The sequence below is a fragment of the Phoca vitulina genome, unplaced genomic scaffold, assembly GCF_004348235.1.
Source record: "Phoca vitulina isolate PV1807 unplaced genomic scaffold, GSC_HSeal_1.0 scaffold69, whole genome shotgun sequence".
Classification (NCBI taxonomy): Eukaryota; Metazoa; Chordata; class Mammalia; order Carnivora; family Phocidae; genus Phoca; species Phoca vitulina.
The window spans coordinates 6,551,237-6,695,415 of record NW_022589772.1 but is presented as its reverse complement, the minus strand read 5'-3'; the positions used below and the strand labels follow the sequence as shown (position 1 = coordinate 6,695,415).

At 43.2% G+C, this 144,179-nt stretch overlaps 2 protein-coding genes across 5 annotated transcripts; both read left to right on the top strand.

The window, feature by feature from the left end:
* Positions 1–8,693: 8,693 nt before the first annotated feature.
* Positions 8,694–9,218, top strand: NCBP2L (nuclear cap binding protein subunit 2 like). The gene has a single exon (XM_032392769.1). It carries the CDS (start codon positions 8,694–8,696, stop codon positions 9,216–9,218), a length of 525 nt encoding a protein of 174 aa, XP_032248660.1.
* Positions 9,219–39,833: 30,615 nt separating this feature from the next.
* On the top strand, positions 39,834–137,098 carry MID2 (midline 2). 4 transcript variants are annotated; one of them, XM_032392734.1, is made up of 10 exons: positions 39,834–40,131; positions 53,691–54,406; positions 66,994–67,089; positions 109,508–109,615; positions 111,014–111,162; positions 121,385–121,512; positions 122,461–122,604; positions 130,042–130,203; positions 131,632–131,839; positions 132,227–137,098. In XM_032392734.1, the coding sequence occupies exons 2-10, from the start codon at positions 53,747–53,749 to the stop codon at positions 132,627–132,629; spliced, it is 2,058 nt and encodes a 685-aa protein (XP_032248625.1). In that variant the 5' UTR covers positions 39,834–40,131; positions 53,691–53,746; the 3' UTR covers positions 132,630–137,098. The 4 variants fall into 4 exon arrangements, with proteins under 4 accessions (XP_032248625.1, XP_032248626.1, XP_032248624.1 ...); XM_032392735.1 differs by having other exon boundaries at positions 39,880–40,131; positions 122,461–122,694; XM_032392733.1 differs by lacking the exon at positions 39,834–40,131 and adding an exon at positions 40,692–40,766.
* The last annotated feature ends 7,081 nt before the right edge of the window (positions 137,099–144,179 follow it).

Genomic DNA, 144,179 nt, shown 5'->3' with positions numbered 1-144,179 from the left:
TCCTTTGTCCCCACTCCATATATTGACCTAAAGGCAGACTCTAACTCCTACAGAGGCTGAGATCTCAAAGTTCATTCTGAAGTCAATTGTTTGCAAGGTGACATGCATTTTGCCATAGAAGAAAATATTATCGGGGCGCCTGGGTGGCTCAGTTGGTTGGGCACCTGCCTTCAGCTCGGGTCCTGATCTCAGGGTCCTGGGATCGAGCCCCATGTTGGGCTCTCTGCTAGGCAGGGAGTCTACTTCTCCCGCTCCCTCTGTACTCTCCCTCCCTCTCTCTCTCTCTCAGAGAAATAAAATTTAAAAAAGAGAGAAGAAAATATTGTTATAAATGGTAGTTAGATTTCCAGGCTAGCCCACCACTATAAACACACACACACACACACACACACACTTTAATGTACTAGAGGTGTGGGCCATTTGCAAGGAAAAGGTTGAAAATCTTGGTCATTCAGCCAAAACAGGAAGACAATCCAAGGGAATAAGACATGCTTCAGCCTGGACTGACGGCTGGAGCTGGAGTCAAGGAAGTCGAGTTGGATGAGGTAGATGAGGCTTTCATGGAAGTTCTCTAGGGCCATTTCTGACAACTTTGTGAGGCTGCTGGGGGTCACAACACTAGTTTTTTCTAATTTCGCTTCAAAACTGACGGTTTTCAGTAATCATGACTACCATATCCTGGGCTCCTCCTGTGTGAGGATCCTCACACAAGCACTCCGAAGTAAACACTGTGATGACCAGCGTTATTTTACAGACCAGGAGACTGAGGCTCGGGAAGGTCAGTGAGCTTGATGAAGGTTACTAGGTACAGTTGGAGAGCAGGTCAGTCATTTCCCACTCCCCAAACCCAGGCTTTTACCATATGTACCTGGCCAGACTTTTCTTTCCCTTATCAGGAGGTACATGGAGCACAGAACATCGAGGGCTAGCAGCCATAGTTAGAGTTGTTGGTTAGCTCACAAAGGAAACAAAGAATGGAGCAATCAAGAGAGGTGAAGGGAGGAAGGGAAAGTGTTTTGCAAGGCAAAAGTTCAACTAAGAACTCAGGTACGGAGAAGTGCTTCTCAAACTGTTGACTGTGCATACAAACCAACGGATGGGAGCGACGCAGATTTCTCTTCAGCAGGCCTGGGGAGGAGCCCTGAGCTTCCTGCTTTCCTAACAGGCTCCCAGGTGATGCCGCTCCTGTTGGGGCCCAGGGCAACACTGAATTACAAGGCCACAGAGTGCAAACGATAAACAAAACGATCAAACGTCATTAATACCCCTTTCTTAACTTAATCAGGATCAGCTGCTACACTGAACAGCCACTTTATGACTCTCTTTTCTCCTGTAGGTGGCCCCAGGCCATTGTCTTGCGTTGGGTCTGCCTGTCTGATTCAGCATATGCTCAACTGCTCTTTATGTTTTTTAAAGATTGATGTATTTGAGAGACAGTGAGCCTAGAAGGGAGGGGCAGAGGGAGAGGGAGAGAGATTTAGACTCCACGCTGAGCACAGAGCCCGACGTGGGGCTCGATCTCTCGACCCTGAGATCAGGACCTGAGCCGAAACCAAGAGTCGGTCCCTTAACTGACCGAGCCACCCAGGTGCCCTTCAGCTGCTCTTTGAAATACAGATATTAAAGACATATGAGCATCTTCTGCCACTCTGAGCTCTAAGCAGCCTTAATCAGGCATTAGTTTCTCTTGGCACAAGCTAGATCTCTGGCCACGGGGTTCCAGGCCTCAGCAGCTGCTCCCAGCTCTCTTCCACTAGGAACAGTTGTATAAAGGTAAAGCATGTAACCCTGACATCCCAGCTCTTTCTAATTTCCTTTCTCAGAGCTGCTGCCCTCTGTAGTAGGAAACAGCCTGGCTTATTTCTTCTGCAGAGTTGAAATAATACCAAGCATTGCTTTAAGGCAGCTATTGGAAAGGCCCTTCACAGGGCCCTCCTGCCAATTCCAGAAGGCCAGTAAAATTTGTTTCCTGGAAGGTTATTTGCTTTACCTTGCCACCTACTCTTCCCCCCACCCCCAGGATTTTGATCGTGATCATTCTGAGCCATTCTTCAAGTTTTTCTTCTATTTTTAGAGTCTCTGACTCATTCTTCCCCAATAGCAAAAGTCAGGGAGGGCCTTCTATTCTAGCCAAGCTCTACTTTCTAAAGTAGGAAATAGTCTCTCAGTGTCTACAAATCAACTTGACGGTCTGTGGCGCACAATGACTGGATTGCTTTTCCATCTTCTCTCTCTTTCTCTAACCGTGGCCTTTCTAACTCCTGTTGCAGGTAGGTGTTTGCCCAGCCTCCACTCAAATACACTGGATAAGTTCACATTTCATGATTGGATAAATGAAAAACTGTACTGAAAAGGACTTGCAATCTTCCCTTTGTGACTTCTATCCATTAATCTTACTTTTACCATATGGAGCAGAAAGAATCCTTCGAATGTTTCGTGACGGCTGTCCTGTCTTCTTTTAACCATCTCTTTGTGAGACTAAACATGTCCAGTTCCCAGTCAGTCTGCAGTGGTTTCTTTTCTTCCTTTTTAAAAAAGATTTTATGTATTTATTTATTTGAGAGAGCGAGAGTGAGAGAGCATAAGCAGGGGGAGCAGCAGAGGGAGAGGGAGAAGCAGGCTCCTTGCCAAGCAGGGAGCCCGATGTGGGGCTCCATCCCAGGACCCTGGGATCATGACCTGAGCTGAAGGCAGAAGCTTCACCGACTGAGCCACCCAGGCGCCCCAATATTTTTTAAGGATTTAATTATTTATTTTTGAGAGAGTGAGAGTGTGGGGGGTGGGGGTTGAGGGGGAGTGGGAGGGGGAGAGGGAGAGAGAATCTCAAGCAGACTCCTCTCTGAGCGTGGAGCCTGACATGGGCCTTGATCTCATGACCCTGAGATAATGACCTGAACTGAAACCAAGAGTCAGTCACTTAAACCGACTGAGCCACCCAGGTGCCCTCAGTCTGCAGTGGTTTCTTGACCCTCATCTTAAAATCAGGCACCTGGAAATGGACATACTGCTCCCTGTGTGGTTTGACCTGTGTAGAGTACATTAGGACCCTTCCTTCCTATGATCTTCTAATATGATTTTATGATTCTGTTGGCTTAAGCAAAAAGGAAGTCATCTCTTCACATGTACTGAGCACCTACTTTGGGTCAGTTACAGTACCTAAGACCTACTAAGCGACCTCTCCAAAGGTTCAGTGGTAGAGGGTCTCTGTTCTCTCTGACCCCGTGGGGCCAGGAGATAGTATAGCTACCCTCTTCCCGTACTTCCTGTTGCCTACTGCCCTCCGGGTCTCTCACTTAGTGAGGATGTCAGCACTTCACTTATGGTCTCCCCAACTCTGGCTACCATCCCGAGTGATTTTAATGACTCATCTACAAACTTTATTCTTTCAATCATCTTCACCTCCAATCCACTTCACCAATCCATTCCCATGATCTACTTTGTTTTCAACAGATAACCTCATCATGTATTCCATTATGCGAATCAAGGCCATCAGATGCTCACTTTCATTTTCCTGCCCTTACCCTGCCCTGCCACGTAGCTCCTAATCTCCTTTTTTGGGTTGTTGTTGTTGTTGTTGTTTTGTCTTACATGAATAGACATAGCTTGTCCAGTTCAAGGCTGATCCATCTATTTATGCTTCGGAGCCCATTCTCTCCTACCTCTTGGGGACTTTTCTCCATTGGTTATCCCCTTTCCCATCTATATCCTCAACCACTCTCTCTCTCTTTTTTATTGGCTGCTTCCCATCAGCATTTAGATCTGCTCGACTTTCTCCCATTAAACAAACAAACAAAACTCTTCTTTGACTCTGTTCCCAACTGGCACTCACCCTATTTCTTGCCTTCCATCGTCAAGGAAGCTTTATCAAAAGTGAGCAGTCTACACTTGCTGTCTTCATTTCCTCACCTCCCATTCAAAACTCAGCCCTGCCCTTTCCCCCACCCAGTCTGGCTTTTCTGACCCCAGAACACCACTGTTAACTGCTCTTGTTAAGGAAACCAATGACATCCTGATTGCTAAACCTAACGAACAATCTGAAGTCTTGATTTTCCTGGAACTCTCTCTGCTGCAGATAACATAAAGGATTGCCCTCACTCCACTTCTGTCCTCATGCCTCTCTTGAAAGTGCCTACTCCTTGGCTTTGGTCATGCTGTTCCTCTCCTGATTCTCCTCATTCCTCTTGGTTACTCCTTCCTGTGCCTCTTTGTGGACTTTTCCTCTGCCACCCCTTAAATGTTGGCCTTTGCCAGGATTTTTGTCATTCTATACCTTTCCCCCAGATCATCTTATCCATCCCTATGGTTTTATCTACTGTGCTGATGACTCCCTACTCCGTAGTTATAGCATCAGACCTCTCTTGTGAGCTCCAAACCTGAACACTCAATTGTGACTAAACATGTGGGGACATGTATGTCCCACAGGTACCTCAGACCCAAGCTCCGTGTGTCACAAATTCATCTTCCTTACTCAAATCTGCCCCCTATCCTCTCTCTACGCCACTACCACCATCTTGGTGATGCAGACCTCTATCCACACAGTTGTCCAGGCCTGAAACTTGGGAGTCACCCTAGACTCTTCATTCAAGCAGTTGCCAAGACTTTTAAGTCTGTCTTCTAAGTCTCTGGTATGTCTTTTCTTTTTCTTTTTTTTTAAAGATTATTTATTTATTTGAGAGAGAGAGAGACAGATAGAGAGAGCATGAGCAGGGAAGAGAGGGAGAGGCAGGCTCCCTGCTGAACAGGTTGCCTGAAGCGGGGCTTGATCCCAGGTCCCTGGGATCATGACCTGAGCCCGAAGGCAGATGTTTCACCGACTGAGCCACCCAGGCGCCCTGGTATGTCTTTTCTTTATATTATTACAGCATGCTAATCCAGACTCTCCATCCTCTTTCTTTAAACTATTTAAATAGCTTCTCAACTAGTCTTCTGCCTCTTGGCCTACTCCCCCTTTTAATCTGTTCTCCACACTGGGGACTAGAATAAGTTTTCTGTAATGCGAATCAGATCACAGCACTCCTCTCTGCTTCAAGCCTGATATGACTCCCCACTGTTTACTGGTAGAGTCCAAGCTGCTCTTTATGCCTTACAAGGGCTTTCACAACCTGGCCCTGCCTACCCGTCCAGTCTTATCCCCTCCTGATGACCTATAATGCTTTCCTTATCCTCGTGCCCAGAGAATAGCAAACCAAACACCCCACAATGCCTCCATGCCTTTGGACACACTGTTCTCTCTGCCTAGAATGACCCCTTGTCCTCCCGCCAAACTCTTATTCAACTTTCAAAATTGAGCTTGGAGTAGGTCCGGAGAGTTACACAAGAAACTAGTTAACAGTAATTTGCCTCTGCAGAGAACTGGGTGGCTGGGGCAGAGGTGGAAGGCCAACTTGCCACTTCCATTTCGCATCCTTTTGCAGGTATTGTACTTTGTACCAGACATCTGAATTGCTTACTTGAAACATAAATACAATGTGATCGTTAAAAAAAAAAAAAAAAAAAAAAGACTTAGGGGTCATGTCCTCTAGAAAGTTGTCCCCCCGCCATTCTTTCCTTCAGTACCTTCTGTAATTTCCCCCCCCCCCCGGCCCTTCTTTGTGCTACCTCTGGGCCTCCTATGTGCTCCTGGAAGTAAAATAATCACGTTGGTTGTTATTTCTCTTTTAAGCTGTCTGGACCCCCAGCCTGTGAGCTCCTTGAGGGCAGAAGCGTATCTTATCTCTTGTTATTTCCCCAGGATCTAGCACAGTGATCCATGACTGTTTATCCAATGAAGAAATGAGTGGAAAAAATGAAGTATGGGATGCCCCAATGATAAAATAGGGCTCCCAAGCCTGTGCTCTTTCCAGATCTCTCTCCCTCTGTCCCTTTGCCATGTGTCAAATCTAAAAGTAATAACTGACATTTATTAAGTATTATCCATCACCTTGTCAGTTTGGATTTAGCATCACCCAAGGCTGCCCAGATCCATTCAGAGTCCCTCCTACCTCAAGTCACTGGAAGAGTTGATAGGTATTTATATGTCTTATTCTGAGTCACTGAATCACAGAATGGAATAATTTGTCTAATACCTGCCGTTTATTGAACACCCACACCGTGTTAATCACTGTGCTAGGTGCTTTTCTTTTTTTTTTTTTTCATACACCACACTGTCACAGCATATGCTGCAAGGTAGATATTTTGATCCCCGGTTTACAGATGTGGAAATTGAAACTAGTATGGTTAAGCACTTTGCCCAGGGTCACGTTTCTAGTAAGTGGTGAGGCTGAGATTTGAACTGAGGTCTTTTGACTTCAAAATTCGTGCTTGATTCATACACAACACTGAAGGAAAGGGGGCCTCTCCACTGCTTTGACTGTTCTGCAAGGGGCTCCCCAAAGTTGGCTTGAGATCCTCAGTGCCTAGTGCTCACTAGGCAGCCCGTCCCATCTTAGGCAGTTTTGACCATTTTAAAAGCTCTTGTTTGTGGTAAGCCAAAATTATAAACGAGCTGAACAAGACACAGCCAAGAATAGAGTCTTTGGCTCACTGCTAGAACTTCCCTTCTGGTCTGACACCAAACCCTTCCGTTTATTCAACTAGTTACAGGCTCATCTCAACAAACAGCTGGAGCATCCAGCCTATACCCTGCCATCTCGTCTACAAGAAAATAATGGGAAACTTTGTCCAATGCCTGGGTGAAATGAAATCCACTCTAGCTATCACATTCTCTGATCTGCCAATCTAGTAACCAGATTAAAAAAAAAAAAAAAAAGGAAATGAAGTCTGGGAGGGATATTTGTTTTTTAACGGGGCAATTTGTCAATGACTCAAAGTAATGAGTTTCTAGCGGCAGACTTTCAGCCATCATTGACAGGCCATCAGGAAGATGGTTTTTGGGCAGTGGGCTTCCTACTGCTCTTCAAATGACGTCTAAATAGGCAGAGCTCCCCCATTTTCATTGCTTTGAATTGCACAGCACCGTTGTTTGCACCTGGTTTTATTTAGGCTTCTATTTCAGTTTTCTATTTAATTTTTCTTTGACTGTGTTCTGCTCTTGCACATATTTTCTGTGTCTGGTTCATTCCCGAAATTTCTACATCCTCCTTCCAAACACACACGTGTTGCATGTGCATGTGCGTGCTCGTGCACACACAGACGCACACAGACAAACAGACACACACACACACACACACACCCTCCTTGTCCATTGAGAGTCAGTGCATTACAGCCCCTCCTCTGAAGCCTTCTCTGATGCCCCCACACTGGGTAACTGCTTCTCCTCCTCCTGTGTAATGTAGTGGAAAGTGCCCACAGTGCCCATCACAGAGTAGATCCCCAGTAAATGTTCCTTCCCTTCTTCCCTTTCCCCCATGGATATCTCTACACCGGTGTCGATCACACCATATTGTATTTTCTTGTTTACTTGTCTGGCTTCATCCCTCAATTCTGAACTCATGCATGCATTCATTTGACAGATATTTATTGCAATGTCTACTGTGTGTGTGCAGATCATTGTTCATGCTTAGAGCTGGGGATACAAATAATTTCTGAACATTGTACTTCTGCCATGTCTTTTTTGTTGTTGGATTCATAGCACCTTGCGTAGCGCCCAGCAAATAAAGAGTGTTCATTAAGTGTTTAAGAGAAAGCATGTCCTCATCTGGGTTCCTCCAAGTGTGGTCCTTGCACCACTTGCATCTGGATCACGGAGGGCTGAGGGGTGCAGGTTAGATGTTGAACGTGAGTTCCTGGATCTCACTCTAGAGCTACTGAGTCAGAATCTCTGAAGGGCAGGCTGCAAGAGTCTGCATTTCCATCTAGTTCTCCAGGTATTTCTTGCACACTAAAATTTAGGAACTGTTACAAAACAGGAGAGGGGGGTAGAACTAATGCCTATTTTTGAAAAGTGCAGCTAAAACCGATTGAATCATTTTTAATGCCTCTGACCGCGGCAGGAAAATTTAGTAAAGGGGGGAAAAGGGCATTAGTTAAAATTCTCTGGGGAGGTTTTTTAAATAGATGGAATATTCAAGTCATTACATCTAAGGCCTTCTAAAGTCTAAGATGAAAAGTAGATTTATTGCTAGTAAAATCTAATCTCAATTTAGGTCAAATTTATGACGCCGGCAAGTTTTCTCTTTTCCAGAGCTCCATGTACACTTGATAGTGTAGATACAGGGACTTCCTGTCTAACCTGACAGTGCAATATATCGATTTCCATATTATAGACTTGAATCGTAAATTTGTTATTTTAAGTTATGAGAGGGTATACTACAACTGTATTTGTGCTTTGACCCTGATTATATATATCTGATTTATCAGCTGGCCTACATTAGGAATGATGGTAGTGCTCATTCTCCATGAAAATTTGATCCATTTTACTGTTTTATGCCATACTTTCCAAGAGCATTCTGTTATTAAATGTGTTCTTTGGTAAGAGATTAGGTATGTAAGAGCTGAGTCAACCGAAGACAGCATAGGTTCCCTTGCAAGAAGACTTGCAAAGTTGCATTTTATGACCATGTTCCTGGGGCCTGGAACTTTCCATTTTGGGTTTGCCTTGACATGATCCTCATAGTCAAGAGCTAAGATGTCTATGCATCAGGGCACAAACCTCTTAAATATACACAGGTATGTGTTTCTGCTTCCTTCCCTGTAACTTTAATTTTTTTTTAAATTTAATTTAGGGTTTTATTGGTGGTGTCATTGCTGCTAAGATGGATCGCAAACAGCTGCCCTCACGGTGTCCACTGGGCACCGTGTCCAACGATCTGAGAATTCTGCAAGGCGATTCCTCCCTGGAGCTGAGCGAGTACTGGGACCGGCAGTTTGATGGGGATAACGATGATCAGGAGAAATTACTGAAGGAAAGCTCCACACTCTACGTGGGGAATCTTTCCTTTCATACTACTGAAGAGCAAATATATGAGCTCTTTAGTAGATGTGGTGCTATCAAGCATGTATTTATGGGCCTGGATAAAATTAAGAAAAAGGCATGTGGTTTCTGTTTTGTAGAGTACTATAACAGAGTTGGTGCCGAAAATGCCATGTGGTTCCTAAACGGGACCCGCCTAGATGATCGTATTATCCACACAGATTGGGATCTAGGCTTTCGAGAGCGCAGACAGTGTGGCCGCCGACCTGAGGGCCAAGTAAGGAACGCGTTTGGTGAAGATTTTGATGTTGGTAGAGGTGGCTCTGGAAAACAGGCTCAGGCCCGTGATAGAAGAGGAATCCGTTAGTGAAAAAGCTGCAGCTCTGGCCCCTGGAAAAGTCTATTAAGGAACAACACCAGGTCAGCAAATAATCTATTTTGTAACAAGCTGAAATTACTTTATGTGCTGAGCAGAGACCCTTTCGTTGTATTTTTTCCTCTCTGAAATGTTATTAAATGGCACAAACAAAAACATTCTTTTGCTCTTGTCTTCATTTCGAAGCTGGTTGTCAGATTACCAGTTTGGCGGTCCAGTAGTCAAAAGTGAAGGGTTCGTTAGGACTAAATTAGGTGTAACTTAGGTATCTGAGCCAACCAAAGCATGACTACCATTTCAGGAAGATTTTATGGTCATGGTACCAGGGCCTGAAATGATTTTTTTAAGAGCTTGCATAAAATAAAGTCAAATCAATGGAAATTAAAACAATTATCAAAGGAATAAAGGCACATTATTTTAACATAAAAAAACATTAAAAAATTTAAAAATCTGGAAGAGTTTATAATGAAACAAAAATTCTCTTGCCACACCAATTTCTACCCCAGGTCTACTCCCTAGGCAATAACTTTTAATTTTTTTTAAGATTTTATTTTTATTTTTTTAAAGATTTCGTTTATTTATTTGACAGAGAGAGAGAGAGCACAAGCAGGGGAAGTGGCAGGCAGAGGGAGAGGGAGAAGCAGGCTCCCCACCCGGCAGGGAGCCCGACGTGGGGCTCAATCCTAGGACCCTGGGATCATGACCTGAGCCGAAGGCAGAGGCTTCCCGGACTGGGCCGCCCAGATGCCCCTTAAGATTTTATTTTTAAGTCATCTCTACATGCAACATGGGACTCAAACTCACAACCATGAGATCAAGAGTCAAATGGTCTTCTGACTGAACCAGCCAGGCTCCCCTTAATTTTTTTGGCAAGTTGTTTTTGGGGGGGTTCCTTTACTGGTAGTTTCCTCCATATTTCTAAATAACACGACTGCATATACTATTTATTTTCATTTTAAAAATCATCTGACTTCCTGCTTTCATAGATGAAGATTTAGTTCACTTACACCCACATTTTCACTTCTCTCCATCCTCTCAATATAGTTTACAACACTTTATTTATGTTTTCTATTGTCACATAAGGTAGGCTATACTGCAGTAACAAATAATCCCCAAAACCCTTAGTGGCTTACAGTCACTAAAGTCTGATCCTCACACTACATTGCCATTGCCGATTGCCTGGGGGGTTCTTCTCCACACCTCAGTGATCATCCTCCTTCTAGGGCGCAGACTGCATAGCCACCGTTATTAGTGTAAATCAGTTACGGCAATTAACCTCCCTCTTGCTGGCGATTGGCTTAGGAATCCAGGCTTAAGCCGATCACAGTTGACAGACCTTGTGATGATAGTTATTCATAAGTTCAGGGGCAAATGATGACCAATGCGGACACCAGCAAGACTGAAATGAAGGATTTTTAGTTTATGTCTTTCCCATTGGATTTGAATAAGTCTGTACATAGTGATTGCTACAAGCAGCCTTCTTACAATCACAGGAGAAACCAGCCCTAGGATGAATTGGACACTTTAAAGGGTGAAAGGAGGGGCCAACGAAACTGTGCCCTTCATGAAATTGTGCAGCTGCTGAAATCAACTAACCTTGCCGCACACACTCTCAGGGTCCTATTGTGTGAGGTAAGACATTATTTTATTGTGTAAGCCAGCTTGTTAACATGTACCTGAAAGCACTCTGATACCAAATACTTTTTCTTTTTTTTTAAAGAGAGGGAGAGTGAGAGTACTCGTGCGAGTGCACCTGCGCAGTGGGGGCTGAGTGGGGGGGGGGGGGGCCGAGGGAGTCGGAGAGAGAGTATCTTAAACAAGCTCCACTCCCAGTACCGAGAGCGGATGCAGGGGCTCAATCTCACGACCCTGAGATCATGACCTGAGCCGAAATCAAGAGTCTGACGCTTCACCAACTGAGCCACCCAGGCGCCCCACCAAATACTTTTTCTTAATTATATTCTTGTGTAAATGATTTAAGTTGCTCCCTTGTGAGCCCAAACATATATCTCCAGGGTTCATGACCTTACATCTGGGAAGTTAGATAAAAATCAGCTTCTTGCTCCTGACTCCTTCACTCTGACCCGAGGTCATCCTCTCTGGTCAGTAACATTCTTTCCTGAATAAGAGAGGAAAAGGGGATGTCAGTTTTTATAGAATGGCTATTATGGGCTGGGCACTTTGCTAGAGGCTTTAAAACACAATCTCATTTACTCTGAATAGCTCTGTACCTGTGACGTGGGTGAGGATACTGATGATCAGGGAAGTACGGTCACCAAGTAGTAGATGGTAGAGCTGGGGTCCAGAGCAAGGGAGTCTATATCAAAACTGGAGCCCCTAATCAGGGGACTCTTTTGTCTCGTTCCCTTACCTTCAGTCAGGTCACTAGGTCCAAACCTCTCTTTGAGGTTCCTTTATCTCTGGAAATTATCCCACTGAGTACATCGTATCTGAGCTCTCTCTCCACCCCCCAACTCCCCCCCCCCCGCCAGCCCCAAGCAAGCTTCTGGAGTGCGTTGTTCTTTCTGCCTTGACATCCAATATCACTCAGGTTCAACACTAATACCACCCAGCCATATGTATCTTTACTCCCTGGGAGAAAAAGGAGCATTTGACATGCATTTCTGGCCAATTTAGATTACTCTGCATACAGTAATGGAGTTCACTAACTTTTTAGGATCTCCCCCTTTGCAACTTCCCTAAAATAGAAGAAGATATGTTTAAAGTCATGGGATTAAAAATTGGATTTTAATTACAAAATGTTTCTGGAGGAGCATCTTGGCATATCTCTCAACCACTCCTCCTAGTGGCTCCCCACTTGGATTGCTCCCAAGGATGTCTTTTCCTAGGCTCAGAAAAAGCATTTAACAATGTCTTGTGAAACATGCTTTTGGTTAAGTAAAGAAACTTTCATACTGTATGGCTAGAAGAGTCCTCCAGTAGTTCTTACAATATACCATGTTCTTCAAAATCACACTGAATATATCAATAGAACAAAGGATGAAAATCACATGATCATCTCAATAGGCACAGAAAAAGCATTTGAAAAAATTCAATACCCTTTTCATGGTAAAAATGCTCAACAAACTAGGAATAGAACAGAGCTGCCTCACTCTGATAAAGGACATCTATGAAAACCCCACAGCTAACATCATACTCAGTGTTGAAAGACTGAAAGCTTTACCCCTAAGATCAGGAACAAGACACTTTTATTCCATATTGTACTAGAGGTTTTAAGCTAGGACAATTAGGCAAGAAAATAAAACAAAGGACATCTAGATTGGAAAAGAATACATAAAAATATTTTTATTTACAGGTCATATGATCTTGTATAAAGACAATCAGAAGGAGTCCACGAAAAAGAATTATTAGGGCTAATAGTTCAGCAAAGTTGCAGGATACCAAATTGAAATACAAAAATCAATTGCACTTCTATGAACCATCAATTAAAAAATCCAAAATGAGGGGTGCCTGGGTGGCTCAGTCAGTTAAGCGTCTGCCTTCGGCTCTGGTCTTGATCCCAGGGTCCTGGGATCGAGTCCCATATCGGGCTCCCTGCTCAGCGGGGAGCCTGCTTCTCCCTCTGGCTGCCGCTCTCCCTGCTTATGCTCTCTCTCTCTGACAAATAAATAAAATCTTAAAAAAAAATCCAAAATGAAAGTAACAAAGTAATTTCATTTCCAAGAGCATCAGAAAGAAGACAATATTTAGGTGAAAATATAACAAAGTGCTAAACTTATACTCTGAAAACTGCAAAACGTTGAAAGAAATTAAATAAATGGAAATAAATGGAAAGATATAAATGGAAATAAATGGAAAGATATCCTGTGGTTCATGGATTGGAAGACTCATTAATATTGGTAAGAGGGCAATAACTCCCAAATTGATCTATAGATTCAATGCAATTCCTTTCAAAATCCCAGCCGTTTTTTTTTTTTTTTGAAACCGAAGAACTGACCGCCAAATTCATATGGAAATGTAATAAAATAGCCAGAACAATCTTAAGAGAGAAGAACAAAGTTGGAAACCTCACACTTCCTGATTTCAGAAGTTACTACAAAGTGTATATATATAGTAAATAAGACAGTGTTGGGCACCTGGGCGGCTCAGTTGGTTGGGCGTCTGCCTTCGGCTCAGATCGTGATCTCAGGGTCCTGGGATCAAGTCCTGCACCAAGCTCCCTGCTCTTCGGGGAGCCTGCTTCTCCCTCTGCCTCTGCCTTTCTCTCTGTCTCTCATGAATAATTAAATAAAAATCTTTCTAAAAAAAGACAGTGTTGTCCTGGCATAAGGGTAGACATACATCAATGGAATAGAATTGAGAGTATAGACGTAAATACTCACATTTACAGTCAAATTATTTTTGACAAGGGTACCAAGACGATTCAATGGAGAAAGAATAGCCTTTTATTTTTTTCGGTTTTTATTTAAATGTCAGTTAGTTAGCATACAGCATAATATTACTTTCACGTGCTCAATATAGTGATTCAGCACTTCATACAACACCCGGTGCTCATCACAAGTGCCTTCCTTAATGCCCATCACTTATTTAACCCACCCTCCCCCCCCTCCCCTTTGGTAACAATCAGTTTGTTGCACTACTAGGTATTTACCCAAAGAATACAAAAATACTAATTCAAAGGGATACATGCACCCCAGTGTTTATAGCAGCATTATCTACCATAGCCAAATTATGGAAATAGCCCAAGTGTCCATCAACTGATGAATGGATAAAGAAGATGTGGTATATATATAACAATGGAATGTTACTCAGCTATCAAAAAGAATGAAATCTTGCCATTTGCAATGACATGGATAGAGCTAAAGAGTATTATGCTAAGTGAAATAAGCCAGTCAGAGAAAGACAAACACCATATGATTTCACTCATATGTGGAATTTAAGAAACAAAACAAATGAGCAAAGGGAGAAAAGAGAGAGAGAGGCAAAGCAAGAAACAGACTCAACTACAGAGAACAAACTGATGGTCATCAGGGGGGAGGTGGGGAAGGGGAGAAGAAGACATCCAGATGGCCAACAGACACATGAAAAGATGCTCAACATCACTGATCATCAGCGAAATACAAATCAAAACCAGGATGAGGTACCACATCACACCCGTCAAAATGGCTAAAATCAACATAAGAAACAAGAGGTGTTGACGAGGATGTGGAGAAAGGGGAACCCTCCTATACTGTTGGTGGGAATGCAAACTGGTGCAACCACTCTTATAGTATGGAGGTTCCTCAAAAAGTTAAAAATAGGACTACTCTATGATCCAGCAATTGCACTACATGAAGAATAGCCTAGGACTATTCACTACATGAAGAATATGCTAGGACACCTGGATATCCACATGCAAAAGAATGAAGGTGAACCCTTACCACACACCATACACAAAAATTAACTTAAAATGGTTAAAGACTTAACGAGCTAAAACTAAAAATCTTAGAAGAAAACATAGACATAAATCTTTAAGACCTTGGGTTAGGCAATGGTTTCTTAGATATGACACCAAAAAGCATGAATAGCCAGAGGAAAAAAATAGATAACTTCAATATCATCAAAATTAAAGACTTTTGTGCTTCAGAGGACACCAATAAGAAAGTAGAAAGATGGGCGCCTGGGTGGCTCAGGCGTGAAGCGTCTGCCTTCGGCTCAGGTCATGATCCCAGGGTCCTGGGATCAAGTCCCACATTGGGCTCCCTGCTCGGCAGGAAGCCTGCTTCTCCCTCTCCCACTCCCCCTGCTTGTGTTCCTGCTCTCGCTATCTCTCTCTCTGTCAAATAAATAAATAAAATCTTAAAAAAAAAAAAGAAAAAGAAAGTAGAAAGACAATACAAATAATGGGAGAAACATTTTGCAAATTATATGTCTGATAAGGGACTTGTACCTAGAATATATAAAGAAGTCTTACAGTGAACAATAATAGACAAATAACCCAACTTACAAATGGGCAAAGGATCTAAATAGACATTTCTCCGAAGAAGAAATACACATAGTCAATAAGCACGTGAAAAGATGCCCAGCATCAGTAGCCATCAGGCAAAAGCAAATCAAAACCACAATGTGATGCTACTTCCCAAACACTAAGACAGCTATAACCAAAAAGTCAGATAATAACAAGCATTGGTAGGAACGTAGACATTGAAACCTTTGTATGTTGCCGATAGGAATATAAAGTGGTGTGGCTGCTTCTGAAAGAGTTCCTTGAGATGTTAAATAAAGAGTTGCCATATGACCCAGCAATTCTACCCTTAAGTATATACCCAAAAGAAATGAAAACATATGTCCACACAAAAACTTGTACACGAGTGTTCATAGTACCATAAATTATAACAGCCAAAACGTGGAAACCAGCCCAAAGTCCATTTACCGATGACTGTATAAACAAATGTGGCATATCCTTACAATGGAATATTATTTGGCCGTAAAAAGGAATGAAGAACTGTACATGCTCCATTACGAATGAACTTTGAAAACATTATGCTGACTGAAAGAAACCAGTCAAAAGGGACCACAGATTGTATGATTTCACAGATACAGAATGTCCACAGTAGGTAAATCCATAAAGACAGAAAGTAGATTAATACCAGGATCTGGGGAGAAGTGGGGAAAGTGATTGTTAATGGGTACGAGGTTTCACTTTGGGGTGGCAAAAATGCTTTAAAATTGATTGTAGTGATGGTTGCACAACTCTGTGAATATACTAAAAGCTGTAAATGGATGAATTGTATGGTATGTGACATATCTCAATAAAGCTGTTAAAAATCATGCTGAACAAAAAGCTTATTGGAGGGGGGCAGAGAAAGGAAGAGGCAGGCTATTCTATCTGCGTCTTTTCTGGTAAGATCGAAGGCTTTCTTCTGTTAAAATTTCTTACAGAACACTTGCCTTCCCTACAACCCTACTTTCGCCAACCCATTTTCTTTCAATTCATGTTCCTTGATGGGTTTTCCATGGCACTAGTGCCACCAACACCTTCCTTTGTGGGGACAGGGAATGTATAGTTAGTCAGATATTTGGATTCTTTGCTGTATTCTGTCCTAGAGGAACTATCTGTTTGTCTGGGTAAGGATAAGGCACTGGACCAATTTCTGATCTAAATTCAGGAATAACGGGAACAGATATGTAATGCAATGTTTATTTTTTTAAAAGATTGATTGATTTATTATTTATTTATTTATTTATTTATTTCAGAGAGAGAGAGAGAGAGAGGGAGCGAGGGAGGGAGAGTAAGCAAGCATGGGGGGGGAGGAGCAGAGGGAGAGGAAGAAAGAAACTCAAGCAGTCTCCACACTGAACGCAGAGCTGACGTGGGACTCGATGTGGGGCTCAATTTCATGACCCTGAGATCAGGACCTGAGCTGAAACCAAGAGTCGGGCGCTTAAACGACCGAGCCACCCAGGTGCCTCCAGCGTATTCTTTTTTTTTTTTTTAATGTTATTTATTTATTTATTCATTAGAGTCAGAGAGAGAGAGAGAGGCAGAGGCAGAGGGAGAAGCAGGCTCCCCGCCCAGCAGGGAGCCCGACGAGGGACTCAATCCCAGGATCCTGGGATCACGACCCGAGCCGAAGGCAGACGCTTAACCATCTGAGCCACCCAGGCGCCCCAGCATATTCTTTTTATAATGTGACTTTGCTACCCCTCCAATCAAGAAATGGAGTTTCCAGCCCCCCCTTCTCAAATCTGGGCTGCAACTTGCTCTGACTAATAGAATGGAATAGGAATTATTTATAAAGCTGTCAATGCTAGGCCTTAAGAGATCCTGCAGCTTTTGTTTTTGCAGTTAACTTCTTAGAACATGGTTGTTATTTAGAGAAGTCCAGACTCTCTGGCTGGAAAAAAGAGACCATGAGGGAAAGAATTAAGTTGTCCCAGTTGGCAGCCAGCGCCAAGGCTCCAGTCATGTGAGTGGGGCCATCTTGGATCCTCCAGACCCTGTCAAGCTGTCCAATCTGACACCATGTGGAACAAAAATGAGACTTCCTTACTGAATTCTGCCCAAAGAGGAGACAGGCAAAAAAAATAATAATAATAAAGTAAAATCTATAGAATAATTATAAATTATAGTAGATTCTACAAAGGGAACAAACAACAGGCTAAGAAGAATAACACAAGGGACATACTTTAGATGCACTGGCCAGGGAAATCATCTCTAAGGAGTTGACATTTGAGTTCAGACTTGAAGGACACAGAGGAATAGTGGTAAGAGTGTACTATGCAGAAGGAAGACCAAGTGCAAAGACCTTGACTCAAAAGAGAGCTTAGTGTATTTCAAACACTTAGTGTATTTCAAACACCGTTTAGCTTCAAACAGGGAAGCTAAAACAAGGAAGATGACGCCAGAGAGGCAGACAGAGACCAGATTCCACAAGGTCTAGCCAGTTGGTCAAGAATTTGTTTTTGTTTTTTTTTTCCCTAGGTGCACTGAAGGGTTTTAAACAATGGAGTGATGGTGATGTGATCTTTCATTTTGAAAGGGTCATTTTTGCTGCTGTGGGAGAAAGGATGGGGGAGGGGGATGCAAGTGGAGAAATCAGGTCATATTGCAATCTAGGCTAAAGCTGAAAGTAGCCAGGTTAGAGTGATGAAGATAGAGAAGTGTGGCTAACTTTAAGATATGTTTTGAAGATACAGCCCGCTTGGTGAGTGCGATGTGAAGAACAGGGTAAGGGAAAAGGAAGAATCAAAGATCACGTAGATTTCTGGCTTAGGCAATAGGATTGATGGTGGTGCTCTCTGCTGAAAGTAAGGAAATGATTTGGGGAATCCAGACTTCAGTTTTGGATATGTGAATCGTGATATATGCGTGTGATCTCTCTATACAGGTGTCAAGTGGACAACTGGAACTCAGAAGAGAACTCTGGGAGATTTATTTGGGGGTCAGCAGGAAAAATGGCACTTAAATTTATGGGAACGGCTGAGATTAGCCAATGAAAGAATGTAGAAATGAAACGGGAAGAGGGTATAGGACAGATTGCTGAAGAATACCAATACTTAAAAATTAGCTAAAGGAAGAGCAGATAGCAAAAGGGAATGAGTAGTGGCTAAGAAGTTAAGAGGAAAACCACAGGACTGTGGTGTCAACAAAGGCAAGAGAGAAGTGATTTCCAGGGGAAGGAGTGGTCAACAGTGCTGAATGTTGCTGATGGCGTGAGTACAATGAGGACAGATAAGTGCCCATTACGTTTGGCAATATCTAGGTCATTGGCGACAGGAGCTGTTTTGGTAGGATGGTAGAGGTGGAGATCTGATCGCAATGGATTGCGGATTGAATGGGAAGGCAGGAAGCGGAGACAGCATATGTGGAGGGCTGTATATGTGAAAAGTTGGCTATAAACAGGAATAGATGAATGGGATGGAAGTTGGATATATGCTCAAGGGAGAATGCTTATTTTTAAGATCAGTAGAACTAGAGCATGCTTGAGCTCTGACAGAAATGATCCAAAGGAGAGGGAAGGATTGATGTTGCAGAAGAGAAAGGAGATACCTGGAGAGAAGATTCCTTGAGGTAAAGAAAAGGGATAGAATTCAGAGCACAATGGAGGGACTGGGTGCCCTCCGGAGGTTTAAGTTCATGAACTTAAAGTGAAACCAGTCAGCTTAGTTATGTGATACCCTCCGCACTATGCAGCTATCTGCTTGGGTGAGGGCTCCAAGAAGGCAGATGGCAGAGTTCATTTGGGATTGGAGTTTTGCCAGAAGAGTCAACAGAGGGAGAGAGGGCCAAGGGAATTGACTGTATTTGCAAGGATGAAACATGGATTTGGGACTGGCTGAGGAATGAAATAAAGTCAGAATGGAAGTTGATGGATATTGAGAAGAGTGATGGCCAACAGATTGGAGGACTTGAAGAGGCTGTGTGTGTGTGTGTGTGTGTGTGTGTGTGTGTGTGTACTGGCAGTGAGGGTGGGTGGTAGAGGAGTGGGATGTTTCAAATAAAAATGGGAGAGGTGATAGAATTTTGGTGATGATAATGTCCAGGGGTAGCCATGGGGGTAGGTGGCCGAGTTGGAGTAAAGGAAAAAGACCATGGGAGATGGATAGGTCAAGGCACTGAGAATCTGGGTGGTTCATCCATGTGAATGCTGAAGCAGTAACTTTGGGCAGAGTAGGAGGCAACAGCATCTACACAGTGTGAGTCAATCAGCGTGTTCGCTCTTCGGCAAAGAAGCCAGTTTTTGTGGTTGGGTTCTAACCTCAGCTGGGCCCTCAGAGATACTGGGGAATTCGCCATTTCCCTAATTAGCTCCCTCTCTCATTCCTCAGAATAGCTCTTTTGACCATGTACTACTTTCTGTATTATGTACCTCTCTCCTCACACTTTGTACGTGACTTTGCTTCCTACTCTTGAAGACAATAGGCCATCAGGAGGGACATCTCTCACGCCAGCTCCTTCCATACAAACTAACTTACATACGCACAGTTTCATGGTTTCCTCCTTAAGTGGGATCTATCCGTTCTCCTAAGGCTAATGCAGCATCAATGTGAAGCTCCGCCAACATGCCCCATGCTGGCAACATCCCCTCTCTTCTGTATCTTTACTTTATTTTTCTCGACGTTTCCCCTGAGGCTCTAAACTGGCATACATCTGTCCCAGCTGTAACATAGCGGCGGCTGCCACTGTGACCACCACGTCCTTCCTCTGGGTTCCCTTCACCGGCAGACATGTTGAAAGTAAAGTGAAACTAGCAGAGAAGACATGGCTGCCTCCACTTCTTCATCTCAGAATCACTTCTTTGTTTGTCTTTTAACTTTTCATTTTGACCGAATTTCAGACTTACAGAAAACTTGCAGTAAGACTTAAAGAAAAGCCCATTTTGCCTTTTACCCAGATTCCCCAAATGTTAACATTTTTTACCACATTTGCTTCATCCTTTTCTCCCACCCCCACCTCCTCCTTCCTTCTCCCCACTCCCTCCCCCACCTCTGGTTCTCTCTCTCTCTCTCTCTCTCTCTCTCACTCACACACACACACACACCCTCTTTTGTTCTGAACCACTTGAGAGTAAGTTGCAGACATATGCCATTTACCCTTCAATACTTCAGAGTATATTTCCCAATAATAAGGACATTGTCTTACATGACCCAGTCACAATGATCAAAATCAGGAGAGTAACATTGATACGATATTTACTAATGTACAGATCTAATTCCTAATTCAGATGCCGCTGAATGCGTTGACCCAATGATGTCCTCTATAGCAGAACATCTCGATTCACGAGTAGCACTCAGCTTTCATGTCTCTTTTCATTTGAAATAGTTCTACAGTCCTGCGTTTCATGACATTGTCAATTTTGAAGAGTACAGACCACCTATTTTGTAGAATGCCCTGCAATGGGAGTGTATCTGCGTTTTCCTCATGAGTAGATTCAGGTTATGCGCTTGTGGAAGGAATGTCACAGAAGTGCTGTGTCCTCAGTAGGCACATGATGTGGATTTGTCCCATGACTGGCCACGTTAACTTTGATCACTTGGATAAGATCCCAGGTGCTAGGTTTCTCCACTATAAAGTTACTATTTTTTCCTCTTGTACTAATAGATATCTATCAGGGAGATTCTTCAAGACTATAAATATCTTTCTACTCTGCAGGGGGAGTGGGAGAGGGAGAAGCAGGCTTCCCGGCGAGCAGGGACCTCGATGCGGGGCTCGATCCCAGGACCCTGGGATCATGACCTGAGCCGAAGGCAGACGCTCAACGACTGAGCCACCCAGGCGCCCCTATCCTACATTTTTTAATTGCTGTAAAGATGAGCTTTCCCTTCTCTTCCATGTGTTTATTTCTATCTGTGTGGACTTACAGATTCCTATATTTTTCAAAGGGTTATCATCGTTTACGATGATACTTTATTTTAATGCTCACATTCTCCAGATTTGGCCAGCAGAAGTCTCTCCATGCTGGCTCTAGTATGAATTAGACATGCTCCTCTCACTTCTTGAGTAGTTTGTTATTTCCTTGCACAAACAAGATATTCCAGGCTCATGTCATACTTTCCTTGTCCTCGTCCTGAAATCAGTCATTTCTCCAAGGAGTTGGGTTCCTTTTAGTGAAAAATGTCATTGAGGAGCCAAGGTCTGGGTGCTGATTGTGTTTGTTGCCTGTAGAGTTTCACAGTGGACAGAACTACGAAATAGATGTATGTATATACACCTACACTCATATGCATATATGCATATACCTGCAGAAATGAACACCTGTCTTACAACTATGTCTCTTTTGGCATCTATCTCTATATTAAAAACAATGAAATCACACCGATGGTCCAATTCCAATTCAACACCACAGAGTCATTCTGTCCTCCTTTTCCGTATTTTAATTTTCTTCACCAACAGTAAGATATCTGACTCCCATTATCCACAGTATATTATAATCACTTCTTTACCTACTATACTTGGGCTTTGGTTCTACCAACTTACCAGAATGATTCTTGCCAAGGAGACAAATTTCTGTAATTGCTAAATTCAAAGGTCACTCTGGTCCTAATATTCCTTGACCACTCCTCTGTGTCTGACTGTTGAAACTGCTCTTTTTTTTTTTCTGTGTTGTATAATTTTATTTCTTTTATTTTTTGATAGAATATATATCTAGAGCTTTTAAGTGTACATTTTTACCCCTTCTTCCCATAGAGACAATGTGCATATTCTTAAATATTGGACAGTCCACAGAATTGGGGAAGGGTTATGGACTTGATAAAGCCACCACTTGAATTTGCTAGTAATTCAGATAATCCTGAGTATGAATTCAGTCTCCAAAATTTTGGAGTATGGAAAACCCCAAGATAGGAGTTGTATGTATAGTACTGGGGGAAAGATTCTAGGACTCCAGGACACACAGTCCATATTATGGGAAACTCTGCTCATGGGCATCCCATTACTTTTGGGTCTCAAGGCTTCCGGGTTATGTCAGGACTAGGCTGGAACTCAGGAGACTTTGTGGTTTGAAGTGTTGCTGAGTCTCCTCTCAGTTTTAAGCTAGAAGCTTCCTGGACCTAGAAGCTTTCTGGAGGAGGGCTGGTTGGCATGGGGCCTGTTTGGTTGAGTGTTGTCATCCTATGTGGGCCCGAGTGCCTGCTGAGCTGGTGAGTGTGTTGAATCATCAAAACCAAAGCCCATAATGATAAGTGATGATGAGCATCTTTTCATGTGTCTGTTGGCCATCTGTTTGTCCTCTTTGGAGAAATGTCTGTTCATGTCTTCTGCCCATTTTTTAATTGGATTATTTGTTTTTTGAGTGTTGAGTAAAAAGTTAAAAATAGAACTATCTTATGATCCAGCAATCTGGGTATTTTCTCAAAGAATACAAGAACACTAATTCAAAGGGACACATCACCCCTATGTTTATAGCAGCATTATTTATGATAGACAAGATATGGAAGGAGCCCAAGTGTGCATTGATTGATGGAATATTATTCAACCATAGAAAGGAATGAAATCTTGTCATTTGCAATGACATGGGTAGAGCTAGAGAGTATAATGCTAAGCAAAATAAGTCAGTCAGAGAAAGACAAATACCACATGATTTCACTCATATGTGGAATTTAGGAAACAAACAAACAAAAAACAAGCAAAGGGAAAAAATAAGAGAGAGAGAGACAAACTAAGAAACAGACTCTTAACTATAGAGAACAAACTGATGGTCACCAGAGGTGAGTGAGGTAAGTAAGGGGATGGGTGAACTAGGTGATGGGGATTAAGGAGGGCACTTGTGATGAGCATAGGGTGATTTATGAAAGTGTTAATTACTATACTGTACACCTGAAACTAATGTAACACTGTATGGTTAAAACAAAACAAAACAAAACAAAACAAAACAAAACAGGGCACCTGTGTGGCTCAGTCAGTTAAGCATCTGCCTTCAGCTCAGGTCATGATCTCAGGGTCCTGGGATCGAGTCCCACATCAGGCTCCTTGCTAGGCAGGGAGCCTGCTTCTCTCTCTCCCTCTGTGGCTCCTTCTGCTTGTGCTTTCTCTCTCTGACAAATAAATAAATAAAAATCTTTATTAAAAAAAACACAACCCCAGACCCTTAAGTTGCTGGACTCCCACAGGGCTATAAGATCTGACAAGACTCCTCAATATTTTCACTCAGGCCCTGATCTTCCTTGACCTCTCCTTTGTGTTGAATTCCACTGAAACTCCTCCTTCGTGAAACTCTCCACTTCCTTAGTGCAGTAGATAAAATAATGCCTCCCACAGGATGTCCAAGTTTCAATTCCTAGAACTTATGAATACGTCACCGAATATGGGAAAAAGGGCTTTGTAGATGTGATAGAGTTAAGGATCTTGAGATGAGGAGATTATCCTAGATTGTTTGGATAGACCCAATGTAATCAGAAAGGTCTTCATAAGAGGGAAGAAGGAGAGCAGTTAGAAAAGACGATGTGATGACAGAGGCAGAGGCGGTGAAGGACATGTGACAATACTACGCTACTGGCTTTGGAGATGGAGGAAGTGACCATGAGCCAAGGAATGCGGGTGGTCTCTAGAAGCTGGCAAAGGCAAACAAAGGGATTATTCCTTAGAGCTTCCAGAAAGAACCAGCCCTGTGGACACCTTGACTTTAGCCTAGTGAGACTGATTTTCGATTTCGAACCTCCAGGAATATAAGGTAATAAATGTGTGCTGTTCGAAGGCACTAAGTTTGTGGCAGTTTGATAACTAATAGAATAAAAAATAGAAATATAGTAGTCCTTCCTTATCTGCAGGGGATATGTTCCAAGACCCCCAGTGGATGTTGAATCTTACATATGCTATGTTTCTTCTTATACCCACATTCCTAGGATAAAGTTTAATTTATGAATGAGGCACAGTGAGAGTTATGACAATAACTAATAATGAAACAGAACGATTATAGCAACATACTGTAATAAAAGTTATGTGAATGTGGTCGCTCTCTCAAAATATCTTAGTGTCCTTCTCTTTAAGATTTTATTTGACAGAGAGAACGAGCGAGCACAAGCAGGGGGAGCAGCAGAGGGAGAGGGAGAAGCAGACTCCCCGCTGAGCAGGGAGCCCGATGCGGGGCTCCATCCCAGGACCCCGGGATCATGACCTGAGCCGAAGGCAGCCGCTTAACCTACTGAGCCACCCAGGCGCCCCACTCTTAGTGTTTCATCTTGTGATGATGTGAGATGATAAAGTGCCTATGTGATGAGACGAAGTGAGGGGAATGACAGAGGCTTTGTGACATAGCATTAGGTTACTAATGACCTTCTCACTGTATGTCAGAAAGGGGATCGTGTGCTTCTGGACCGCGGTGGACAGCGGGTAACTGAAATGGCAGAAAGCAAAACCACGGATCAGGGGGGACTACCGTGCCATACAACAGCAATAAAAGACTAATACACTTAGCTCCACGACACTACGCTGTCCTGCTTTTCCTACCTCTCTGGCTGCCCCTCCTCCCTTCTTCCTGGGCTCCTTCCAGGGCTCCTCTTCCTCTGCCACCCCTTAAATGTTGATGTCCCCCAGGGCTCTGCTGTCCTCAGCCCATCCGTCATCTCATTCGGCGTCTCTTCCTGGGTGAACTTATCTGCTCTCATAATTCCACTGTGCATGCTCATGATTTTCACATCTGTGTCTTCAGTCCTTACGTCTCTTCTGAGCTCCTCATCCACACATCCATTTGTCTCCTCAAGTATTCTCCTTCATTATTCCATAGACTCCTCAAACTTAGCATGTCCCCAACTGATCTCATTATTCTTTCCCACATTGCCCCATCCTCTTTTCTCCCAAAAGTCTGCTCCTTTTTTCTGCATTCCCTACTCCACATAGTGGCACCACCACCCCCATGTACCCAATCAGACTGACCTGACTGGTCCTTCCTCTTTCTTTATTTTGTCGCAGTTCTATTCGAAGTTCTCAATCTCTTTTATATTTGTGTTCTCTTTATCTTTCTTAATATATTGCAATTGTTTCCCAACAGCTGTTCTGCCTCATTCCCCACCCCCTCAAATCCATCCTTCTCGTAGCTACCTGAGTAACTTTTCTAAAACACAAATTTCATCATAGCATTCCCCTATTTCGAACCATTCAGAGATGGCTCACAGCTTCTGGATAATGTCCATATTCCTTGGGATGTCACACACAGTCCTTTGTGATCTATTCTGGAACTATCTCATCAGCCTCTTCTCTTTATTCTACTCTACACTCAACTTATTTGCCTACAATATTATCCATTCATTGCTGTAACCATATTCTCTTTGGCCTCCGTGCCATTGTGCACACCGTGCCATCTTTCTGAAATGCCCTTTGTCCCACGAATAAGTTCTACACCGCTTTCAAGACTCATCTTTCCCTGACTACCCTCTTCCCACTTTCACTGCCTATTAGGATCCCATCCTACATGCTTTGTAGCAGCTTGTATTTATCATATCTCAGTGCTTTGTCACACTTCATCGTAATTGTCTGTTCACTTGCATTTCCCCTACTAGACTGTGGACTCTTTGAGGACAAGGACTCAGTATACATCAAAAAATAAACTCTTGGGGCGCCTGAGTGGCTCAGTCTGTCAAGCGTCCCGACTCTTGGTTTTGGCTCAGGTCATGATCTCAGGGTCGTGAGATTGAGCCCCACGTTGGGCCCCAGGCTCAGCAGAGAGTCTGCTTGAGATTCTCTTCCTCTCCCTCTCTCCCGCTCATGCTCTCTCTCTCAAATAAATAAATAAATCTTAAAAAAACAATCTGTCAGTCATTTAAAAAAAAAGAAATCTTGCCATTTGTGATAACATGGATGGACCTAGAGGGCATTATGCTAAGTGAAATAAGTCAGAGAGAGAAAGACAAATATCATATGCTTTCACTTACATATGGAATCTAATAAATAAGGCAAATGGGCAAACAGACAAGCAAAACAGACTCTTAAATACAGACAACAAACTGGTGGTTGCCGGAGGGGAGGTGGGTCAGGGGATGGGCGAAATAGATGAAGGCGATTAAGAAGTACAAATTTCCAGTTCTGAAATAAATAAGTCATGGAGATGAAAAGTACAGCATAGGGAATACAGTCGATAATATTGTAATAATGTTGTATGGTGACAGATGGTGATTACACTTAACCATGGTGACCACTGAGAAATAGAATTGTGGAGTCAATACGTTGTACACTTGAAACTAATATCACATTGTATATCAATTATACTTCAAAAATAAGGAAAAAAATAGACTCTAGTGTAATGATTTGATTTACATATGGCACCAATGAAAACCAATCAAATTGCTTTGTAGTCACAGGCTTGTATCTTATTTTATTGTACATGTATACATTGACAATTCCTTGAAATAAAATGTAAGATTTGTATATTAATTGTCATGCATTTTCGTGTAGTTGCTAATCCTCTCATTCTGTCCATCTGGAGTTCATTTTTATTCCCTGAAGCTTGTATTTCCTCAGAGGAAAACTTAAAGTCCCTTCTAAATGACTATCTTCAATGAACAGGCAAGTCATTTTCCATAGTTGCACATAACTGAGCTCCTCGTCCTCTCCTGCAAACTTATCAGGAATTGGAGAATCTGAGAGTTGAAAAAGATTTTTATAGGTTTCACTTTCCAGCGCTTCCCATCCCTGATAGCTCATCCAAGGGAGCCGGTAAATACACAGATTTGCAGGTCCCACCCCAGAGGTATGATACAGTAAAATCTGAGATCGGTATAGAACCCCTGATGGGTCTAATCACCCTGCCAGTGCTTAAATAACCCGGACAGCAGTATAGCATATGCAAGTCTTCTTAAACTTGAATCTGGAATTTCACTCGGTAGGTCTGGGTAGGGGTCCGGAGGTTCTGCATTTCTAGGAAACTCTCCTGTAATACTATGCTGCTGGTCTTTGGCCCACACTTTGAATAACAAGGGCATTAAAAGCACAGAGGGCAGAGTCAAAGAAACCTGGGTTCAAATCCTACTTCTGCCACTTAGTTGTTAGGCAACCTCGGGCAGTTTGCTTCACTTTCCCAATCTCCAGTTTCCTCCTTTAGAAAATTGATAACAATAAGGCCTCATTGAGCTGTTGTGGAGATATTTTTTTTAGGTATACAAATTCACACAGATACTTTTGAAAATTTGAGCAATCTAAACAAATTGAGCTTTCTCTTCATCTTGATTATGCAGAATGATTGGAAGAGAACATCGTTAACAGTACGGTGCCTTCCTATACAAGAATATGTCACTTTTTATTTAAGTCTTTTTTTATGTGTTATGAGACATTAAATGAGATAATGCTTTAAAAGCACTTAGCGTGGTTCCTGGACATCGTAAGTATTCAGTACTTGGTAGATGGTAGCTTTTTTTCTTTTTAACATTTGCTTATGGAAAATTTCAAACACATGCAAAGTAGAGAGGGTAGTATAAATGAACCTCCGTGTATCCACCACCCAGTTTCAACAATGATCAACGCATGGCCAATCATGTTTCTTGTGTACACCAACTCATCCCTCCCTCCTGGATTATTTTTTGTTTTATTTATTTTATTTTATTTATTTTAAAGATTTTATTTATTTTTTTGAAAGAGAGAGAGAGAACATGAGCCGGGGAGGAGCAGAGTGGGAGAGAGAGGGACAAGCAGACTGTGTTGATTGTGGAGTCCGACCCAGGGCTGGATCCCAGGACCCTGAGATCATGATCTGAGCTGAAACCAAGATTTGGATGCTCAACCAACTGAGCCACCCAGGTGCCCCTCCTGGATTATTTTGAGGCAAATCCTAGACATCCGTATCATTTCCTCCATAAACACTTTAGCTAAAAGATAAGACCCACCCCCCATTGTGACCATTATGTCACTATTTTCACCGAACACTTTAACATGAAATCCTTAATATAATCAAATATCCACTCAGCATTCAAATCACTCCACTTATCTCATAAGCATCTTTTTGAAGTTGGCTTGTTCAAATCAGGATATGAATGGAAGTTGTATTTTTATTAGTATCATTATTTCTGTCACACAAATATCCAGCCTGGACCCCCCATGACAGGGAGCTTATCAGTTCCCACGGCAGCTCATTTCATCTTTGGATAGCATGACTGCGAGGTTTCCATTCAATATAAAGAAGTATTTCTGTCTCCCTGTGTCTTCCATCCACTGGGTCTTACGCAGGACCAATCTACTCCCTCTGACAGCCTGTATTAGTTTCCTGTGGCTGATGTGACAAAGTACCGCAAACCAGGTAGGTTTAAACAGCAGAAATTTATTGACTCAGTCCTGGAGTTCTGAACTCAAGGTGCTGGAGGGCTGTTTTCTTGGAAGGCTCTAGGGTCGAATCCTTCCTGGTCTCTTCCAGCTTCTGGGGGCTCCTGTTCTTTGGCCTGTGGCAGTGCAACTCCAATCTCTAGCTCCATCTTCCCATGGCCATCTTCCCTCTGTGTGGGTGGCCAGATTTCCTTCTTCTTATAAGGACATCAGTTACATTGCATTAAGCAACCCACCCCATGCCAATATGACCTCATCTGAACTAGCTGCATCTGCAAAGACTCCGTTCAAAAATAAGGCCACATTCTGACATCCCAGGGGTTAGGACTTCAACATACCTTTTTGGGGGACACAATTCAACCCATAACAGAGCCCTTCCGATATTTGAAGAAAACCATCAACTCCCTTATAGTTTTCCCTTATCCAGGTTATATCTTCCCTGTTCCTTCAACCCTTCCTGAGGTTTGGCTTGGTTCTTTCCAAACCACTGGCATGTATTGAATAATCTGATTTGGCTCACAGATTGAAATGTTGTTGGGGCATAGTTTGGCCATGCCGAATAAACACACACTATCTCCTCGCTGGTTCCACGTACTCTATTTCTATCCCTGCAGCCTAGTTTTGAATTGGTACATTCCACCCCCCTCCCAGGCCATATTAGGTGTTCCCTTTCTGTTCTTTCATTTTACCTCTACCGTTGCACTTACCACACTATGTGACAGTTATTTGCGTGAAGAAGTATTAAGGGTGTTATAAGTCAAGGGTGTTATAAGTCAAGGGTGTTATAAGTCAACTCTATGCGCCAACATCCTGTTATGGCCATAAAATAGCTGATCTGTCAAACATTAATTGAGATTTTACTATGTGCCAGGCACTATAATGGTGTGATGGATACAATTTTGAATAAAGCATAGTCTTTGCCCTCAGGAAGCTCACAGTCTAAGGAGGGATACAAGCATGGGAAGAGACATGTTGGGACAAGTGTTGTGACAGAGGCCAGTTCAGGACACTTTGAAAGTACGGAGGAGAGACTTCTAATCCAGCCCTGGGTGGGGCATGTTAGGGGAAGCCTTCCTTGGGGACACCATGCCCTGGGCTGAGTCTGAGAGGATGACAAGGAGTCTGTCAGGCAAACGGGGGGAGCATCAGTGGGAATGGGCATCAAAACAGAGGCTGCCAGGCAGTCAAAGGCATAGAAGTGTTCGGAGAATTTCAAGGTTGCAAGCTGTTCGGTATTGTTGAAACATAAGCTGTGTGTGAGACATAGTGGGGGATATAAGGCTGCCAGGTTTGAGGAGATTTGCGTGGTCCTGAAGTAGCTGGGAGTCCATCTTGTAGGCAATGGGGTGTTACATGATCATATTTGCACTTGAAGAAGCTAATTTTGGTGGCTGTGTGGAGATGTGGATAAGGTTAAAACTAGAGGCAGGGAGACCAGCTGCGAGTTGGTGACAGCTACTCGGTGTATGATGACTTGAAAAATATTTGAGAAGTTAAACTGTCAAGATTGGGTCAGGGTTTAGCTCTGGGGGGAGTGAAAGAGAGAGAGTGAGGAGGCAGAAATGACTTTCAGGTTTCTGGCATGGGGGTGATTCAGGGATGCCATCATTTGAGACACTGAATATAAAACATTGACTAGGCTTGAAGAGGAGATACTGAGTTTGGTTTTGGGCATGTTAAACTTGAGGTACCTGTGGGATTTTTCAAGACTTGGGGTACGTTCTGGCCTGGAGCTGTAGATTTGGGTGTCATCAGAACAGAGGTAAAAATAGAAACAATGGGAATGGGTGGTGGGGCCATCAGGGAGAAACTGGAAAGTGGGAAGAACCAAGGACCGAGGATGAGATACTGGTCAACACCTACATGTTGATGGAGGAGGAGGATCACGCCGAGGACAAAGTAAGAATAGTTATAGAGGTGTGAATGCAACTAGGAAAGTGTGGTGTCATGGAAACCAAAAAAAGAAAGAAAAGAGCAGCAGTGTTAAATGACACTAAAGGATCTAATAAAATAAAGGTTCCAGGAAAGACCTTGTTTAATGCTTTTCCAAGAACCAAAGAAATGCAAAATTCTATTCCCGTTTCCTTGTTCTCTGTACTGATTAGCCTCATCAAAGGAAATCAGGTTCGGCTGACTCATTCTTAGTGAAAACTGCCTCCCTTTAATAATCTGAGCATTCCAGAATGTTCATCAAGCAAATATTTATCAAGCACTTGCTGTACACCAGGCATTGTTCTAGACTCTGTTCTAGGTTTATCATTGGTAAACCAGACAGACAAAAATCCCTGCTCTCATGGAGCTTATAATTGAGGTGCACCATAGCTATGATTCTGACTCCAGTTCCAATGTGTGGCTGTTTTTTTCCCCACACCACCAAGTGATTCTTTGACATCAGCTGTGTATCCTACAATTCAACTCAATTCTGACACTATCTATCTGGACATAGTGTCGGACTCCACTGGTTCAGGGCTCAGTCCTACAAGACTGCCCTCCTCCCCACTTCAGATGCCAGTCGCAAGTCCAGGTTGTCATCTGTGCTCCTGACCCACGGCTATAGATGGAGGGTTCCAGTAACCCCCTTCTTTGGTTCGATTCATTTGCTCAGAACTCAGAGAAACACTTTATTTACTAGATGCCCAGTTTACTGTAAAAAGATATAATTTAGGGGGCGCCTGGGTGGCCCAGTTGGTTAAGCGTCTGACTCTTGATTTTGGCTTGGGTCACGATCTTGGGGTCGTGGGATCGAGCCCCCCCCATTGTGCTCCATGCTCAGCACGAAGTCTGCTGGAGTTTCTCTCCCTCTGCCCCTCCTCCCGCTCACATTTCCTTGCACACACATTCTCTCTAAAATAAATAATAAGTCTTTTTTAAAAAGATACAATTTAGGAACAGCTAGATGGAAGAGATGCATAGGGCAAAGTATGTGGGAAGCAGCACAGAACTTCTATGCCCTCTCCCATATCCCAGTCTCCCAGCATCAACATGTGATCACCAACCTGGAAGCTCTCCAACCTGGTCCCTTTGGCTTCATTACATAGTCATGATTGATTAAATCACTGGCCATTGCTGATTGATTCATCCTCCAGCCCTTTCCTTCCCCGGAGGTCAGGGGTGGGGGAGGAGGGACTGAAAGTTCCAACCCTCTAATCACATGGCTGGTTCTCTTGGCAAGCAGCCCCCATCCTTAGGTGTGGTCCAAAAGTCATCTTATTAACATAACAAAAGACATATTTTTCTGTTCTCATCACTTCGGAAATTCCAAAGAGTTTTAGAAGCTCTGTGCCAGAAACAGGGACAAAGACCAAATATTTATTTCTTATTATAAATCACAATATCCCAATAACATAATGCTTATGAGCTGGGTCTAGATCTGGAATCACTACCTGCTAAACTATGTAACCACATGGGCAAATTACTTAATCTCAGCCTTAGTTTCTTCATCTATAAAATGGGGACATGAAGGATTATTGTTAGGAGGTTATTATTAAGAGTAAAAGAGCTAATACCTGTAAAATGCTTTGAACAGTGTCAGGTGCATAATAAGAGCTCAAAAGAAAATGTTCGTTATTATCCTGGTGTGTGTGGGTGCGGGGAGACAAGTCAACACAAGAAAATACGTTAGTGATAAAAGAATTAAATTCGGGCGATTTGAAAGCAAGTAAATTCGTAGTTACTTTGGCTTGAATGGTTTACTGTGAGACAGTGATAATTTGAGCTGAATTCTGAACCAAAAGCAATTAGCTATGTTAACAGTCCTGGCAAAATACACTCCAGGTTGACCACCTGTGGCCCTTGGGCCAAATCCGGCCCACAGCCTGTTTTTGTAAATAAAGTTGTTTTTTTGTTTTTTTTGTTTTTTTTATTTTTTTTTAAAGATTTTATTTATTTATTTGAGAGAGAGAATGAGAGAGAGAGAGAGAGCATGAGAGGGGGAGGGTCAGAGGGAGAAGCAGACTCCCTGCCGAGCAGGGAGCCCGATGCGGGACTCGATCCCGGGACTCGATCCCGGGACTCCAGGATCATGACCTGAGCCGAAGGCAGTCGCTTAACCAACTGAGCCACCCAGGCGCCCTGTAAATAAAGTTTTACTGTTTTTGTGTTGTCTATGGCTGCTTTCGCTGGGAGCTGAGTCGTTGTGACAGAGACCAGATGGCCAGACAAAGCCTAAAATATTTACTGTTCGGCTCGTTACAGAAAAAGTTTGCCCACCGCTGCTTGAGACAGAGGAAACAGCCAATGCAAAAGCACTAGGCAGGGCTGAGCTCGGAGAATTCAAGGAACAGAAAGGACTGAAATAAGTAAGAGGAAGAGAAGAGTGGTACGAATCTTGTCTGTAATTTGCAAAACCCACCTTCTTGCCCTGTTTGAAAGCAGTTCATCTCTAGTCTTAGAGGATCTGGTACTGGCACTTCTCCCGTGTGTCCGATGATTTCCGGATGACAGTGGTTCATTGATCTTATTTGCAAGTTCTCAGTAGCCTCAGGGAGTGATTCACTCAGGCCAAAAGGTTTGAACTAATTTCGACAGCACTCTTAAGCCATCACAGGCCAGTAACCTCCTAATAGGTCGGTATCAACAGAAGGCACTACCCCAATCAATGCCTTGTTTAAAATTTGAATCCTGGGAGCGCCTGGGTGGCTCAGTCGGTTAAAAGCATCTGCCTTCAGCTCAGATCATGATCCCAGGGTCCTGGGATTGAGCCCCGAGTCGGGCTCCCTGCTTAGCGGGGAGCCTACTTCTCCCTCTCCTCCCTGCCTGTGCTCTCTCTCTCTCTCTCTCTCTCTCAAATATATAAATAAAATCTTGAAAGAAAAACAAAAATAAAATTTGAATCCCACTCAACCTCATTTCGCTGATATCTTTGAGTTGGAATTTATGGTCACGGATCTTAAGTGAACTCTTATTCGTGTCTATTATACAGGTATCCCTGCTTTTGGAAAGTTCACATTACCCCATTTTGCATTCACGAAATACCTACATTAGCCTCTGTTTTCACTAACCGAAAAGAAATCTGAAGATCCTCCCTTTTACAAAAAGAGATGAAAATCGAAAATAGCGCTCGGTATTTCAAAGTGAGCCCTCATAGAGGCAACACGCATCCCGTGCAGCAAGAGGGATGCCCCCCAGCTCCTTCCCCTGGACCGACCCTCAGCGTCTTAGCGCCAAGCTGTCATAACTTTGAACTGTGTCTGAGCACCTGTGCTTTATCTTGACTTATTTTGTGTGTCCGTTAACAAGCTGTGTCCTAGGGAATCAAAAAAGCCTAAGAGAGGTTATTTTGGGGGCCTCAAAAAATCTTCCATATAATTTCGTGGCCATCGCTTCTTTGCCATTGCCCCTATTTGCCATCACCATTTCGGCTTAAGAAAGGTTTTATAGGAATGCTGTACTTTCAGAGAGCAGGGGAGACCTGTACACATCTATAGACCTACCTATCGATGCCTATATATCTACATCGACGGTATTTCCAAAACCACATTTTGAGAGATGCTAGTGTCCTACGAGATATTAATAAGTGAGAAGAACATAAAAGTTCCATGGTCAAACATATTTGGGAAATGTTAAATAAAGCTAAAACAGGTTTTATGTCTGGCTGGACTTCTTAAAGCCTCGATAAGCTAATGTGTGCTGTATCTCTGAGAGGGAGATTCACTGTTGTAGCATTTCCTAAACTTCTTTTGTTCAAATTCTTTTTTTTCTCAGAACACCAGTTAATATCTTGAGGGACACTGGTGTTTCTTTTTTTAAGATTCTATTTATTTGACAGAGAGAGACACAGCGAGAGAGGGAACACAAGCAGGGGGAGTGGGAGAGGGAGAAGCAGGCTTCCCACCGAGCAGGGAGCCCGATCCCAGGACCCCGGGATCATGACCTGAGCCGAAGGCAGACGCTTAACGACTGAGCCACCCAGGCGCCCCCAGATGGAGATGTAAACTAGCCAGGTGTCTGTGCACATGGGTCTCAAGGGAGAGGTCTCAGCTGGAGGGATAAAATGGGGACTGTACTTAAAACCATGGGAGTAGAGGAGGTCACCTAGGGAGGGCGCAGAGATGGAGAACAGAGCCAAGGACTGAGTCTTGGGACACACCAACCTTTGGAGACAGAAGAGTAGGAGGAGGAAAGAACAGAACCTGAGGAATAGGCAATGAGATGGGAAAAAAAACAAAACAAAACATGAAGAACGTGGTATCAGAAGCCAGACTCTACGTGACCTGGGGCGCTGGTTAGGAAGGCATGGCCAGTGGGAACGTATAGACTTGGGCCTGAAGACTAATTAAAACTCCAGGAAAGGGGCGCCTGGGTGGCTCAGTCGGTTAAGCGTCTGCCTCCGGCTCAGGACATGATCCTGGAGTCCTGGATCGAGCCCTTCGTAGGGCTCCCTGCTTAGCGGGGACTCTGCTTCTCCCTTTCCCTCCTGCTCACGTGTGCTCTCTCTCTCTCAAATAAATAAGTAAAAAATCTTAAAAAAAAAATAAAACTCCAGGAAAATATTTACCAATGTAATATAAATATCAAAGATTATGTGTGTCTTGTAACAAATGACAATTGGGATAAATTACAAAATTAATAAAAAGCAATACCAAAATATAGATCAAAGGAGGATAAAATATCAGGAACGTGCTGTTTCTTCATAGAGGGAACATATTTATTTTGAACCACTGTCTCTTAAGCCACGAAATGGTCTGTTCACAACTAGTTTTAGAACAATGTCCTATTGATGAGCCTATGCCAAGCTACCTTTCTTCTCACCATCCTGTTAAGAGCCCCCTGGTTAGAAAAGCCTTTGGTAAACCTCTGGATTTCAGACAACTAGCTGCTTCTTTTGAGAGCAGTATGAAGATTCCCTTCTGCAGAAGCGACAATTCTCTTGTGCAACAAAATCTCCCTTCTGTGATTTTTTCCTTCTGAAACAGACGGGGCTCTGTGCTTCTCTCTGTAGAAAGTATCTGGAGTCATTCCCCCTCTCCTCCTCTCCAATTCTTAGCTGGGAAAAAAAAAAAAGCCCATGAGCTGTCCCTTTCATGCTCTAGGACAGTGGTGTGGTGAGTGGGCTTCGGATTAATTCAATTCAACACCTCAAGCTAAATTTGTCAAACATCTTTTTTTCCCCCATGGATCTGATTTATTTTGATAATAGGATCAACACATGTTCTGTACAAAGGTAACCATTAAATAATTATAAACACATAATTTCATCACATACTCCCAGCCCATTTTGCATCTCCTGCCAGATACGACACATTTACTTTCATACATTTACAGCGATAATTTGCATAAAACCACTGAACATGGGGATATTTTCAAAGCAGCTGCTTATGTGATGGGATTAGCAAAATCTCCCCCACCCCCCCACCCCCACCCACACACACTATTAGTCATTCCTTTGAGTTAATACATTGAAGGCCTCTGTTAAAATTAAAACATTATCTACTAATAGAGAGACAAATGGAGCTATTACCATTTTGCTCAAATTAGTTGATTGAAATCCTTAATCAGTAAGGTCTTTTGTGAAAGGGACCCAGAAGCGGTTTTAAGTTTTGATGAGGGAAAGGAAAGGTCCCTAATATGCGCTGGTGCCTGGGGAGGGAACACGGGGTTCCAGCACTCTGCATGGGACTCTGGCCAGGGGTGAGCTTGAAAACTCCACCGGAAACTCAGGTGGAGCTGGGAGGGACACCTGGGTGGCTCAGTCAGTTAAGCGTCTGCCTTTGGCTCAGGTCTCATAACCCAGGGTCCTGGGACGGAGTCCCACATCGGGGAGCCTGCTTCTCCCTCTGCCTGCCTCTCTCTCTCTGACAAACAAACAAACAAACAAATAAATAAATAAAATCTTTAAAAAAAAACCTCATTAAAGAGCTAACGAGCTTGATTCAGGTGTCCATGACCAAAGCGGTCACTTCTTCACGTTTTAGAAAATTCTCCAGCTCTCTGCAGAGATCATATCCAGTGAGGTTAAAGAATTCTAAGGGATCGATTGACTTCTGACTCAACTTGGGTTTTTTTTTTTTTTTTTTTGAGACATAACTTAAAAAAAAATGTTTAACTACAAGAGAAATTCTCATTGCAGGATAGTCAAACAGTTATAAAATGTATAGACTCAAACCCGAAAAATCCTCTCAATATCCACCATAATTTCAGGCTCCTGCTATCTAGATGTGCTCCCAGGTTCTTTTCTATGCATTTACCTGCATTTATGTAGGTTGACGCTCGAACAACGCAGAGGTTAGGGGCCCAGACCCCTGTGCACTTGAAAATACGTGTATAACTTTTGACTCCCCCAAAATGTAACTAATGGCCTACTGTCGACCAGAAGCCTTACCGATAACGTAAGTAGTCGATTAACAAACATTTTGTATGTTATATGCATTATATACCATATATTTTTGTTCTACATTTTTATTAAGTTTTTCTTTTAATTCCAGTACCGTTAACATACAGTGTTATATTAGTTTCAGGTGTACAATATAGCTGGATTTTTTTTAAGAATATTTATTTGAGAGAGAGAGAGAGAGAGCAGTAGTGGGGGTGGGAGGAGCAGAGGGAGAGGGAAAGAATCTCAAACAGACTCCCCACTGAGCACAGAGCCCAGTCATGGGGCTCGATCTCATAACCCTGAGATCATGAGCTGAGCAGAAATCAAGAGTCCAACCCTAGGGGCGCCTGGGTGGCTCAGTCGGTTAAGCGGCTGCCTTCGGCTCAGGTCATGATCCCAGGGTCCTGGGATCGAGCCCCGCATCGGGCTCCCTGCTCGGCGGGAAGCCTGCTTCTCCCTCTCCCACTCCCCCTACTTGTGTTCCCTCTCTCCTGTCTCTCTCTCTCTCTCTGTCAGATAAATAAATAAAAAAAAAAAAAAAAAAAAAAAGAGTCCAACCCACCACTGAGCCACCTAGGCAGCCCAACAATACAGCTGTATTCTTAGCGTAAGCTAGAGAAAAGAAAATGTGATTAAGAAAATCGTAAGGAAAATAGGTTACAGTACTGCACTGTAAAAAAAAAATCTGTGCATAAATGGACCCACGCAGTTCAAGGTCAACTGTATATTTATTTTCTTACACAAACACAACAACCTCTACTTGTTCTGTATACGTCCTTGTTCTTTAAATTTAAAAAAAATTATTGTGGTAAAATAGACATCACATAAAATTTGCCATTCTAACCATTTTTGAGTGGCAATTAGTATATTCACAAGGTTGTGTAAGTCCCAATACTATCTGGTTCTAGCACTTTGTCATCGTTCCAAACCGAAACTCTGTAACCACTAAATACTTAACTCCTTATTCTCCCCTCCCTTCAGTCCCTGGTATCCTCTATTCTATTTTCTGTCTCTATGCTCCTTGTTCTTTTAAAATTGTTTTTAAAAAGGTAATACAGGGACATTATTAAAAACGTGAACAGTACAAAAGGGCATATACAATGTTAAATACTACCTCCTATGTTTGACCCCCAGGCAACCAGTGTAATCAGCTTTTCATAGTAGCAAACCATACACCACTTGCTGTTTTCATTTAACAACCTTCGAGAGAGAGAGAGAGAGAGAGAGATACGACATATATATAATTCGTATTTATCCACTCCTCGGTTATGCCAGGATCAGTTTCCTTCTGACTCAGCTTTTGAAAAAATAAATTTTTTTATTGTGGCAAAAACCACATGACATAAAATTCACCCTCTCCACATTGTCAGCCACGTGCACATTGTTGTGCAACAGATTCCCCAGAACTACCCCCCCCCCCCCCCCCCACACACACTCACTCAAGTCCTGCATGACGGAAACTCCACATCCATAGAACAACACCTCCCCACCGCACCCACCATTCGACTTTCTGTTTCTATGAGTCTGACTGTCTTAGATGCCTCCTATAAGTGGAATCATGCAGTATTTGTTCTTCTGTGACTGGCTTGTTTCAAAACTTGGCATATGATACTCGAGGTTCATCCATGTCCTAGCATATGCCAAGATTTCCTTCCTTTTCCAAGGCTGACATGAATATGCCACATTCTACTGCATGTATATGCCACCTTTTCTTTATCCTTTAATCTGCCCCTGGGCTTGTAGGTTGCTCCGACCTCGGGTCTAGTGTTAATAATGCTGCAGTGAATGTGAGGGTGCAAATCTCTCTTTGAGATTTTGCTTTCAATTCTTTTGTCTATATTTCCAGAAGTGGGATTGCTGGATCATATGGTAGTTCTATTTTTAATTTTTTGAGGAACTTCCGTACTGTTTTCTGGAGCAGTTGTACCATTTCACACTCCCAGCAACAGTGTACAAGGGTTCCAATTCCTCTAGATCCTCGCCAGCACTTCTTACTTTCTGTTTGTTGGCTTGTTTTTTAAAATAACAGCCATCCTAACCGGTGTGAGGCGATACCTCATTGTGGTTCTGATGGGCATTTTCCTGATGATTAGTCATATTAAGCATCTTTTCATATGCTTGGCCATTTGTCTATCTCTTTTGAAGAAATGTCTATTCAAGTCCTTTGCCCATTTTTTAGTTGGGTTATTTGTTTTGTTATTGGGTTGTAGGAGTTCTTTATATATTTTGGATACTAACCCCTTATCAGACATATGGTTTGCCAATATTTTCTCCCCCACTGTTAATTCTTTAGCCGTGCAGAAGTTTTTAAGTCTAATGTAGTCCCAGTTGTCTATTTTTGCTTTCGTTGCCTGTGCTTTTGGCGTGACTCATTAACTTTTATTTCTCTTAGGGTCAGATTTTCATCAGGATAGCCTGGTTGTGATTTTTGCCTTGTTTCCACCTCAGCGCTCTCTAGCGCATTGTTTAACAGGGGTGTTGGCTAATTACTATTGGTTCCCTGATGGGATACTCCCAGAGCTACCTTAATTTTTCTGGACTCGTTCCCATGCACAGTAATGGGAGGCTTCTGTGGGAGGGAGGTGTTTCCTTCATTTTCTCTCTTCCTTCCCCTTCATCTCCCCCTTTTATCCCATGTCAGGTGCGGAATCTTCTCTGGGGCATTCTCCTTCTTTCCTCTCCCACCCTCTTTGTGAGTGGGGTGGTGGTCTCTGAGCCAATGACAGGTCAGCTGAGAGGCTGACTCCAGACCAATGAGGCTTCTGGGTTCCAGATGGACCAATTAGCTTATTAGGGACGTTGTACCTGGATAGCTGGCATCTGTCCCATTGTCCTCTTTAAGGACCCTCTTGTTTCGCCCATCAAGGATTTGAATGTGCAAATGAAACCCTACTTTCTTTTGTTTTGTTTTGTTTTTAAATTTTGGTGGCTTTAATCCATCCCCACAACTTCTGCCCAAGGCCAATAAAGCACAGGCATTCTCCCTTTGTAAAAAGAAAGAGGGGTTGGGTTTCCTTCAATTGTCTGCCCTTTTCTGTCTCCTCCACTATTTTTGTTTTACTCTGTAGTTAACTTTGCATTTAGAGCAGCTTCATCTGAAGACCAGCGCGGTGGACCTAGGCACTCTCTTCTCATTGCCGGTTGCAATGGCCTTTTCCTTGTTCTAACCTGGTGGCTTGTGGGACCAGGGGGTTGGCGGGTGGGAGAAGAGTTTGGCCATAGTCTTCCTTCTGCATTTCACACACATCCTGCGCTCGCTCGCTCTCGCGCTCTCTCTCTCTCTCTTTTGCGCACACACACGCACACACACACACACACACACACGCGCGCCCGCTCGGGCCCCTCTCGGTGTGTCTTCCTTCAAGATGACAGGGCGCTGGAGAAAAGGCTGCTGGAATCAGCTGGTAGGTACAGTAGTAACCCGAACCCCACCCACCCGCTGCCTCTGCTTGCTCAGGTTTCTCCGGTCACTCCTGCCAGGGGAGAAAACATGTAAACGCGCCTCCACAGGAGGGGCTGGGGGAGCTGGGAGCGGCGGGGGCGGCGGAAGGTGAGCCCGGGAAGGTGGCCGGGCGCCCCTGCTGCCGGGGGCATTTCCCAGTGCTTCCTCGGGGCGTCAGCCCCAGCCCTGTTTGCCCCCCACCCCCTTTTTCGTAGGGATCGCCTTTTTTTTTTTTCCTCTGCGGCGGCGGAAATGACAGTGTGGTGCTGCCGCGGTGTCATGGTGCTGCCCCTGGACTAAGGGGCGAAAACTCTTAAGTTTGGCTCAGGAGACCCAGCTGCGGTAGCGACGCGGCCGCCGTGCTGTCCCTGGCGGGGCGCGCGGGCGGGCGGATCCCGGCTGCTGCGCGGCGGCGGCGGCGGCGGCGGCGGCGGCGAAGGCGAAGGCGAAGGCGGGCGGCGGCCTAGAGCGGCGGCGGCGGCGGCGGCGGCCCGGGGAGCTCGCGCCGGAGCCCAAGCCAGCTCCCGGCGGAGGCAGGCGAGCGCCCGGCGCCCTCGGGCGCGCCGAGGAGATGGCTGGCACCCGGGAACGCTATGGGTAAAACGCGCCCCCTCGCCGCGGCCCCGGGAGCCGAGCGCCACCGCCCGCGCCAGCCACGGCCCGGGCTCGGCTCCCGCTCCCGCTCCGGCCGCCTCTCAGGTGCCGCGGGGGCCCGGCGCGGGCCGAGGGCTCCGGGGCTCGGCGGGGCAGGGTGACGGGGCCCGCGAGGCTCGAGGTGGCGGCGGCGGCGGCGGCCTCTCCCCCTGCCCCCCCACCTCCCCGGCCTGGCCCGGGCGCCCGTCGCTGCCCTCTTGGGACGGAGTTTGCACTCCAGGGTGCGGGGCGGGGGCGGCCCGAGGCCTCCAGCGCCCCGACCGGCCCGGCGCAGGGCAGTGGAGCGGCTCCCCCGGCGCCTGGGCGCGAGTCTGGGAAAGGGCACCGCCGCCTTCCCACGCTCCCGCGGCCCGCAGCCTCCTCGGCCCGGGCGGCGCCCCTCCGCCGGCCCTGCGCCCGGCGGTGGCTGCTGCAGCAGCCCGAGATGCTGCGGACACCCCGCCGGCGGGGAGGCCCGGCGAAACTTAATCCCTTTTCTGCCAGGGGAGCGATCCTCCAGTCTCCGTCTGGGTGGTTCCTTATTTCTGGCCTAGCTGTGAAACCAGCCCAGCGGGGGAGAGGGCGAACTTACCTATGTCCAGAGGACAGATTGCGACCGAACCGGGGAGAGGTGGGGTTTTTCCATTCCTGCCTCCTAAGAATTAAGTAAATAGCGGCGGAGTGGATTCACAGAAACATTTTTGGTGATGCTAAGGTTTAGGTTACTTAGTACTTGGCGTGTAGTGCGTTCTTTCTCTGGAGGCGTTTTTTGTTTTTGTGGGTTTTTCTTTTTTCTTTTTTTTTTTGTTTTGTTTTGTTGTTGTTTTTTGTTGTTGTTTCGCAGAGCAGGAAATTGGGATCCTGGGGTCTTTAGTTTCTTCACTTTCTCTCTTCCACACTCCCCTACCTGCCTTCGCGCTCACTTACCTTCTTCCTGCGCCGTCACGCATCTACCTGCCCACCCAGATCTCCCACCAGACCCTATCCGTCCCCTACACTGCCCCCCACCAACCTGTGCACTCCGCCTGCCGCCCAGCCCTGCAGCCTCTTGCTTCTCAACCCATTTGCCTTTTGGAGGATTTCTGAGTGTGGGGCGAGTGGATAGTGATGGTTGTGTGTCTGTGAGGAGGAGCCCTTATACAGGAATATAGTGGAGTCTGTTGAAATAGACAAGTCATGTGTGTGGGTTGATTCCTTGGATTCTCAAGTTGGGCCATAAGGGCTGCCTTTAACCCTATTCTGTTCCCTCCCAGGACTCTTAATCGCTTCTCTGGCGATGTTCCAATAGAAGGGGCATGCTGAATAGGGAGCTTTCCTCCCCTCCTTCTGGCTTAACCTCAGCTGATTACCCCAACCCTCACGTCCCCCTCTTCACCCGACTCCACTCATACTAACTGCCCTAAGGGGGAAACAGTCTTGGCTATTTTTATATATTCCTGCCCAATCAATTAACTTAATACAGAGATAAAACGTGAATTAGATTTTTCCTGACTGTTCCTCACAACTTGATTTATGTGGTTGAAATACAGGTCTAGGAGTCAAGAAGATCAGAGAGTTTATCCCAAATCTGATGTTACATTGGCTTTATGGCCTTAGGACATTCCTATGACCTTTCTTTCATAGTTGATGCACTTGTGTAAAAGGCATAATACTGTGTACTGGGTATTGTGAGTCTCGGCTTGGTCCTTTGAAGATGAAAGGGTTCTATAAACCCTCAGCATTACACTTTTCAAATAAAGTACCTCATTTACCTTTTATTGGGATAATAGATTGACTGGGTGCAAGGAGGAACCCTAGTTTACTGGAAACCTTAACTTGCCATTATTAGTCCCCCTGGGAGCCAAATCCATCACCGTACTCAGGACTCCTTTTTTTTTGTTGTTCCTAATGCATGTACAACTGAATGAAAACATGCATAAAACTAGGCATGCAGAGTAATGGTGATTATTTTAAGTCGAGGCTTGAATCATATCTAATGTACTCCAACCTAACAGTCTGAGTCAGACTCATTTGAAAACATAACCTCACCCATTTTTAGCCTATATGGGGGCAGTTAGTTAATTTCTACTGAACAGTGGCATAAATAATTGTAGGCATGGCAATACAAGCGTGATTAGCATCTAGCAGCGGTGAGTCAACAATATTTATTAAGCATCTACAATGTGCAGAGTTCTCTGCTGACCGGGCTGAGGCCCCAGTCTTGGCCTAGCACTTTGGCCTCCTGCTTGTTTGAGGCCTACTTCCTTACTTGCAGCTCCGGGAGTAGGACAGGGAGGAGCAAGGCAGGGGGAGAGGCCAGGGACAAGAAGGGGTGATTGTTTCCCTCCCTCTTTCGTGACCACTAGACTTCTCATCTAGCATGTTCTACCTTGCAAGGCCACCCCTGGGAAGCAGTGCCACAAATCAGGGTGACTCGGTTGCTTCATGAATATATCATCTGAACAGTGCAAATTGATTTAGATGAAATTGGTTTAGTCAATCCCTCCTCTAAGTGCAGGGCAACTTGCTCCAACTTGCAGATCCTAAAGCAGAGCCAGTGGAGTCTCATAATTGCATCCAAAAATTGCTCTGGGTAGTGCGCCTGTCCATTCCCTCATCCCTCCTCCCATAAAACCTGCTGACGCCATGACAGTTGAGAAGAAAACTGTAGAAGGAGTAGGTCTTTACCACTCGGCAAACCTCTTTGGCTTGGTGAAGAGGAAAGAATGTCCTCTTTGCACTCTGTCTCTTAGCACTCAGGTTCTTTCTTTCCCATCAGGGGCACAGAGCCCTGAACAAGAGGTGAGGGCAGGGCTGAGGCACAGAATGTGTCTCGAATGGCTGTTTCCAGAGGCACCTGCTTGACCTCTTGTGTGTCTGTCATCTAGTCTTTATGGATCTTGGGAACTCCCTAGCTGTTAGGCCGTGTGATTCCGCTGCTAGTGGAGGCCAGGGGGTGCTCCATTTCCATTTAGCGTGGGTTTTTTGTTTTTTGTTTTTTGTTTTTTTTTTTGGTCTTCTGTGCAAAGGGGGAAATCGAGGCACTGTGTATGTAAAATGCTTCCTTACGTAAGCTGGGGGTCTTGACTTAGAGCATTGCATCGTCAAAATAGGACATGGAACGTGTTGATCCTGGATATATGACAGTTCAGGAGAGTTGCACATTGTCCACTTTTTGATGACTGAAACGTTGGTACCCAGGTGGTATTACTGTAACCGCTGTATTTCAGGTCTCTCAAAAACCATTGTGTTCATCACCAAGCAGTGTAGAGCAGAGACTAGAAAAGTGTTTCTCAGCCAGTGTATTGGATCATGCTAACAAGTGAGAAGACCGGATGAGTGGTGTCGAGACAAGAAATTCCAACTCCGGGGCACCTGGGGTGCTCAGCCGTTAAGCGTCTGCCTTCGACTCAGGTCATGATCCCAGAGTCCTGGGATCGAGCCCCACATCAGGCTCCCTGCTCCACGGGAAGCCTGCTTCTCCCTCTCCCACTCCCCCTGCTTGTGTTCCTTCTCTCGCTGTGTCTCTATCTGTCAAATAAAATAAAATAAAATAAAATAAAATAAAATAAAATAAAATAAAATAAATTCCAACTCCAATTATCCCCCTGGGCAGACTGCTTGCTGGTCTCCTTTTCATTTCCCCTCTCTTCCAAGGACCGATATGTTTTTCTCTCTATTTCCAGATCTCTATTTTCTCTCTAATTCAGAATTAAAACTCTGTTCAAAGTCTTCCGTGGGCCCCAGAGGTCGGTGGCTCTTCCTACGGTTTCTCTTTTTCCATCTTCCGCTTCTCCATGACCATAGGCAGACAGAATCTTTTGATAGTTAATCTCCCAGCTCCGGCGCTTCCCTTAGAAATCCCATGAGCTGCTCAGACTGCTAGATGGGTTACGCTGTGGGTGGTGGAGGGGTTTTGAGCAGTGTTCCAACACCCCACCACTCCCTTGTCCATGTAGGGTTCACCCGAGTGCACACTAGGGTGTTGGTTCAGTCTAAGTGGGTTAGCAAAGTATCATTAGTAAGATTTGTCCTACTTGGGTTCTTGTCTCCCTGCACAGCTCTGACTGCTTGACCTTGGGCTCTGTCTCAGCCTCTTTCCTGCAGGTCAGACTCCTCTGGTTGATGAACAGCATCCCCAGTCTTTGGATCTTTTCTCTAACAGAGACCAAACGATCTGATAACAAACTCATTATGTAAACTCAAATCCTCCTGAAACCGAAAATCCCAGTGTTTACAGTTTGCCCCGTTAGGAGCATAACGTATGGGCCTGGGAGACAATGCTAATGTAGGACGGTGAAGTGTGTGAATGTATACAGCCCAGAGATAGAAAAATGGTTTATGGTCCAGAATCCTCAATCGCTTTGTCTATAGCCTTTTGTTCAGTGTTGCTAGGATCCATGTGATTCCCCAGGGAGTAGAAGCTTGATTTCAAATAGGCTTCTGTTCTCTGTCCCTTGTCTCTGACCTGAACTTGGGGTGCTCTCAGCCTAACTAAGATTCAACAGTATGCCCTACATACATATATTGCCAGTTTTATTCTGTGGGAGTGGAGAGGGCTGCCCATCCAGGTGTGTCCCTGAACATTTAAACATTTACAACCATTGCCCTGGGTAAGAGAGCTTGGGAAAAGCGGTCCTAGAACAGATGGGAAGCTGGACTGGTAGCACGAGGTGGATTAAGTTGGTTGTCCCTTTGTTCACCCTTGTGACTGCCGGTGTGTTCTGCATGAAGATAAAGGTGTCATGAATTGTACTAAGGATTCCTGTCAATTATCCTGGGTTACCTTGGCAAATCCTTCTCTTGGTTCCTGAGATTAGTCTTTTGCCTTCGTAGCAAACGTAGGACTTTTAGTTCTGTTATTGTGATATTCACTGTAATGCTTATGGTGACTCTATTATATAAAATGGCCAATGGTTGGCTTTAGGAGCTAATTATTGTAAAGAAAACATCGTTAAATCCACATGCTATAAAATATTAAGTAGGCTTTAATGATCTTTCAGACAGGAACTGGTTCTGGTGCTTTCTGTCAGTCGGTCATCAACCTCCAGTCCTGAGCTCTCCCCATGCATGATAAAAGCTGAAAAGAAGAGAGACAGTTCTTCCCTTGGGGGGACTCCAGTATAACAGGGGAGACATATGAGCATAAGAAATACCGCAATCAGACACATGGTCCTCCAGAAAACTTGCGGGGGAGTGTGACTGTTCTCCGTCATGCCAACCGTGTGTTTGGGATGAATTTCCAAACATTTGCTGCTTTCCTCAATAACTTGCTTTGTATCCACCCGTCTGTGAATGTATGATGAGAATATCTCCCTATTTGTAAAGCAAGTTAATAATTTTATTTTATCTTCATGTGATCTTCATAAGAGCCTGAGAGCTGGGGTAGGGCTGGTATTTTTCAAGCCACAGATGAGGAGGCTGTGGCCCAGACACTTTAAATGTCTTACCTAGGATCACTCAGCTAATTCAGCTTAGAGCCAGGACTATAACCAGGCTCTGTTTTGAGGATTAAATGAGATAATGGCTTTGGAACCATTTGGAAACTATCACATGGTACACAAACGTAAGATGCCTATTACTGACCACCTAGCCTCTTTTTTTCTGGGTTTCTATTTCTAGTCCGGGTCCTTTTAGGGTGAGAATTCTATGCATTGGTTGCCTTTTGTGTTCCCAAATGATCTCCTACCACCCCCCCCCCCCCCCCGCCCAGCTTCAATGGGTCCTTTCCTACTAAGAGCATTCCAGGATTTGGTTGTCTTTCTTTTCAGTTCCAAAAGGTGTTCTCGTTAGTTTGTACTCCCCTGGGACTCCTCTCCCCCTTTGTTGTCCTCTAGGAACACCCATTAAATCTTTCTTGAGGTACAACAGGCAAAACCAGCCACTGTCCTTCAGCATCCTGGCTTAGCCAAAGGAAAGTAATGCATTTTGTTCCTTTCACGATGATGCCCTTCACTGGTCAGCCTTTCTAGTCGCACCAATAAATAAGGTTTGTGTTTTGAGGAGCTAGTTTTCAATAAAGCCACCGTGTCTTTCCTATGTGGGAACAGAGAGCAAGAGCTCTGTAATAATCCCATGTCAGAGCTGGAAAGCATCTTAAAGAGATCGGCTGGTGATTCTAGTTCAACTTGCACGACATTTTACAGTTAGGGAAACATCAGACTAAGCCGGTACTCATTCTCTCATCCCCCAAGGCAGGGAGATGGGTTTGTAGTGTTTTAAGGAAAAGCTCATGGGACATCCATGTTAATATCCTGAAGAATGTTTATTTTCCATTAATTTGTTTTTAAAACAAGTCCTGCAGCTCAGCTCAATCTTCATTCTACAGCCCAGAGGTCAGGCTTGGTTTCACACTCTCGGTTTTTCTGTGCAGAAGGGGTGTGTGTGTGGGGAGCCATGGCTCCTCAGGGAGGTAGTGAGAGCCCAGGGCCACGCTCTGCAGACCTGGGAGATGAAAACTAGACGGAATCTAAACTGCTGAAATACGGGGGCATTTAATTATGTTCCAATCACATTTGAAATAATAGAATTCTGCCAAGTGCAGATCACAGCTTTTCTCCGTGATCGGAGTTAACGGCATGCCGGATTTGGAGGGCAATGCCGAAATCAGTCTTTCATTTCGTAGGTGTAGAATGCATTATTTTTATCTTAACCACCTGCATGGAAGCTCCTCTTTTGTATTTCCACGTACTCACACAGCCTTATGATACCTTCTTATCGTTTTGTCTCATCGACCTCTGTTTTTCAGGGGTCTCAGCCTGAAGGGGGTGCAGGGTGAAGATAAGGCAGGCAGAAACAGTTGTAAAACCAAGCAAGGGCAAATACGTAAACATACTAAATGATACAGAAGGGAACAAATCAGTGTCTGCGGATATGGGCATTTGTTTCTTAACATGGCAATTGGTATGCCCTCCCGGGCATTTCATCAGTGCGTTTGTATGACGAACCATTGTGTTTTCTGGCAAAAGCTTCCTGATTACCTGTTATCGGGTGGCACTGTATCAGGTTCACATCCTGTCTTTATCTTTAGCACACTCTCTAATTCTGCAGAGATCAGTGATTCACAGACTTTTGGAAGCTGCAACACTTTGACATTGTTTCATTTTTGTCATACTGCTTCCCTCTGTCCTTCCTAAAAGTATTTTGTGATATAGGAGCCAAGTATCTTTTTATTTTTTTTAAGGAGTCTTGTGGTTTTTATTTTATTTCACTTTTAAAGATTTTATTTATTTATTTATTTGAGAGAGAGAGAGAGAGATCGAGGGAAGGGGCAGAGGGAGAGGGAGAGAGGGAATCCCAAGCAGACTCCGCACCGAGTGTGGAGCGAAGCCCGACCGGGGCCTCGATCCCAGGACCCTGAGATCATGACCTGAGCTGAAACCAAGAGTCAGACGCCCAACCAACTGAGCCACCCAGCCCCCTGCCCCTGTGGTTTTTAAATGAATACAAATTGGGAGCTGAGAACTTTCTGACAACCATTGATCATTAGAGGTATTCTAGGATGTTGCAAAACCTAGACAGGGAATCACTGACCCAGAAAAACAATCGGAAGAAGTAATCCAGGAGGGTTTAGAATGACTACATAGTTATATAGATGGCCGTATAGTATAGTGGTGATCTGTTTACACTCCAGGGTCAGACCTGGGTTTGAATCTTCTTTAAAAAAAAATTCAGATGTAATTCACGTATCATAATGTTCACCATTTTAAAGTGTACAATTTAGTGGATTTTAGTATATTCACGAAGTTGTGCAACAATCACCACTAATTCCTGAACGTTTTCTTCATCATCCCCAAAAGAAACTCTGTACCCATTAGTAGTCACCCCCCTTCCCTCTCTCTCCCCAGCCCTTGGCAATCACTAACCTACTTTCTGTTCTTATGGATTTGCCTATTCTGGGCATTTCATATAAAGAGAATCAAACAATTTTTGACCTTCGGTGACTGGCTTCTTTCACTTAGCATAATGCTTTCAATGCTCACCCATGTTGTGGTATGGATCAGTACTTTATTACTTTCTCTTGATGAATAATATTCCATTGTATGGATGTACCATATTTGTTTATCCATTCATCAGTTGATGGACATTTGGGTTATTTCTACCATTTGGCTATTATGACTGATGCTGCTATGAACATTTGTGTACAAGTTTTTTTTTTAAGTGTTTTATTTATTTATTCATGAGAGTCAGAGACAGAGAGAGAGGCAGGCAGAGGCAGAGGAAGAAGCAGGCTCCCTGCCCGGCAGGGAGCCTGATACGGGACTCGATCCCAGGCTCCTGGGATCATGACCTGAGCCGAAGACAGATGCTTAACCACCTGAGCCACCCAGGCGCCCCTGTGTACAAGTTTTTGAGTGAACACATCTTCAGTTCTTCTGGGTCGTATGCTAACTCCACATTTAACCATCTGAGGAATTGCCGAACTATTTCCTAAAGCAGACGTGCCATTTTACATTCCCACCAGCAATGTATGAGGGTTCCAGTTTTTCCATATCCTGGCTGACATTTGCTATTTTTTAAAATTACAGCCATCCTGGTGGGTGTGAAGTAGTAATATAACCATCCCAATGAGTACAAAGTGGTATTTCAGTGTGCTTTTGATTTGCATTTCCCTAATGGCTGATGATATTGAATATCTTTTCATATGCTTACTGATCCTTTATTTGTATATCATCTTTGGAGAAGTGTGTATTTAGATCATTTGCCCATTTTGGGGGTCTTTTTATTGTGGAGTTTTAAGAGTTCTGTTTATTTCTAGATACTAGACCCATATCACATCTGTGACTTGCAAATATTTTTTTCCCCATTCTGTGAGTTGTCTTTTTACTTTCTTGATGTTGTCATTTGCAGCACAGAAGTTTTAAACTTTGATAAAGTCCAATTTATCTATTTTTTTCTTTGGTTGCTTGTGCATTTGGTGTAATGTAAGAAACCCTTGCCTAATTTAAGTTCACAAAGATTTACACCTATGTTTCCACCCAAGATTTTAAGTTTCTGCACTTTCATTTAGGTTATTGATTTATTTTGAGATAACTTTTGTATATGGTGTGAGGTAGGATTCTAACTTCATCATCTTTTTTTTTTTTTTTTGCATGTGGATATGCAGTTGTCCTAATACCATTTGTTGAAAAGATTATTCTTTCCTCACTGAGTGGACTTGGGATCCTTGTCAAAAGTTACTTGCCCATAAACATATGAGTATATCAGTTTATTTCTGGACTCTCAGTCTTATTCTGGGCTTGAATCTTAGTTCTGCTACTTGCCAATAAATGTAATCTGGGACAAGTTACTTTTTTTTTGGTAATAATACTACCTACCTTTTAGAGGGTCGTTGTGAAAATTAAATGAGACAATGCACGTAAAAGGTATTATTTAGTGCCTGGCACATAGTACATACCAGATAAATTTTAAGGGGAAATGTGCTTAGATAATCAGGGAAGTAGTAAAAATGGGAGATAGTTGAAAGGACGTTGAAATATTAGGAGTGTCCAGAACAAGGTGGCCTCATAAATGAGAGATGAGATGAATAGATGTTTGAAAAAGTTGAAGAAAATATTCAGTTCCCCGGTCTTGGCTACAGCAGTTGCTAGATGATGATGAAACAGAACAGAATAGAAACAGTATAGAAAAGTTACCATAAGCAACAGATTGGAACCATCTTATATTATTCTTTATAGAGCTGAAATCAGTTAAGGTGGGTTATTTTAGAGCACTCGTGTTTGACTTTTTTCTGTCAAGGACTCTTTTGAGAACATTTTGAATGCTGTGGACAACCCTCTCCCCATGAGAATGTGTATATGACAAACACACAATGTTCTTCAGACAGTTCTTGGAGGTTCAGAAATCCCTGGTTAAAAGTCCCATCTTGACCTTATTTGAAGCAATGCTGACCCATAGCATACTTTCCCAAGCCTAATTTCATAGTGAGGTTCAAGTGTCCCACTTACTCCAGAGCAATATTTACAGTTTCAGGGAAACTCGGAGAGCTTTTCCTCGTGTACGGAAGAATTTTTTTTTTTTTTTTAAAGATTTTATTTATTTGACAGAGAGAGATACAGCGAGAGAGGGAACACAAGCAGGGGGAGTGGGAGAGGGAGAAGCAGGCTTCCCGCTGAGCGGGGAGCCCGATGTGGGGCTCGATCCCAGGACCCTGGGATCATGACCTGAGCTGAAGGCAGACGCTTAACGACTGAGCCACCCAGGCGCCCCGTGTACGGAAGAATTTGTATGGCACCCTCCTAAGATTTAGAAGAGTACCACAAATACTCTAATTGTTTTTCTATAGGTTTCAACGCGTAGAGGTCTTTCAGCAATGCTCCTGACCAACTGTCATTTTGGAGGGGGGCCTTCCTCAGCTCTCCCAGGTAGCTCCCAACACGGACATTGAAGAGTGCAGACTTGCAGTCCTGGAAAAGATAGTAATAGAAATGCTGTGTGAGGTGGAGTTGGGCCTGGAAGAAAAAGATATGATTCTGGAAGGGACTCGGAATGAGAGGCAGCTTCAGAGAAACTCAGGGGGACACAGAGAGACAAAAATAGAAGCGGAAACATGCTGTTTAGAAACCCTCTTGCATATAGTCAAGATAAACTTCAGTGAAGGAGGTGAGATGATTGAAATAAAGGTGTAGGGGAAAGAGCACAGGCGCCGACATCAGACCGACCCAGTGCCCTGGGTATGTATGTTCCTGGTTGATTTACTTAACAGTGCTGAGCCCCAGTCTCCTAACTGTAATATGGGCATGGTAGTTCCTTCCTTACAGACTTCTTGACAGAATTTAATGAAGAAATGTGTGTAAAGGGCTTAACAGTACTCAGAATACAGGAGGTGCTCAATAAATGCTAGGTCCCTTCTTCTGACTTCTTCTACTTTATGGGATCCTTCATTTAACAATTACTGAATACCTATGTGTATATGAGGCTCTGAATAAAACTATGAAATACTTGATGCCCTCAAGAAGCAGGGAGAGTTAGCTGGAGACACAGATATGTAAATGAAATGAAACAGAATGTTCTGGAAGCCACCAGTGGCTGTGGCGATAAACATGTAAATGAGCGAACTCCTAGGTTTGTAGGCTTGGATGGTGATATTCACCAGATAGGGAAAACTGGAAGAAGAGCAGGTGTTTGGGGGTTTTGTGGTGGGGACCCGGGGGGGGGCGGTGAATAACAAGGTCATTTATGGACATGTTGAATTTGAGCAGTGGGGCTATCAAAGGATATATTCCTGCCTGGAGCAAGAGTTGGAATCCATCATCTCTAACTAGAGTCTCTTCCAATTTTAAGAGTCTGTGATATATGCACATTGTAATTGTTTTACTTTTTCATCTCTAAAGGTGAATGCTGATAGATATTAGAAGCCACATGTGGCCAGCCAACAATTTTGAGGCACTTGTAAATCGTAAACTAAGACTAACCACATGTCTCACGTTTGAAAAAAGTGGTCTTACAAGCATCTGAACTTACCCAACCGAGACTGGCTGTTTTACAGAAAAAAAGACTCTACTTTTACAGCCCGGTTTCCTATAGATTTCCAATAAATAGCTAGTTAGTTTAGTGCACTTAAAGGTTTGATTTAGAAACAGCTTTTAGGGATGCATCTGTTGTACTTACTCAGTGGCAGAATCGAAATTTCAAGCCTTGGTGTGAGTGTCTCCAATGATAGTGAGCTGATGAACAAAAATTATTTAAAAGCCAAAGACGGTTTTCTCTTTTCTATAAATAGGATTAACATTTTCTGTCGATAAGACATATTTTTCCTCAGTTAGGGCTAGCTTAGATCATTTATCTGTGTTGATTTTAATTAACGGAAGACCCATGGCAGTATCTATTATGTTCAGCTCAGAAATGTCTGCGGGAGAATAGATTGGCCAAGAGATTAGTTTCATGTTAATTGGGTGACTTCTTTTACTCTCTGATGCACCTACCAAAATGAAAGTTACCAGATCTGAAAATTTCTGGCCCCTCACCTTGCTAATTTGTATCTGGGTATTGGTTTGCATCTTGTTATGTTTTAGGAAGTATGAAAAGACACATGGGGAGGTGTGCTTCATAGTAGGCTTGTGCTAGTTCAGTGGGTGTGTAATAATAAAACCCAGCCAAAACCACAAGGTAATACATCTTCATTATTGATCAGAAACTACTGCTGAGTAAGTTGAAAAGTCATAGTCCCTCCTCATTGAGCTTGATGAGATGAAGAGCTTGCTGAAGGTGAGGGAAGGAAGTGAAAACTAGCACCATTTGTGTCTAGTAACTCAGCTTACTAGAAACAGGATAGAGCAGGAATTTCCATGAGTGGTAACAGGAAGTAATTAAGGTTCACATTCTGAAGAACTTATTATTCTACACTGAGAAGTCCGTTTTTCCAAAGCCCTCTCTTCTTTTTTTTACACAGGCTCTCAGAATGGAATCATTTCAAGAAGTAGAGAGTTAGTTTGAAATATGGCCTTATTTTCCTTCCACTGGATGTGGAATAGGCGCAGCCCCTATATTTTACCTTGAAGTAAAATACAGAACAACACTGGAGAATGGAGATGGAGAATTTCGCAGGGCCTCAGGCTCATCATAGTCCAGGACCAGAAATGTCAGTGGACAATATGTGAGGGACGGCTCCGTGCCGGTACTGTGAGCTGGAATAGTAATGTTAACCAGTAAACCAGGATTCAGCGGTGGCCACACGGTTCTGTTTATTAGTGCAGGAACATAAACTCAGGCATTTGTCGAAAACAAGGTTTGAAGCGGGAGAGGGTGGGGGAGAGAGGCTTTTTGATTAATTCCCAGATCGCTTTCCTATTGCTCCAGTGTTGCTGGGGAATGGAGCACGCAAGAGCCTCCGTTGGTTAGTGTATAGCCTCTCTGCATCCAGGTTTCCTTTGGAGACGCTTAGTGACTCCTGCTTTGTATTCCTCACAGGTGAAAGCCCAGCCTCTGTGGTTCTTAATGCCCCAGCAGGATTATTTTCACTAAAGATGGAAACACTGGAGTCCGAATTGACCTGTCCAATCTGCCTGGAGTTGTTCGAAGACCCCCTTCTGCTCCCTTGTGCCCACAGCCTCTGCTTCAGCTGTGCCCACCGCATCCTGGTCTCGAGCTGCAGCTCTGGCGAATCCATTGAACCCATTACCGCTTTCCAGTGTCCCACGTGCAGGTATGTTATCTCGCTGAACCACCGGGGCCTGGACGGCCTCAAGAGGAATGTGACTTTGCAGAACATTATCGATCGCTTCCAGAAGGCTTCGGTCAGTGGGCCCAATTCCCCAAGTGAGAGCCGCCGGGAGAGGACTTACAGGCCCAGCACGGCCATGTCTAGTGAGCGAATTGCTTGCCAGTTCTGTGAGCAGGACCCGCCAAGGGATGCAGTGAAGACATGCATCACCTGTGAGGTCTCCTACTGTGACCGGTGCCTGCGGGCCACACACCCCAACAAGAAACCTTTCACCAGCCACCGCCTGGTGGAACCAGTGCCAGACACGCATCTTCGAGGGATCACCTGCCTGGACCACGAGAACGAGAAAGTGAACATGTATTGTGTATCCGATGACCAATTGATCTGTGCCTTATGCAAACTGGTGGGACGTCACCGAGACCATCAGGTCGCGTCCCTGAATGACCGATTTGAGAAACTCAAGGTAAGGGATCTGGGAAATATCCCTTACACAGCTTGGTCTCTCTTATACACAGCCGTACGGGTAGCGAGTTCCCTCACAAAGCTAGGTCCGCTTTTCCTATGTGGCACGGCCGTTAGCTCCCAAGTTGCTCTCGCGAGGACTAGCCTACCCACTCGCCAGCCCTCACTGGAACCTGTTTCGTCGGTTGCATAAACATCTGCTTGCATTCCTTCACCTCTGGCCAGTTCTGGATGAGTTCAGGCCCCTGGCCCCACGCGCCACACCAGTAGCCCGTCCAGGGAAACAAGTCCCTCTGTCCTCTGTCAGTGGCAGATTGCACACTACCTATCTTTGTCGTGATCTTTCCACCTCTTCTTTTAAGTATGTGAGTACCTGTGTAGGTGTACTCTAATTAGCATAGGTGCTGATATGCATGCGTATGGGGAGAGCAAGGGGAGGGCTGGGCGTGTCTCCGTGGAGGTGTGGGGGAAGGTGTCTGAGTGTGTCCGGACGTAGGCGGGAGACCTGTGTGGAGGACAGTAGCGTCTGTGTTTGCCCGCTCCCTACGCTAAAGAAACAAAGGCCTGGCGTTGGCTGCTTGCTACAAATCGCTCTCAAGCCCTTAACATGGGGCTAATTCTAAGCCCGCCTTAAAAAAAAAAAAAAAAAAAGGAACTCCAGTTTACCACGAAGTCAGAAGGGGTAATCCAATGTCTGAACTAGAACTTTAAACCGAAGCCAATCAATCTCGAATCCAGGATCCGATTTCGTGCCTGTGCTCGTTTTTGTGGGTTGCAGACTGAAGCCTGTGGTTGCAGTCCCTGCCTCGGAAGTTCCCAGTCTTCCATTTGTGTTCCGCGGACGGAGTTATCCGAGGTTGCCATGCCATATAATCTTTGTGCGCAAGGCTAAGTGCCCATTTTGTAAGACCGTCCTGCCTCACGTTGATGTTAACAAACGTCAGCTCTGGAAAATTGTTTTATTCCCGTTGTCTACCCGCTCTGTGGCTTAACTGCTCTTAAGAAGGGAGCTATTTAGCAGAAATTCCAGGAAAATAAAATGTTTAAATGACTGACAAGATGACCACCCCCAATAGGGACTGGCTATAGAAGCCGAGCTGGAAGGAAGACCCAGATAGGATGGAAGGAGGGCAAGAAGGAAGTGGGGATTTTCCTCTTGTCATGCCCTGAACAAGCCACGGTAACTTATCTGAAGATTTCATGGGGTTGGGGAAGGTAGCAATACTCTGAATAGGATATATTTTCCCCTCCCGTAATTTGTTGCAAGCTGACAATGGTTTGTGCCTTCTCTGATTTTTTATTTATATCTAATATTTACAAATTTGTACAAAGTTCAGTGTTTATCTGTGGATTTCACTCAAGGTGATATTCTCATTCACTTCAAAACTGCAGCGAGGAATGATCTGATTGACTTCAGTTCTTAGACGCCTAAGACGCTAAGCCTTGCACTTGGTCTAGCTGAAGCCTTACGCTGTAATGTGGTATAAACTAAGACTTTGAGAGGTTAAGTGATTTGGTCAAAGTCACAGAATTGGAACGGGAACTCAGCTTCTAGACCCCGTGTGAAGTATCCTTTCGGCTGTGGCCTGCCGCCGCTTTGTTTTGGACCTAAGTTTTGCCCGTGAAATGTGATTTGAAACTTAACTTTACACTCTGGCAATTGCACATTTCATGGGTCACAGATAAATGATCACCAGCATCAAGGAAAGGACATACTGTATAAACTTAGAGCTTCATAATGGCAAGAGGTGGGGGTGGGGCTGCAGGAAGAGGGGGGATATGGAGAGGATGGAGCAATCTCTGCCAAATATTTGCAGGTGTTGGAACTATAATAAGGCATTGGCCTTGAGAAATACTCCAAACAGAAAACTCTGTATCCATATGTACGATTGAGATAACAAAAGACTGGATAGAATAAGCCTGTATCTGCAGAACACCAGCTTTTTGAAAACATCCGAAAACATGAAAACACTGGATGATTGATTAGATATTTGGCACCACACAACCACAGTCCTAGTCTCCAGGGTTGGATGGAGCACAAAAATATTTCACCAAAAGATACTTTAGTCTGTAACTAATCGGTAATTTTTGCAGAAAGAAAGGCCAGATTTTTGAATTGTTCCCCTTTAAATTTTTTAGGAAATGTGCAGAAAATTCTGATTATAAATTAAGTGGAAACTTTTTTTTTTTGCTCATTTTTGGACCGAGAGTGGAAACATATGAATCATTTCCAACCGTGTGGTTTGTTATGTTGTCTGGAACATCTTGGACTTTGGGGAGGGAGAGGTGCTGCGTGTCTGTGTGTGTGTGTGTGTGTGTGTGTGTGTTGGATGTGTGGGGATCACTTTGGTTTGGTTTCCAAGTGTAAAGGCTATTAGTTCTCCACATGAAGCAGAGAGGAGGTCTGGCTTTGAGTATCACATATTCTCACTTCTTTGGGTTAATTTTAATTTAAAAGCATTTAGGATTATCCCCTTAATCTGCTGGATTCTTCCCCAAGGAGAAAGGAGAAAACTGGTTGTCAGAAGTTATGGGGGAGATGGCCTGGAGCATACTCTTCTGGCCATGAGGGGAGCATGGGAGTCCTACAGGAGGAGGGGAAGGAGGATAGTACAGACATCTAGGGGTTTTACTTTCTGGCCAGTAAGTGAAATGGGCTTTATTTGTTCTTTTCGGTTCTGGAGCCTTACTTTTGGCCTTTATAACTACCCTTTCTGTACTAACCTCCCTGAGTAGGATTAGTGGTCTCTAGTATTTATTTGTTCAATAAAGAATAAACACACTGTTATGTTATAAGACGGAAGGTCAGAATAACCAGAAGCCAGCCTGTCTTCTTAACATGTGCTCAATGCAGATTAGAGGGTTTGGGATACTTACTATGGTTTACTATCCTTATTTAGTTGTCCATTCTAAGTACATGCCCTTCCGAAGTCCACTAGTGGTTCAATTAATTCTTCAATTGCAAAGAACAATTTTGTTCACGGCAGTTATTACAGTAGAAAGGCCTATCAGAGTCACTATTTCCTCCATCCCTTTTTCCACTTACCAGTCCCAATATATATTCTTAGCTCATGATATGTGCCGTATTTCTATAAAAATGCTTCACATGTTAAGAGTTTTCATTGGTCCGCGAGTTTCTCCCCTTGGAAAAGATCGATACTATTGCATTAATAAATGTTGGCTTTATAAAAAGAGGTCAAATTTCAGTGGCTCTGTATTGATGACAGATCGCAACTCGATGTTCTAAGTCCCGTACGACTTGGTTCGCATGCCGCCCTTCCGTCTTTCCCCCCTACCACTCTCAGACATGCCCAGACTAGCCTCCTAACTGTCTGCTCAACACACCACTCCTTCTCTTTGCTGCCACCTAACTTTGACCCATGCTCTTTTCTTGACCGGCTTAGGAATCCTACCCGTTTTTTAGTCCCCAGCTAAAACCCCACAAGGCCCACTCCAAAACACCCCAACTATCCCATAAATTCTTTGAGGCCAGGCACAATGTCTTTTATTTCTTCAGTATCCTCCTTAGTGCCTTGCACAGATACTATATGCTCAAGACATCCAAGTGAATGGAACCTTTATAACGGATCTGCGGGAAGTATACCACCAGCGTCTATAGCTTGCTTTATAAAGCTCTCATCTTGTAAGATATAAATCTGTCTTGCCATTGTGACTACTTTAGAGGTCCGAAAAAAAAAGATCTTCTGCGGACTACTGATAATGTTAAAAACCAGAGTGTTAAGAGAAGTATGGCATGTCCTTAATTTTAAGTGCCTATTCATTTGGATCACTGGATTTTCCAACTGCCTAACCCTATGGTGACATCTGTATAAATCAGATGCAATTATTATAATTCTCTTTGAGAGTGATGTCTTCACATTTCCATGCCCATAGCCTGCCAAAAATATAGCTGATGAAAACCAGGGGGAATAGAGGAATTTCCTGAAAGGAATAAACAAGCACATTTTCTTTTTCTCATTACATTTCCACAAATTCATTACTACAAATAATTCTTAAATGCAGTTACATTTACATATCAGGGATCTTGTTGTTATAAAATATTACCTGGCACTACAGTAAGCTTTTTGTTATGGGAAAGTAAAGCGCACGCATGCGTGCGCGCGCGCACACACACACACACTCACCCTGCCCCCCCCACACACACACACAGAAAGAGAGGCTGAGACAGAGAGAGCTAAAGATTGCTAGACAAAGAGAAGGGAGATATGAGACTTGGAGAATGTTCAAAGGAAAGCCACAACGAGAGTTAAAAGGTTGGAAAATATGATATTCTAGAATCTTATCAGAGTTGATTACTTGCCCTTCTTCCTACTCAGTCACTCTGTCATCCACCCACCCATTCTCACTCAGCTACCACCTTCTCCCAGTCATTTGTCTGCTCACCCACTCGACACCCACTTCTGTCTGCCAAGACAGACACCCTCTCAACTTATCTACCACTGGGCATTTGACTGTTTTGGAACCAGCATGACTATTAATATAAGAGAAAGAAAGAAATATCTTCATGAAAGCCTGGGTTGAGAGGGAGTATATTTGCGTACATATGTATGTGTCGATATATGAGTGTGTGTATTTCTGCATGGCTGAGCAGCTGAGAATGATTCTGTTTGTTTGTCTATGTATATCTATAAATGTGTGTCACTGTGCGTGAGGAGGAGAGAGCGTCAGTGTTCATCTTCTGTGGGCGTATCTGTAGAGAAATTGGGTATGAGGATGCCATGCACGTAAGGCCATGAGCGTGGTCCCCCGAAGAAGGGTCATGGCCTCAGTAGAACCTATCCTGAGACTAAGGATCTCCCTAATAAATGAGCCATGTCATAAATTCTCATGATAAGAAGAGGCTTCAGTGAGGCCAGGTTGGGTTACTGTAGGTGAGGGAGCAGAAAAAGTTGTTTCTCCATTTCACTCCCTTAGGTACTGAACCACAGTAGCAAAATATCATACAAGCAAAGCGTTTGGGTCCAGATTTGCACTCTCTACAGCATGGTGGTGGAGGTATGGGGGTGAAGGTAATGTCTGGCATGGGGTTTCTAAACTAGCTAAACTAGCCTTCAACTCCTGATCATAAAATCATTCCTACTTGTGGATCTGGCTTCTCTGTGGTCTCTTAATTGTCCATGACGTGCTCCCCATTATTTATAATATGTATCAAATCTCTACGCATTTTGTGGGGGGCGGGGGGGATAAAATGCGTTTTATTCCATCTCGACTCAAACTGTGTGCTAAGACTCATCTGAACTCCTGTTCTTTTCCCTCTAATAATTATATGGAGTCTCTGGCTCTGTTCTCACATAGTATTAATGTGTTGGAAGATATTTTCTATTGTTTTTTTATTGGTTTGAGAGCAGGCTTAGCAAGTGGATACTCCTATTATCTGCGCTATCTCTCTGTTTTTGTCATTTCTCTTGTCCCAAGTCTTCTCCTCACCACCATCTGCAAGGAGCTAACAATCGTCAGTCCGAGCACAATTTACAAAATGTTGACTCAGAGATTGATTCCTGGGCAGATGAAAATCCTGTCTATTCTTATTGGGCAAAGGGACATATTCCAGAAATATAATATAGGTGAGGAAAGATGAAGGAAAGAAGAATTACTAAGCCCAAAGAAGCGAAGTTGAAAGGGGGGAAAATGTGATAATGACACGCAAGTTCTCGAAGGGTTGATGTAATGAGGTAATGTCTTGTTCTTTATCTCCCCTGAAGACAGAACAGATATTAACTTAAACTGTAGCACCAGGGATCGAGGCCAGGGATTCATTCATTCACTTAACAAACAATTCATGAACACTCATTTTGTTTACTGAACACTTCAACTGTTCAAGTCATCGTGGTAGGAGCTGGGGACACAGGAAATCAGGCTCAGTCCCCGCCCTGCAGAGCTTTGAACTTACTAAGAGAGACAGATAAGTACATCAAAAATTCCAAAGCAGTATGGTAAGTGCCATGACAGAGGTGTGCACGGGATGCTAGGACGCACGAAGGAAGAATTAGGGAAAGGGAGTCATGGGGCTCAAAACAGGGAATCATGAATGAATTAGTTGGAGAGGAGGGTCAAACTGGAGACCGTGAAGAACGAGTTGGCAGGACTTGGGTGAATGGCTGACTGTATGGTTACAGATGGTGGAGAGAAAGAATTAAAAAATGACTTTGGAGTAGGAGATGTCTTGAAGAATAGTGGTACTGGGGATAGAAATGGGGAAATTAGGACGGAGCTAGCAGTTTTGGTGGGATGATTTGACTTTAGCTTTGAGTTTGCTATGATCGTGGGTCATTCAACATTCGTTCATTCATCAAACATTTACTGAACACCTATTAGATGCCAAGCGCCAGAAAGGATGTTGGGGTTACATTGATAAAGAGAGCACAGTCCCAACCCTGGTGGAGCTTTCAGCTCACTGTGGGGAGACAGATAGTTAAGGACACAGTTACAGGACAGTGTGGTGAGTTCTATGACAGTGGAAGCACAAGGGATTGAGAGAGAGCATGGGAGGGACATCCATCAAAAGAGACTTTGGGTGGGTTTTTGGATGCCCTATTGGGGGACGGGGAAGGAGTAAGGGGCAGCCAGGGCTCTCGCAGAAAGAAAATAGTTTGCTCAAATATCTGGAGGAGGGAAAACATGGGGGTACTCTCAGAACTGAAAGAGCAAATGTTCTAGAAGGAGTTGAAATTCAGGCCTCTGTGGTGGCTGAAAGATCAGGGCTAGAGACGTAGATTGAGTGCCTTCAGCATGGAGGTAGAGTCATGCAGTGGTGAGCTGAGTGAGGGCTCAGGATTGAGCCTTGAGGCACACTCAGGGTCTAGAGGGTAGGCATGAGCAAGAGCGTGTGAAAGAGGAAGGCTAGGATGTGCACGAGAGGCAGGAACTGAAGAGGTATATTTCAAGTAGAATACAACATTGAGGACTCCAGGAAAGTAGAGTCGGCTTTGGCTCACTATTCTGTTATCAAAATAAAACACTGGATTTAGGTTTTTAGTACGGGTTTTCTTTTAGAAGGTCCAAATAAAAATTTACACATTTAAGCTAGAGATTTAGCCATGCAATGCACCTGAGGAGAGGGGAAAGAAAAAAAATGCAGGATGGTTTGCGTTAGCATTCCTGATAAGGGCACTAGGGGAGTCATGGGTCTTTGCGGAATGATGTCAGAACATTCCGGAAAGAAGAGGGATGGCCACCTGGTTCCCACCAGGGAGGGTTCACCTGGCTTGAGGACCAGTCTGGCTATTCTCCAATGAACTTCAAGTAGAGTAGAGCTTGTGGATCCAGCATATCACCTGTATCTCATTCTGGGACATAGCCTGGATCTACACAACAGCAAATAAATGTTTGGGGAAGGAGTACACTCTGGCAGAAGGGGTGTGGGCTTCAGTTGGTGGACCAGATGGTGTGTTCTGCTGTTGAAAGGCCATATGTAATTGATACATAAAGTGACAGACTGAAGCAAAAGCAAAGTAAGTATTTTAAGACAAGCAGTTAAAAAAAGAAAGCAGAATGTGACCCCAAAAGCGTGCTAAGATTTTTGGTTACCGGCTTTTGGAATAGCTAGGAACATCAGTGAGCAGACAGGATGTCAGGAAAAAAGAGCATGTCGATAAATAGTCATGGGGTCACTGGCTCAGATCATTTTTGAAGATGAAGCTGCCTTCTGTGAATTGGGAAGCCTCCAGGTTTGGGGTACATCGGCCTTTCTTCCCTTCCCTTCTCCTCCTGCATCCCCCAAAGGTCAATTCCCACATCAAAACAGTTGGGATCGCGTGTAGATTTAAATAACATTCCCCTCATGCCTTCTAGAAAGCAAAAGAGTTTACAGGCATTTGGTGACAGTTCTACGTGTTTAAATAGAACAGGCAGAAAGGCATCACCCCTTTCTAGGCTTCAAGACGAGCCGTGTCAGGTAGGGGTGTGTCAGTGTGCTCACGTATGTGTGAATACATGTGCCTTCACAGAGCATGACAAGTGGCGATCGTGGTCGAGAGCGTGTGCCATCAAGGGAATGCCTGGCTTTAATGACGAGGCAGTGTTTTGACGGATAGCTTGGTTTCTTGAGGGAGCCAGTGAGAAAGTTACCTGAAACAACGTGTGTCTAGAGAAATGGAGAAAAAACAAACAAACAAACCAGCAATTGGGGCTCCTGGGTGGCTCAGTCGGTTAAGCGTCTGCCTTCGGCTGGAGTCAGGGTCCCGGGGTCCTGGGATCGAGCCCCGCGTCAGGCTCCCTGCTCAGCGGAGAATCTGCTTCTCCCTCTCCGTCCCCTCTCCCCGCTGCTCGTGCTCTTGCTCTCTCTCAAATGAATAAATAAATTTTTTTTTAAAAAAACCCCAGTAATTACTTGAGAGGGTTAAAGAAGCCATTTCTTTTTATGGGATGCTGTCTGGAAGAACAGCGCATGCCTGGTATCTCAGACGTGGCCAAAATTCTCCTCTTTGTGAAGGGTAGAACAGAACACAAAGAGGCCAAGTCTACATGATACAACCGAAGCGGAACTCAGATAAAAAACCGGAATCGGTGTTGACCGTCAGTTTAGCTCACTTGGGCCTTTTAAAACCTCAGTTACGCAAAGCAGCCAAGTATCCCCCTCACGTGGTGCTGCTTAGACCCGTGTAGAATTTCGTGAAGGCTGTAATGATGGAGTCATCTGGAGGTGATGAGGGGCTTAGTCTCATGGTGCACCCCCACTCTCTGACCCCCACACAGGGGAAGCACAGAAGGACCCAGAGGTAACCTCCTGCGGCAGGAAATGGGAGCTTCATCCTGCTCCCCTGCCAACCTCCTGTTCCCCGTTTCCTCCCAGCAGATATCTCCATTCCAATCTCCCCTGCCACTCTGGCTCTCTCTTTGTCATGGTTCAGCTTTCTGAGAAAGCTACACTAACGAGGCCTGGACAGAGGGAGCCAGGCTCAGTGATTCACTGGACAGCACCAGAGAAGAACAAAACAAATGGGTGTTTCAAAACCAACCCGCAACAACACAACACCAGAAAGACGCGTTGAATTTTCCATAAGCAGACTTGTACACACACACACACACACACACACACACACACACACACACACGTGTTCTCTTGGTCTACTTCGCCAAAATATAGGCAAGATAATTACTTGGCTAAATCAATGAAATCATTCGAGCCTACTGTGGCCCCGAATTTCTAGTTCTAAATGATTCGCCAGTGCCAGGAGTGATAAGGAAGGGTGAAGAAACGGAATGCATACTTGCAGCAATTCTCCGTTTCCCTTTGCATATGTTCATTATCGAGAATCAATTCCAGTTTGAGAGGAGGCTTTCTCCTTGCAAATGAAGAGGAAGTGAGTAAGTAAATGTTTGGGGTTTTCCTCAAATTATGTCTCATAACGTAAGAAAACAGTGGCAAAAAGCCATCAGCAGATGGTGTTTTCATTAGCCAGAGACTTATTTTTCCAAGCATTTTCATACTAATGAAGTAAGGTTGAAATTAGAGTCATCTTGTCCATTCTAGTTCTGTGGTGTTAAAATGTGCTGGCTTTCTGCAAATTGCTAGGGGGCCGAAGCAAAATAAGCATTTGCCATAATTTTTGATGGTAACCCAAGGTCCATAGTCAAACCAGACCCCAAATTATGTGTTCAGCCCTAATTTTTGTTTTCCGTGGCTTTACAGAAGCTGCGAGTCTCAGTGCTGGGCCATAAATGGGGAACACACAGCAGGGGCACTTAGTCCTGCTTGACACTATGAATTATTTATAGGCTATTAGTTTCGAGACAAGTGTTGCAACAGGTTGCATGGACTTGTTAGAAAACATTTTCCCCATGGAATCCTGTGTTTGAATGGAAACGCATTACAGTTTGAAACACAGGTTTCTAATCCGCTCTGGGTTCATCAAGCTACATTATGTCTACCTCCTCAGTCCCTATAGTCAATGGTGAGACATGGGATTTCCATTGGTCTAGGAATCTGGACCTCTGTGCTAGTAGAAGTCATAACTGATGGGGCCCATTGCCTATGCCCACTGTCTAACCTAAGCTGGACAATTTCATCGAACCATAGCTCTGTCTTAGTCACCCCCCAAGCCAAATTTTTGAAGAGGAGTCCAGACGTGCCGCCTCCACATCGTCACTACTGAGGGACCCCCTAACTCTGTACCTTTTGGCATTTGCTTCCAAACCCACTGAAACGCCTTTTTCAGAGGTCACCAGTGACTTCTAATTACCAAATCCAACTGCTTTTTCTTAGTCCTCCTATTTCTTGCCCTCTCTGCGTAGCGGACAGTGACAAGTCCTTTCTCGAAACATGTTTCTCTCGATTACCCTCTCAGCCTGGCCCAGACCTGCAGTACCAATGGCCTTGAACATCACAGCTTCCTCTTAACCAGTGTCCCTCCCCCTAGGCTCTCCTGTTTCAGTCTGCCCCACATTATTGCTGGTAAGTTGAGCTCATAAATGCTGCCCAGATTATGTCATTTTCTTGCTCCAAAGCCTTTGGCAAGTCCCCACTGCTAAAAAATAAAAATAGGTACAAAATCCCCACTTAGGCATTCAAGACCTTCAAAACAGGACCTCCAGCTGCATTTCCAACCTTGCCCCCCACTACTCTCTTGTACCCTCTGTTCTAGCCAAATTCAACTTCTCTTCCCCGAACACGTCATTATACTTTATTCCCTTTCACTCACATTATTCGTGTTGGAACACCCTGCCCTCCTTCATTTCTGTTTGTTAAAATTCGCCTTGTCCTTCAAGACCCGCCTTCGTTTCCCCTCCTCTTTCTCTTGGAATTCACTGCGTCCTCACCGGAGCAGGTGCTCATTACCTTTTGTTGTATCTGATCTCTGAACTTCTGCCATTTTTTTGTCTCGTGACATCTACTTAGCTTAGAGATCGTGTCCAAATCAACAGTTGCTGCCCTTCTTTCTCCCTTCTTCACTCTCTTTGCCCTTGCTAAGGAGAAGGCCACGGATGGAGATGGTTGGGGAGTTAAAGAGGGCCAGGGGAGACCCTGTGCCCAAGCCAAGAACAGTGGAATAAATGGGAGAAAATGACTTCCACGGGAATAAAGCCAAAGAAACCAAGGGAGATCTGGCAAGAAGGGGAGCAAAGCTTAAGCTGGTTCTCATAATTCAGTTTGAGAACAAGTGACATCAGACTGCCCATCCTGGAAATACATATATCCATGGGAATACATCCTCTGGGATGGACTCATGGGCCAGTGCCAAGAATACTAAGGAGCTACAGCTACTTAGTAGACAAGAAAGGGGCCAAGTACATGAGTCTTCTCCCCATTCCTCCACTTCCCTTTGCTCCCCACCCCCTCCATTCCCTCCTATCAAAAACATGAACTTTGAACAACTACAAACCGTAGGAGCCATGGAGACAGCAACGAAGTGATGTACATAACCAAGGGAAGGAATGTTAGCAGAATAAGGGCCAAGAAGTTGGGGTATTACATTGGAACAGATTTGGTGGGGGTGTGGGGATGGTGAGTGAGAGAGGAGTGGATTTTGGGACTGGTCCTAGAGGAGAAGCCACCAGAGCCGAGGACTTGGGAATGGGGAGGAATATAAAAGCCCATTATCAACCTAGAGTGAATAACATTCTGTTTTTTTCACATAAGGAATGGGAGGGAGTAGCTTGCGCAACTGAAAATACACTAAGAGTTCTGAGTACTGTTGTACTCTTGTTATTTTAAACAGATTTGCAAAGTGCTTCTCATGTGTACCAGAAAGGATCTATGTACCAGTAAGCAATCATAAGCAATGGATGTCCTACCTTGATACGTCAGCTGTCACGTTTTGAAGTCTATCGTCTCCATGGGCTATTCCTTAGGGCCAAAGAAGGGAAGCTGTGAGATACAATGCTCGATTTTGATGAACCTCACAGTTAAAATACTATCTTTTTTTCCCCTGAAGGAAACTACTGATAAATCTAAAATGTTTCCAAGGGGGGAAAAAAAAAAACAAGAACAAAAAATCATGAATACTGGGGCAAAGCTGTGACTGAGGCTAGAGAACTGGGTTCTAGGCCCAGCTTTGTCATCTACTAATTATAGGACTGCAAAGAACACTTTACCCCCATTCTGAAGCTCAGTTCTCATCTGTAAAATGCTGACATATCCTACCTCATGGATTGTTGTGGTTATTAAATGTTGTATATGAAATTGCCTATAGCATAGTGTCTGGCATGTACTATTTGTTCAATAAATTATGGTTCCCTTAGTCTACTCATCTGTAAAAGAGAGGATAATACCTCTTTTCCTTATGTCACTGGATTACTATGAAGGCAAAATGAAATACTATGAAATACTTTAAAAAGTTAAAAATATTGTAGAAAACATAAAGTCGCCTTAACATTAAATTCCTATATCCACGAAGTCATGAATGTCATCTTTTCCCCAATAACGAGAGCCTGGACCAAATGCACAGTGTTATTCATTAGCACCTAGAACAGTGCTTGGCCCACAGCAAGTGCTCAATGAATCTTTGAAATGTTTGCCAACTGACTGAATGATCTCCACATGATATTGGTTCTTAAGCTCATTGAACCTTTCTTATTTTTTCCCCTCTTCCCTGTTTCCCTCTGGCTTCATACTCTCGGGGATGGCAGCAAACTCTGGAGATGAACCTCACCAACCTGGTTAAGCGCAACAGTGAACTAGAAAATCAAATGGCCAAACTAATACAGATCTGCCAGCAAGTTGAGGTACGTAATGGAAACTTTTGCAATTCTTTCAGAGGACCCGGATCAGGTGATCCTTGGGGGGACACTTGAGTCTTGTCAAGAGTGTAGCTCAGCCATTTGGAGTGAAGGGCTGAATGATAGTTCTAGGCAGTCTCATTCCCTTAAGATGCTTGTTCCAAGAAAAGTGGCAGATGGCTATTGTTTAAACAGAAATAGGTGGGTGACGGCCATGAACTGGGGAGACAGCAGTCCAGGGGGTAATCCATTCTTTCCAAGGGGTGGGCAATATGAGAATCCAACATGCAGTGTGTTTCTTCTTTCATCAAACTGGACATCTTAGCTCCCTAAAGAGATCCCTGGGGTGTCACAGGGGCAGCTGGGAATCCTGGAGTCGGGCGAGGTTCGTTCCGGGCAGTATCGTGTCTGTAAGAGTGCTTATCAGGATTGCTTCTCCTGTTCCTAGCCTCTCCTCCCTTTGTCCCCACGCACCTCCCTTGATCCTCACTCATCACCGTCCCACTTGCTCTTGTCATCAACAAATGCTCTCTATGTTCAAGTTGTCTGAATTGTAAAGTGTCATACAAGTCTAAAGTTTTTGAAACCTCTTACCTGTGTCAAGGTGACATCAAAGAGCAGAGCTTACAAGAGGAGTCAGTCTTTTCATAAGTGGATGTAATAAAAGAAAGATGTTACTTCTCTTTCTTTCTCAAGAGCACGGGACTTCAGCTGTAGCATTTGGTTTTTGTGTTGGTTTTGTTAAAGAGGCAACGGTAGGGCTTCAAGTCTAAAGCGGGTCGGGTAAAATGTTACAGCACTCTTCCTGGGCAGTGATTGGACAGAAATGTTTCTAATTCTATTTGTAATCTCATGGTCTAGTTGTAACCTTACTTGTGTGACAGATAAATGTAGTGGTTCAAGTTAAATCCCACCTAGGGATTTCTACTTAAGGGAGTGTGAGAATCTTCTCGTAAGAAAAAGAATCGTCTTATACGAGTAAGCACTCCTAATTGTTTGGATGTCTTCAAGTCTTGCGTTTCTTAAAGTAGGGTGTACTTGGATGATGAGCATACCATAGCAATTTAATCCCTGCTGGGCACTCCGTTTGTGGAAGAGAGTGGTGCTGTATGGAGGGTGCAGAGAACACCAGTTAAACTCAGGGGTGAGATGTGGAAATGTAGCAGGACATTTAGGGAGAAGCCCGAGGAATGGAAAGAAAGAACCCTGGAAGGTAAGTTACAAAATGGGGTTCTAGCCTTGACGCTGCCATTAACCGGTGATATGAATTTGAGTAAGTCACTTAGCCTCTCCGCTTCAGGGTCCTTACCTGTAAAATAAGGGGTTGAACTGACTCCCTGACCTTCGATGTGTCTTCCAGATTTCACGGGTCATGATTCTGTGAATGGTTACTTTCTTTATTCTCTTCTTTGGTCTTTGATTTCGTCCTTTACTACGCGGGGAGAAACAAAGCAGAAGGCATTTTAGAGTGCTTTTCAGCTAGTCGAACTCTGTTCCACTCTATCAAAGCTTCTGATTATGCTGTTAGGTTACAGTATAAGAAACCCACACTAGTGGAGAGACAAGGAAGTATTGTAAGCAGGAGACAAGATAAGGGATCCCTTGGCTTAGAATTCTCATGGTTGAGGGCGGGGTAACAGCTATAGTGAATAAAACGTGGTTAGAAATTATAATTATCACCTTCCTCATTCTCATCAAAAAGACTATTAAGTATAGTGTAAGTTGTAGTCAAATTAGCAAAGTAAGCAGTTTGTTTTCATTGCTTATTTGCCCCGAGACCTCTCTAACATCTCATCATCCCACCCCTGGGCAGTTTATCACTCTGACCAGCCTCACCCAAACAGAACCCGGTTCAAGCCCTTCCCAGCCCACCGCACCAATCAGACCTTTGTATTCAGGGCCCCACTCTTTTCAAGCAGCGAGGAGCTAGTCTCATAAAACAATGCATCATTGTGTTCAGAGAGGAGGACTCATTCTGGCCCTCTAGGTAACAGGCAATGTTTTAACAGTGCCTTTCTGAAGTCAGTATTCGGGCTTGAGCCTTGCAGGAGATGACACCAGCACTGCCAAATATAAGCCAAGTGGGAGGGAAGAGCAGCCCCATGATGAACCAGCAAAGGGGGGGTGGTTAAGAGGCTCCCTTAGAGATGCTCGTTAAATCCATTGCGTAGGCCGCTGTCTGCTCTGGCACACAAAAGGTCGCCTTTTGCTAATACTTACTTAGGCACGGCTTTGTACCAGGTACAAAGAAAACAGCATGGGCGGGCACAGTATCTGCCTTCGGAAGGCTTACACACTGCGCAAATCCACCCCGATACGGATATACACGTGCGGGCCATAGAGACAATGGAATAAAAATGTTAACCGATGGTTGGCAAAGAACCATGAGATCCGGCATTACATGTCAAGGGTGAGAGTGTATTTGGGGAGTTATCTCCATAGGCCCTCCAGTTTAGGATTCTTTTTTTTTTTTTTTATTTAAAGATTTCATTTATTTATTTGACAGAGACACGGCGAGAGAGGGAACGCAAGCAGGGAGAGTGGGAGAGGGAGAAGCAGGCTTCCCGCTGAGCAGGGGGCCCGATGCGGGGCTAGATCCCAGGAACCTGGGACCATGACCTGAGCCGAAGGCAGACGTTTAGCGACTGAGCCCCCCAGGTGCCCCCAGTTTAGGATTCTATCTTTGACAGGAACCCTGCAAGACGGTTCATGGAAGAGTGTGGCTGTGCTCTATGACATCATCCCTTCTGAAAGGTTAGGGATGTGCCCTAAGCTTCCCCATAATAATAGGGTGAGTCCAGGGTACTTATTATGCTCATTCAGCGCAGAGCCTGTGTGTCCAGAAGGCTTTGGAACAAGCCCCGGGATTAGAAATGCAGTTAAAGAAGGGACTTGAGACTTCATAAATGCTTATAAATACTTTATACAATGAAATAAATAGTAGGAGACTGGCTGTTATGAGAACCGGACACTAAAGGGTGATGTGAGTTTTTTTTTTTTTTTTTTCTTACTCTATCGAATCCAGCTTTGTCTATAAGGAATGACTCTATTCGCAGTGTGAACCAGGCCTTTCACGTTGGGCGGGGGTGGAGGATACCAGCGAAGGCACTTCTGAGAAAACTGGAATAGGGCTATTTTCCTGCCAGACCTGTTCCCCTTCCTTATTGTCTGCAAATGTTTTTGTCGCAGATTGACTTTTCATAAAGGGGCCGTAAATACTGCCTCTCTCCTGGTTCTTTCTTCTTGTTCTCTGTTCTCCCCAGAAAGTAAACAAAGCCACAGTCTTCCTATTATTACAGAAACAGAGATTAAGATCACCACAGATTTGTTAGCTGAATTCCTTAGTAAGTCAGCCTGTTCCAGTTGCTGCCCAGCTTCCAGAATTCAGGGGATGGGCAGTTGGAAACTGTTTTTTTTTGGTTGGGGCTGGAGAGCATGGGAAGGAGGCAGGAGCAGAAGGAAGAGTCCTTTAATCTGGTTAAGGGAGGGCCATGCTTTGACCCCCCGGACTCTGGCCACTTGATCTCTATATATAGTTCTTTGTCCTTTCTCATCAGGCATCCTTTGTTTACATTTCCAAAGGAAATCTCTGTTTAATGCATAGCCAAGGGAAAATGTATACCAACAGATGAATATTTCCTCTTGGCTTCCAAGACCACGCCGTTTTGTGAATAACAAGCATTCCTGAAAATATTGAGGGGAGGAAAAATAGTTAAGTACTTGGGGATCGGTCAGTTGACAACAAAGCGTTTCTTGAGCCAACACTGCGTACTCAGTGCAGTGGGCAATTTGGGAACTATAAAAGAAACATATGCTGTTGCTGGCCTCCTGGAACTTTTGAGTCTAGCTAGGGAAAATACAGTTTCTAGTAAGAAAGAGAAGCATTTAGGAAGCAGCACGCAGTGTAGGGAAGGTAACCTTTCCGTTTTTCCTTCTTTAGCGTCGTTGGTAAGTTTCAGGGAACTGAGCCCACGAAAGCACCTTCCTGGATATTTTGTGTGGCATCTGTTTTCAGCAGTCCAATGGATTAGTCCATCCCAGAAGTCCCATGGGCAGATTGATTTCTTTCTGGTCCTTCTCAAGCCTTTTAAGGAGCTGGGTGGCTTCCCTTAGTTCCGTCTTAGCCTCAGTTGCTTTCGGAAGTCTTACTGTAGGTGGCTCCGCGTTCTCCACCCTTTCTGCCTGTATCACGCACTGACAGGGTATTTGGCTTGCAAAGGGCAAGCAGCAATGCCTAACTGTTTCTCCAAGCATAAAAATAGGTGTTTGAACGGGAATTAATTTTTAAAAACCACGCTTCTGTGGATGACTTCAGCAGATGCTCCTTAAACGATTTAGAGTGGTGGAGCTAGGAGCAAGAATCGAATCGAAAGCATTAAAACACAGATCTGTTGGTTGGAAGAGTCTTCTCCAAGCCCCGAGAACATGATGAAATGAAGGAGTGAGTGGAGTGAAGTCAGTGTAATCAGGGAAAAATCTCATAGAGAAAATGCATTTTAGCCAAATGTTTAGGGAGGAAAAATAAATGACTCCCTCCGCCGAGACAGAGAGCGGAGAGGTATTAGAGGAGGTGGAAAAGAGCCTGTCATGTGGGCAAAATGGTATGCTACGCCCTGGGTGGACACTGGGTAGACAGAGATAAATAGGAAGCAGTCCCTGCCCTCAACTCAAGGGAGCTTACCTGACAGGTAAAATGTCAAATACAGTGTGAAGTGGTAATTATTGTAATGAAGGTAAGTGCAAGATGACAGGCTAGCGTGGAGGAAGAAACACGTAAGTCTGCCCGAGGGACTTAGGAAAGATGGCAGAATGGAAATTAAAAAAAAAAAAAATCGAGTTCTCTTGAAATAAGTGTTGAATTTTGCCAATGAGAATGAGGTAAGGTAGTGAAGGGGACCCCATGCAAGAACACGGAAGGGTAAAGAGCACAGAGATGTGCAGGGCATGTCTTGGTTCAGCCAGAATGTGAAAGGTGAGACTCATTCATTGCAAGAGGTGAGTGTGGAGGCCCATGGGCTAGGGCCTAGATAATGAAGGGCCTTGTAGGCCATGCGCAGGTATTTGGACTTTGTCCTGAAGACTCTGGGGAGCCATGGAAGGATTTAAAGCAGGGGAATAACTGGATAAGACCTGCATTTCAGGATTGAGGGACTTGAGACTTCATAATGTATACCAACAGATGATAGTACCCCCACCCCCGATGGAGCAGGGGTCAAAGGTCAAAGGTGAAGGCAAAGAGGCCACTTAGGTGGCTTTTTACTGATGCAGGGAAAGACAAAGGCCCAACCTAAGGTAGTGGTAGTAGGGTTAGGGAGGAAGGGATACATTCAAAACACTTCTGGGAGGTAGAATCAGTATTACTTGGTGATCAGTTAGATGCAATGGGTGAAGGGGTGAAGAGAATAGTAGGATGATCCCCAGGTTTCTGGCTTGGGTCGCTGAATGGATGTGTCACCTTTTAACTAAGTCAGGAAACACAGATGGAGGTCTTTTTAGACACGAGAGGTTTGTCACACTGTGAGCCAGATAGTCAGGTAAGAAATGCCTAGTAGGCAGGTGGCTGACTGGATCTGGAGGTCAGGAGTGAGGTCTGGGGAAGTGATAAAGACCTAGGACTCATCAGCACCTAAGTAGCACATAAAGCCACGGAGAAAGTCTAGAACGAGAAGGCCCGGGACAGATCAGCCCAATTGTTTGTCACGCAGAGTACAATGACAAACCGACCTTCCTGAAATAAATGGAGAGTGTGGAGCTTTTCATGAAATTACTGAGGAATGGTGTGCCCTTAAAAAATTTAAATATCAGAGGGGCGCCTGGGTGGCTCAGTCAGTTACGCATCTGACTCCTGGTTTTGGCTTCGGTCGTGATCTCAAGGCTGTGAGATCGAGCCCCGCCTCAGGCTCTGTGCTCAGCGAGGAGTCTGCTTGAGTTTCTCTCTCCCTCTCCGTCTGCCGCTCCCACCTGTGTGCTCTCTCTCTTTAAAAATAAATCTTTAAAAAATTTTAAGGGGCGCCTGGGTGGCTCAGTTGGTTAAGCGTCTGCCTTTGGCTCAGGTCATGATCTTAGGGTCCTGGGATTGAGCCCCACATTGGGCTCCCTGTTCAGCAGGAAGTCTGCTTCTCCTTCTCTCTCTGCCCCTCCCCCTGCTCATGCTCACTCTCTCTGTCTCTCTCTCAAATACATAAATAAAATCTTTAAAAAAATTTAAATATCCGAAATAAATGATTCATTTGTGCAATCAACATTTTCGAAATTCCCTTCATACAGACTATAATAAGTAACACTTAATGAAGGTTTCCTATGTTCCAAATAAGCATTTTATATATGTAAACTCATTTCATCCTTCCAACAGCTCTTAAAGTAAGCACTACTATTACCCCTGCTTTACAGGTAAAACATTGAGATACAGAGGGATTGGAAGTGATTTACCAAGGTCATGCTGCTAGTAGGTAACAGAGTCGGGGTTTGAATCCAGTTACTTTAGCTCCAGAGCCTGGGCCCCTAACCACCCCGCTGTGCTTCCTTTGGCAAAGCCAAGGTACACACTGCTTGGATGTCTCTTGTCCATCACCAGTGGTTCCTGACCCATCATGAGGATGATTTGGAGTCAGGGGTGTGAGTGAGGGATGTGAACGCCGGAGGAGAGCAAAAGAGAAATGAAAAACAGAAGGGAGGAGGAACACCGTCCAAACGGAGGATCACAACAGCAAAGGAAGAGAAGCCTTCAAGGTGTGGAAGGTTTGATAGAGTCCATTGGAGTAGTAGCAACATCATAGGGGAAGGTATCATTAGTGACCTCGGAGAGAGAAGGTTCAGTGGAAAGGTGAGGATGGAAGACAGACTGAGAGAGGTCAAGGAGATAGTTAAGTGGTAAGGAAATGCAGACCACCAGGAGTTTGATAGCGAAGGTGAAAAGAGGACTAGAGTGGTAGTTATTAACCTTTTCAAGTGCAGAACAATCTGACTCTCACACACACACGCACACACACACACATAAACTCTATAGTCGCTTATTCTGTGACCGGGCAGCTAGTAATAGGGGTCACTAGATCCACTCTGACTCACACCGCCCATGCTTCATTTCTCCTCCTCACTTGGCTTCCAGCCACCTCTCCAGCCCAGGGCCCTCTTGCCCAGCTCCAAAGCCTCAGTTTCTACAATTCTGTCCTTCCAGAAATGGTATATAGGTTCTGGGATGCAGCGTGCCATGGTAGGTTTGGAGCTGGGCGGACAGGAGTCATGCTCGCTGTTGTAGCCTTGGACGTGTAACTACTCTGTGCTCGCTTTCATCATCTGTAGGACTTAGACTAATCAGACCTTGAAGGGAAAGGTAGTACATGCAAAACACTTGCTACTGTGCCTGGGATAGTCAAGGCTCAATAAATGGTAGTAGTAGTTGTTGTTGTAGTAGTGAGAGGAGTAGGAGTAATAATAGGAGTGGCTGTTAGCAGTAGTAGTACTTAGTGATATTTCTGGGCACCACACCTTTGGCCAGAGATTCCTCTCCCAGACCTCAGGACTTCTAGAGGTTTTTATCTTTATTTCCGAGGGTGGGGTGGACAGTGATTCCTGAATGCGCACCATCAATTTCCAATTTAACGTACATGAACTAGCACGCTCCTTGGGAAGGAGGGTGTAGCGAATTGCAGCACTAAAAATGTCGGGAATCTCAGCCATGTGACCCTAGTCAATAACCCAGCAACAACTCTGCGAAGGTGGTACAGTAAAAAGGGGTCTTGTGCTCAATAAGCTGCTCGTTTTCAGTTACTGAATTAAATTTTACGTAGTGGGGAAAAAGTTCACTGCCCTTCTGCAAGAACATCTAAGGGAGTCTTTAAGTTGATACTTAGGTAAACTTGCCTGTTATCGGGCCCAGATTCCTCTTGATTACTGCCTCTAAGCCAAGGCAAAGTAATAAATAAATAAATAAATAAATAAATAAAAATAAATAGAAAAAAGAAAAGTTTTAGGGAGGGACACATACTTTCATTTCTAGTGGTTTTAAAAAGAGAGCGTTCTTTGGGATTTTTAGAATGTTTATTAGCCAAAATGTTCTGTATTTTTGTGAGAGATCACAGAGCGAGTGGAGCCGACTTAACAGCTCCTGAGGAAGATTTGGGCTACTAGCACCTGGGGAGAATAAAATAGCTATTTTGAAACCAATGTGGAATTATAGGTGGAAAAAACGATTTCCATGAACAATGAAAAGTAAGTGCATAGTGACCTAGCCAGTCTATTCATTTATACCACTAAAATGATTAATTCAGAGTATTACATCCAATCCTATTAAGTGTATGGCAATTGACATTTAATATAGATGAAAAACCTAAATCAACTGTGGAAATCCAAGGTGTGGGCAGAGCCTATTTTTATACTAGGAAAGCAAGGGCTTTATGATTTTTCAGTCATCTAAAGCATTCCATTCTTTTTCAAACATACTTTTTGAGAATTCTTGCTAAATTCCAGCGAAATAAAAAATTCGAGGACATGAACTGCTGCATTTGAAACATTTGGAGGGTATGGACACATGGCAGGGTTGTAAGGATAAAATGGGTTAGGATTAATACTGTTTCCTCTCCTCCTCCCCCACATCTGTAGGGCATCTAGGCTCTCTGGTGTAGTCATGTTTTCATAGTCAAAACAGTTCATAGAGGCACGCACTCTCGTTCTGTTTTTGCACTTTCTTTGGCGCAATGAAGCTCATTTTATAGCCCCATTTCCCATCTGCTGCCTTCCCCCTCCAGTTCCCGTTTCTCGGTGTTCAAATTCCAGGTTACTCACCGAGTGACCAGAACACCTGTCTAATTTTGGACCCCTCCTGGCTCCGCTCTTTGCACAGCCCACCCAGGTTCCCCATGTCCAGCATGCCCTTGGAAAGTTGGTGGAATTCTAATAATTCAGGCGAAAGTCCTGTCAAGCCCACTCTGTACCTTTAAATGTTTCCAGTTCTACCCCGACCTCCAGTCTCTCTTGCCTCAATCCAAACCCCAAAAAACCAAACCAAGCCAAAACAAAGACAAAAAGCCCCCGTAAAATGAAAGCAGCCACCACCACTACAACGGACATGCACATAGCCATTGAGATGCCCTTTCTGGGGCGCCTGGGTGGCACAGTCGGTTGGGCTTCTGCCTTCAGCTCAGGTCATGATCTCAGGGTCCTGGGATTGAGCCCCGAGCCCCGAGCCCCACGGCGTCTGGGCTCCCTGCTTAGTGGGGAGTCTGCTTCTCCCTCTCTTTCTGCCCTTATCCCCACTCATGCACGCGTGCGCACGCTCTCTCTCTCTCTCTCAAATAAATAAAATCTTCAAAAAAAAAAGAAAGAAAGAAAGAAAGAAAGAAATGCCTGTCTAGAGAAGTCTAGCTGTGTGATAGGGTGAGCAGGGATTGGGAATGGGAAAGAATCCTAATTGAATCATATGTGCCGGGCTCTATGCTAGAGGCATTCTTGTCCCTGATCCCACTTCGTGTTGGTGACAACCCCATGATACCATTGGTGGCACCCTTGTGTTACAAGTGATGCGCCCGAGGATGAGAGAAGTTAGATGCTTTTTTACTCCCTTCATTAAATAGCTCTAGAGGCATAGATGGTCTCTTTGGAGGCCTGGCCCATGGCAAGCCTCTCAGGTACGGATCTCTGAGAGCCCGGAGCAGCTCTGTCCTCACAGCCCTTGGCGGGGTAGGAAGCAGAAGGAGGACTGCCGCTCGAGTTGGCAGAGGGAAGCAGGAGCGTCCGCCACTCAGGCACTTTTACTTGCTCAGATTATTTTTGTGCCGTGAGACCCAAGTGAGGGGTGAAAATCGAGCGGGCAGCTCCAGGTTGCCAACACGGACCTGAGTCACACGGGCAGTTTACTGTGGGACCTGCACTTCCTTCCTGAGACTGCTCGGTGGGGTCCTCCTCCTGGGCTTGTGCATGAGCGTGTTGCCAGGTAAATGCAGTCGCCGCGCCACACATGTTTCTCTTAATAGTTACAAAAGAGGTTGACAGCAAAGATGTACTCTCAAAAGCGGACTTACTGTTATCACATTTAAACAGCCTACGAATAAATACAATAACCCAATGACTGCAAATACACAGATTTCCTCAGAAAAAGAGCGGGTACGTTGTTACTCTTAATGGTGGGCCCGTGTCCTTTTGGTGGAGATTATTGAGAAGTGCACGCATGCCCAGGGAATCAGCTCTTTACTCCACACCACAGCCCCCACCCACTACTCCTCTCACCTAGATCATATGTTCAATCCAAGTTTACCCCTTCTCGGGCAGTTCTGGAAACTCTCATTACTGCCAAGAGCTTTGTGGGCATTAGCTCGTTTAATCCTCACAATAACCTTGTGAGGGAAGGACTGTTATGATTCTCAGTTTGCAGATGGGCAAACTGAGGCATAGAGCAGGGAACTAATTTGTACAAAGTCACAGATAAGTGGCAGAGGGAGGGTTGGTATCCGGCCAGACCCTGGAGTCCCTGCTCTTATAACCACATGCTGTATTAAAAGAGAAGTGAAAAGCTGAAAAGGTTCATGAATCAGTGGCTCTACGTACTGCCTTTTGCAAGTTGCTGATTATCGTGCCTATGGTCAGGGTACGGACAGATGTCTATCTGGATAACCAGTCTTGGTGTGTTATGTGAGTGTGCATCCATGTGGGAATGGCCTGGTGTGTATCTGGAGCAGTATGTGGGCATGCCTTTTTAAAAAATATTTATTTATTTATTTGAGAGAGAATGAGTGGGGAGAGGGGCAGAGGGAGAAGCAGGCTCCCCGCTGAGCAAGGAGCCCGATGTGGGACTCCATCCCAGGACCCTGGGATCATGCATGACTTGAGCTAAAGGCAGATGCTTAACTGACTGAGCCACCCAGGTGCCCTGGGCATGCCTTTCTTTGTGGTGATACGCTTTCCATAGAGCATGAACATGCTTTACGTGCCTTTGCACTTGCTATATGCATCTGTCTGTCTATTTCGTAGATGGCTGCCTCTGTGTGTGTGTGTGCGTATGTGTGTGTGTGTGTGTGTGTGTGTGTGTGTGTGTGTAGGGGTGATATTATAAAGGGGGCTTATGTGGAAAGAAGAACATATGTCCAGTGAGAGAATTAGTGTTTAAACTGGATCGTGAGGTCTTCTTTGACCTCTGTTTTTTTTCCCCCCCTCAGAGGGTTCTTCACAAACCCTTGGTATTTTCCACATAAAGGAGGAGAAACTGGGACACAACTGGAGGAGATTGCCTTTTGTTTCCTCCGATTGGAAGTGTCGTCTCCTGTGTTCAGAGCAGGTTTCCCCTCTCGTCTCCTCTATATCCCACACCGGTTTCCAGCTTCTCCTTAGCAACATCAAAGGCACGAGACAATCATTGGCTTTGGAATAATTTTTTAAACCAGTGAAGCTTTAGTTACAAAGCTGCATTGTACCAATGGGGGTCCATGTCCTATAGAGCCACAGGGTTCCACCTTTAGCTCCTCCACGCCCACTCTATATCCGGGTAATTGTGCACTGGCACAGATCAGCGGGCGGAGGAGCGCGCAAAGATGTCTTCCTAGAAGCATGCCAGGTGGAGAGGCAATCACAGGACATGAGGACCATCAGAGAAGGTGAGAGGAACAAGGCAGGAAAGGATCACAATGGGAGTTAGTCCGAAAGTATATGAAAAAGAAGGGGAAAACAATCACAGTGTGCCAGTTTACTACACACAACAGTGTGCACACACAACAGAATTCTTGCCAGGTTCGTGGGGTATTCTAGCACCCGAAGAGCTCTGAATTTTCTAGCCTCCCTATTCTGGGCTATTCTGGGATTCTGATTGCCACCCCGTCATCAGCCAAGAAACCTGAACTATTTTAGAAGGATTCCATTGGCTTTCGAACGAAATGGAATTTATGTTATATTGGTAGTACAGAGAGAACATTTATATTTAAGAAGCAAAAAAAAAATCTGATCTCACACATGAGTAGGCAAATTGTATATTGTCTGCACGCCAGGGAGTAGAATTAAACATCTTCATGCTTTCATACTCCATTTCTGTCAAAACCAGGATATTGGCAGCAAACCATCTGAAGAAAACCACTGACCTCCAGCGAGTCCATGCTTAATGCTAACCCACCATACAGCTGTTAACCCAGTGACGCGTCATTAGCCCAGTAGGCGAAAGCAAATGGCGTTCCCTGGGTTTTGGTGTTTATTATTTGTGGTCTTTTAAACAGTAACTACCCTTATAGAGAGTCAGTAAAACCTATGTCACTTTTTCCTTTGTGAACCTTTATCAGAAGGTATTTATTAAACTCCACTTGTGTGCTTCGTTAGCATTGTTTGAAGAGCTCTGGGGACTAGAGCAGGTATGTAAGTCACTGTCTTTGTCCTCAAGGACGTTATCTCATTTAATCTTCTCAACTGCCTCTGACATAGGCACGGTCATTATCCCCATTTTTTTCAGATGAGTTAATTCAGATAACTAAGTGACTTAGGCAAGGGACGTGTTGGGACGTGAGATTTAGAGAGGCCAGGAGGGACCTGATCACAAAAGACCTGAAGACTCATGTTAAGAAGTTTGGAAGTCATCCCAAGGTCAGAAGGAAGCCAATTAAAAGTTAGTGTGAAGGCATTTTAAGTATGGGGATAGTGTGTCTTTAAACAGATTATGCTACCTGGCTGCTGTGTTAAGAGCACGTTAAGATTCAAGACCAAAGATGGAGGGACAAGGTAGGTGACTGTTGTAACATGGTGCGTGGTACATAGTAGGTGCTCGGTGCACATTTGTTGGGTGGATGGATAGTTAGGTGGAGGGATGGGTGGATTAATTTAAGGAAGAGATTCTAGTGGACAGAACAAGTGAAGTAACAATAAAGGATAGAAGGGGACAGATTTGAGTTTTATTTAGGAAGTAAAATGTATGGGATTTGATCCTTCATTGGATATAGGGGATGAGAAAGGGAAGTTAAGAATGATGCCCAGGATTTCTGAGGGGCCAAGCGGTGCCATTTATTCATTTAAGGAACATTAGAGAAGAATCACATCTAAAGGAAAAGGATATGGGAAGGAGATGTGTTAGGTTTTGGAAACACTGAGTTCGTGGTGCCCGTGCTTAGGCAAACAAAAATGTCACTAAGCAGTTAGATACGTGGGTCTCAGTTTCAGGAGAGGAGCTTAGGATGGAAATAAGGATAAGCAAGGCAAATAGGGATCTTTTTGGGGTGACAGAATTATTCTTAAGTTGGATTGCCGTAGTGATTACACGATTCCGTAAATTTACCAAAAATCATTGAATTGTCCCCTTAAAACAGATGCACTTAGTGGTATGTAAATTACATCTCAACAAAGATTTTAAAAATTAAAAAAAAAGATAGGCAAGGCACTGTCATATAGACGGTATTGAGGCCTTTGAAGTGGGTGAAATCACGTAAGAGAGTTCGTATCTATTAGATGCCAGTATTCTGGCATCTAAGGTACAGGCAAAGGAGTTGGGAGTGATCAGAAGGATAACTAGCAGAATTAGGGCCATGGAACCTGAGGGAAGAGAGTATAGTATTTACAGAAGAAGTAAATGAACGATCTTTTTTGTTTTAATGAGAGGAGAGGCATAGATATCTTTAAATGCCAATGGGAAGGAGCCATTTGACAGGGAGAAGTTGAGTGAAGGAAAGAGAAGGAAAGATGAATCAAGCAAGGACCCGGAGACGATGGGATGCAGAGCATAGGTAGAGGGGTGAACTTTCTAGGGGAGGAGAGATCTCACTTCTTTGTAACAGACAGGAGGGAAGGATGGTTGAGGATGCAGGTATGTTTGTTTATTGGCTTGTGAGAATTGGAGGGAATTCTCTAGAGTGAATCCTTTTCTCTTTGTGAAGAAGGAAGTAAAATCATTTGCTGTGTTTTTACTATGAGAAAGGAGGTGGTGAGGTTGGAACTTTGAGGACTGTTAAGAGTTGAATCCACTACATAGATGTAGAGAGAGCTGTTAAGAGGAATATAGGATCAGTAGGAAACATTGGGAGCCCACTTGAAGCTGAACACTAGGAATTCATTTATTTGTTTGTTTGTTTATTTATTTTTAGAGAAAGAGCACGAGCCTGGGGGGGTGGGGAGGGGCAGAGGGTGAGGGAGAATCTTAAACAAGCTCCACACCCAGCGCAGAGCCCGATGCGGGGCTCGATCTCATTACCCTGAGATCATGACCTGAGCCAAAATCAAAGGTTGGATGCTTAACTAACTGAGCTCCCCAGGTGCCCCTGGGCACTACGAATTTAAAGGGGAATCAATCTATGCTTGTGTGATCAGCATATAGGTCACACTTAAAACCATGAGAATGAAAATGCCCAGGGAGAGTATGCTGGTTAGGTAAGGGGGGGAATGGAGATTATCTATCTATCTGTCTATCTATCTATCTATCTATCTATCTATCTATCTATCTATCTATCATCTATCTAATGTTGTATCATTATATTAGTGATATAAACCTTTTGTCACCTGTGTTGTGATTTTTTTTTTTTTTTTTTGGTTTGCCATTTATCTATATGCTTGTATAGCTTTTTTTTTTTTTTTTTCTGGTTTGTGGAGGAAGGTCTCTCCTCCTTAAATTTCTTTTCATATTTTTAGTGACTTTCTTTTTTGTATTTTAAGTCTTTAATAGATCTGGAGTTTATTTTAGGATTTAAGGTTTTGCAGCTTATTTTAAGATACAGAGTTTTGTTTTCTTCCAGATAAATAGCTACTATGCCAAGACCATTTATTCATATAACAGTCCTTATCCCATTGAATGGATTTGCCACCATTGCCATATATTGGGTTTCCATATGTACTTGGGAATATTCTAGACTCTACTCTGTTCCACTCATTTAATTTGATGTTCATATGCCAATACCTTCTATTTTCATTATAGTGGATTTATGGTAACTTTTACTATTTGGTGATATCCACTATTTCTTTGTCAAAATTTTCTTGCTATTCTTGAATATTTTGTTCTCATTCTCTGCATGAACTTTAAAATAATTTTATCCAGTTACAAAATATACTCAATTTGGATTGTGGTTATCATTGTATTACTGTTATTAATTTTAGGAAGAAATGACTATAAATTTTCCTAATCAGAATCATGGTATACCTCTGCATTTTTTGTAAGTTGTATTCTAGGGACCGTCTCTTGAATATTTTATTGTTTTCCTCAAATAGGTATAGTAACTTTCTTGCTAAATTGATCCTTAGGCATTTTATGTTCTTGTCCCTGTTGTAAATGGGTTGCTTTTGTATTTCCATTTAAAACCACATATGGAGAAAAGCTCTTGATTTTATATATTTTCTTGTATATAATAATCTTACCAAATTAGGTCTCTTAACTAAAAAAAAAAAAAAAAAACAAACCTAGAGGCTCTTAGGTTTATCTGAAGTACTTATTTTTCTTTTAAACCAATATTTATACCAATTATTTAATTTTCTCATTTTCTTTTGCCTCAGCTAAAATATTAAAAACACTGCTGAATAATAGTGGTAATATCAGTCATCCTTGCCTTGTTCATGATCTGGGAAGGACTTTAGCATTTTCCCCATTTAGTATGATATTTGCTATTTGTTTTTTTAGCATATTTAAAAGTTATCGTTTATGTAGAGTTTTTATTTGGATTGGTTGCTTAAAATCCACCATGGTGGGAGTCTGCACCATGGAAATCAGCAAGCACTACAAATAGTGGCTTTTTTTTGAGAGCCAATTATTAAATGTTTACCAACGCACTATTGTCTCTGAGTGTATCCCCTTTCCATTGTCAGTATTGTGTTTTTTGTTTTGTTTTACTTTCTCTTTTTCCATAATCAGCATTTTCAAAGAATCTGCTCTTGATTTTAATTATCCTTTGTATGATAGTTTCATTTTGATTCTATTAATTTCAGCTTTTTAAAAATGAAACCCTCTCTTTTGATTCTTTTAGTTTATTTCATTGTCCTTTTCAAGTTTCTCTTAAGTTGAAAAATTCATTTATTTTCAATCTTTATACATTTTCCTGAATAGGGCTTTAAGTGTATCCTGTAGATATTTTATTGTGTTTTTTTCATTATTTTCTATAAAATTAAGAATTTCAGTTTTGATTTCCTCTTAAACTTAGGGCTTTATATTTTTGTCATTTTCTTATTTTACAGGATTCTGATCAGAGAAGGTAAACTATAAAATCTCTACTTTTTAAAATCTATCTGTATTATGTTGTTCTTTGTGGCTAAGTACATGATCAGTGGTCAACGTTCCATGGATAGAACAGAATAAAATATATTTTCTATAGGATACAAAGTTCTAGACACGACTATTACGTTGCTTTATTGGTAGTTTTTTTTTAAATCCTCTATATCCTCGCTTATTTTTTTAGTGTGAAACCTACTTACTTCATCTGTTGATTTCACACTGTATTTTTTTGTCTTACCATTTCTCTATTTTTAAGGATATTTGTTTCCTAGAAGTACAACTGACAGTTTAAAGCAAAGGCATATTTTTAAAGTTATTAATACATATTGTCAACAATCTCTGCTCACCAAGGCAATTTATACTCCCACCAGAAATGTACAAGGGAGCAGATGGGGCTTTCCTAAGTTTTCCTCTACCATGCTGTTGGGGAATGCTACTGAATTCGGTCACCTACATTTGCCTTTTTTTTTTTTTTTTTTGTCCTCTCTCTAAGAGAAAAATTCTTGGATGCCAGGCAGTAGTCGAGAGCAGGAGCTCCCACTGGATTAGGGTTAGGGTCAACAAAATTGATGGATGTCATCCAGTAGGCCTCGTATTCCCATAGCAAATTGAGTCTTTAGGGCTCGGGTTGCCTCAATACAGAAAGAGGTCAGAGAAATCAGTGGTTTTGATTAAGCAATTAAATATCCCCATGTTGGGGGCGCCTGGGTGGCTCAGTCGGTTAAGCATCTGCCTTCGGTTCAGGTCATGATCCTGGGGTCCTGGGATCGAGTCCCATGTTGGACTCCCTGCTCAGCGGGGAGTCTGTTCCTCCCTCTCTGCCTGCCGCTCCCCCTGCTTGTGCTCTCTCTCTCTCTCTCTCAAATAAATAAATAAAAACTTAAAAAAAATAAATATCCTCATGGTGGTCTTTAAGTAGCCCCCTCTACAGTTCCTGCTGACCCCACACCTGAATCCCCTAGACTCACTGTCTTTGCCCTGTCCAATAACTGACTTTTTCTTCTTCTTTATTTTTAAAGATTTTATTTATTTATTTGTCAGAGAGTGTGCACAAGCTGGGGGGAGGGGCACAGGGCGAGGGAGAAGCAGGCTCCCCGCTGAGCAGGGAGCCGGATGTGGGGCTCGATCCCAGGACCCTGGGATCAGGACCTGAGCCGAAGAGAGATGCTTAACCGACTGAGCCACCCAGGTGCCCCGACTGACTTTTTTTTCTAATATTTCCTTCAAAACTTGTTTTCTGGGACACTGAAATTCCTAATGCTTCACGAATGAAGGAAAACTGCTGTACAGAGAGCTGCATTTTCACAAAAGACATATATTCTGACGGTAGAATTTTAAGGGTCAAAAATTTGAGTGGAGGCAGTGCATGGTACTGATGGAGTCTTCTTTTTTCCCCACTATATAACAGCAGTATTTAATTATTCTTTAGAAATATGCATGGCCTTTGAAAACTCAGTATTAAATTCCTCTTCATAAAGTATCTAAGTCAAACAAGTCAACTGTAAAAGCACATTTTTAAATATAATTCAGAAAATTTAAATATGGAACAAGCCTTAGATGAATGTTATTAAGGAATTATTTATTCACTGTGATTATGCAACAAAATATCATTTTATTTTTGAGACGCCAACTGAAGTATTTCGGGGTGAAATGATATACGGTGTTTTGCATTTGCTTTAAAATACTCCAGCAAAACAAGGCGGGGGTGCGTACGAGGCATTTCATCATATTCTCTAGTTTTGAATATGCCTAGAAAATTCCATAATAAAACTGCTTAAAACGATAACAACGGCATCACTGCAGCAAGTAAAACAATGCTAAAATGTATAAAGAAAATATTTTTAAGTTTTCCCTACCCTCTCTCCATTGAAATCTTCTGTGGCCTGGCTTATTTTTTATCTACCAAATCCATTTCTCTCAAAGTCACATTGTTTGAAGCTCCTCAGTGGGGAAAATGTGATGACAGGGAAAGATCCAGGTGGGAGAACTAAACCACATTACTGTCCAAAGGCCGCGCACAGGAAACTGGCTGCTAGTCAACGCAGCCTTCCTTAGAAAATGCATTTGGAGGGGCGCCTGGGTGGCTCAGTCGTTAAGCGTCTGCCTTCGGCTCAGGTCATGATCCCGGGGTCCTGGGATCGAGCCCCGCATCGGGCTCCCTGCTCGGCGGGAAGCCTGCTTCTCCCTCTCCCGCTCCCCCTGCTTGTGTTCCCTCTCTCGCTGTGTCTTTCTCTGTCAAATAAATAAATAAAACCTTTAAAAAAAAAAAAAAGAAAATGCATTTGGAATCTGGTGCTGGAGATGTGAGATCTGAACTCGAAGAGATCATAAGCCTGAATTCCTGCAGTATATTCATGTTCAGAACAAGGTAGCTGAAATTAGCTCACTATTCAAGTAAGGCCACCCCAGCCCTTTTGGTTCTAGATGAGATGAAGAAGAATGATTTATAGAATAGAAATAATTTCTGAGTAATAACTTAAGCCTTTACATGACTTAGAAACAGATTCATGTGTGCACACATACATGCTTACAAGTTACAAATTCCCAAACTGTCTCAGTTAGCCGATAAAAGATTATGGAAGTTTCCGTTGTAAATAATAAATCACCAAGAGTTGAAAGGCCAGCCAACCTATTTTACAGTAAGACACGTAAATGTACACATAAATCAGAGCCTGAATCTCAGCTTTCTGAGAAAGAAGAACTGCATATTTCCAGACTAGAGCAGCAAGTTGAGGCGGTGGAGTGGGGAAGGGCATCTCGGTTACTTACCTACTAACTATGGTCCAGGTTCTGTGCTAAGACCTTGATCTCTATTTTCTCATTTGATTCTTACAACAACCTGTGAGATAGATAATAACTGTTTCTGTTCACTCCTCAGAAAGGGGGCCTTGGAGATGGTAATTGACTTGGTTGAGGTCACTCAGCTTGTAAGTGTCAAAAGCTGGAATTCAGGCTCAGGCCTGCCTGACTTGAAATCCAGAGCTCTTTCCACTCTACTTTGCTGCCTCCCGGGAGAAAAAGGTGCTGAGAAGAAATGGAAACCTAACACACAAAAATCCTCAAAAAGAAAAAAAAAAAGAAAAAGGAAGGTGTTTTTTTTCCCCCTCAAAAAAAAAAAATAGTTATGGCTACAAAGAGAGTGATCAAAAGGCAGGCTAACTTTGATGGTTAGAATGAAACAGGGAATCTGAAGGAGCCCTGGCCTTGGGATTAGAAAAACTGGTTTGGGTTGTAACTCCATCACTTTCTAGCTTCTATGACTTTGATAATTTACTTTTACCTCTCTGGATCTTGGTTTCCTCATTCATAAAATGCAGAAAGTAATGCCTGTCCTATCTATCTCATAAGGTTGTTACAGAGATCAAATATAGAGATCAGACCTATCGGAAAGCACTCTTTAGGCTAAACCACAAAAGCCACACAGCTGTAACAACTATGCTAATTGTAGTTAATGATTTCTTTGATTAACAGTAACAACATATTAAGCTCTTTGGAATTTCCCAGCAAGTTGAGATTCCTTGTCCTTTGCTTTATGTTTTCTCTAGAAGCTACTGGATTTCCCCAAGGGAGGAACTGAGCCCAGAGTCCTAGGCAGAAAGTAAAGACCCAGAGTAAATTGCACTCTGTGCTCCCTCAAACCCTCACCATTTGTATATAGGTGAATCATGTGAAGAGAAACATCAGGGGCAGACCTATAAGGGGAAAAGAAGGTCCAAAAAGGTAGCCTTTTTGTCTGAGCAAGTGCGATGATGGGGCACACAGATCTATCTGCTTTGTCCTAGTGGCGGTGAAGAGAGATTATGAACGATAGGCATTATATACACAGGACCGTGCAGACAAACACACACGCACACATATGTGAGCCTCGGGACTTTTCACCATAAGACAGCATCCATCAGGATAGGATCCCTGGATGAGCCAGTGTAACCTAGGGCCATCTCTGACTCCACAAATCCTTTCGTAACACCGCACTCTGTTCATAGTTTTGGCAACTGCCTCTCATCCTTCCTCGTCAATACCCCAGGCAGGCTAACTGGTGGATTCCCTGCTCTGCAGAGCAGGGATTGGATGTGGGAAGGTGCATATTCATCAATGCATTAACAAGCATTTTAATGAGCCTCCAAAGTGTAGAGCTCTACTCTGCTTGGAGCTGAGAGTGCAGGACACATAGGTTCCTCTCCCTCAGGGAGCACCGCAGAGGAGACTAAAATGGAATGGAATTAACGGCATTATATTTTTATACATGAGGGAATGTGTTAGGTAGCTTTCTTGCTTACATACCTATTTCTTCTCGACTCGACCTAATATCTTTTGGGCTCTGAGCCTGGGGGATTGTGTAAATTATGGGGGAACCCAGAGCAGAAAAACAGAATAACAAGCTGGGACCAGCCAAATTTCTTCCCAGCCAAGAATATGAAATGTAATCGGTACTTTGTCAGAAATTAGCAGTTGACCTCCCTCCTGGCATCAGGCCCCTGCTCTGAACGGAGAGAGTAGGTGATGGTCTGGCTTCTGGGAGGAAGAGAGGCCATCTTACCTTCCGAGACAGGGCAAACCTTGTCCAGCAGTGTGGAGATAACCGCATTTGGGAATGAGGTCTAGGTGCTTAAGGTGTGAAAAGAGGAATAAGAAAAGGGACGTGGCAAACTCAGGGACAAGCAAATCATGACCCGCTATGTTCCAGAAAGCAAAAGCAGTCACCGAAACTGAATAAAAATAAACCAGATGATGAAACAGTGCTCACTTGTTCATTTGGCAGAAAACCGCAGAAGATATAGTGGTTATAGCAATAGCAGTCCCAGTCATCGTCATCACGATCGTGGTTGTAGTAAAAACGAAACAATACAGAAACGACTATTTGACTACCTATCATGTGTCAGAAAATGTATTATGTGCTTTATTTCTGTGATTTCATTTAATAAGCATGTGCAAAACCCTTTGAGGCTAGATGCTAGTATTGTCCTTGTTTTACAGAAGGGGAAACTTGGCCCACCCACCCAAAACCGAACAGGTGGTTGGTAAAGCAGCAGAACCAAAAGTCTAATGTGAGGCTGTCTGACTTTAAAGCCCATTCTTCTAATAATCGCCAATTTTAATTTTGGGTTTTGGTTCAGTAAAGATAAACCCCCACCCCAGGACTCCCAGGGACCCTTTCCAGAGAGCCCCTACACCCCCCCCGACTTTCTCTCTTTCTGTCTTTCTCTCTGTCTCTCCCCATCCCTACCAAGATAACCTGACTAAGGGCTCTCCTCGGGATCCCCTGGGCCCCTTGGGCTTTTCACCGTACAAACCCCTTAGCTCTAGTCTCTGTCCTGACTCATGAGGTACTTGGGACCACTGGAAATAGGTTCTCAAGACATCTTTGTTACCTAGTCATGGAGTTGGGTATTGTGCAGAGGCCTCCCTTCTCACTGATGTGCTTATATAGAATTCTTCAAGGCCCCTCGTCCTGGGGCTCTTTCCTGGTTTTTCTCCATCTTCTTTCACTATCCCCTACTCTTCCACCCCACTCTACCCTTTCAGTTTGGAAGCAATATAGGCCTTTCTTGAGCTATTTGTACTCTTTCACTTGTCCCTTGCTTCTTCTAGTGACCATCTGCCTTTTCTGAACATGGAACCAGGTTTTCTTTTTTTTTTTTTTTTTTCCTTTTGTCATCTGAAGTCCCCTGTCTCAGAAAGAATGATTTCTTTCTCCGAATATGCCCTCCCTGACCTTAGCTGTCAGGCTGTGTATGTCCCTGGCCCTTCGGGTTAGAGATTCTTGGCTCTGGGTATGCAGGGAGTATCAGGGTACTGAGGCCGTCTCCCAGAAACAGAGGTCTTGGGGAGGGATGCTTAGGTCAGACTCGAGTACAAAGAGGGGCTAAATGCTTCCCACAGTCTAGTCTGTGGCTAGAGAAGCCATCATCTTTCAGTGGCTTTGCCCCTGTTCTCCTTCCCTTACATAATTCTGTAGTGGTGAAGGGCAGTGACAAGGAGGGCTTGGGGAAAAGCCCGGGACTAGAAATCAGGAAGCCTGGGTTTTGCTTACTGACTCTGGCACCCAGTAGCTGCATGGACTTGGGCAGAGCAGCCTGCGTGTACCCTTTACACTGCCTACTCTGCTGGATTGCAGTGACCTGATGACATCTCGTTCCCTTTGTTGGCCTCTCGGCTTCTTGAAGGCAATGGCCATGACCGTGCCACGTTCATTACAGAAACTGCAGGTCCTAACTAGTCTCCCTGACCCATTCTGGCCCCCCTCTAATCCATTTTCCACACTGCTGTGGGCACGAGCTTTTTAAAATGCAAAGCCCGCATGTCACCCACCCCCCACTAACTGAAGGGTTTCTTCAGTTGTTCCTCATCACCATTAAGATAAGGGTTTATAAGACCCATCTTGACCTGGACCCTGCCTATGTCTCTGGCATGCCCTTTTACCACCTGCATTTTATCCTGTGTTCATTCCACAAATACTTAAGCATATTTCTGCCTTGGGCCAGGCATTGGGGACGCAGAGTAAACATGGCACCTGTCCTTATAGAACTTACACTCCTCTTTCCTGCTGGCTGACTGCTGCTTGTCCTTTAAGACTCAACTCAGGCATCACCTCCTACAGGAAGCCATCACTCATGCCCTATTCCATTTCTCTCTAGCTCCCTAATCCAGTTCAGGTGTTTCCCCCTTGTGTACCTGGAGCACCCTATACACACTTCCATCATAGCACTTCTGTGTACCAATTGTCTCCCCACCAGACTGTAAACTCTGAGAGCGGGAACCGTGTCCCCTCCACTTTTTTATACCCAGCACATGGCTTGGTACATAGTAGCTATTGAGAAAAGATAATTGAAAAAACAGTACCCTCTGGTGGCTAGCTGTTATAAGTACAACCTTTTATGCATCATAAAAGTGAGTAAAGCACAGGCAATTACCCAAGAGAGGTCAGTTTTTTTTTTCTTTTAACATTGGGTAAGGAACCATTTCAGAATGTGTGGTTTCCTAGGACCTAGGTTGTCATTCCAACATCTTTCTAAATCTTTCATAATGCAGCAAATAATATGTAAATGATGGAACAAAATTACCATTTTGAGTAATTGGGTAAAAAGAAAATATAAGGGAAATTTGTCTCATGCAATGAAAAAATGTAACCTGCTGTACAATTTTTCATTATACCTTTATTTCAGGGCCCACAAGCTCACATTCACTCATTCATTCAACAAATATTTGTTGAGTACCTGTAGGGTACCAGGCACTATTCTAGGTGTTGGGGATAGAGTAGTGAATAAAACAAAGTCCTTAACCTTAAGCTTACATTCTAGTTAGGGGAGGAACACAATAGCAAATATATTTTTATTATGGGTTATGCGTGCTGTGGATAAAAATAAACTAGGGGAGAGTGACATCACCAAGATGGCGACCTAGGTTGCTCCTGACTTTTCTTCCCCTCGCAAGAAGAACAACTAACATCAATTCAAGAACAGGACCCCACTGAGAAAATCCTAGAATATGGGGGTGAAGCTGAAGCACCCTTTTGCTCCACAGAGACCCAGGCAGACTGTATGAGAATGGTGAGAAGTGGCTACACATTGACCACATTGCGCCTCCTTCAGCCTAGTGCAGCACCGTGCAGAGAGGTCTCCCCTGAGCCTCCAGTTCCTCCAGTGGGAAAAGAGAACCCAGTGGGGACACCCATCTCCCCCTGACATGTGGGTCACTTTGTGAGAATCCCTACTCTGATCTCACACTATGGGGATTGCAGGAGTATCTCTGGGGCTCAACCACTGGGAATCTGACTATGATGGAGAAGGGGGAGTGGATTAAACAACTAGTGTGTATGGATCTTGGCCCAGATAGTAATCCCAACAGCAGCTTTGCTTATCTACGGAATCAAGTTGGGGGAATACTCTAACCAAAGTACATTGTGGGGTGCAGATCTAGATTTGGATCCTCAAACAAGGAGTTTAGCCAGCCCTAGAGACCAGTTTGTCCAGGTCCAAGCAAGGAGCTGAATCATAGTCCCACCCACTGTGGAGAGTGTTTTCCAGCCCCATCTGACCAGAAGGGCTGGTGACAATATCTGGAAGCAGTGCAGCCCAGTGACATGAACAGAGAGGCCAGCAGGCATAGCTGATCACCCCCAGGGCAAAGCTAGCCCTGGACACAAAGCATTCTGTATGTATAGGCAGGGGGATCAATTCATAGCTAAGGCTGAGGGTAGCTCCTGGCTTATGCCAATGGGAGAGACTGGGAAATTGAGAGTGACCTGGAGTAGCCTCTCCCACTCTCTCCTAGGCAAGGGAGCTGAGACATAGCCCCACCAACCATGAAGATTGTCTTCTGGCCCTTTCTAACCGAAGGGCTGGAGACAACTCCTGAAAGTTGTGCAGCCCAGTGGCATTCAAGCTGAAAGGCAAGTGGGCAGAACTGGTCATTTTCAGAATAAAGCCAGTGGCCCTGTTCAATCAGGGAACTTGGGGTGTGGGTTGGCTTGAGTTAAAACAACAAAGAGCTTTACTGGCTTTAGAGCTGCTTCTCCTGCTGTGCCCAGTGAGGGAATCTAATTCATAGCCCTGCTCATCACTGAATAAAACCTTCAGATTGTCTGACCAGGGAACCTAACCAGAGGACATGGGAAGCTGCATAGTCCATTCAACAGCCCTGAGTATACTGGCACTTAAATAGAGAGCGCAGCCAGTGGGTTCCCCCTTCTGCAGAGCAAAACCAGTGGCCTCACCTGACAAGGGAATCCAGTGCACACTCAGGCCTGATTATGGCCCCCAAACACCAAGCTGTACAGACCCTGAGCCCTGGCCTGCTTCCTTGCCAGGGCAGGGAAGCTAATTCATATCCACATCCACTAGTGAATGTAGTACCCAGTCCCAACCATCCAGTAATTCTGACCAGATAACCCAGGCAACAGTAGAGCCCATCCTGCAGCCTCACTTGGGTAGGGAACCAAGCCAGCAGTTCTATCCAGCTGTTCCCAGCCAGTGGCACACACCCCCATTCCTGTCCTCAGAGCTCAAGCTATTGCCTCAGCCAAAAATAGACCATAATAGCAATCCCATCTGCCCAAGGACATTAAGAGCAGATGCCCAGAAAACCCAAACTGAGCTGACTGGTGAAGAACTATCTCTGCCAAAGCAAATCTATAAAGTTTGGAAGAGGAGCTCAATTACTTAAATGCACAGATACAAATGTAAGGAATCAAGGATCATGAAAAAGTAGGTAAATATAACACCACCAAAGGAAACTAATAAAGCACTAATTACTGACCCACTAATTACTGGAGATCTATGAACTGTCAGGCAGTGCATTTGGAATAATCCTATTAAGGAAATTTAATGAACAACTACAAGGAAACACAGACAACTAAATGAAATTAGGAAAACAATGCATGAACAAAATGAGAATTTTGATGAAGAAATAGCAACCATAAAAAAAAAAAAACAAACCCATAAACAAACAGAAATGTTAGAGTTGAAAAATACCATAACTAAACTTAAGAATCCAATAGAGAGTTTCAAAAGTAGGCTTGACCATGTAGAAGAAATAATCAGTGACCTGGAGGATAGGACATTGTAAATTACCCAATTGGAGGAGAGAAAAAAAGTGTGAAAAAGTGAGGAAAGCCTATGGGAATTATGGGACAAAATGAAAAGAAACAATAGTCACATTATGGTGAATTATAGGACAATATGAAAAGAAACAATATTCACATTATGGGAATTCCAGGAGGGGAAAAGAAAGAGAAAGAGAAGAAAGTATATTTAAAGCAATAATGGCTGAAAATTTCCCACACCCAGGGAAGAAATGGACATCCAGATATATGAGGCCCAAAGGATCCCAGATAGGTTGAATTCAAATAGGACTACACCAAGACACATGATTAAATTGTCAAAAGTCAAAAGAAAGAATTTTAAAAACAGTGAGAGAAAAGAGAGACACTACATACAAGGGAACCCCCCATAAGATTGGTGGATTTCTCAACAAAAACTTTTCAGGCCAGGAGAGAATGGAATGACATATTCAAAATACTGGAAAAAAATAACTTTTTTTTGAGATTTATTTATTTATTTTTATTTTGTTATGTTAATCACCATACATTACATCATTAGTTTTTGATGTAGTGTTCCATGATTCATTGTTTGCGTGTAACACCCAGTGCTCCATTCAGTACGTGCCCTCTTTAATACCCATCACCAGGCTAACCCATCCCCCCACCCCTCTCCCCTCTAGAACCCTCAGTTTGTTTCTCAGAGTCCATCGTCTCTCATGGTTTGTCTCCCCCTCTGATTTCCCCCCTTCATTTTTCCCTTCCTACTATCTTCTTTTTTTTTTTTTTAACATACAGTGTATTATTTGTTTCAGAGGTACAGGTCTGTGATTCAACAGTCTTATATAATTCACAGTGCTCACCATAGCACATACTGTCCCCAATGTCTATCACCCAGCCACCCCATCCCTCCCACCCCCCACCACTCCAGCAACCCTCAGTTTGTTTCCTGAGATTAAGAATTCCTCATATCAGTGAGATCATATGATACTTGTCTTTCTCTGATTGAGTTATTTTGCTCAGCGTAATACCCTCCAGGTCCATCCACATCATTGCAAAAGGCAAGATTTCATTCCTATTGATGGCTGCATAATATTCCATTGTATATATATACCATATCTTCTTTATCCATTCATCTGTTGATGGACATCTTGGCTCTTTCCATAGTTTGGCTATTGTGGACATTGCTGCTACAAACGTTGGGGTGCACGTACCCCTTCGGATCCCTACATTTGTATCTTTGGGGTAAATACCCAGTAGTGCAATTGCTGGGTCATATGGTAGCTCTATTTTCAACTTTTTGAGGAAAAAAATAACTCTTAACCAAGAATCCCATACCCAGGAAAGCTGTTGTTCTTCAGAGACAAAGAAGGGATAAAAACTTGCTCAAACAAACAAAAGTGAGGGAATTCATTACCATCAGACCTGCCTTACAGGAAATGCTAATGGGAGTTCTTTGACTGGAAGTAAAACTATGCTAATTAACATCATAAAAACATAAAAAGTTAGCATAAATCTCACTGGTAATGGTAGATATATCGTCATAGTTAGATTCTGCAATATGGTAATAGTGGTGTATAATTGTGGTGTGTAATAATACTTACATAGCACTTACATATGTACAATATTTACATAATAATAGTGGTGTATAATAATACAACTCTAGTTTAAAAGTTTAAAAAAACGAACATAGTAAAAGTAACCATAACTACAATAATCTGTTGTTAAGTTACACAATATTAAAAACATGTAAATGTAACATTAGTAACCTAAAATATGAGGGGAGGAGAAGTAAAAGTATAAAGTTTATGAATTTTATTGAAGTTAAAATTTTATCAGTTTAAGATAAAGTATTATAAATTTAAAATATTTTATGTTAGCCTCATGTTAACCACAAGGGAAAATCCTATAATAATTTCACAAAAGAACACTATAAAGAAGTCAAATCATACTGATACCAAAAGACATCAAAACACACAAAAAGATAGCAGGATAAGAAACAAAGGAAAGGGGATCTGTGAAACAACCAGAAAATAATTTTTTAAAATGGCAATAGTAAGTCCTTACCTATAAATAATTACTTGAAATGTAAATGGATTAAATTCTTCAGTTAAAAGACAAAAAATGGCTGAATGGCTAAAAAAAATTCGAAAACATGCTGCCTATAAGAGACTCACTTTAGCCTTAAAGACACACATAGACTGAGAGTGAAGGGATGGAAAAAGACATTTCAAAAAAAAGCAAGTGTAGCTATAATTATATCAGACAATATAGACTTTAAACTAAAAGTGGTAAAAAGAGACAAAGAAGGCCATTTTATAATGATCAGTATATCAAGATGATATAACACTTGTAAATATTTATGTGCCCAACATCAGAGCACATAAATATATACAGCAAAAACTAACAGAGCTAAAAGGAGAAACGAGCAGTAATATAATAATAGTTGGGGACTCTAATACCCCACTCTCAACAATGGATAGATCATTCAGACAGAGAATCAATAAATAAACAAATTTGAACAACATTATAAACTAAATGGATCTAACAGACATATACAGAACATTCTATCCACAGCAGCACTTCTCAAGTGCACAGGGAACATTTTTTGGATAGACCATATGTTAGGCCACAAACCAGGTATCTTCTCTAACCATGGTGGCATGAAACTAAAAATCAACAAAAAGAGGAAAACTGGAAAATTCATGAGCACATGGAAATTAAACAATGCTCTCCTGAACCAGTGGATCAAAGAAGAAGTTAAAGAGGAAATAAAAAGTTGCTTGAGACAAACAAAATGGAAATAAAATATACCAAAATGTGTAGGATGCAATAAAAACAGTTCTAAGAGGGAAGTTCAATAGCAATAAATGCTTACATTTAAGAAGCAAGAAAGATCCCAAATAAAGAACCTGACTCTACACCATAAAGAACTAGAAAAAAAAGAACAAACTGAGCCCAAAGTTAGCAGAAGAAAGGAAATAATAAAGATTGGAGCAGAAATCAATGAAATAGAGAACAGAAAAACAATAGAAAAGATTAACCAAACTAAGCATTTGTTCTTTGAAAGGATAAACAAAATTAACAAACCTTTAGCTACACTAACCAAGGAAAAAAGAGAAAGGGCCCAAGTCAACAAAATTATAAATGAAAAAGGAGACATTACAACTGATACTACAGAAAATTGAAGGATCCTAAGAGCCTACTGTGAGCAACTATATGCTAACGAACTGGACAACCTAGAAGAGATGAAGAAAATTTTTGAAACATACAATTTACCAAGTCTGAATCAGAAAGAAATCTGAATAGACCAATTATTAGTAAGGAGATTGAATCAATAATTTATAATCTCCTAACAAATCAAAACTCAGGACCAGATGGCTTAACTGGTGAATTTTACTAAATATTTAAAGAAGAATTAATGCTTATTCTCAAATTCTTCTAAAAATTTCAAGAGGAGGGAATGCTTCCAAACTCATTTTACAAGGCCAGCATTATCCTGATACCAAAACAAGAAAAGAAAACTACAGGCCAATATCCCTGATGAATATAGATACAAAAATTCTCAATAAAATACTAGCAAACTAAATTTAGCTGCACATTAAAAGGATCATACACCATGATCAAGTGGGATGTTAGGATAGTTCAACATTTGCAAATCAGTCAATGATATATATTTCATTAATAGAATGAAAGAAAATAATTATGTGATCATTTCAATAGATGCAGAAGAAGCATTTGACAAAATTCAATATCCATTCATGATAAAAACTCTTAACAAATGAGGCATAGAAAGAACATATCTCAACGTAATAAAGTCTATATATGACCAGACCGCAGGTAACATCATATACAGTGGTGAGTATTTGAAAGCTTTTCCTTTAAGATCAGGACCAAGACAAGGGTGCCCACTCTCAGCACTCCTATGCAACATAGTACTAGAAGTCTTAGCTAGAGCAATCAGGCAAGAAAAAGAAAAGGTATCAGAATTGGAAAGGAAGTAAAATTGTCTCTTAGTTGCAGATGACATGAGTTTATATATAGAAAATCCTAAAGTCTTAACCAAAAAACTGTTAGATCTAATTAATGGATTCAGTGAAGTTGCAGGATATAAATATTAGTAGCATTTCTATACATTAATAATGAATTTTCTGAAAAAGAAGTAAGTTGATGCCATTTATAATAGCATCAAAACCAATAAAATACTTATGAATAAATTTAACTAAGGAAAAAGATCTCTACTCTGAAAACTAAGACATTGATGAAAGAAATAGAAGAAAGCAAATAAATTAAAAACTATCCCATGTTCATGGATTGGAAGAATTAATATTGTTAAAATGTCAATACTACCAAAAGCCATCTATAGAGTCAATGCAATTCCTATCAAGATTCCAATGGTATTTTTTACCAAAGGAGAAAAAACACTCCCAAAGTTTATCTGGAATTACAAGAGACCCCAAATAGCCAAAGAAATTCTGAGAAAGAAGAACAAAATAGGAGGCATCACACGTCCTGATTTGAAGCTATATTATAAAGTCATAGTCATCAAAACAGTATGGTACTGGCATAAAAACAGAGAAATAGACCAATGGAACAGACTCGAGAGCCCAGATATAAACCCAGGCATATACAGTCAGCTAATACTTGACAAGAGCCAAGAATACTGAATGGAGAAAAGACAGTGTTTTCAATACATGGTGCTAACCATTGGATATTCAATATCCACTTGAATATTGGATATTCAAATGTAAAAGAATGGAAGTGGATCCTATCTTATATCACTCACAAAAATTAACTCTGAGTAGGGGTGCCTGGGTGGCTCAGTCGGTTAAGCATCCAATTCTTGATTTCAGCTCAGGTCATGATCTCAGGGTTGTGAGATCGAGTCCTGTGTCCGGCTTCATGCTGGGCTTGGAGCCTGCTTAAGATTTTTCTCTCCCTCTTCCTCTGCCCCTCTCCCCTCCCTCTCTAAAAGAAAATAACTCCAAATAGATTAAAGACTTAAACATAAGACCTGAAAGCATGAAACTCCTAGAAGAAAACACAGGAATAAAACTCCTTGATACGTATATTTGTGACTTTTTTTTGGATATGACATCTAAAGCACAAGCAAAAAAATAAAGAAGTGGGACTGCATCAAACTAAAAAGTTCTACATAACAAAATAAACCATCAACAAAGTGAAAAAACAACCTATAGAATGGGAAAAAATATTTGCAAAACATGTATCTGATAAGGGGTTAATATCCAAAATACATGAAGAACTCATCCAACTCCATAGCAGAAAACCAAATATCCCAATTAGAAAATGGGCAAAGGACCTGAATAGACATTTCTCCAAAGAAGATATACAAAAGGCCAGCCAGTATATGAAAAGACGCTCCACATCACTAGTCACTCGGGAAATATAAATTAAAACCACAATGAGAGGGGCGCCTGGGTGGCTCAGATGGTTGAACATCTGCCTTCGGCTTGGGTCATGATCCCGGGATCCTGGCTCGGTGGGAAGCCTGCTTCTCCCTCTCCCTCTGCCTCTCCCCCTGCTCATGCTCTCTCTCTCTCTCTTTCTCTGTATCTCTGTGTCTCAAATGAATAAATAAAATCTTAAAAAAAACCACAATGAGATATCACCTCATGACTGTTAGAATAACCATCATCAAAAAGTTGAGGTAGCAAATGTTGGCGTGGATGTGGAGAAAAGGGAACCCTCTGTGAGCTGTTGGTGGGATTATAAATTGGTACAGCCACTATGGAAAACAGTATGGAGGATCCTCAAAAAATTAAAAATAGAACTACCATATAATCCATATATATATTGGATCTGGAAAATATATTATATTTTGGATATATTCTGGAAATAAATCCAAAGGGAATGAAAACCCTAACTCAAAAAGAGATCTGCACTCCCATGTTCATAGCAGCATTATTTACAATAGCTAAGACATGGAAACAACCTAAGAGTCCATCAATGGATGAATGGATAAGAAGCTGTAGTATATAATATAATAGAATATTATTCAGCCATAAAACACCGAGGAAATCCTATCATTCGTGACAACACAGATGGACCTTGAAGGCATTATGCTAAGTGAAATAGGTCAGACAGAGAAAAAGAAACATTATATAATCTCACTTATACATGGAATCTAAAAAAACCCCAAACTCATAAAGAGATCAGAATTGTGGTTACCAGAGGCAGGGGGTGGGGGCAAGGGAAATTGGAGGAAGGTGGTCAAAAGGTACAAACTTCCAGTTATAAGATAAATAATACTAGGGATATAATGTACAACATGATGACTGGAGCTAACACTGCTGTATGATGTATAGGAAAATAAAGAGAGTAAATCCTATGAGTTTTCATCACAAGGAGAAAGTGGTTTTTTCCCTTTTTTTTCTTTTCTTGTTATTCTATCTAAATGAGAACATGGATGTTAGCTGAACCTATTGGGGTAATTACATATACTTCACAATATATGTAAATCAAAACATCATGCTGGTGTGCCTTAAACTTACACAGTGATGTCTGTCATTAATTTCTCTATAAAACTGGAAAAAAATAAACTAGGGTAGAGATGAGATACCACTTGAGCAAAGGCCTGAATACATATTAGTTATAACTTCAGAGAACTGTACAAATGTTGGTTCACCAGACCTGCCTAAAACATTATGGGACTTTGGGAGTTTTCTTTCTTTCGTTTTTTCTTTTAAATTTTGAAATAAATTTAATTTGACATAGAAGTTGCTAAAATAACATAGAGGGTTCCCACCTATGATTCACCTGCTTTTTCCCAGTGTTAACATCTTACGTAACCACACAACTACCACAACCAGGAAATTGTCACTAGTACAATATTCTACTAAGCAAACTACAGACCTCATTCAAATTCCACCAGTTTTCACATGCCCTTAACCTTTTGGGGATGGGGGAGGTTCCATCATTCCATGAATTTTATCACATGTATAGATTTGTGTAATCACCATCAAAATTAGAACAATACAAATTCATCACCCCAAAGAAACTCATTTTTTTGCTACCTCTTTATAGTCACATCTGCCCCCCTGGGAACCACTGATCTGTTCTTCATCACTGATAATTTTATAATTTCTGAAATGTTATGTACATGGAAACATACGGTATATAATGTATTATGATTAACATATTATGATTTGCTTAATGTCGCTCATTGTAATGCCCCTGAGATCCATTCACATTGTTGTGTGTATCAATAGTTTTTAAAATTTTTTATTGCTGATGTTCCACAGTTTGTGTATCCATGCCCCCACTGAAGAGCATTTCAGCTTTTTCCAGTTTTTGGCTAATGCATGTAAAGATGTTATGAACATTCATGTACGTTTTTTTGTGTGGACATGAATGTTCGTATTTCTGTGGTGAAATATAGAGTCTTATGTCTTTTTTTTTTTTTTTTTAAAGATTTTATTTATTTGACAGAGGGAAAGACAGCCAGAGAGGGAACACAAGCAGGGGCAGTGGGAGAGGGAGAAGCAGGCTTCCTGCTGAGCAGGGAGCCCGATGCGGGGCTCGATCCCAGGACCCCGGGACCATGACCTGAGCCGAAGGCAGACGCTTAACAACTGAGCCACCCAGGTGCCCCGAGTCTTATGTCTTTAGAGGGGTTTATAAGCAAGTGCTGTGCTTAACAAAATGAGCGGGAGAGTGGAAAGAACACAAAAGATTTGGCTTCAGCCTTGTTCTGTCATTAATTAGTAGTATGATGTTGGGTAAGCCCTTCTATCTGGGACTCAAATTTCTGTCTGTAAAGTGAGAGGCTAGAAACCTATGATTTCTTTAGTCTTTTTTTTTTTTTTTTTTTTTTTTGAGAGGGAGATGGGTAGAGGGGCAAAGGGAGAGGGAGAGAGGGAATCAATCAGGCTCCATGCCCAGCACAGAGCCCAATGTGGGGCTCAATCTCACCACCCTGAGATCATGACCTGAGCTGAAATCAAGAGCCGACTGAGCCCCCCAGGTGCCCCTCTTTAGTCTTTTCCACATCTAACAGTTCTGTGGTTCTGAAGAGAGAGAAAGGAGGTTTCTACCTCATTTCGTATGGTATTTATAGCCATACACGTAGAATACCAGCTACAAGCCTAGATTATACCTCTCCCACTTTTTTCTGGCATGTTCTAAATAGTTACCCTGTGTGGAAAGAGAATATGGGGATGAAAGTAACTAATCTTAATGCGACAAAGGCTTGGGGGTCTGATCCCTGAGGAGAAAGGACTCTAAAACTAACACAGAATGGCCACATGGCACAGGGTCATTCCTAAGTCATGTATATGGAGCAAATTGTCCTCTCCCTCTGTCGCCAATATTTTTATTAGTTAGACTCAGGGTAAAATAAACATGGAATATGTGTGTGTATGTCTCTCTCTCTCTCTATATATATATGTGCGTTATGTATATTTTCTGAATGTTACATTTCTAAACATTACATGCATTTTTATACTGTATATTTTTTTCAAAAGTCAGGAAATAATTACACAAAATATTTGCAATGGGTAAGTCTGAGGGATGTGATTATCTTGAGAGGCAATTCTGAGAGGAAAAGAAGCATGTGTGTGAGCATAGTCTCTCTCTCTCTCTCTCTCTCTCTCTCTCTCACACACACACACACACACACACAAACACTGGTTAAAATCATGGACAAGAGCCAAACTGCCTGGGTGCAAATCCTGGCTCTGCCATGTGCTGGTTATGTGATCTTGGGCAAGTAACATAATCTCTGTGTCTCCCAGTTTCTTCTGTGGAATGACAATGATATTAATAGTGCCAACTTCAGAGGGTTAATAAGATGTAAATGAGTTAAAATATATGAAGCAATTTGAACAGTGCCTATTGCATTGCAGGAAGTGTGTCTGTCAGTCGATGTCTGTGTCTGTCACTTCTCGAGATGGCCTGGCTGCCACCTCCCCATCCACATGGCTTTTCTAACTGCAATAGTCCCATCTCCCCCCCACCTCTACCCGCTAGAACCCCTCACCCACTCCTCTGCCAAAAAAATTAACTTAGGCACTGAGGCAGTAGGTTGCATAACTCTGCCTCAGTAATTTTTTTTGCCCCCTAAGCTGTATTTACTCCAGTCCAGGGGACTAAAAATCCTATTAATAATTTTGCATAAATTGAATTTAAATAAAAAGAGAGAAAAAATAATTTTGCATACCCGCTAGACCTTTAAGTGATCACCCTCCCCCCAAATCTTTTTTTTTTTAAAGATTTTTATTTATTTATTTGACAGAGAGAGCGAGAGAGCACAAGCAGGGGGAACAGTAGAGGGAGAGGGAGAAGTAGGCTCCTGGCTGAGCAGGGAGCCCGATGCGGGGCTCGATCCCAGGACTCTGGGATCATGACCTGAGCCGGAGGCAGACGCTTAACCATCTGAGCCACCCAGGTGCCCCAACCCTCCCCCAAATCTAAAGAAACAGATAAAATCCATTTGAAAAACAGCCCCCCCTTCATTTAGTTATTATATAAAGCTGGCAGGACCATCTTTGAAATGTTACATTGTTTTGCTTTAGAAAAGAAAAAAGAAGATTGTCTCATCTTCCTCTTCCTTTTATACCTTTGAACCTTTTCCATACAAAGGGCTGTGGTGGTGGTGATGGCAGTGTGCGTGTGTGTGTGTGTGTGTGTGTGTGTGTGTTATCCCCCTAGTGTGATCTGGATGAATCCCTTAGCTTAGACGCTGCTGTAGTCGGTGCTACATCTGCTTCGTAAACATTGTGGTTTCTTATTTTTTCCCCCAGGCTTATTGAGATATAATTGACATATAACATGGCGTAAGTTTAAGGTGCACAGCGTGATGGTTTGATATACATGCATATTACAAAATGATTACCACGATGAAGTTAGTTAACACATTCACCACCTCACAGAGTTACCTTTTTTTGTCTGTGTGGTGAGAACATTTAGCACCTCTCTCTTAGCAATTTTCAAGTATACAACACAGTCTTGTTAACCTTAATCAAGGAATCTAACAAAGCTGAACTCATGGAAACAGAGAACATTGCATTCTCTTGAACGCATCGTTTTAAGAGAGTAATGAATTCTTTGCAGCATCGTAAGGTGACAAAGCTGTTCATAACAACTCGTTGATAATCCATCAGATGTCCAATTTACCTCCCACTTTTCCTTCTCATCTCCTTTGCACAGAGAATGATTTTCCCACTTCTTTGAGTACTGTGCTGGCTTTTCCTCTCCCCGTTGTTCTCAACCAGGGTGTTAACTAACAATGGTTAAGGTGTTACTCTAGTTTTAAGATCCTGACATTTTTTTCCCAGGTACACTCAAAGCCTCAAAATGAGAGCGCAGCTCTCCATAATGTATCTGCAACCGCCGTTTCTAGCCTTATTTCCCTCCCTTGAACCTGTCAGGCTGATCTGCTTTATCCAAACATCCTCTACTTTCCTGGCTGTGCTTTTGTTCATGCCCTTCGTAGCATTCTCTTTGCCTAGAATTCTCTCCCTTTAAACCTCATTTCTGTATGCCCAAGTCCTGCTCATCCTCGAAGACCAGCTCAACTACCTGAAACCTTCCCTGATCCCCCAGCTGCCCTTTGCCATGGGCAAAATTAGTTTTCTCTTCTCTGTGCCCTCATAGAGCTTTGTTTGTGTTCTGTTATATTGCTTGTTCTGCTCTACCTTAAATTGTAGTTAGCTGAATTCACACTTATCTCCTCCACTAGACTATAAGTGCCTCGAAGGCAGAAGCTGAGTCTTTTTCATCATTCTGCCCCACGCAGGAACCCCCACAGTGCCTGGTACATAGTGTAGGCCCTTGATCAATGCTTCTGATAAAAACTCTCCCAAATGATCTTTAATGCTGGTGTTTCAAAATCTTCTGGGAGGAGGGTGTGGCGATCTCTTCGGACAGAAGATCTCAGGGAATGAACTAGGTCGGCATTGACCGTAGAGTGGAGGACACTGAGATGAAGATGCCTACGAGGTGTTCTGTCCATTACCGCATAAATGATGTCACTTGACTCTGGCTATGGAGCTCATCTGCTACTTCATCCATATTGTCCCACCTGACCAGGAAATCTCAGTTCCTTCTGAACTCCTGTGCAGTGCTCTGAAGAGTTGATGGATGTGACTGAGCCGAGGGGAGGCTATGAGTGAGGAAGTTTCTCATGGGGATGAGTTGGAGGGAAGGCTGATGCACTTTGAACCTAAGAATAAAAGACCTATAGAATGAGCATGTGGGAGATCCCCCAAGAAACTATCAAATAAGCTCTCTGAAAGCAGCTGAGGGTAAAGAGGTCTAGGCCATTTACATTTCAATACAGAGTAGAAACAATTACCAAAATGCTACTTTTTTGTGGCCTCTTAAGCCTTTGCAACTTGTGGCTTTTGTGAACTCCCACGTATTTATTTCCTTGTAGTGACCAGTAGTAAAATCCTTCTCATGGGACGTGTGTGTCTGTGTCAGGGAACGGTGGAAATTGGAGGAAGACTAGGTCTGACTATGGGTTTAATCTTCGGGCTGGGAGGTAGGAAGGAACTTTGGGAAACAGTAGGGTGGGCGGTTGGATAAAAACGTGCAAGTCAAATTCTTGCTGCTTTTGGGAAGAAAGAAAAGAGCACAGAGCAGAGAAGAGGACCTGGAGACCTGACAGGGGAGGTCTGTGGTCCCTAGTGCTTAGGCCTTGGAAGCCTCGTGCTGAGACTCTGTCTTAGACATCAGAATCTGCTCCCCGCCCCCACAAAAATCGCCCTTTTTAGGGGGTGGAGAGCTTTATACAAGTAGGTTGCCAAGATTACTCTAATGGTATTTTTCGGTGAGGATTGATTTTTCCGCAGATAAAAAGCCTTCTTGTCAAACCCACTAACCCAAACCAAAGAGCAAAGACCGAATAAAGATCTGGAATCTTCCACCAACCAACCAACCAACCTGTCAACCAATCAACCAAAAATGCTTATCAAGATAAAGCCAGTTGCTTTCAACTAAGGGTTAATAAGCAAGTGAAATACATCAGTGCAATTTCAAGGAAAACTGCAGACAAGGAAAATACCAGGGCTTTCAAGTACCTTCCAAGCAATTTGAGATGTTTAATTCACATCATGAAGACAGTTTTACCCTGGAGTATTTCCTATTCAGAAAACACTCGAGGAACCTGCTCTTTTGGGCTGCTTCTTGACACGGAAAAATTTTAATGTCACTGCTTTACCTTTGCTTTGGGATTTTGCCTCTTCAGCCAAGTTTCCACTCTCCTACTTGTGCCTGGCTGTTTGATTTGCTCACTGCAGCTGTCCAAGCCCCTCCCTCCCTCCCTCGCTTCCATTTACATTTTCTCCACAAAATGCATTTACTGTAGTCCATTTTCTAATGTTTGTCATTCCTACTGGACTTTTTCATTTTACTAAATCAATCAGTAAATGTCTGTTGTGTGTAAGGCATTGTGCCTGTCATGGCAGGAGCAACAAAGTGACATCAAAACTTTCCTCAAGGAGCTTGCTGTCTAATTGAAGATTTTCAAGCCAGGAAGTGCTTCTCGTATTTGACCTTCCCTTTCGATTCCTGTTACTCTCTTTGGCTAGGCCCTGTTGACATCACAATAGTTTCCTAAATCACCCACCCCACCCCCAGCTTACCATTACCCCCAATCGAATCAATCCCAGTTCATCTCTTTAAAAAAAAAAAAAAGTTGACTTGATGGTTGCCAGAGGAGGGGCAAAGGAGAGGGAGAATGGGTAAATGGGGGAAGGGGAGTGGGAGGTATGGGCTTCCAGTTATGGAATGGATAAGTCACAGGGAATGAAGGGTACAGGATAGGGAATATAGTCGGTGGTATTGTAATAGCGTTGAATGGTGACAGATGGTCAATACACATGTGGTGAGCACAGCATAGAGTAGTTGAACCACTATGTTGTTCACCTCAAACTAATGTAACACTGTGTGTCAGCTATACTCAAATAAAAAATATATATATTTTAAAAATTCATTCTCTCTCCATCCAACCCTCCAAAAAAATATTTTTCAAAGATGCCATATTGCCTAATCTACAAGGCAATTTCGTTAGCTTGGTTCAAAATTTCCCTCCCTTTTACCTTTAAAATCTAAGTCCTGTCTATCTTTAAGAATCAAGTCCCATTTCATCCAGGCATCTTTTCTCCATTTCCCCACCAAGAGCGATCTTTCCCTTCAGTTTCTGTAGATTATATCCCACATCACTCATTGGTATGCTGCCTTGACTTGTTTGTTTTATATGCATGTGGCTTTTCCCCATTCAGATTGCAAATTTATTGGGAGCAGGGCCTGAGCATAATGCATTACACACAAAAGATGCTTAATACATGTTTGATGATGAAGACGGGGATGATTTTTCCTGATTTCAGGGTGTGTATAGGATGGGTTATGAGGGTGAGTGGCAAAGGAAAGATTCTGGAGGGAGGGGGATGAATTAATAAGGCTTTTACAGTCACAGTCCAAAAGGGTGGTAAGGGCTTCAACTTACTAATTCCTTGGCTCAGAGCTGCATTGTATTGCCAGAAGAATTTTAGTGAGTTTGAAAAGAAAAGGAGGGGCAGGACTTTGGGACTGCTGTGAATTTGTGTGGGGGATGAGGGAGAGGTAGAAATCAGAAGTAACTGAACCTGAGTAACTTCAATAATGATAGTAGCATTAGAAAAAAAAGGAAGAAAAGAAAGAAAAAAAGAAAGAAAGAAAGAAAGAAAGAAAGAAAGAAGGAAGGAAGGAAGGAAAAAAAGAAATCAGAGGTGGAAGCCAGATTTAGAGGGGAGATGATGAAGTTTTTAAAAATTTTTTTAAAGATTTTTATTTATTTATCTGACAGAGAGAGAGAGGGAGAGAGAGAGAGAGAGAGCACAAGCAGGGGGAGGGGCAGAGGCAGAGGGAGATTCAGGCTCCCCAAAGAGCAAGGAGCCTGATGCGGGGCTCCATCCCAGGACCCTGGGATCATGACCTGAGCCAAAGGCAGACACTTAACCGACTGAGCCACCCAGGCGCCTGATGAGTTTGTTTTTAGACATACTGAATTTAGGGTAACTTGAGTAACCAAGTGGACACGTCTAGCAAGCTGTGAGATACACCCTACCCCCATTCAGTTCAATGCAACAAATATTTACTGAACATCTACCGTATGCCAGTCACTATGTTGGAGAGACCGTCAAAGAAGACACAAGCCCTGGCCTCCAGAACTCATGTTTGAGTGGGGAAGACAGACTAATAAATTCTTCTGGTATAAGGTAGTAAATGGTATAATTGAATTATATATAAAGTGCTATGGGGATATAAATAGGGGACGAATTGCGTCCAAGCAGGTGAGAAAAAGTTACAGGAGTGACGAGTTTTGAGCAAGGCCTGGAAAGATAAAGTAGAAGTTTGTTCAGTGAACAAATAGGGAAATGGCTTTCCAAGTGAAAGAAGTCTCAAGTGAAGGCACAGGGCATGGAAGTGCGGGGCATTCTAGTAATCTGAAATGACTAAAGAGAGTGGGATGATGGAATAAAGATGGATGGAGCAAAAGAGGTGACAGGTGTCAGAAACTGGGCAGGAATTGTTACACTAGCCTGGGGAGGCGATCTAGTGCAGTGGTTAGAGGTGTGGACTATAGTGTCAGACTCCCTGGGTCCAAATCCCATCTCTGCCACTTACTAGGTGTGTGGCCTTGAGTGAGTCCCTTAGTCTCTCTGTGCTCAGTTTTCCCATCTGTAAAATGGGACTGATGGTACCTGCCTCATAGGATTGCTCTGATGGTTGAGAGAGCTAGTATATGTAAACTGATTAGGGTCATGCCTGGCATTTAGTGAATGTTATGTAGAGGTTAGCCCAAGGGCTAAGTGGCAAGAAACAGAGCACTACATCATTGTGTACTACTCCCTCAGCAGCTTCAAAAGGAAACTATAAATGGGAACTAAGTCTCCAGATACTCTAAGCACACATCCGGGGAGCACTCGATGAATCTCCTCTTCTCACTCGAGCTGGAGTTTCTCGAGAGGGTGAGTTTCTCTGCCTTGGAAATGTAGATCCAATTTAAGGAAAGGGTGAGGAGCCTGAGGGGGAAAAAATTCGAATGGCCAGAGTGGGACTGTTGATTCACAATAAATGGGAACTCTCATTCGGGCATTCCCTCCGGCAAGCGGAAATAAAACAAAATCAGGTGGCGATGCCGCAAGCATATTTTATTTCAGTTAAGTAAGAAACAGAAAATTGGCCAGCAGGGACCTTAGAGGATGAGCGAACAGGCAGCAGGGTCCCAGTGACAGTATTTTGCTGGGCTCGGAGTATGTAGGGATCCTCTGAAGGGGGCCAGCAATTGGAAATGCAGCCCTACCTTGCTAATGAAGCATATCTCGCCCCTGGAGTTCGGATGCTCTCAAGGAACCCATTGTCTGTTCCTCAGCTTTCTAGAGCTCTACTTGAGTGCTCCTTGAATAGACTCTTGGAATGATTGTACTTCCCTGTGTGACTGCTCTGTGTGCTGCTCAGATGGAACTGAACCTCGTCTGCCCACCCAGCCAGCCCAGGGGTTTCACTTGACAGAACTCGGTTTGAATTCTGGTTTTACCACTTACTAGCTGTGTGATCTTGAGCAGGTCATTAAAATTGTCTGAGCTTCAGTTTCTCCATCTGTGAAACGGGAACGGAAATGGCTCCTCTGTTATGATAATTACACGAAAGAATTTATCTATAAAGCACTTGGAACATTAAGTCCTTAAGAGATGTAAGTTCATCTCCCTTCCTTTGCCTTTACACTTATGCCACCCAAAGACCCCTGCTCTCATTTTAGCCCTTCTGGGGGCTTCCTCCCATCTAATGTCAAGAGTAATAGAGATGGGAAGAAGGAGAAATCAGTATATGGAAAGACAATGAAAAATGGTGGCTCTTTTCTCCAACACCCCCCCCCCCACTCTGACTTTGTAGTAGAGATATTTTGATGTAGCCAGTATTCCAAAATAGGAAAGATATTCAGATGCTGGATGGCCGAAGATGAGAAATATCTACGGAGACATCATGAAAACTCTATGAAAATGTATCTACACATGCGTGTATTTACTGTGAAGTCACAGCTGTGCATTTGTACGTTTTAGGATGAGAAGGGGACAAGGAAAATCAAAAACATTTTTTTTAGGATGGTAGAAATAGATTGTTGTAATGTTATCTTAATATTGGTGTGCCTGTGGGGAGGGCTCCTCTCTTCCTGACATACTTATATCTCCTTACCCTCTTTTCTTTTCTTTTTTTAAAAAAGATTTTATTTATTTATTTGACAGAGACACAGACAGCGAGAGCAGGAACACAGCAGGGGGAGAGGGAGAGGGAGAAGCAGGCTTCCCGCGGAGTAGGGAGCCCGATGCGGGGCTCGATCCCAGGACCCTGGGATCATGACCTGAGCCGAAGGCAGACGCTTAACGACTGAGCCACCCAGGCGTCCCTCCTTACCTTCTTTTCAAAAGAGCAGCAGGAGGAAAGGGTGCTGGAGTAAAGGGAATTGTACAGTGGGAATAACATGCCCCCATCTCATCTGTCCTTCTGCCCAGCCTTCCATTAACCATCATGATCTACCAGAGGCCGGAGAGCTTCCTGTCTGTGGTGCTTCAATGCCTTTGCATCATTAATATCATCATCTCTACCCTTCTTCTAGGAGAGGATCTAATGAGGGAGGTATGGAAGAAGTTCTGCATGCTTAGCTGTCAATCCGAACCTTTGAGAGCCAGCAGGGGAAAAAGGCAGCAATCACTGTGTAATATTCTGGACTTTCTTGGCAGGTGAATACTGCTATGCATGAGGCAAAACTCATGGAAGAATGTGACGAGTTGGTAGAGATCATCCAGCAGAGGAAACAAATGATCGCTGTCAAAATCAAAGAGACAAAGGTAAAGCACGGAGCTTCAGTGAGGCCAAGGCAGAGTTGACTTTACAAATGTCAGAGTTTCATCCTGATGATTCCAGTTTGAACTTGGATCATGAAAGTAAGAAGAAATGGGGTTGGAGGGAGGGAGGCAAAGAAGAAGCAATGTTTGGCCTAGTGCTATAAACCCGGTAAAAATGATGAGAGTTCTGGGGTACTGGAAATATTCTATACCTTGACCTAGTTGATGGTTACATGGGTGTGCAACAACAACAAAAAAAGTCATTGAGTTGTCCATTTCAGATGTGGGTGCTTTACTGTATGTATGTCATAAGTCAATCCAAAAAGAAAAAAGAAAAAAAGTGATGGTAGAAATGTGGGCCAGAATTATGGAAGGACCATGCATGCTATTATAAGGACTTTGGGCTTAATCAAAAAGGCATTGGGAAACCATTCTTGTTTCTTAGGAAGGGAGAGACTGATATGGCAGAAGTATGCAGGGTGGATCCAAATAGGATGATACTGAAGTCAGGGAAGCAATCTCAGAGGCTTATGGAATGGTTCTCGATGGGAGTTGATGAAGACCTAAACCAGGGAAATGCCAGCACAAATGGAAGGGAAGGATAGAACAGGCATTACTAGAAAGGAAATGATGGATGTCATCGACTGATCGGCTGTAAAAGATGAAGGGGAAAGAGAAGGCTTCCAGGTTTTTAGCCTGGGAACTGAAGAAGCATGGTCAAGGTCAGGTGTGAGCCTCCATGCATCTGTATGGTTGTAGGCTTATTGGTCTGCCGGTCAGGGTAGTGATTATAAGCTAATGCTGGGTATACAATGTGAGGAGTTATGAGAGTCTGGAGTGATGATCAATACTTTGTGCCAAGCTGGGTAGTGCCAGCTAACGTAGGAATTGAAATTTCTGAGAACACAGATCTGTGAACGCACAGGTGTGCGTAAGGATCCGTAGAGAAATACATACATCGGAATGTAGATCCTCATAAAGAACAAGGAGGTATTTTTTTTTAAACACGGTTGTGAAAATATATCGACCGTAAAATGTATTGATGTTGATCCCTGGGTGGCAGGGTTTCCTTTTATACTTTTTGTTTTCTAAATACTCTATAGTGAGCATGCACTGTTGTTCTAATCAAAAAATTAAGGTTATCAATAAAAAAGAGGAGGTAGATGACCGAGAGTATATGCCAGGGTGTGTCGCAGCCTAAGTAAGTGGCCTGTAGGTGGGAAGAGGGGCTGGCAAGACATAGATGGAGGGTGAGAAGATGAGTGGTTCGCACAGGGGCCATGGGATATTAACAGGCCTTATATTTAGAATCACCGCAGTAGATCACCTTCGTGTTGTTGTATCGTTTTTAATTAAGCCCTGCATATTGAAGCTCATTTTTCTTCTGCTCATTCCTTTAAGGTTATGAAACTGAGAAAGTTAGCACAGCAGGTGGCTAATTGCCGCCAGTGTCTTGAGCGGTCAACGGTCCTCATCAACCAGGCTGAACATATCCTGAAGGAAAATGACCAGGCCCGGTTTCTCCAGTCTGCAAAAAATATTGCCGAGAGGTGAGCTCCTCCTGGTCTTTTCTCCAGGCCTGCCCTTAGGAAAAGGGTGCAGCTGGAAGTCACTTGATTCTGTTCGGGCATGTACACAGCGGCTGTCAGCTCGTTTTACTAAAGCCTCGGTGGTGCGTTTGCTCTGTGCATTTCTGGCACCCTTCTCTCTGGGTAGCTTTACCGCTTCCCCCAATGCACGGCCTCTGCCCTAGCTCTCCACTGCCCACTCAGTGCTGCAGTTTTCTTCTTTTAAAGATTTTATCTATTTATTTGTCAGAGAGAGAGCACAGGCAGGGTGAGCGGCAGGCAGAGGGGGAAGCAGGCTCCCCGCTGAGCAGGGAGCCCGATGCGGGGCTCCATCCCAGGACCCTGGGATCATGACCTGAGTCGAAGGCAGATGCCCAACCGACTGAGCCACCCAAGCGTCCCAATGTGCTGGAGCTTTCTATGTTGGTGTTAGCGTAGGGGCAGAGAGACTTTTGGCCACAGGGATAGGTGTGTCTTTGTGCAGTTTTTATTGCTTTCATTTCGTTATCTCTCACAGATGGATAGAGCAGTAATTCTCAGGCTTTTATTTAATCAGTCACTCCTTGAAAACGTGATGGATGTCCTGAGCCCTCTTCCTGAGGGGAAAATGCATATTAGATATATACACGTGGAATTTTGCCTACGATCCCAGAGGACTCATGGATCTTTCGAAGGCCATCTATACACCACGTGCAAAGAATCTGAAGTCTAAAGTGGAACATTGCTCAGTAGAGTCACGGGGCTCCAGAGACTCATTAGGCGAATCTGACCTCCTTCTATCTCTCTCTTATTTACTGAAGGCTTTGGCTCCACGTTCACAGTATTCCTTCCTGTTGTTTCTGCCATCATTCCGGGTGACACTGGCAGCATCCACATGGCTGACCCCATCTAATATGCCAGCCATCCATTCTCCTGGCTCCTTGCCATTCCCTCCTCCAGTGACCCTCACCTCTGCTCCCCTTCATCTACCCACTTCCGCGGCTCCCATGCTGAACCTTGCTACAACCTCTGTATTTACAGTGGATTGCTTTTCTTCCAAAGCTTCTAGTCTTCAACTTCATCGGGACCCCTAAGGCCCAACTCCTACCTACCAGCTACCTACTGTCTTTACTTCTTTCTTTGGCCTGTTGAGGGTCTGTGATTTCTCACTTCAGCTGCTCACTCTCGCTGCAATATACCCACTTTCCTGGCCCCACTGTCTTTTTATCACACCAACCATCCTGATCGAACCCCCAACCCTGAATCATCCCAGCTCTTCCCACCTTTTCTTTTTCTTTTTAAAAATATTTTATTTATTTATTTGAGAGACAAAGGTAGTGTGAGAGAGAGCACGAGTGGGGAGGAGAGGGAGAAGCAGGATTCCCGCTGAGCAGGGAGCCTGTTGCGGGGCTCCATCCCAGGACCCTGGGATCATGACCTGAGCCGAAGGCAGACGCTTAACCGACTGAGCCACCCAGGTGGCCCTCTTCCCACCTTTTCCATGTCTGTATTTGAGTTGCAGAACCTAGCTAGAGAAAACCACATAATCAAAGAGGTTGGTACTACCGCACCACACATTTATGGCTTCTAATCTCACCGGGGCCCCCAAATCCTTCTGTGTTGCTTTGGTCAGCTTTCTTTTTGCTTTGTCTCCCTAATGGCTATTTCAGATTTTCTGTGTTCAACTCAAAAATTCCAACCCTGCCACCTTCCCGCTCATGCTCAGCAAATGACTTCATGTCCTATTTTAGAGAGAGACAAAAAGTGGTAGGTATGAAAGCACAAAGTTCTCAGCTTCTCAAACCGAACTGCTGGCCATACCTACATCCACATCCATGACTTCTGCCTCCACTCGCCTTTTTTAAAGTAAGCTCCATGCCCAGCGTGGAGCCCAAGGCGGGGCTTGAACTCACAATCCTGAGATCAACACCTGAGCTGAGATTAAGAGTTAGATCAAGCTTAACCGACTGAGCCACCCAGGCGCCCCTCCCTTTTGATTATAGTAGAAGAGATGTCCCTTCATTTGTGTTTTGGCCACATGCTTCCTTTTTTTCCATAGCTTCAGTTTCTCCCTTTCTCTAGTTGACTTCACATGCACTTTTAAACCCACTCATGTCTCTCCTATCTAAAAAATATAATACCCACAGCTTTCTTCTCCCTCATACCCCCTCTAGCTATCGCCCTATCCCTCTCTTTCCCACATAGCAAACTTCTTCAAAGACAATACCATTTCCTCACCTCTGACTTACTCTTCTTCAACATTAAAAGTTATTTATATTAAAGTAATACTTGTGCATAGTTAAAAAGTCAGATATTACTAATAGTCATATTACAAATAATAGTCTTCTCCTCACCACTGATTTCTGTTCTCCCATAAGAATAATATTGAGCATTTACTCTGTGTTGAGCATTATTCTAAGCCCTTGTAGGTGTTTACTCATTTAATCCTCACAAGAACCTCATGAGATAGATGCTATTATTATCCCCATTTTACAAGTGAGAGAATGAGGCTCAGAGAGGTTATGTGATTCGCCTAAGATCACCCAACTAGTAAGGGATAGAGGCAGGATTCAAAACTAGGCAGTCTAGTGCCATAGTCTACACTTTTCCAACAAAGCCAAGCAATTTCAACTCTGTTAGGTATTTCTTTTGGCATGACCTTTACATTTCTAAATAACATCCTTATATTGTTATTTTCCCCCCAATTTTAGACATTAACAATTGACTTCTGCAAACCTGGAAATTTGTCAGCCATCATTTCCTCAAAATTTAAAAAGATTTTATTTCTTTATCTGAGAGAGAGAGAGAGAGAGAGCAGGTGGAGGGGTGGAGAGAGGGAGAGAATCTCAAGCAGACTTCACACTGAGCACGGAGCCTGATGTGGGGCTTGATCTCATGACCCTGAGATCCTGATCTGAGCCGAAACCAAGAGTTGGATGCTTAACCGACTGAGCCACCCAGGTGTTCCTCTCAAGTATTCTTCATGCCATCCCCTTCCTTTCTTATGCAGACTCCAATTACATGTATGTTAGGCTGCTTGAAGTTTGTCTCAGCTCACTGATGCTCTGTTCATATTTTAGCCATTTTTTCTCTGTGTGTTTCATTTTGATAGTTTCTCTTTTTTTAAGATTTTATTTATTTAGTTGAGAGAGAGAGAGAGAGAGAGAGAGAGAGCACAAGTGGGGGGAGGGGCAGAGGGAGAAACAGACTCCCTGCTGAGCAGGGAGCCCAATGCGGAGCTCGATCCCGGGACTCAGAAATCATGATCTGAGCCAAAGGCAGATGCTTAACCTACTGAATCACTCATGTGCCCCTCATTTTGATAGTTTCTAATATGTCTTGGCATTCACTAACCTTTTCTTCTATAATGCCTAATCTGCCATTAATCTCTCCAGTGTATTTTTCATCTCAGACATTGTAGTTTTCATCTCTAGAAGTTCACTTTGGGTCTTTCAATAACATCCATATCTCTACTTAACATATTTAGCTTTTCCTCTAGCTTTTGAATATATGGCATGCAACACTAATTCAAAAAGATGTATGCACCCGTGTTTATTGCATTCTTTACAATAGCCAAGCAACCTACATGTCCATTGGTATACGAATAGATAAAGAAAATGTAATACACACACACACACACGCACACACACACACACACACACACGACTATTACACAGCCATAAAAAAGGATGCGATCTTGCCATTTGCAACAACATGGATGGACCATGCTAAGTGAAATAAGTCAGACTGAGAAAGACAAATACCGTATGATTTCACTCATGTGGAATCTAAAACAAAACAAAACAAATGAATAAACAAGCAAAAAGCAGAATCAGACTTATAAATATGGAGAACAAACTGACAGTTGCCAAGGGCAAGCGGGTGGGAGATGGGCAAAATGGGTGTAGGGCAGAGGGGGATACAGGCTTCCAGTTATGGAATGAGTAAGTCACGGGAATAAAAGACACAGTATAGGGAATATAGTCAATGCCATTGTAATAGCGTTGTATGGTGACAGATGGGAGCTACACTTGTGGTGAGCACAGCATAACGTATAGACTTGTCGAAACACTGTGTTGTATGCCTCAAACTAATGTAACATTGTGTGTCAACTATACTCAAAAGAAAATTAAAATCAAAATGTGGACAGAGCATGGAATACAGTTATCATAATTGTCATAATGTCTAATTCTAACATCCATGTCAGTTCTGGGTCAGTTTCAATTGATTGCTTTTTCTCCTCATTATGGGTTGTATTTTCTTCCTTCTTTGCCTATCTGATCTTTTTTTTTTTTTTTTTTTTTGGATGTTAGACATAATGAAATTTATCTTATTGGGTGCTGCATATTTTTGTATTTCTATAAATATTCTTAAGCTTCATTCTAGGACACAGTTAAGTTACTTGAAAATAGCTTGATCCTTTTGGGTCTTGTTTTTAAGATTTGTTAGGTGAAATCAGAGCAGTGTTTAGTCTGAAGCACATTTGTCCGCACTAGTGAGGCAAGACGTTTCTGAGTACTCTCCTGAGTGCTCCATGCATCATGAGATTTTCCAGTCTGTCTCTTGGGAACAGACACTCTTCCTGATCCTTTGTGAGCACCAGGGATTGTTCCCTTTCATCCTTTCAAAAAAAAACTTTTTTTAATTTATTCATTTGAGAGAGAGCAAGAGCACAAGCAAGGGGGAGGGTCAGAGGGAAAGGGAGAAGAAGACTCCCCTGCTGAGCAGGGAGCCCAACGTGGGGCTTGATCCCAGGACCCCAGGATCATGATCTGAGCTGAAGGCAGATGCTTAACCGACTGAGCCACCCAGGTGCCCCTCCCTCTCATCTCTTTAGGGGGGCTCTTTCCTTGGCCTTGGGCAGTTTCCTCACATGCATGTGTTGATCAGTATTTTGTTGAATACTTGGAGGGGAACCTTCCGAAGGTCTCCAGAATTCTCTCTGTGCAGCCTTCTCCTCTCTGGTACTCTGCCCTGTGAACTCCAGCCAACTTAGTCTCCCAGACTCTCAGTGTTCTTAATTAGAGACTTCATCAGGCTCTGCCTGATTTCCTCTTCATGTACCATTTTACTCTCTTAATTTTGTTGGAACAATTTTTCCCACTGTCTCCTAAGAAAGAGTACATGGGAAGTAAGTTTTTGAGAACTTTTTGTTTAAAAAATATTTGAAATTTACATTTGATAAGTTGGAAATAAATTTCCCTTATAGTTTTGAAGGCATGGTCTATTGTCTCCTAACTTCCAGTGTTGGGCTAAGAAACCCACTGCTATTTTGATTCCTGATCTTTTAAATGTGACCTATATTTTAAAATTTGAAGCTTTTAAGGTCTTATCTTTAATCCAGTTTTTCTGAAATTTTTCCAAGATATGCCTTGGTGTGGGTCTTTTATCATTCATTTTTGTTGGGCACTAAGTAGGTCTTTCCAATCTGGAGCCTACTGACTTTTCACTCTGGGAAATTCTCTTACATTATTCACTAATAATTTCCTCCCATTTATTTTCTCTCTTCTCTCTTTCTGGGACTCTAATTAGTCAGAGGTTGGACATTCTAGATTTTCTCTCTGATGTTTAAAATCTTTCATTTCCTAGTTTTCATGACACTGTCTTCTTGTTCTATTATCTGAGATGTTTCCTTAATTTTTCATCAGTCCGTCTATTAAAATTTTAATTTCAGCATTCTTATTTTTATTTATAAGAGCTCTTTCTTGATCTTGGCTTCTTTTTTTTTTTTTTTTTTTTTTTAGCATTCTGTCCTTGCTTTGTGGATGCAAACTATTTGTTTATCTTCTTGAAGACATGGACAGTCATTTAAAAAGCTTCTTCTAAACTCTGCATTGTTTTGGTCTCCTCCAAGTTCCTTTTCTCTCTTAGTTTGTTTTAGTTTCTGTCTTTCCCTGAATGTCTGGTAAGCTTTTGGCTGCCTGTTGGAATTTAAGCACTAGAAGGTGACTGCAAGATCTGAGGGGATGGGAACAGTTTGTTGCATCGTGAATGTCACTATACGATAATAAGGTGGAATGCTGGATTTTTACCGAGGGGACCCAAGTGTCAGTTCTGTAAGTGTTTTCTCTTCAGTCAGTTTCCCCTGGAAGGAATTCACCAATCTCCTGCTTCTGGCGGGGGAGGAGGGGTATTAAGCCTGGCTCCCACCATTTTGGGAGCCAAGCAAGGAAAAGTGGCTGAGGGTTTTAAGACTGCTTTTGGTACAACGTCAAAGCTCTGCGGAAAGTGAACCTCACATCTCCTGCCAGGACGAGGGAGGAGTAGTCTCTGGCCGAGTGGATCTGGGCTCTAGCTCTTCTTCATACAAACTTTCAACTGTCGGCGGCACAAAATCAGCTTGATGTTGTTGGCTTCCTGACCCAGCTTTCTCTGGTCTGTTGTTGGTTACCGCTCATCCAGCCCTTTCTAGCTTCCAAACATTTGTTGACAATCTCTCACTTGCTGGCATGTCTTTTTCCATTCTCTTTGTCTTTGTGGGTTTATGACATTTTATTCTTTGACTGTCATTTCAGTGGTATTTCATGAGAGCAGAGATAAAACATAAATTTAAACCACTGTATTTAATCATCCTCACTCACTCTTCAACTCTCTGAAATGTCTTCTGCCTAGTTTCCTGAGTGTTCTTCCCGAGGTCACCAAATGGATACCTTGTTGCTAAATCTAATCGACATTCCTTTGTTTTATCTTACTGTTTCATCTTACTTAATCACTCAGTAGCATTTGTCCCTACTGACGATGATTCCTACTTGAAATTTCTCTGCCCTTAGCTTCCATGAACACTCCTGCTTTTCTCCCTACCTACCTAGTTTCTTTTGCCTTTGGGAGCAAATCACCTTTGACCTATTCCTTTAATGCTGTTCTTTATGATTCTGTTTTAGGCTATTCTCTTCTCTCTTGAGAATCATCTGCCCAACCTAAATATCTTCATCAGCGGTTTCTCACAGGGTCTGAAATTCTTCCCCACCAATAATAATTGTAATAATCTATTATGGACCAAGACTTCAGTTAAAATGAAATTTCCACTGGGAGAGTATTCCTTCCCCCTTACAAATGACACTTACCATATTGTCCTTGAGAGATAACTAATGTTTTGCTTAAACATATTAAACATAGAAACACACACTTACATATACCCCAATGCCATTTTTACTCATCCTTAACTTCCCAGCCACTGTTAACATTTGGGAGTATAGTACCCCAATATTTAGATTTTTATTTTATTTTTTTAAGATTTTAATTTATTTGAGAGCGAGAAAGAGTGCGTGACTGGGGAGGGGCAGAGGGGAAGGGAGAAAGAATCTGAAGCAGAATCTGCACTGAGCATGGAGCCTGATGTGGGGCTTGATCCCACGACTGTGAGATCATGACCTGAGCCAAAACCAAGAGTCAGACACTTAACTGACTGAGCCACTCAGGCGCCCCTAGATTTGATATATATTTCACAAACAAAAGGTCATCCTGCATATACTTCATTATACTCTATGTTTTAAATTGAACAGTATATCATGAACTTGTCCCTGTCATTGGATATTATTGGATAACCTGATTTCCAGTGGCCTAGTAGTATTTCATCTTTTGATGTATAACACATTACTTAGCTCAGTCCCCATGGTTCGACAGTTAGCTTCCATATGATATGTTGAGTGCCCTTACAGTTGTATCTTTGCTTACACCTCAGTTATTTCCTTAATAAAAAATGTATGAAGTAGAACTGTGGTGTCAAAGAATATTTGCATTTTAATCTATGTTGGTATTTAATGCCAAATTGATCTCCAAAATTTGTTATCAGTTTCAGTCCTAATAAAATATGTAGGCATTATCTCATACAGGCATAAAAAGCTCCTATAATTGTCATTATTTATAATCTTAAATGCTATCTCATTTTAATTTACATTTATTTGATTCCTCATGTAGTTGGGCTTTTAAATATATTTTTAAAATATTTTATTTATTTATTTGAGAGAGAGAGTGAGTGAGTGAGAGAGAGAGAGCACAAGCCAGGGGAGAGGCAGAGGGGGAGAGAGAGAGAGAAAAGCAGTCTCCCCGTTGAGGATCCTGGGATCATGACCTGAGCCGAGGGCAGACGCTTAACCGACTGAGCCACCCAGGCATCCCGGGCTTTGAAATATATTTGTTGCCTATTTGTTTTCATATGGTGTGAATTAACTTTATGTTTTATTTGTCTATGCTCCTTTCACTACTCTCCTTTTTGCTCATTCCTAGACACCTTAAAATCTGTTCTGCCCCCAGTTTTGACCCCTTCCAGTCCATCCTTGCAGCCAGCGTACTCTTCCTAAACATAAATTTGAGCCTCACTTCTCTGCCTAAAGTGCTTCAGTGGCCCACACTGCTTTTCGGATAAAGTGCAAAGCTTGCAATATGGCCCACAAGACCCTGCATGACTTTGCTAATTCTCCAGGCAAGGGAGAACACACACATCCACATAGTCTCTGCTTACCTAACTCCTACTCATTGTGTAGGTCATTGTGTAAAATGAACTTCCTCTGGGGAGATTTCCCTTAGTGCCCAAGACCCTGCCAGGTGGGTTTTGTGTATGTTACAGTCCCTTTGTAGCAGCACTTCTATTGCCTATTTAGTATCTTTCTCCTCCATGAACTGTGAACTTCGTGAGGGCGAGGACCACAACTGTGTGTCTCCAGTGTGCTTGGCACAGTGCCTGGCACATTCGTTGTGCTCAGTGAGTGTTGGATGGATGGATGGATGGATGGAAGAAAGAAGATTGGAGAGGCCAGGAAGAAATTTCATGAGCCAATTTTCTGCCTTAACTCTTGCCCTGTAGGGGTTGTTGTCTTCTTACTCATCAAATCCTGGAAGAGGGGCCATTCAGCGTGAGACCTGAAGATTATACTGCTAGTCTTTCATTTGTTTATCCTGGCCTACTGTTTATTCCTAAATCATCTCTATTTTCACAAACAGCCAAGAGCTCCTGTTGGTAGAAGTGTAGCAGGGTGTACATGCATGAGGATATATGTTTGTTTAACTCCTCAACCCCTTAAAACTAGTTCACCATGGAAGTTTCCTCTCTGGCCTTCTTACATTCAGTGCCTCTGCCCTTCATTCTACCTGCGTATTGTCGCCAAATTAATGTTTCTTTCCATTCTGTCATTTGCATGTTCAAGGATCTTCATTGGCTCTGATTCAGAAGGTCTGTCACAGGGCCTCAACATGTATGCTTTGGTCAAAACTCCCCGAGAGAATTCTGATGTGTAATCATGGTTAAGAATTGCTGAAGCACAAAAAAATTTACCTAATTTTTTTTTTTTGAAAGAGCTGTCTAAATTGGTTCAGAGTATCGAGCTTAGAATCCAATGAACATGGATTCAGTTATATTTCTTTTTTTCCTGACCCTTACTGGTTGTGTGACTTTAGGCAAGTTAGTTAAGCTTTCTGTGTGTCGTTTCTTGCTTACATTATATCTCACTGTCATTTACAAAATGGAAATAACATTTACTGCGCAGGATTATGGCAAGAGGTAAATTAAACAATGTACATAAAGTGCATACATGGTCTCTTCTATCTACTAAATGCTCAGTAAATGTTAGCAGCTGTGTTGTTAGTCATTCCATTATTCACTCAACAATTGTTTGCCATGTGTCCAACACTGTGTTACAGACCATGGAAGATATGAGAGGTACAAAATATAAATCCTGCTCTTGAGATGCTTAGAACTAGCTGGGGAGATAAAACTAGCATAGCATTATATAATCATAATAAATAATAATAAAATTAAATTCAAATGTTTTAAAAGAGTGAGTAAAGTACAGTATTCAGGTGAAGGCTTGAACTCAGCCCCAGCATGCTGGCTTGTTTATTAGCATAAAAAAAATGGAGGGGGAGAAAAAAAAATCTCTCAAACTGCTCTTACCAAGCCTTCAGAGGTCTAGTTTTGATGCTGCCTGCCAGATGGAAAATGATGCAGAGGGGAAAAAATCCTGTATTTACTTCTCAAAATTAAGACAGGATGGGGGAGTGTGTTTGAGGGGTGAACATATGTGAATAAATATGGTATAACCCTTAGTTGGTTCCTGATGATTAAATTTTAAATGGTTTCCATTGGAAAAGCACAGATATGATATTTTTCATTTAATGAATTAAGCCCTATGAGTCATTTATTTTCACCTTGTTGAACCAGAAATCAAACATTGAATAAAGGTTGCAAACCGATTTTGATGTATATTGATGTACTTTTTCTCTTTTCCAGGGTCGCTATGGCAACAGCATCTTCTCAAGTTCTGATTCCAGACATCAATTTTAATGATGCCTTTGAAAACTTTGCTTTAGATTTTTCCAGAGAAAAGAAATTGCTGGAGGGGCTAGATTATTTAACAGGTGTGAAAATACTGTGGTTTCCTTCCCATTTTAATGCTTGTCTTTTGGTGTTCTCTTACTTTAAGGTAATCAGAACAGGACAATATTTGTAATGAAAATGCTTTTATAACCTTTAAGACAATACATGTATCCTTTTAGATAGAATATACTTTAGCTCATGTAACAGAAAAGAAAGATGATGTGTCAAATATTTCTGGGGGCAGACGGGTATACCATCATACCTAAAGGTCAAGAAAAAACAAGACATTGCTGATGGATTTCTCCTTATGAGCCTATCAGCAATATATTGTTGCTTGTTGTTGAGGGGGTTAGAAATCAGGTGGCAATTATGGAATATTAAAGAATGGCCCGCATAGGTACAGGTACCATTCAAATTGTTTTAAGGAAATTTGAGGATCTGGCAGATTAGGACGAAAAGTGTAACAATTTTAGGAAATGAGGGATGCAAACAGCCTATGAAAAATGCTGGCTACCTTCAGGATTATTGAATGGCCACCTCATGAGAAAAATACACACGTACAATAACTTTGCATTGGTCTTATTTTTGTCAACATATTAAAATAACTGTCATTTATTGAACAACTACTTTATGCCAGACACTGTGTATTAATTTTATAGTATAAATATGTACCACAGATCTGTGAGGTAATGATCAATCATCCCTTATTTCACAGACGAGGGAACGCATATTAATTTGCACTTGGCCATCCTGCCCAGAATAAGTGATAAAACTTTTTTAAAATAAAAAGAAACAGGTCGAAGGTCATGCAATAAGAAAACCACGTGACCACTGGAGGTCTCAGCATGTGGCTTCCATCGAACGCTTCTCTTTTACGAAGAGAACCTCCTCGCCATGAGATGTTGAGTTGGGCAGCAAGAGTGACAATCGTTAACGTGTCGGAACAGAGAGTGTGCCTTTCTCACCTGCTTTCCCACCTTTCCTTACAGCCCCAAACCCACCATCTATCCGAGAGGAGCTCTGTACGGCCTCCCATGACACCATTACAGTCCACTGGATCTCGGATGATGAGTTCAGCATCAGCTCCTATGAGCTTCAGTACACCATATTCACTGGCCAGGCTAACTTCATCAGTAAGTCATGGTGTAGTTGGGGCCTGTGGCCAGAGATAAGGAAATGTAAGGAAGCAGTAAGCTGCTCAAGATTGGCCGGGGCGCCACGAGGCAAGTGTTTGTAAGACATGTCAGGTTGTTGAGTATAGTGTTTCTCGTAGACAGTGCAAGCTCCCCCAGGGCATTGCAAAGACCATATTACTGGGTGGACAAGCAAGGTGTGTATTTCCTTGCTGGGGCAGTCACGGGGGCCACTCCCATTTGTGTATGTAATCCTTGGCCTTTCCTCAGTTCATCCATGTCACTCTACTCATCCTGAGTCAGAACCCAGCGCAGAATTCATTCCTGGGTAACCACGCCACCGTCATTGCTGATTCTGTGTGTGTGAACATCTCTCTCCTCGGCTCTTCTTCCACTGCATTATCGTGATAAAATACATCACGTTCAAGGATGACTACTTCCTTTCCCGGACCTATTTGTGTCAGCGACTGTAGTGATAAGCCTTCTGCCTTTGTCACTGTACCCCCTCTCCCCCTCCTCCGAGAATGACACCAAATACAAAAAACGTGTCAGTGGGCCACAAAATGAAATCTGTTCAAAAAGCAGTCACTGAGCTCACATGTTATGATTTCACCTTCTGATGAATTGGAGCAAGACGAGGCAGAATAGAAACTTGACTCATCGATGGCTAGATAAGAGGGACCTGGCTGTGAGTTCCCCTCCCTGTGCGGGGGAGAACTGGAGAGCAGAATTAAAATGGGATTCGAGACCGGAACCAGTTCCCACCCTAAGGTGCACCCTGGGTTCCCGCCCTAGCCCGCAGAGCTGCAAAGTAGTAATTTCTTTTACCTTTGTGCTTGTGCTTCTGTGTCTCACTTCGCAGGCCCACACGAGAGGAATTTTCCCAATGAAACCCTCCCAATAGGCTTCCTTTTCCTGTTTGGTGCCAATGCTGGGCCACATGGTGGGCTGGGGAGGTGAGAGGACATTGGGGGTCACACTCGAAAAACACTTGCCTCGTGCAGCTCCAACCTAAGCCACTTGGCCTGGGCAGCTGTGCTCCTAGGTGTTTTTTTTTCAGCTTACGGAGTCACACACTCTAAGGCCTCCCTGACATGCTTTCCTGCCCTTGTCTGTCTGTCTCCTGCTCTGGCAAGTCTTACAGCCAGCAACTGAGCTTCTCCTTCCTGAGAGGGGGAAGGCAGTGGTCTCCAGGGAGCTGAGACATAAGTGCAAGCGACAAAGATCTAAAGGCTGTCCTCTCCCTTTTCAAAGATATATAGTCCTTTGTAGAAGAACTTAAAGGATAATTCTTAATGCCAATAGGATCATAGCGCCTTAGGATTGGAAGGAACCTTAGAAGGCCTTTAGGCTAACCTTCTTCCCTTCTACCAGACACCCAGTGGATGATTGTCCTGTCTCTACTGGAACATTTCCAGTTCCAGGGATGGGTAGCCCACTTCTAACAAAATAACTCATTCAGTGCGTTGTGCAGCTATAAACAAATTGTCAGGGCTTCCTTATGGAGGGCCTAACTCTTCCTCCTGGTAAATAACAACGACAATAAGAATTGATACGTGCATTCTGCTTTGTCATTTATAAACGCTCCCACATACATCATCTCACTGAGTCCTCATGAGTTCTTCCTTAGCCTTATGAAATAGATAATACTAATTCTATTTTATGGATGAAGAAGCTGAGGTTCAAATGAAATGAGTTGCCCAAGGTCACAGAGCTACAAACTCATGGAGTCAAGGTCCGAACGCAAGCCTGTCAGACTTCAAGCTTAATGTTTCTTGAATTAAACCCACAGCTACTGATTAGTCCCAGTCCTGCCCTTTTGTGCCTCACTAATGAACCTGATTCATCTCTCCATGACAGTTCTTCAGATAACTTTAGGTAGCTCTCGTGTACGTCCCGTCTAAATTTTCTCCTTTCCAGGCTAAACATCCTTAGTTCTTTGAATCGCTCCTTATGTGACATGGTTTCAGGCCCTTTACTGTCATGGTATCCTTTTTAGGAACATACTCCTGTGTGTCAAAGTGCTTTATAAAATGCACCGTCAAGGGGCGCCTGGGTGGCTCAACTGGTTAAGCACCCGACTCTTCATTTTGGCTCAGGTCATGATCTCAGTGTCCTGGGATCCGGTCCCGCATCGGGCTCTGTGCTCATCATGGAGTCTGCTTGAGATTCTCTCTCCCCCTGCCTCTCCCGCTTGTGCTTTCTCTCTCTAAAATAAATGAATAAAATCTTTAAAAAATGCGCTGTCAAAAAAGTGAATACAGTACTCCAAAAGTGGTCTGACCACCACAGAAGACAGCTGGATTATTTCTCTTATACATTAGCTGATGCCCCCCAGCCCCGAACCTTTTTATTCCAGTAGTCACATTGACGACTGAGTATTGACTACTGAGCATGTAGTCACTTGGAATCCCTAGGTCTTTCAAATCCTTGATTGTCTAAACCGAAATGCAACACCTTGAATTCATCCCTATTACATTTTGTCTGGTTAGCTTTGACTTCACATTCCAGCCTGCCAAAATCCTTTTAAATCCAGTTTCTGCCTTCCCAGCCTGCCTTCTCTGTCTTCTTCCAGTCAAGTGGAATAGGATAGGGACAGAGCCCTGAGCAAAATTCTGTCTGGCAATGGGCAGATGAGATGAAACTATTTTAGGTGCCCCTGGGTGGCTCAGTAGGTTGAGCCTCTGACTCTTGATTGTGGCTCATGGTCATGATCTCAGGATCCTGGGATCGAGCCCCATGTTGGGCTCTGAGCTCAGCAGGGAGTTTGCTTGTCCCACCCCCCCCCCCAAATAAATAAATAAATAAATAAAATCTTTTAAAAAAAGATGAGACTATTTTACTGGGAATATTCATGAAGATTCAAGGTCCTACCCTTATCTGTCGGTCTGGCCTACCACTGTTCTGCCACTGTTGATTGAACCTTGGCTCTGAGAGTTACTTTCCCTTGAGGTTTTTTCCACATTTTCTCTTCTTAAACCACTTTGTTGATATATAATCGGCATTCAAAAAGTTGTCCCTCAACAGATCAACAGACAAAGAAAATGTGGTATGTCCATATAATAAAATATAGTTCAATCTTAAAAAAGAAGGAAATTCTGCCATTTGTGACAACATGGATGAACCTGGAGGGCATTATGCTAAGTGAAATAAGCCAGACACAGAAAGACAAATACTACGTGATACCATTTATATGAGGAATCTTAAAATAATCAAACTCCACATTTTCTTTAACCAGAAATTTCTTCCTTGTCGACTAGAATTTTGTCTGGAGAAGCTATTCCCCTTATTTTTCTTTTTGCTTTTCTTTCTTTCTTTCTTTCTTTCTTTCTTTCTTTCTTTCTTTCTTTCTTTTCTTTCTTTTCTTTCTTTCTTTCTTTCTTTCTTTCTTTCTTTCTTTCCTTTTCTTTTTTTTTTTTTTAGCTTTCTCCCTTCATCTGTAACTATCTCCCCACCTCCTCTAAGATTTGGAATGGGCACAACCCAATAATGTTTCCGATGATGCTGTTAGCTGAATTCAAACAGATGTTTGGCTGATTGTCTTCCCCATTACTGTCTATCTTTCCTCTATTTCAATTTTGTGTTTTGCATTTTGAAAGCACTGGCTATACCCTCTGTCTGGCCAGGCAGCCTGTAACATACTGCCACAAAGATAAAACTTCTGTTTCCTCTCCTTTTCATTTCCATGCAAATGTTCTCCACCACACATTTAGACTCGGGTTCATGGATTTCCATATTGTGGTCTTTCCTGTTTGAACAAGGTATATACTTCCATTACCAGAATTCACTCCTCAACCCCATCTCGCCAAGTCCCATTGATACCCAGAAAATCCTCTTTTTACCTTTTCAAAATTTAGAAATGGTTTCAAAATTACAGAAAAGTTGTAAGAGTAGCACAAAGAATGCCCATATACTCTTTACCCAGATTCATCTGTTGTTAATATTTTGTCCCATTTCCTTTATAATTTGCTAGAAGTCCCCATCTCTCTCTATTTCTGAACCATTTGAGAGTAAATTGCATACATCATGACCTTTGACCACTAAATTCTTCAGTGTAGGTTTTCTAAGAATAAGGAAACTCTTATATAACTACAGTGTGGTTATCAACTTGAAGAGATTTGATACAATACTTTTTCTGATCCCGCCATTCATATTCCAATTTTGACAGTTGACCCAATAGTACCCTTTATAACATATAAAGGACCCGATATTGTCCTTTAGAGTCGAGGATCGGGTATTGCACTTAATTGTAATTATCCCTAGCCCCCTTTAATCTGGAACACTTCCTCAGCCTTTCTTTGTCTTTAACGACATTGACATCTAAAATCCCCTTTTATTTCTTTATTATACTGTCCCTTATTTTGGGTTCCTCTGATGTTTCCTCACGATTTATATTCAGATTATGCATTCATGTCTGGAATACTGCACTGGAGATGTTGCATCCTCCTTAGGACATCACATGTGGAGGCATGTGATATCCACTTGCCCTTCGTTGGGGATGCTAATTTTGTTCAGCTGGTTGAAGGCGTTGCTGGGTTTCTTCACCACGTAGTTACTACTTTTCTTTTTGCAACTAATAAGCAATCCATGTGGTGATACTTTGAGACAATGAAAATGTCCTGCTTCCTCATCAAACCCATCCTGCCCCCACTCCTGTTTTAGCATCAGTCAAAAATTCTTGCCTGGTCCAGTCTTTACTCTGACGATTGCAAAATGATGATTTTCCAAATGAGCGTTCCCTCCCCCATTTACTAGTTGGCACTCTGCATTCTACTGTAAGCAAAAGCCCCACCCTCTATTTATCTACTTCTCAGTATGGACTCATGAATTCTCTTTCTTTAGTGGTTTATAATTCTTCACTGCCCTTGCTTATTTTGATGCTCAGATTGTCCAGATTGAGCCAGTAAGGACCGTTTAAGCTGACTCCTGGGTCCTTAAATTCTCCCATCATTTTCTTGAGCACTTTACTTCTAGCAGAACAAAAGATTCTAGGCTCATATTGACCTTTTCCTGCCCCAGCCTTGAAATCAGCCATTTTTCCAAGGAACCCTGGTTCCTTTTAATGGGAGGATGTTATTAGAGAACAAGATCTGGGTACTAGAAACACACACATGTACCCATGTATGTATACATACGCACCCGCGTAATATACAGATGCACACACCTAACATACGTGCACATATGGATACACACACAGACACACACACACACACACACATCTATAGAAATCAAGAGTTCATACCAGTACCTCCAATTCCAGTCCATGCTCACGGGTTCTTTCTTGCCTTCCCCCGTTCCATATTGGTACGTTCCGACTTCACAGTGAGAACCCTGGCTCCCAACGACATCAACACACGTGCTCATTTGCTTAATCCCGTAATGTATCTAACAGTTTACAAGTCACTTTTCTTCTCTCAATCTTAGTGCTTTGCCCATACCATGACAGAAACAAACAATAGTTCAGGATTTGTTTTCAGTCCTCCTCCTTCCCCCTTCCCCTTGGTGTGGTTGTTTTTCATCTGAAGTGCAGTTGGGTTCATTTGTTTCACTTGCCTTCAGTTTTTGTCCCCACTCTTCCCATTCGTATTGATTTAATTGCGCTTTTCTGAATTTGTAAGGCAACAGGGTGTTTCCCAAAGGGAAAACGAGACAGAAAAGGTGTATTCAAACAAGTGCCCTTCTCTCCCCTATCTTTTTAATCCCATGCCCTTACCCCATCCCTTTGCCCACCGACTTCAAATATATGTATGTTCTCTTATTTGCCTTTCTTTCTTGCAAAAAAAAAAAAAAATAGCATACTATCCATGCTCTTCTGCAATTTGCTTTTTTTCAACTAACAGTATACCCTGGAAATTATTCCATATCAGTTAATTGCGATCTTCCTCATTCTTTTTCATAGCTACATAGTACTTCATTGTGAAGTTCGGTCTTTTGTTTTGTATTGTTAGAAGCATATGTGGAAGACCATTTATTTCTCTCTTTGTATTAAAATTCAATGTGCAGTTTATGATTCATACTGTGAATTGGTACATGGATAACCAAGCCCTCCAACATTATTCCTGGCCCTTATCCTTCTTCTCTTTTCATGAGCATGACTGAGCATCTTCACCAGTTATTCTTTCTAGAACATCTCTGTTTGCCCTCCATTATGCTTCTTTTTCTAGTTTTATTTGAGACTTTTTCAACTTCCCACCAAATTCATTATAAAGCCCTCATGATCAGATCTCTTTCAAAACACTCATGATTATTTTTTTCTAAAACACTCATGATTATTTTTAATTTTCAGCCTCACTAATTCCTTTACGAGTGCTGCATAGAAGTGACTAAATTCACTGCTCATTTTCCTTGCCCATTCCTTTGCATGCTTTGCTAGAATGGTGGTTAAAAAGCAGTAAACTGATTGAAAAGCAGATAACAGAACAGAGAAACCTCGATAATTCATAAACCAGAACGTCAACTCCTCTTTTACTCACAGTTAGCCAAATACATGTTTTTAATTATGCACATTTTTCTCTGTTTAAGTCAGTGTTTATGGTCCAAAGAGTTTCGAAAGCAGAAACCTAGATCTCTGAGTTTGGGAGGGAAGAAGGTTCCAGGCAACAATGTGCTCCTGGACCACCCAACCTCAAATGGGTATTAGAACCAGGAAGGGGCAAAAATGGGTAGTGTCAAGTGAGGAGACGGTAATGTTTGCTTTGGTTCTCATGCCATCTCCTTGGCCTCTCTATGATACCTTGGAGCCCAGGAGGGGGTGGGAGAGATGAGCCATAAGCCCTGAAAGCTTCGCTACCTTGCAGGGACAAAGCAACATTGTGTCCACCTCATGAATTGTCACGGAGTGGAGAGCGCAGTGGACTAGGGTGAGAGACCAGGGTTATACTCAGCACCATGACCATCTGTCTGTGGCCTTGGGCAAGTCACTTTTCTTCTCTCAATCTTAGTTTCCCATTTGTAAAATGAGGGAAATAGGGCATGTAGGTGTCCTGTTGGCTCTGAGATTCCATGTTCCTGTGCTCTCTGCCCAGCGCCTCTCCATCCATACCAGGCCAGGCTCAGCTGTCAGAGGATTGGACCTTGGGTGTAAAGATCCAGAGACTCCATGAAAGTGATGATTCTGTGACTTTTGTAGAGTGGCCTTTCCCATATTATCGGGCAGAAAACTGAAGTCACCTAATTTTCACTAGTGGTGGCATTCAACTGCCAGAGGCAAGGAGCCTGGTGTAAGCCTAGCTCCGTGGGAGGAAAGAGACAGGAGATATTTAGCTCACTCTGTCTCCTGGGACTCAAAAGAAAACAAAATGAAATTCACTTTTTTTTTTTTTTTTTCGGTGGTGGTAGCGGAGGTCAGGGGGGCTTTTGATGAATTTTCAATGTGCTTCTCATCCTATCTCTATTACCTCCTGGTTAATGTCCTTGTCTCCCTCCCTCCCTCCACAGGCCTGTACAATTCAGTGGATAGCTGGATGATTGTGCCCAACATTAAACAGAACCACTACACAGTGCATGGACTTCAGAGCGGGACCCGCTACATCTTCATTGTTAAAGCCATAAACCAAGCAGGCAGCCGGAACAGTGAACCCACCCGACTAAAAACAAATAGTACGTTGGGGTGATTCCAAAAGGAGAGCTCCGTTTTCCTCTCCGCAGGGACCCACAGCAGTGCAAGAGAGCGGAGGCACTGAGTAGAGGAGCTTTAATAGTCTATGCTTTGGGCGCAGGGTTTGTTGGTGCCCTTGGGAAATACATGAACACAAAGATGTACACAAAGTATATGTAGTAGTAGCTGGTGTTTGGGGAGGGTGTTAGTAAAGGGGTTTTCTCTGCACCCCATCCCATGCTAGGGGAACAGTTGTGTAAGGCAGCACTGTTTGGAATAATCTGGTAGAATCCTTCTGCAGAGAAGCCATACCTGTTAGGAATGCTTCTGACCTAAGGTGATGGGAAATCCAACTAACTCGGCTTAACAAATAGTATTTGTGAGTAGCTAAAACAGTATTTTTTTTTTCTCTTTCTCACATAGCAAGAAGCTTGAGGGTAGGCAGTTCGGGCCAGTGCAGCAGCTGGTTCTGTGATGTTGTCACAGACCCAAGCTCCTTCTCCCTTTGGGTATTGACTTACTGTTACATGGCCACAATACGGCCCTTGTGACCGCCAGATGCCATATTTCCTCTTAAGATAGGAAGAAGGGGAGAGGGTTGGTGCACAGGATGGCTATCTCTTCTATTGGGAAAGCCTGGCACTTTTCCAGAAGTGTCCCCAACCCTGTCTGACTTCTGTTTCCATCTACTTCCATCTTACTAGCCACCCCTAGCAGCAAGAGAGGCTAGAATATCTCGCTTTTCTGGCCTCTATGGTGAAAGAGGAGAAGGGGGAGTGTGTTCACCAACAGTGTCTGCCATGGACCCATTTTGTATAATACACCTCTTGCCATACCCAGCAATTGGATTCTAGTCATTTGTTTCATCATATGGTTATAAGGAATCCTCTCTCACGAATGATCCTACACAACAAATGTGTTCTCTGATCATTCCTGATCCATCAGTCACTCTAACGAAGTTACCTAATGATATGTTATTTACATCCCCATTGTAAGAGAGTAGAAAGATGGTCTTCACTGAGTTCTTCTCATTTTTTTTTTGTTCTGCCACCAACCAGCAATGACCTCATCAGTTCCCCTCACTTTGTCTCACCTCAAATACTCCTTCCCCCAAGACCTACTCAGATCCCAAGCCACCCACTGAAATAAAGCAGAGTATAAAACATACCTGAGAACATGAAAGCCCGAGAGCCCCCTCTTAATTTGATAACCCGTTGAGGGAGGCAGCTTATTCTTGTTTTATTGAAAATGGTGGCTTCAGGCCCTACTTCCTTAATATAATCCAAATAGCAGCCAACTTGCACGGGCCCAAGAATGATCGTCCTATCAAGAATCCCCTGGTAGCGATAGTCCTGGAGGACAGAGATGGCATTCTTAAATACTTTCCCATGCATTGTCTTTTTTTTTTTTTTTTTTTTACTTTTTTTCAGGCCAACCCTTTAAACTGGATCCCAAAATGACTCACAAGAAGTTGAAGATCTCCAATGATGGGCTGCAGATGGAGAAGGATGAGAGCTCTCTGAAGAAGAGCCATACCCCGGAGAGGTTTAGTGGCACAGGCTGCTACGGAGCAGCGGGAAATATATTCATTGACAGTGGCTGCCACTACTGGGAGGTGGTCATGGGCTCCTCCACCTGGTGAGTAGATCCCACTTTTATTTTTTCTCCTCTTTTCCTGCCATTAGGTTCCTGGGAGATCCAGGTCCATAGCACGAACATAGTACCCGCAGGTCAAGGTTAAGAGGCAGGTGATGAAAACCACGCCTAGTAAAATTGGCCAGCTGTCACAAAACCAAAAAATATAAAATCTTGGGAAATACACTGGGCCAGGAGTTGGAAATTCCTCCAGCGCTCTAACTGCTGACTTCGTAAAGCCCTCGTGCTATCAACATTATGGGTCTAAATGTAAACTATTTAGTAAAGGAAGAAGCATGCGTCAGATTTCTTATATATCCCATATGGTGCCTAGTACCACTCAGATCATTCATAAGTGTTTATTTCTCTCTCCTTTCAACGGTCTCACAGGTATGCAATTGGTATTGCCTACAAATCAGCTCCCAAGAATGAATGGATTGGCAAGAACGCCTCCTCGTGGGTCTTCTCTCGATGCAACAGTAACTTTGTAGTGAGACATAACAACAAGGAAATGCTGGTGGATGTGCCCCCACAGTTGAAACGTCTTGGTGTTCTTCTGGATTATGACAACAACATGCTGTCTTTCTATGACCCAGCTAACTCTCTCCATCTTCATACTTTTGACGTGACCTTCATTCTTCCAGTTTGCCCAACATTCACAATCTGGAACAAATCCCTAATGATCCTGTCTGGCTTGCCTGCCCCAGATTTTATTGATTATCCTGAGCGGCAGGAATGCAACTGCAGGCCTCAAGAATCCCCTTATGTTTCTGGGATGAAAGCTTGCCATTAAGTTTCCAGAGAGTGTATAATTCACTGGCTCTCCAGTCCAGCAGTTCTTCCCCTCCTAAACCTCAGTTAGTGTCCAATATACAAGATACAAAATAAAGTTCATCTGAAGCATCCAAAATAACTAGATATTATAGATTTAATTTTCGTGCATTAACGCTTATATTCGAATTAATGTATTGAGTCTCTCAGAACGAATTATCTGAGGAGTCTGGGTTCAAGCCATTGGAGGAGAAATTTAGAGAATACCTCTCTTATCATTGGAGAATTAAAAATTCCCAGTGATTTAGGAGTATAAATGATATTGGAAGGAATTAGGATAATTCTAAGTAAATAATGTAGAAAGATGCTCTGAACAAGGGGCTAGCCAGCTGGAAAGGTGTGTGTGGAGGGTGTCAGCCTTTCTGGCACTGGCCAGTTTGGCCAAGTAGAATTTTGAAGTGTCGAAGGATCACATATTATATGTAGTTTTTGATAAAAAGCCTACAATCAAGGATTTATTATATGAAGAACATGTATGTGTATATATAATATATATATAAAATGAATACATAATATATGTTATGTATTCATTTTATAATTATATATACATAATAAATTTTTTGATTTGCTCATTTGAGTGAGAAATATACTGGAAGGAAAATTAAGTTATATCGTTCATTTTTGTCCCCTAAAGGGAACATCATCAAAATCAGGCCAACATTTCCTCCCTCCCTCCATCCATCCGTCCCATTCTCCCTCCTGTCACACACACACGTGCAATAATGACATAGATGGTCGGAAGAGCTCTAAGGTGGATTAGGAGAGATTGGGGGACAAGATTGCACAAGAGATGCTATTGCTGGATAGAAAACTGATCCAAGTAGAAGCACAGTTTCACTGAGGCTACTTAATGGAGGAGGTTCCTTTGAATTGTTAAAAATTCCGTCACAGAATGTCTCAAAGAAATACCGTCTTATTCCTCTCAAATACATACAGTTACTAGAATTAGGCTAAAAAAAAAAAAAAAGAGTTGCATAATGGATGTTCTTTAGGAACTTTATTTACTTAATCAGGAAGAATGGAGTGTTCTAGATGAAACAACCATTTGCATATAAATATACTTGTATTTTCGGATAAAACACTTCTGAAGTGCTTCAGAATGCCGGAGACCAGTCTGTTTTACTAAACAGGTTAAAGAATCGTTCCTCTTGCGATCTTGTTTACACTAGTCATCTGCTTAGCGGACCCTTCAGTGGCAAATGCAAATATAACTTTCATCCATCCCAGTCTTCCTCGCTATTGTTGAAGGGCATCAAGTTTTACGGTGTGTGCTTTTGTCAGTTCCACCGCAGGGACTGGGGATGTCAGAACCAGAGCTTTCTCCTTCCCAGGAGATAAGTCCACCTCAAGGAGTCTACTTCTCGGGAGTTGCAAAAATATTACTTTTGTACAAAGCGGTAGCTGTCCCAAGCCACCAGACGAGCCTTGAAACAATGCCAAAACGTCTCCCCTCTTCCTTCCGACCACCTCGGTGGACATTCATTCATTCATTCATTCAACAAACTACTAGATGCTGGGTACCACTCTGCTGCTGATGTATTGATAAAAACACGTCCCTTGCTGTCAAATGCCTTACTATTCTGTAGGAGAGACAAAATATCTATATAAATCCCCTAAATAACAGCTTTGTATTGTCTGTTCACCTAACAGGGAAAGCAGGACTGATGCGCATACAGAGGGCAGGCTCAAACTTATGTTATCTAGCAGCAACATCGGCCTTTTGGTTGAAAAAACTGTATGTCATTTCTGCTAATTAGGAAAGGTGCAACCTCAGTCAGATCCAGCAGTGCTGGGAGCTAGCTTGCTGCCGTGGAAAGCCTTTGGACTAAAATAATCCGAGTTCTTCTGCCATTTCCTAGCGGTGTGACCTGGGGTATGCACGTCACTTCTCCGAGCCTCTGTTTCCTCTTCTGTAAAATAATACCTACCTCACAAGGCTGTTGCAAAGATTTCAAAAGATAGCACATGTAAACTGCCTAGCACAGCACCTGGCATGTAGTGAAGTGCACAAGAAATATTAACCTCCTCCTCCCGGCCCCGGTCCCAGTACAGTGTAGCGGTGCTTTAAAATGATGCCTTTCATTTCTCAGTTACTCTGGTCTCTCCTCGAGGGCTTAGCCCCCAGTTTTTAAACAAAAGAAATGATTTCCCCACCCCACCCCCCCCTTCAGAAAACCTCTCACTGGCTCCCATAGCATTCAGTAGAAGGTCCCATTTACCTAGGGTTTGGCTTTTCAGGTCCCCGTTTGCTTTCCCAGCTGCATCCTTTGCCACTTTCCTCCTTCCACTTGTTACTCTAGACAAGGTCAACTCTTCATACAAGTTGTTCTCTGGGCCTAGAATAGAAACATTACTAAAAGTTCTGATGCCCAGAGTGAACAGGAATTGTTCTGACATTGAGGGAATCGTGTGAAAATGCTATAAATGCAGAACACACCCCCTCCACCCCAGTCCAATTCCCTTTACCTTATCCTCGGGGCTCCCCAGCTATTCATTTTTTTGGGCCCTTTAGGTTTTAGTGGCCTGGGACAAAGCTTCAATTTTCCCTCCTTACATTTGACCCTAGCCTAGACTACCTTTCCCCACCCTGCCCCTCTCAACCAGATTAACTCTTGACCCCCTCCCCCTGCCCCTAGACTGGGGTATGTTCTCATCTGAGCTCTCATGGCACCCTGAGCGTTCCCCACCCCCTTCTCAGCAATAATCACCTTGCACAGCAGTGTTTTTCAAAGTCTGGTCCTTAGACCGCCTGTTAGAGTCACCTTTGGTGTTTGTTAAAACAATTGATCCTAGACCCCACCCCTGATCTACTTAATTGGACTATCTGGGCACATAAGTGGAATTTTACATTTTGAACAGGTTCCCAGGTAATTCTGATGTATAATAATCATCTTCCCTACTAGACTGTGAATACCTTGAGGGCAGGGACTGTGTCTTTTGTTGTTGTTGTATTTTTTAATACTCGGCATGGTGTGTGGAACAGAGTGGTTGCCTGACTAATGTTTATTGAATGAATGTATGAATGACGAATGAATAAGCAAAGTTTCCCTGTTGTACTCTGATATCCATACCGGTGTTTGTTATTTCCTGGGCAGAAATTTTGGTTACTTCTCCATTGGGCTATGTTAATATTATTTTGCAAATGTCCCAGGACTCATACATATAAATGACTATTGTCTGCCTCAGAAGCTCTTTGGAAGTTAACTTGGGGAATTGTCTAGAGCATGTGGCACCATTCTTTTCAAGAACTTTCCAATCTTTTCAAACTTCGTTCTTTGAAGGTGGATTTAAGTTTGGGCTACAGCCAAAAATCACTCAGAGCTTAACCTACTGAATAATGCAGGAAATTAAACTGGGTTTGAGGTAAGCAATGACGTTTCTGAGCCAAATAATGAAAAGTGCTTTCCAAGAAACAACATGGTGGTAAAGTACACCTGTGGGGGGTGTGGTGAGTCCTGGAGACTTCAAGGCTTTCATAGATTGTGGCAATGCCAGGGACCTTATTGACTGCCTCTAGCAAAAATAAACCCAGTTGGACAAAGGGAATAGGACCTGTATTTAACATCTTCAAGGAAGGTGACGCCCTCAGTTTTCATTGTTGTTGCCCTACTCAATCTATTCCCCTACGATCCTTTCTGCTAGCAAATTATTCTTTCTGTCTGCAATTTATGCTTGTTTCCACTTTTTTATATTGTCTTATTGAAGAAAGCACAAAATTAATCAAAATAAAGTTAAACCTGTTTTGAGAATATGAAAGAAATTTTAATGCCACATTGGAGTTGTGACTACTTGTAAGAATTGCTGCATCTGTATGTGTTTTTACCATGTAATTCCATTGTGTAACTTTGGATGCAGTGAAATTCAGATTTCAGCAAAATCACTTTTATGTTCTTTTCAGCTTAAATACACTAGGTGAATTTTCTAAGCTTCCATGGTTTACATATTTATATATGACTACCTGGATGGAGCAATCCATGGATGGACTTTTTGATAAGCTCAAATATTTGATACCCTTTCCTCTACAGAATGGAAATGTGAGGCTGACAGATAAGAACCACTCCCATGCTTATTTCAATTCCTGAAGCCAATTGCAGCCTTGGAGCTGTTGGCTGTATTTGGCTGTGTATTACAAGTTGGCCAGGTGGACCGCCATCAGGGCAGGTAAAACTGCCTTTTACAGTCTGGTCTGCCAGCTTCAGACATATACTGTGTTGTTGTTGTTGGCTAGAATATTTATTAGACTATTGTCGGACTATTTTTTATTGAATATTTTATCCCAGGCTTGTTTGTACTGGGAGCTCTGGACCAATAGTGTCTCTCCTAGTGACAGAAATCTGAGCATCTGTGGATTACACAGCCTCATCCTTCTAAAATATCCCAGCCATCCAAAATGCTATATTATGAATTAAATAAATATATATGTATTCATGAGTTCTCGATTGTCTTTCACTGGGGTTTAAATTGGGGGAAGATGAAAAGAAAGATGGCCGTGGGTTACTGGAATTGTCTAAATGACTTGGGGGAAATCAGATACCATATAAAAGGTAGAGATCTGGGCAGAGAAGATCCAGGGGGTCCAGAAATCGGGATCCCATCATGAAGACTGGTTTCCAGGAGCAGACAACAGTCAGGAAGACTAAAGAAATGAAGGTACAAGGCCCAAAGAGACACGCACATTACTTTTTAGGGATTGAAGCAGAAACTGGGAATTCAGGAATAACAAAGAAAATCCCACAGCTGGAACCTATTGGTTAAGGTCCGAGTAGGGCCAGAAGTGACTTGAAATAGGTTGTCAGAACAAGGGCCTATAGAAATGATGGCCCCAACACAAGAAGATTAAAATATAAAAGAGACAAGAATTTGGAATATCAGGGCCCTAGTGGTCTAACTGGAGAGCAACCTAGGCAAAGGCCAAATATGGGGCTATTACCCACAGCTAAGATTGGGATGTGACGTTTGGAAAGTCTGGTTCTATTTGATAGGCCAGGCCAGAGAAGATACGGGGTTCTTTATGTTCCCCTACCTAGGAATAGGGTTCCTCCTGGAGTCCCAGTGAAACTGAGCCTGTAGGTGGGGGTGAGGTGATCTGTTTATAAAGATTAGGAGTTACAGAGGCCATCAAGTCGGTTGTTACATGGACAGTGGAAATGTATACAGCATGATAGCTAATGAGAATGACTCTCCTCCACTGTGAATTTCCAGGGGTGGAGGATCAAGGTGGTCTTCCTATAACTGTTGGGCATGATATGCAAATTACAATTGTGACTGGCCTGGACGGGTCATTCAAGAGGCATTCATTGTGTTCCCAGTATTCCTCTCATTTCTCTGGGGGACATACTAACATGAAAAAAGTATTCCTAACATTTATAATCTAGTGGGGCATCCAATTCAATAATTCATCCCAGATAGTTTTTAACCTACAAACTCAAATTACTCATGGTAGCTGAAAAAGGAAGCCTTTACAGAAGACACAGGGGTGAGAGTAGAAGCTCTTACCAGACTTGCACATAGGACATGCATAGTAAATGCTGATTGAATAGAAATAGAACCTGATAAGCAGAATGACAAGCAGGCCACCTTGTACACTATGAAGTCTGTCTTAGGTGAACTTCACAGCACCACTTGTATAATCCCTCCTGGGCACATATCTCTGGTCCGGCATCCCCACAATTGCCTCTTTGTAACAGGCAACCGTTTTTTAAGGCCAGTCTTCTTCAAAGGGAATAATTACAAGAACTAATAAATTAGCCGTCGATAATGTGCTAATGGAGGAGGATGGGGGAAATTCACACCTCCTCCAGCTTCTCACTCTACCTCTTCCTTCCTTCTCAGAAAATAAGAAAATGTTAACAAGAGCCTTCTAGAGACAATGCTTTTGTTGTCCAATCTGGGGGTTTGGACAAGGTGGGGAGGGCAAGCTGTAGACTTGCAGGTTTGAAAGGGTCAGCCAGCAATGCTCTGGCAGGCTTGTAGGAGACATATTTGGGTTGTCTTTAACTCTACTTCTACTTTAACTCTACTAGCATTTACTATGTATGTCCTATGTCAGGGTAGCCTTGTCCACAGAATGCAGAGGATCTGCTACTCCTCCAGCCAGATTGAAGTCCCAGAAAATGGAATTTGGGCTGGTTTTCTCTTTCATGTCCAGTGGCAGGAAAAAGCCATTATGATCTACACATCTTTTTGCCCAGCTTAACTCCCTTGGTGATAAGGGAGGGTGTTGTGATACACCAGAAATGTGCAATTCACAGCAAGCAGCTGTCAAGCACCCAAATCCAAGGCCTGAGTGATTTAGCAGGTAAAGGTACAATGGATCATTTGTTTGATTCAAACAGTTTATTATTTACACAATGAAAGAAAAAGTAGTCCAAGGTTCCTGCTCCTAGTGGTCCTTGTCCCAAACACCAAAAAGGATGACACCGAAAAAAGGGATCAGAGGACTGCAATGGTAGTTGTGGGACATCCCTTTGCTAAGAAGCCCATTATAGTATGTAGCTCTATTCTGAGAGGGACGAGTCAGGAAGTCTCTTATCTCATCAGATCCCAGGAGGTGGGAGGGGATGAAAAACTCTTGACAGCCTTCCAGGGGATGGGGGGATAAGGAGGCAGTGGGAGAAAAGCAGCAGTGGCCTTGAAGCAGCTCCTTATAGGCCTCCCATCCTCTAGTGCCCTGGGAGGATCACAGGCGTTCTGCCAAGACTCAGATTAGTTATGGTTCAAGCCTTTGCCTGCAGGACCTCTGTAGATAGTGTGAGGCTGCCTGGGTGCCATGGACGAGCTGTTCTCGTACAGCAGCTAGCTGAACACACAGGTACCTTCCCTGGTGTGGGGGGGGAAGCCAAAGGAAGCAAAGTCAGGGTCTGTTGAGGAACTCCCCCCCTCCCTCCCTTCTGCTGACCTTCCATTCACGTCCTTGCACTCTGCTCAGTGTCTTTGGGGTTGGGATGGTGTGGAGGCAGGGATTAAAGGAACAACAGGACACACAACAAATTCAGACCTGGCAAAATTCAGTACCAAGGCCAGAGAATCCCAAAGCGCAAGTCCTTTGCTATCTCTGGCTTAGTTTTTCAACTAGAAATTGAAATGTATGAGTAATTTCTAAGGTCCCTTTTAGCTCTAACAGTAGGCATTTCCATAAATGCAAATTTTCTGAATGTAGTAGTAGGAGCCTAATCTGCATACCTACCCCAAGAATGTTGGGACATCAGGGCAGATCATCAGGAACCTATGACTAGAAGAGAAAGGTAGATAACATTGCTGTTACTTTGGGACCTCCGTCAGACTCCTTTTCAAGGTGACTGTACTCCTTTTTACACACTTCTTTTCACTCAGAGCTCCCATGCCAGTCTCACCCACTTATATTTGACACCATTATTTTTGAGCTTTCCACTTCAGCCCTCTTCCCCTGTTTTATTCACTAACTGTACAAAATACAGATCCTGCTCTAGTTAGTCAGGTCTCAGTTTCAAATTTCAGGTTAGCTGTCTGACAGTTTTCCACGTATCCATGTAGGAAATTGCCAAAGACATTCCACTTTCCAAAGGCAGAACAGGACACTTGATACAGAAACCAAGGTTCCTATGTGCCACCTTCCCCAATCACAGCCTTTCTTCCTCAAACTTCCACAAATATACTCCTTACATGGAAGAGAGAGAGTCTTGGCACTTATCATGCAATTACTCACTTATTCATTCATTCAACGAATAGTTTATTGACAGAATCTTCGTGTCAGGGGCTGGAGTTCAGTGATGACTGAAACACATAGTCTCTGTCCTCATGAGACTCATAATAATCTAGAGGGGAGACAGACCACCGATGAATGAACCTTTGTAATAATAGGGGCTATCACTGATTGCTTACACGTCCCTGACACTATTCCAAGCATTTGAAATGTAGTAACTAATTTAATCCTTCCAGCAACCCTAGGAGCTAAAGACTATTATTGGCTCCATAGAACATGAAAAGTTAATCCCTGTGCCCTTGCCCAGACCGGTAGATTCCGTGAGGCCTGGTGAGCAGCTAGCAAGGCTCCTGGCCTTAGCTGCCTTTGGCGCGGGGGTAAAGGAGTTTAAGGCCCAGCACCTCAGAAATGATCCCGGCCAGTGGCGCCAGGATTTGGGGTTCACCAGGAAGGATTCCCAGGACTGTGCCAGACACCCTCAAAACCGCCCCCGCCAAGGCTTTCCCATTCTCTTTTTTCCTCCCCTTTTCCTCCCAGTACCCCCCCCCAAGTACTCCCCCTTTCCAGGCCGGCCCCTCCCTCTGAGCCGCCTCTTCTCTGAGTCATTTCCCCTTCCCCGCCCCAAAGACCTTGGCTCTCTCTCTGGAGCCCTTCCCTCTGGCAGGAAATTGAGGAAGGGCCAACTAGCTTTGAGAACCAGGTGAGCGCTTTTCCCAGCGGATGAGAAACGCCCCCTCCTCCCCCCACCGCGTTCGGAGGGACAGGAAATCGAGGGAGTTCCCGCAGCCCCGGCAGCTGGCCTCCCTGCTGCCTGAAGGCCCTAGTGGCCGAGCGTGGGAGGTGCCCCGCCCCGCCCGGTGTCTCCTGGGATGTGAGGAGGGAAGGGGCGGCCGCGGGCTCAGGCGGGGTGAGCTGAGCGCGCTGGGGCGGGCACTCGCTGCGGGACAAGCTGGGCCACGGAGCCCGAGCTGGAAGCGGGAGATGCGCATGCGTGGAGAGGTGCGCAGAGGTGCCGACAGGAGCGGCTGTGGGGGGGCGTGGGGGCCACGCGCGCGTGTGACGACTTACAGGGGTGGGTGTGGAGGTGTGCGTGGAGAATGGCAGCGCGTGCGTGTGGGGGTACGTGCGTGTAGGCCTGCGTCAGGGGGAGGGGAGAGCGGGAAGGACAGCTGACTGACGGCGGGGGTGGGACTGAGGTGAAGATGTCCGCGCAGCTCGGGCCGACAGAGCCTAAAGTCCTGACTCTTAACTTTTATTTTCAGAGGTGGGGAGGGAGGGAAGACATGACCCCTTTGAAAATCCGGGAAAACTGTTGACCATCTCCTGGGGGAAAAAAAAAAGGCACACAGGTTGCATGCAAGCAGGGAGGGCTCCTGGGCCCGTGGACGGCCATCCGTGGTCCCCAGATCATGGCTTCAAGTGGGGAGAAACCCCTATTGGTCACTTTAGGATCTACCATCGTGTCTTTGGATTGTGTGAGAGGAGGAACGGGACAGGTGACTGAGCTGTTGTTGCCTGCTCTCTCTGCGGGCCCACCTCGGCTCCGCGTCCCTTCGAGGCTGGGTTTGCTGGGCCTCTGGGTCCTGGTGGCCTCGGAGAGGGGTGACAAGGCGGGATCACCCCCCTTCCCGCCTCGTGAACGACTGGAGGAGGGGACCTCGTGGCCATCCCCTGAAGCCGGGGCGCGGGAGGTGGGGGGCGATCTCGTTAGCCTCAGCCCTGCTGGTGAGCGCCTTGCTAAGGGTGCAGCGCAGGGACTGGGAGCGCGCCCTTGTTTGATTGCCATCCCAGGGTCTCGACAGCCTGTGTGGAGTGTTGGAAGGAGGACTCTAAAGTTGGCGCTTTGGGCGGGGAGACCGGCTTGGGTTCTGATCCCATCTTTGCCATTAACTAACCGTGGAACACAAAGCAATTGTCCTCATCTTCCCGGGTGTCACTTTCCTCATTTATAAAACAGGGTTGTTGGAAGTGTAACCAAGACTACAATAAATTCCCAGCACACGGAAGCATTTAATAAATGGCAGCAAAAGTAGAAATATGTAGATTTCCAGAGAAGTTAAATTAAACATTTTATTCTGGAAGAGTGTATTAAACTGATGGTTTCTTTTTGATCTAATCTAGGCACACTTGGTTGTGCCATCTTCATACAAAGCCCACCAAGCCCATTCCATAAAGTCACACGCCTGAAGTAAGTGGGACTTTAATTTGAATTCTTTGCAGCATTCAGGTAGGTAATGATTAGCCCACTATCAGCTCTCACCTGGATGGCAGCGTTAGTGTTGAAGCCTTCACGTGGGCCCTCCTCCCTCCCATGGTCTCCCTGTTGCAGTCAGAGTTACCTTTCCCTCTGAGTGACAAAGTAACCTGCTGGTTCAGAGCACTGACCTTGATGTCTGACAGATCATGTTCACATTGCAGCTCCACCCTGCTCCACCACCTTCTGGTTGTGTGATCTTGGACAAATCACTTCAGGATTTAAGAATCCTTTCCCTTAAACGACAACAACAACAACAACACCACCAAACCAGAATCCTTTCCCTTATCTGTAAAGGGGATGGACAATGGTGGTCCCTGCCTCATTTAGGAGTTGTGAGAAGTTACAGAGATAATGCATGCAGAGTGGCCCATAGTAACTGCTCAGTAAAGTGGCAGATTAAAAATGGTAAGAGCAGCGAGGCTGCTAAGGAGAGAGTGGTTGCAGTGGTATACCATGGAGTCTAGACTGGCTACGGAGTAAAGGGATGAGGTGGGAATGAGCTGGAGAATGGAAGAAGTCAAAGGATGGGAGATCTTGATGAGAATGAGGAGTGGGTATTCTGAGCACCCAGAAGTAATAAGGGTGGGAGCTTGTAGCCAGAGATTGAGAGAGTGGAGTTCAGGAATTCTGAAGAGGAACAGTCCCATGTTTAACAGGTGGTCTGGAAAACTAATGGCTAGAAATGGCATGTGAAGTGACATGTGATCAGGGATTGCAGAAGTAGAGATCAAGGGACAGTGAAGCTCGAGTGTTGGGTTAGTCATCCGTAGTCATTGAGGTTGCTTATATGATGGCAGGGATTGGAATGGAGAGGAAAATGGAGCTAGTGCCAAAGCCAAGGTCCACCCTGATGAACAGGGAGCGGTCATTTATTTTGCAAATATTTACTGAGCTCTTGCTAGATGTCAGGATATAACAGGACAGACAAAAGTCCTAATCGCACAGAGCTTCCAGTCAAGGGGGGGTGATAATTGGCATTAATAATCCCACCCAAAAATAGAAGACTGCAGACTGTGAAAAGAGCTATAAAGGGAAAAAAAGAGGGGTTATATAAGGGCTTATAGCAGGAGGACCTGACCCTGTCCAAAATGTCAGGGAAGGCTTCCCTGAGGAAGTGATGAGAACTGAAGGATCAGTTGGGGTAGATAGAGGCGGATGAGGGGTGCGTGGAGGAAGTGTCCCAAGTAGAGGAAATAAGCATGTGCAGAGACCTGAAGGTAGAATATGTATAAGGGACTTGAAGAACTGACAGGCATCTCCTGTGACTAGGGCATATTAAGCAAGGGGGGGAGCTGAGGCTGAATGGCAGGCGGCAGGCCTCCTTAATTATTTTAGGTTTTATTCTAGGAGCAATGGGACTACACCTATTAAAGGGTTTTAATTAGGTGAATGACATAATCAGATTTCTCTATTTGTATGTTAATTCTTCCCCCCCAGTTTTATTGAGATATGATTGAGATATAACATTGTTTAAGGTGTAGAACATAATGATTTGATACATGTACATATTGGAAAATTATTACAATATTTCTTAAGTAATGCATAACTATATGCTCATTATAAAAAATAATCAA

Excerpts from the sequence above, each read along its gene's own strand:
- NCBP2L (XM_032392769.1), top strand. The coding sequence starts at position 8,694 with ATGGATCGCAAACAGCTGCCCTCACGGTGTCCACTGGGCACCGTGTCC.
- MID2 (XM_032392732.1), top strand. Across the intron at positions 67,090-109,507 it reads AGATCTGCCAGCAAGTTGAG|GTGAATACTGCTATGCATGA; the intron begins GTACGTAATGGA and ends CTTTCTTGGCAG. Across the intron at positions 131,840-132,226 it reads GTCATGGGCTCCTCCACCTG|GTATGCAATTGGTATTGCCT; the intron begins GTGAGTAGATCC and ends ACGGTCTCACAG.